Source organism: Leucopleurus acutus (assembly GCF_964270905.1).
Source record: "Leucopleurus acutus genome assembly, chromosome: 3".
Lineage (NCBI taxonomy): Eukaryota > Metazoa > Chordata > Mammalia > Artiodactyla > Delphinidae > Leucopleurus > Leucopleurus acutus.
In genome coordinates, this window is record NC_139145.1 from 6,626,362 (window position 1) to 6,744,919 (window position 118,558).

General features: G+C 40.3%; 3 protein-coding genes across 9 annotated transcripts; 2 read left to right on the top strand and 1 right to left on the bottom strand.

Moving 5' to 3' along the window:
- Positions 1-8,797: 8,797 nt before the first annotated feature.
- Positions 8,798-25,062, bottom strand: ZNF699 (zinc finger protein 699). Of its 2 annotated transcripts, XM_082837064.1 has the most exons (5): positions 24,959-25,062; positions 18,902-18,954; positions 17,887-18,013; positions 12,641-12,824; positions 8,798-12,285 (listed from the first exon to the last, which is right to left on the bottom strand). In XM_082837064.1, the coding sequence occupies exons 2-5, from the start codon at positions 18,947-18,949 to the stop codon at positions 10,830-10,832; spliced, it is 1,815 nt and encodes a 604-aa protein (XP_082693190.1). In that variant the 5' UTR covers positions 18,950-18,954; positions 24,959-25,062; the 3' UTR covers positions 8,798-10,829. The 2 variants fall into 2 exon arrangements, with proteins under 2 accessions (XP_082693190.1, XP_082693189.1); XM_082837063.1 differs by lacking the exon at positions 24,959-25,062 and having other exon boundaries at positions 18,902-20,336.
- Positions 25,063-31,635: 6,573 nt separating this feature from the next.
- LOC309960372 (zinc finger protein 177-like) lies at positions 31,636-84,125 on the top strand. 6 transcript variants are annotated; one of them, XM_082837109.1, is made up of 9 exons: positions 31,636-31,690; positions 39,214-39,432; positions 42,076-42,158; positions 60,044-60,129; positions 60,710-60,836; positions 61,273-61,365; positions 61,881-61,963; positions 62,497-62,661; positions 79,116-79,180. In XM_082837109.1, exons 3-9 carry the CDS (start codon positions 42,101-42,103, stop codon positions 79,122-79,124), a joined length of 621 nt encoding a protein of 206 aa, XP_082693235.1. In that variant the 5' UTR covers positions 31,636-31,690; positions 39,214-39,432; positions 42,076-42,100; the 3' UTR covers positions 79,125-79,180. The 6 variants fall into 6 exon arrangements, with proteins under 6 accessions (XP_082693235.1, XP_082693232.1, XP_082693234.1 ...); XM_082837106.1 differs by lacking the exon at positions 79,116-79,180 and adding an exon at positions 62,822-63,338; XM_082837108.1 differs by lacking the exons at positions 39,214-39,432; positions 79,116-79,180 and adding an exon at positions 62,822-63,338 and having other exon boundaries at positions 31,638-31,690.
- Positions 84,126-90,299: 6,174 nt separating this feature from the next.
- LOC309960378 (olfactory receptor 7D4-like) lies at positions 90,300-91,498 on the top strand (the record flags this gene model as incomplete). The annotated part of the gene is given in 2 exon segments (XM_082837119.1): positions 90,300-90,734; positions 90,736-91,498. Coding segments are annotated over 2 exon segments (924 nt in total). The 5' UTR covers positions 90,300-90,573.
- Positions 91,499-118,558: the final 27,060 nt, after the last annotated feature.

Consider the following 118,558-nt stretch of genomic DNA (forward strand, 5'->3'; position numbering starts at 1 on the left):
TGGGTGAGAACTCTTAGGATGTACTCTTTAAACAGCTTTCATATATAATGTATAGTAGTGTCAATTAGCTTTGCCATGTTGTGCATTACATCCTTAGTACTTATTTATTTTATAGCATAATGTCTGTGCCTTTGACAACCTTCATCCAATTCTCCCTCCCCCACTCCCCATTTCTGATGGCCACAAATTAGATCTCTTTTTCAATGAGTTTGTTTTTTGAAGTATAATTGACCTACAACACTATGTTAGTTGCTGGTACACAATATAGTGATTTGATATTTCTATACATTTTGAAACGATCACCATAACAAATTGTCATCTGTCACCATACAAAGATATTACATAGTTATTGACTGTATTTTCCACAGTGTACATTTCATATCTATGACTTATTTATTTTGTAACTGAAAGTTTGTACCTCTTAATTTCCCTCTCCTATTTCTATCTCCCCCCACCCACCTCCCTGACAACCACCTGTTTGTCCTCTGTATCTATGCCTGTTTTGTTTAGTTACGTTTGTTTATTTGTTTTGATTTTTAGATTCCACATACAAGTGAAATCATACAGTATTTGTTTTTCTCTGTCTGACTTATTTTACTTAGCATAATACCCTCTAGGTCCAACCATGTTGTTACAAATGGCAAGATTTAATCCTTTTTTTATAATATTCCATTGTATATACATACTTATGTGTATATATATATATATATATATATATATATATATATATATATATATATACCAATCTTCTTTATCCATTCATCTGTTGATGGGCTCTTAGGTGGCTTCCATATCATGGCTATTGTAAATAATGTAATGAACATAAGGGTGCATGTATCCTTTTGAATTAGTGTTTTCATTTTCTTTGAGTGCATACCCAGAAGTGGAACTGCTGGTACTTCTATTTTTAATTTTTTGAGGAATCTCCATACTGTTTTCCATGGTGGCTGCATCAATTTACATTCTCAACAAAAGTACAGGAGGGTTCCCTTTTCTTCACATCCTCATCACCATTTATTTCTCTTGTCTTTTTGATAATAGCCATTCTGACAAGTGGTTTTGATTTGCTTCTCCCTGATGATTAGTGATGTTGAGCATCTTTCCATGTGTCTGTTGGCCATCTGCATATTGCCTTTAAAAAAAAGTCTATTCAGGTTTTCTGCCCATTTTAAAATTTTTTTGGATGTCGCCATTCTATCACCATTTTATTGTGTTACAAGGAGAGGTAGCCTATGCAAAAGGGAAAAACCACAATGATGAATAGTTTCAGATAATATATTTTTACTCAAGAAAAACAACTAGAGGCACTCTTAGAATAAAGAGTGCTAGACAATGCAAATATACAATTTAATTATTTTCTACTATGCCAAAATAAACCAATTAGGAATAAATAAAACCAAGGGGTTTCCCTGGTGGTGCAGTGGTTGGGAGTCCGCCTGCTGATGCAGGGGACACAGGTTCGTGCCCCGGTCTGGGAAGATCCCACAAGATCCCACGGAGCGGCTGGGTCCGTGAGCCATGACCGCTGAGCCTGCGCGTCCGGAGCCTGTGCTCCGCAACAGGAGAGGCCACAACAGTGAGGGGCCCACGTACCGCAAAAAAAAAAACAAAAAACAAACAAACAAAAAAAACGAAGGATATAATTTAAATTAGCAACAAAAATTTAATACGGACTAAACTACACGGAATGAGAAGGACTTATATTGAGAAAACTGTGAAGGTTTTCTTGCTCATATAAAAGTGTTCAAACATGGAAATATTTTCGGATTCTAGCATGGTAAATGTTAACAATAAAGACGCCAATATTCCTGATATTATTTCATCATGAATGCAATTTCACACATCAATATTGCAATTGAATTTTAAGGTGAAGAAATGATAAGCCTGATCTTTACAGGAAGGGCCCTTTGGATATGTGATGAGAGGAGGCCAAGTGAACTTTCCCCTGGGAAGACGTGGGGCTCAGAAGTAATTGAGCTGAACCATGGACACTGACTTTTCTCTTCTTGTGGTTCTCCCGAAGTTGTGAAGTCTTCAGAAAATGGAGGGCATGGACTAATCTAGATAATTAGGAGCTCTGTGCATCAAGCATTCAAGGCCCCGCAACTGTAAATAGTCAGCCTGTGTCTCCAGCCCTTCAGGTTGCCGGTCCATGTCTAGCAGGCTTCACACCTGTGCCTCCTCCTCCCAGACTAGTCATCCCCATCAGGAGGCTCTGGCTGGAGTCTGTCTTTCTGCCAATCCTGAGGATAGAGCTTCAGCCATCATTGCTCACCAGGTAGAGAGGGGCAGCAGACTGGTCCCCCTTGGGCATGCACCAGCAGGGTCTCAGCACAGCCCAGTGAGTGCTATGGGAGACAGCGGATGGAGGAGGGGTTGCAGGAGTGGTGTTTCCTCATGGTCAGAACAAGCAGAACAGTTGGGATAGACAGATGGTAGGGCACTAGTGTGCAAAGTTTCAGCCCCGGGCACTGTGACGTTTTATGTCCTTGGTTCTGGTGGGGTCCAAGAGCTCTCATTCAGAGTTCTGCTTTCCTCCCACATTAGTTCTAGTTCCCATGGGCATTACCCCCACGATAGCAGGAAGCAGTTCTCTCTAAACTGTCCCCTAAGTACTCCAAAATCATGAAGTGAGGACGTGGATGAGGATAAGACAGTAAACATGGTATCATGATTCTTCATTGAGGATTTCCTAGGTTCCAGGCTCTAAGTGTTCCATGTAGCTTGTTTCATTTCAACTGCGTAATCACCACCAAGAAAGAGGAATGAACAGTATTGTCACTTCACAGATGAATAAGGGAGCACAGCATTTAAATATAACTTGTATTAGGTCATGGGGTAAAATAGGAGTGAATTCACGTTTGAATCCAGGCATCCAGCCTCCAGACACAGGGCACTTAGCCAGAATTCTCTCCTGTCATTTTATTTGCCTGGTCACTTCAGGCAGAGACCCCATGTTCACTGCCCTCTGTCCTTTTAGGGGTTCCCGGTAGACCTCAGTGGAGGGTAAGGGGTACCCTTGCTGCATTGACTCTAGGAAGGAGAGCTGAGATCAAGGGACGACTCATAGAGGATCAGCAGATTGTAATGTAGCACAGATGTCTCTCTTGCTCCTGCCCCTAGATTTTGCTTCAGCTGTCCATGTCCTCCTTTATTCTTGTGCTTTAGTCCTTCTCAATCTCTAAAGGAGACATAAAGGCAGAGTGTTGGGTTCCATTCTTAGTTAGGAAACGGAAATCAGTTAAAAGATATTTCTTCGCTGTGCTTTTAGTTAAGACCACCGTACTTCTGAAGTAGTTCTGTTGTACTTTATGAAGTGCATGGAAACAAAGTGAAGATATTTAGTGTATGGGCATCAGAGACTGATAATTTAATTTTGTCTCCTCTATTTATTATCTTGAGTGACGTGGGGCAAGCTCTTTGTATCTCTGAACCTCAGTGTTGTCATCTGAGTCAATCCCTAGTTGATACAATTGCTTTGTTGTAAGAATTAAACAGTATAGTGGAAACTACACATTTAATTACATATGTAATGAATGTACACAGGGCACAATAAATTTCAGATACTATTAACAGGCTAGCTTCATACTATTTGATTAAAATAAATTGTCACCTAAAGTATGAATATCTCTGGATCTGAGGAGATATTTTATTTTGTCCTTATCCAAGTAGATACTGAGTGTTTGGAGGGAAATAGACTGAGTCTCATTCATTTCTGATTCCTCAGAGCCTATACTTCTTTGGCACAGAGTAGGCAACAAAAACAAACAAAACTCTGTTAAAAAAAATTAAATAGACCCTTAGTTCACATAAATGCAGAGTAGACAATACTCTTTCCACCCACTGGGTACTTTTATTTTATTTATTTATTTGTTTGTTTATGTGTTTATTTTTGGTTGCACTGGGTCTTCGTTGCTGGGCGCGGTCTTTCTGTAGTTGCAGCAAGCGGGGGTGGCTACTCTTTGTTGCGGTGCACAGCCTTCTCATTGTGGTGGCTTCTCTTGCTGTGTAGCACAGGCTCTAGGCACGCAGGCTTCAGCAGTTGTGGCACATGGGCTCAGAAGTTGTGGCTCGTGGGCTCTAGAGCACAGGCTCAGTAGTTGTGGTGCATGGGCTTAGTTGCTCCGCAGGATGTGGGATCTTCCCGGACCAGGGCTCAAACCTGTGTACCCTGAATTGGCAGGAGGATTCTTAACCACTGTGCCACCAGGGAAGCCCCGACTGGGTACTTTTCTGCCTGTACTTTCATCCTTCCAGCAATATCGCATCAGACTAGAGACAAGATACAGTGGGGCTTGGGTGTTTTTATGGCATGGGCTTTCTATGAACCTATTATTTTCCTTTTATAAGACACACGTCATTCAATTATCAAAAGTTGTGGAGATTTGGATGAAGTCATGTCATTTGAAACAACAAGGATGGACCTTGAGGGTATTATGCTAAGGGAAATAAGCCAGAAACAGAAAAACAAATACTGTACGATCTCATATGTGGAATCTAAAAAACAAATGAACAAACAAAACAGAAACAGACTTTTAGATACAGAGAGCAAACTGGTGGTTGCCAGAGGGGAGGGTGGTGGGGAAAAGAGCAAAAAATGTGAAGAGGATTAAGAGGTACAAATTTCCAGGTACAAAATAAGTCAAAGGGATGTAATATACAGCATAAGGAATATAGTCAATAACACTAATAATTTTTGTGGTGACAGATGATTACTAGACTTATCATGGTGATCATGTCATAATGGGTTTGATTGTCAAATCACTATGTTGCACACCTGAAAGTAACCTAATATCGTATGTCAACTAACTTCAATTTTTAAAAAATAAATAAATAAATTTATTTATTTATGGCTGTGTTCGGTCTTCATTGCTGGGCGCAGGCTTTCTCTAGTTGCAGTGAACAGGGGCTTCTTTTTGTTGCGGAGCACGGGCTCTAGGAGCGCAGGCTTCAGTAGTTGTGGCATGCGGGCTCAGTAGCTGTGGCTCGCGGACTCTAGAGCGCAGGCTCAGTAGTTGTGGCGCACAGGCTTAGTTGCTCTGCAGCTTGTGGGATCTTCCCGGACCAGGGCTCAAACCCGTGTCCCCTGCATTGATAGGATTCTTAACCACTGCGCCACCAGGAAAGTGCCCAATATATTTTTTTAATGTATTAAGTGAAAACAAGACAGAACAAAAATACAAGGATTACTGCAGGCAGACGTTCATCTTCAAATCAGAAGCATAATCAATACATAAAAATCATAAATCTTGCAATTCATTTCTTAAATAATAAAAAGATGATTCATGAGTGTGTGGCACGTGGTAAATGTTTAACAAATGTTAAGTATATGAAGTTATTACTATTTGGAAGTGTACTTTGAATTAGAAAATGGACCTAAAGACTGTCAGTGTTTGTTGCTGTGCAACAGAAAAAATACTATTCCCACAAATTCCTCTTTTGAGTACAGTTGACCCTTGAACACGGGTTTGAACTGTGCAGGTCCACTTACACACAGACCATAGTACTATGTGATCGGTTGGTTGAATCTGTGAATACAGAATCACTTACATGAAGGGTCAACTGTAGTAATACATGGATTTTCTACTGCTCCATGCTGGTGCCTCTAACTGCAACATTGTTCAAGGGTCAACTGTAGTAACACATGGTGGTTACACGTGTGAATTCTGAGGCCAGGCGGATTTTAGCTGCCAGTTGTGTGACCTTGGGCAAACTCCTTAGTTTCTCTGCCTCAATTTCCCCATCTGTGAAATGTGGATAATGACAGAATCTATCTCAAAGTGTTTTGTGTGTGTGTGTGTGAAGAGAAAATGCATTAGAGCTGTAAAGTCCTTCAAACAGTGCCTGACACAGAGCTCAATAAACCTTAACTAGTTCAGTTGAATCAAACTAATAATATTTATGTAATGCTAACAACAAGCCATATGTTTTCACGCAAAGATAAAGCAATGTTGGTCTCATACTTTATTGACTGGATTCTTTCCTTCCCTTGTAATCACACTCCTTCCATAATATAAGGAGCCCATATGCTGTGGATGGTTGAAAAGATATCTGGTGCTTGCCCAGAAGATGCTAAGTGAAGGTTATATGAAAATGCTCTCAGCCACAGCTTACCCTAATAGTTCCCTGTCCAACCACACACAAGCCTGATTGTCCTAACTGGTTCTTCAGAATTCTTTGATCTCTGGAGGCAGTATAGTATAGTAATAAAAACCATGGTTTCTGGATTCAGGCATAGTTCCCCTATGTACTAAATATACAATGCTGGCCAATTATTTGAGCTCATTTCTGCTATTTCACTATGGTGTGTTAGGTGGATAATAAGTATCTGCCTCATAAGGCTTTTGTGATGATCAAATACGTTAATATATAGAAATATCTTAAATATTAAGATAGTGAATGATACAGAGTGAAACTCATGAAATGTTAAATATTATTTTCTCTTACTTTAATGATATCATAAAACCAAATAAGTCCCTTCTCTTCAAAGCCCTCTCTAAATCTGTCTTCTAAACTCCTCCATGGTCTAAAAACTTGGGACAGAAAAGGAAGTGTTTCTGATCCCACAGAAAGGATGTGGTCCCACCGCAGCCACTGCAGTAGCACTTCCTATGTGCACCTTTGATGCTACTGAATGGCTTTGATTAATTTATGGCTAGTGTTGATAATATATCTGTCCTAGACTAAACACAAAAACTGTTTCTTGTCCCTTGTCTATTTTTTAACACCTTCCAGATTTTTAAAAAATATATTAGCCTTAAAATATATTTTATGATTGAGAAAGGTAACAGAAAAGCAGGTAATTTAGAGCTTCTCTGGATAATCTGGCCTCACAGAGGGAGGTGCTGGATTTAGAATTCTTATCATATTTCATAAAACAATGTGTATGATGAATTGCAGGATAGATCTGATCAGAACACTGTGTCCTATATACCTTATTAGCAGAAAGCACAGGTAAATGTATTTATTCAACAAATGTTTGAGTCATTATGAAGTGTCAGTCACTTTAAAAGAAGGAATCCAGGACTAGTCATAAATTTTACTTTAACTACTGAGGAGATATGGATGTCATTTATAAGGGTAAAACAGGTTAGTTCCATTAATCTACACAAGTGCTAAAACTGCAAACACACACACACACACACACACACATTTAAAATTGGTGAAATCTGAATAAGTTCTGTGGATTTCCACTGGAGGAAACTGGGTGATGAATACATGGGACTTCCATATACATTTTTTTTTACAAAAATATGAACTTGTAATTATTACATAATAAAGACTTTAACACACACACACACACACACACACACACACACACACACACACACACACAAAGGACCAGAAAGCTTAAATGACTTTTTTCAAAGGTCACAGAGGTAAAGTTGAGAAGTGAAGACTAGAAATCAGGTGCCTTGATTCCAGTCCAGTTTTCTTTCCATTCCAACAAGGAAACCATACGGCCTTATGATAACAGGCACATAAAGGTGATCCTCTGCATATATCTCAAATGCATTTCAACTGATAATGCTAATAGTAGAATATTCTGATTGGATGGTTATATAAGCAAATTGGACACAGCAGAAGGCAGGCACTGATACAAGTGACTATCACAAATAGCTAGGGAAATAAGAGAAAATTAAACCCAAATTCAGTAGAAGGAATAAGACCAAAAATTAAAGAATTAGAAGCATAATAAACTGAGAGTTGGTTCTTCAAAAATAATTAACATATCAAAATCCCTACCAAGATGAAGAAAAAGAAAGGGACCACATAAACTACCAAGATCAGGAATGAAAAAGGGGATATAATTACAGCTTTCAGACATTAAAAAGAAATTATAGGATATTATGAATAACTTTATGCCAACAAATTTGGAAAGTTATGGAATGGACAGATATAATTTAGCAAAACTAACACAAAAACAAATAAAAAAATTAAATAACCTTTTGTCTATTTATATGTTTGGTGTAATTCATGAGTGAAACTATCTTACAAAAGCTTCCTATGAAGAAAACCCAAAACTAGATTCCCAGGTGAATTTTTCCAAACACATAAAAAATAGAGAGTAGATAGTTTAAATTTCATATAAAGTTTTTCAAAACAATTTCCAACTTCTTTTATGAAGCAGCGTAAACCTGATACAAAGCATACAAGTATATTAACATAAAAGAAATTACAAGACAAGCCTCATTAACACAGACACAGAAATAATTTTTTTTAAATAGCATTTTGAATCTAGCAAAATGAAAAGGCTAATAAGCTAATACATATACCATTTCCAAGTATAGTTTATTCCAGAAATACATCTTGTTTTACCATTTGAAAATCAAGGAATGTAGTAATTCACCACATTGAGACCAAAGGAGTTTTTAAAGACTCTGACATAGACAGAAAAGGCACTAGATAAAATTCAATATCATTGATGATTAAAAAAACTCTTTTGATAATCGAGGAATAGAATTTCTTTCATTTAAAAAAGTTATCTATGAAAAACTTACAACTATTATTATACTTAATGGTAAAATATAGAATACTTTCCCCTAACATCAGGAACAGGGCAAAGATGTTCATTTTTACCATTTCTATTTATCAGTATAAAGCAATGAGGCAAGAAAAATAAAAGGTAAAGTTTAGAAATCAAGTAAGACTTTCTTTTATTGGCACTGACAGGATTGTATACATAGAAAATCCAAAATAATTCATAAACTATTTGAATAAATAATTGAATTTATAAATATCATGGATAAAAGATCAATGTACAAAAAGAAATTGCAATCCTATGTGCTAGCCTCCAAAATCGAAAAATAAATAAAAATATTTACAAAGGAAAACATATCTCATACCTAGAAATAAATTAAACAAAGTTACTTCAAGACCTCTACAATTAAAACTACAAAACACTGTTAAGAGGAATTAAAGACGACCTAGATAAATGGATAATTATACTATGTTCATCAATTAGAAGACTCAGTATTGTAAAGATGTCAATTTTATTCAGGTTATTCTCTAAAGTCAATGCAATCCCAAGCAAAGTCCCAGAAGATTTGTGAAAATTGGTAAGATCTAAAATTAATATAGAATCAAATCAGGAATAGAGAAGGAAGACAATCCTGATGAATAAAAAAGTTGGAAGGCTCTTGCTACCGGATATCCAAAAATACTGAAAAGCCAAGTAAAGATTGAGAAACCATCTTAGCAATCTAAAGAGATGGTAACAGACGGAATCAAACCTTTCTGAAAGGATTTCTAGAACTACTTAGCCTTGGCTGAGAGTTCCCAGACTTCATAGTTCCCTACCATTGCTAAGACCAGAATGAGCATATTGTGCTAGCTGATGTTATTATTGCCTCTATTTCTACACCCTACCTGCCCCTGCTGCCTCCTTCCCTTCACCATATACATCACAATTGCCAGGACCCTCTGATTCAGTTAGGACTGACTCCACTCTCTTTTTCTGGATGAGTATGGGAGCCAGTCCTAAACAAACCAGAGAATTATATTCCTCTGGCCACAGTGATTTGATAACAGTTGGCAAGTGAGCCAATCAGATTTAACTGTAATAATCATATTGGAATTGTTCAGAAAGACAATCACTCTCTTCTCCCTGAGACTTCAACCCAGAAAGAAGATCCCAGCCTGGATCTTCTGAGGGCCACTGTGAAGAAAAAGAGCCCACAAGGAAGAATAGCTAATGCAGAAAGATGCACAGACAAGACATGGAAACAGAACTCATCCAGATAACATCTTTTTAGCTCCAGGACCCAGCCACCTCTGAAGTTACTTATACCCAAGGATTTTTCAGTAATCAAACCAATAAATTCCCTTTATAGTTTACAAAAATGAAAAGCATGAAGACATGTCAGAGACTGGGAAAAGTTATCTGCAATACACACACACATATATAAAATACACATAATTTACGTGTATTATAACATATTTTACGTATATGTATGTAACTAGATATAGACAGAGATACACATACGTTAAAAAAGGACAAGTAGGGCTTCCCTGGTGGTGCAGTGGTTGTGAGTCCGCCTGCCAATGCAGGGGACATGGGTTTGTGCCCCGGTCCAGGAAGATCCCACATGTCGCGCAGTGGCTGGGCCCGTGAGCCATGGCTGCTGGGCCTGCGTGTCCAGAGCCTGTGCTCTGCAACGGGAGAGGCCACAACAGTGAGAGGCCCACGTACCGCCAAAAAAAAAAAAGGGGGGGTGGGGGAATATTGGGTAGGCAATTTCCAGTTTCTGCCATACTAGATCAAAATGAAATTACCATTTACAAAAGAAATTACAAATACCGAAGTGTTGATAACCACAATGACTGCATACTTAGAGAACAATGAGAGTAAATTAGAAACTAATAATAATAATAAAAAAAGACCACTCATGCCTGCATACAAAAAAATACACTTCAACTCCCCGATGGGTCCAAAAAACTCTGTAATGGAAATAACATTTACATCCAAACCAAAACAAAAGCACCTCATAAAACATATGCAGCTACAGCTGAAAGGTATTAGGGGAAATTTATCACCTTAAACATTCATCAGAAAATTAAAACTGGAAATCAACAAGCCAGCAGTAGTCCACTTTAAGGATGAGGCACCAATCTTTGCTTCTAGTATGAATTTTCTTAGAACACAGTAAGTGACGTTCATGAAGGTGTTACCACATGATTTACATACACAGGGTTCCTCTTAGTTGTGAGTTCTCAAGTCTTCAAAACGATGAGCGACAATTTCTTACATTCACAGGGTGTCTCCACAGTGTGAGACCTTGCGTGCTAACATGTGAAAAAGCCTTGCAGACATTTCCTTATTCCTTACTTTATATGTTTCCTCTAGTGTGAGTTTTCAAATGTCTTCGAAAGTAAGCGGGACAAACAAAGGCTTTCCCACACTCCTTACATTCATAGGGCTTCTCACCAGTGTGGCTTCTTACGTGTCTTCGAAAGGATGAAGGACAACTGAATGCTTTCCCACATTCCAGACATTCAAAGGGTTTCTCTCCAGTGTGCATCCTTGTGTGGACAGTAAGGTATGAAGAATGGCGAAAGGCTTTCCCACACTCCTTACATTCATAGGGTTTCTCCCCAGTGTGCGTTCTCATGTGGATCCTAAGGGCTGAGGGGTAAATGAAGGCTTTTCCACATTTCTTACATTCATAAGGTTTCTCCCCAGTGTGAGTTCTTGTATGTACCGTAAGGTGGGAGGAACTAATAAAGGCTTTCCCACATTCCTTACATTCATAAGGCTTCTCTCCACTGTGAGTTCTTAAGTGTTCGGTGAGGGATGAGGAACGACTAAAGGCCTTCCCACATTCCTTACATTCGTACTGCACCTTTCCAGTGTGATCTCTCACATGTGCTCTAAAGGACGAGGGACAACTGAAGGCTTTTCCACATTCCTTACATTCGTAGGGTTTCTCTCTACTTTGATTTTTCACATGTGTATTCAGGGAAGTGGGAAGATAGAAGGCTTTTCCACATTCCAGACATTCATAGGGTTTCTCCCCAGTGTGTTTTCTCATATGGATACTTAAGGAGGATGGACAATTGTAGGCTTTCCCGCATTCCTTACATTTATAGGGTTTCTCTCCCGTATGTGTTCTGACATGTACGGTGAGCTTTGAGGACTCACTGAAGGCTTTCCCACACTCTTTACATTCATAAGGCTTCTCTCCAGTATGGATTCTTATATGTATTATAAGGTGAGAAGAGGAACTGAAGGCCTTCCCACACTCCTTACACTCATATGGCTTATCTCCACTGTGAATTCTTTTGTGTTTGGAGAGTGAGGAGGAACAACTAAAGGCTTTCCCACACTCCTTACATTCATAAGGCTTATCTCCACTGTGAATTCTTTTGTGCTCTGTAAGGGATGAAGAACAGCTAAAGGTTTTCCCACATTCCTTGCATTCATAGTTTGTCTTTCCTGTGTGAATCTTCATATGCACCCTAAAGAATGAAGAACAACTGAAGGCTTTGGTACATTCCTTACATTCATAGGGTTTCTCTTCAGTGGGAGTTTTCATATGCTTCTTAAAACAAGCAAAAAAATGGAAAGCTTTCCCACATTCCTTACACTGATAGGGTTTGCTTCCAGTGTGAGACCTTATGTGATTCTTAAGGGATAAATGATCTGTGAAGGCCTTTTTACACTCTTGGCATTCAAAGGCTTTTACTTCAGTAGTTCTCTTGAGTATATTAAGATTTGAGATATGGCTGAAGGTTTGTCTACACTGATTTTCGTTACGTTCATAGATGTTCTCCACCATGTGACTTCTTTTAAAAAATAAAAAGCACATTATTAGCAGCATGTAAATTTTTACCATTTTCAGTGACTACATCTGTTTCCTTCCCTGTCCAATGATAAGCTGAAAGTTCTCACAGAGGGCTCTACGATAGCCAATATTATCACTGAGTTTTTGGCTTATGGGGTTTTTCTGATGGTTGCTTACAAATGAATTATGTGTCAAACATGGAAGAGCTCAGTCTCATTTGTGGAAAAAATATCTTATGAAAATTCCATATGAAATCACAATTTTTGACCAAGTTTTATATACATGTTTTTTTAATTTCGTGACATTTTAAGATTCCCTCCTGAGACACTACTCTCTCTTATATGAATAGCACTCACCTCAAATGTCTCTCATGGTTTTTGTTCTGATAATCAAAACCATGGTATTCCCAGCTTTTGTGTAAAATGGACAATGAGGAAGCACTCCTTTTGAATCTTACTACATTCCGTTCACTGGATATTTTTTCTCCATAAATATCTTGTGCGGCGACTAATTCATTAGTTTTAAGTTGAGTCTCAAAACCTGAAACAAAAAAGTAAAGGCATCATGAAAGAAGGACTTTTGGCAGTGTGGCTGGTTCAGGACTTTCCCAATAAGCACAGGGTCAAAATGGCAAAGCAATTAAGAAATAATCCCACAAAGATTGAGACTGATGGTAACATAAATAGGGTATTCCTAGGGGAGCAAAACAAAAAGGAACTGGGTAAAATGCACATGACCGAATACTACATTACAAAGAGGAAATATGGGCTTTCCCAAGAACAAGGACTGATGAAAAGTCAAAATAGTAATCGAAGGTATCTGTGGAAGATCAGCTTCCTCAGACATGGCAAAGTTTCACTTTGCTTTTATTTGATTTTTCCAAATGTAATATCCCCCAACCAAGTCAGTTTCTCCCAAGGATTCTTGCCTTCCTGATGCTCCCTCTGGGTGGGTCCTCTCTCTGCTATCTCCAGGTCCTCCTCTTGTTTCCACTGGGAGATCAGATAGGGTGTGTGTAGTGGATACCCTGTTCATGTGGAAAGGTATATCATGAGGGAAAACAATGAGGAACCATAAACATTTCCATGAGACAGGGCAAAAACTTTGCTCTTCTGTTACTCTAAAGCAAGTAGGAGCTTAATTGCAACAAAATGTTGAATTTTTTTTTTTAAGGTGGGACGGGGTGGTGTGATGTCTAGAACTGATCTGACATTCACACCTAAACCTCAGTATTATTAGAAACTGGTCCAATATTCACAGGCAGGACATACTGTTCTCCTGTTGAAGATAAATAATCTCAGAATACCAATCTTAGACAAAGTTACTCTGAGACCATGATAAGATGAAACAAAATAAGGCTACTTCATAATTTAGCCTAGGGACAGACAAAAAATGTCACTGTGCCATCCACAAAATACTAATAGAATTTCCCCTGCATCCAGATTTCTGTCAGCATCTAATCTAAAGTGAACACCTAGGGACTGGGTTGAATGGTGCCCCTAAAAAATTCATGTCCATATATACATTACTATGTATAAAATAGACAACTAATGAGAACCTACTGTACAGCACAGGGAACTCTACTCAATGATCTGTGGTGACCTAAATAGGAAGGAAATCTAAAAAAGAGTGGAAATATGTATACGTATAACTGACTCACTTTGCTGTACAGCAGAAACTAACGCAACATTGTAAAGCAACTCTACTCCAATAAAAATAAATAAATAAATGACAGCATAAAATAAAAAAAATTCATGTCCAAACAGATCAATGGAACAGAATACAGTCCATAAATAAGTCAATATAAATATAGTCATAAATATAGTCAACTTATCTTTGACAAAGGTGCAAAGGCAATACAATGGAGAAAAATATAGTCTTTCCAACAAACAGTGCTAAAATAACTACTAGACATCAACATACATTTAAAAAAAAAAAGAATCTTGACCTTACACTCTTGCAAAAATTAACTCAAAATACAGGGGGAGGCATCCAAAGCTTCAGGAAAAGTTGGGGCCCCATCAATAGGGAGTAAAAACTTAGTTCAAAATAGATCACAGATCTAAATGTAAAACATAAAACTATAGAACTCCTAGAAGATAACATAGGAAAAAATGTAGGTGACCTAAGATTTGGCGATGACTTGTTAGATAGGTGAAAATTAATCAGGGGAAACTTCACTAAAATGGAGTTGAGAGGCTGGAAGGGGAAGCTTTCATGCAGTTCCACAGGACATCAATTATAGGAAGAGGGCTTCCCTGGTGGAGCAGTGGTTAAGAATCCGCCTGCCAATGCAGGGGTCACCAGTTCGAGCCCTGGTCCAGGAAGATCCCACTTGCCACGGAGCAACTAAGTCCGTGTGCCACAACTACTGAGCCTGTGCTCTAGAGCCCACGAACCACAACTACTGAGCCCACGTGCCACAACTACTGAAGTCCATGTGCCTAGAGCCCATGCTCCACAACAAGAAGCCACCAAAATGAGAAGCCCGTGCACTGCAACGAAGAGTAGTCCCCACTCACTGTAACTAGAGAAAGCCCACGTGCAGCAAGAAAGACTCAATGCAGCCAAAAATAAATAAATTTATAAAAAAACAAATTACAGGAAGAATTGTCGATTACAGACTCCAACAAAAGAATCATCAGGGCTTCCCTGGTGGCGCAGTGGTTGAGAGTCCACCTGCCAATGCAGGGGACACGGGTTCGTGCCCCGGTCTGGGAAGATCCCACATGCTGTGGAGCGGCTATGCCCGTGAGCCATGGCTGCTGAGCCTGCGCGTCCGGAGCCTGTGCTCCGCAACAGGAGAGGCCACAACAGTGAGAGGCCCGTGTACCACAAAAAAAAAAAAAAAAAAAGAATCATCAAGAATCACCAGTTATAATCCTGACAGGAAAAGATGTACATTGCATCCCCTGTAAGAAATCAACTACCCCAGCAACTAAGCCAATATGAAACCATCATCACCCTGAATTCTCATTTTTCTCCAATAGACTTTCATCCAAAACAACCTCTCCCAAATTCCTCCTTTTTCTCTATAAAATTATGTTCTTCTCCCTTGTTTTTTGGACTTGCCTATGGCTTTTGTTATAGCTTTCTTGTCCTAAATTGCAATTCCTCTGCTATGCCCAAATAAACCATTTTTGTTGGTAAAATAACTATCTTATTTTTAAGGTCAACAGATAATGACCTGAAAGACACAATTCATGAAAAAAAGAATTGACAAGTTGGACTTCATTAAAATTAAAAACTTTTGCTCTGAGAAAAAACTGCCAAGAGAATAAAAAGCCACAGACTGGAAGAAATTATCTGAAAAAGACATATCTGATAAAGAAGTGTTATCCAAAATATACACAGAATTCTTAAAACTCAAAAATAAAGAAAATAAACAACCCGATTTAAAAAATGGGCCAAAAACCTTAACAGACACCTCATCAAGGAAGATACACAGATGGCAAATAAGCATATGAAAAGATGTTCCACATCATATGTCATCAGGAAGATGCAAATCAAAACAATGAGACACCACTATACACCTATAAGAATGGCCAAAATCCGGAACACTGACAACAAAGAATTTTGAGAATGTGGAGCTGGTGGGAATGCAAAATGGTACAGTCACTTTGGAATACAGTTTGGCAGTTTCTTACAAAACCAAACATACTCTTAACCATACAGACAGGCAATTGCACTCCCTGGAATTTACCCAAAGGAGTTAACAACATGTCTACACAAAAACCTGCATGTGGATGTTTAGAGCAGCTTTATTCATAATTGCCAAAACTTGGAAGCAATCAAAATGTTCTTCAGTGGGTGAATGGATAAACAGGCTGTGGTACATCCAGACAATAAAATATTAATCAGCACTAAAAAGAAATGAGCTATCCAGCCATGAAAAGAGGTGGAAAAACCTTAAATGCATATTATTAAGTGAAAGAAGCCAGTCTGAAGAGGTTATATATATATATATTGTGTGATTCCAACTACATGACATTCTGGAAAAGGCAAAACTATGGAGACAGTAAAAAGATCAGTTGTTGCCAGGAGTTGTGGGGAAGGAGAGATAAATTGGGGTGAAGGGGATACAGAATTTTTAAGGGTAGTGAAGCTACTTTATGATAATATAATGGTGGATATGTCATTATATATTTGTCCAAACCTTAAAATGTACAACACCAAAAGTGAACACTAATATAAACTCTGGACTTAAGGTGATAATGATGTGTCAGTGTAGGTTCATCAACTGTTACAAATATACCACTCTGGTAGGAAGGCTGTGAGTGTATGGGGACAGGGGGTATATGGGAAATATCTATCTGTACCTGTTACTCAATTTTGCTGTGAACCTATAAACTGCTCTAAGAAAAATAAAGTGTACTGAGAAAAAAATCCCTGTCCTCCCAGAATTTCAGAATGTTACTTTATTTGGAAATAGGGTCTTTGCAGATATAATCAAGTTAAGGTAAGTTATACTGGATTAGGGTAGGCCCTAAATGCAATGACTGGCGTCCTTACAAGGACAGAAAGACTTAGAGACAGAGGACGAAGGCCATGTGAAGATGGAGGCAGAGATCAGAGTGATGCAGCTGCAAGCCAAGGATTGCTGGCAACCACCAACAGCTAGGAAGGGGACAAGGAGAGATTTTTCCTGAGCCTTCGGAAACGTCATGACACCCTGATTTCAGACTTCCAACCTCCAGAAATTTAAAAGAATAGATTCTGTTGTTCTTGGCCACCCAGTTTGTGGTGCTTTGTTATGGAAGGCCTAGGAAACCAATACAGCCTGCTTCCACAGACCTACCCCCAAGTCATTCAACCTAAGTACACAAATCCTATAATATTTACTTTCTAACACCTTCTTTCTGAGACATGCCATGGCTCCCCATGGCATGTGTTCTCCCTCACTGCTCAAAGTAATAAACCCAACTTGCTTAACTGGTGGTCTCTGGGTACAGGGCACTAACAGCTGTAAAATTCTCAAAAGGTCCCAAACCACCAATTTTCTCCCTGTGCCCCAAAGTGACCCCCGAAGTCTGTGCCCACAATTTCTACACTTAATAAGCCTTGAGGCTTCCAACCACAAGAAAAAGAGAAAGTCAGTTCAATACACGTTTATTTTCTTTCTTTTTTAATCTTAATTTCATATTTATCTTCTTGCCCATTACACCTAAGCATTTTGAATACAGTCACATCTTGTTTTTTATAGTATACATTCAAAAGGGTTTGATATAGAGTTCACCCTCAAAAAAATGCTTAATGAATGAAAGAATGACTGAATGAAGAAAAATAAGACCAACAGCATCTTTATAACACTGGATGAAATGAAAAGTCTGCATTCAGTGCCAGTGTCAGAATGGATAAGGAGATTTCCACTGATTCTTTTTCTGTTGCTGTTTTATACTGGTAGAATATTTTAACAATATGCATTGTTATTGTTTATTTTCATGGTGAAGCCACTAGACTGTAAGTTCCTTGCGGTCAGTGACCATGTCTGTCTTAGTTACCAATTTATTCCAATTCCTCAACCCAAGTCCTAGAACAAAGTCAATTAGTAAGATAAAACTGTTTTCTAAACGACTAAATGAAGGAATGTTGCCACCCTTACCTAATGAGGCCAGGTTCCGGAAGTTTTCCAGCATCACATCTCTGTAGAGGTTTCTCTGAGCAAGATCTAGCAAAGCCCACTCCTCCTGGGTAAAGTCCACAGTCACATCCTCAAAGACCACTGGTTCCTAAAACATTCCACATATTTTGTTCAGAAAAGTGCCAACTCCCCCAATGTGTGCAGGAGGATGAATGAGGCTGGAAATACTGAGGAACTGAGAATCAATTCATAGGAAGTTCAGAAGATTCTATTCTCCCAACATCTACCCTAGGATTCAGTCATCGGATCTTCTTCGTTCTACATAAGCATCCTGACTGATCAAATTTTCTCACAGATTTAACAACACTTTTGAAACAATAAATTTATCTTTCCACAGTTTGATGGTGACCAATTCCAGTCTTACAATAATCCAGAACATCCAGAGGATCTAGCAGAAATGAAATGCTCTAGAAATGAAATAATAATTTCTACATTGAAACCAGCAAAAATTCCTTGTTACAGCAACAATTTCACTGCTTCCTTATATCCCACCACAGCAACCAGCACAACACGAAACACTGGGTCAAATCTGGATGAGGTTTTAATGAATAAAAACACACTGAGGGACAGAGAGCTTTTCTTTTTCTTTTTTTTCTTTCTCCACAAACCTGGGGCCCAGGAGTCTGCAAGAAGCACAACATTCAACCCAGGCCCACAGCCGGCCACATTTTCTTGCACTCAAGGCCAGGGGCTGTAAATTATACAACATGAGCTAAATTCAGCCTATCATCTATTTATGTAAGTAAAGTTTTATTGGAACACAATAAAACATTTGTTTATCCACTGTATATGGCTGCTTTCACACTAAAATGGCAGAACTGAGTAAAACAGAAACTCTATGGCCTTCAAAGCCTAAAATGCTTACTATGTGGCCCAATGCAGGAACAGGTTGCTGACCCCTGCTCTAAACAATTAGGAGATCGATGGCCCGGTGGAACTGAAATATTCTTTTGGAGAATTATTAGCTCTTACTCACCTGTGTCATATTTTTCTGTAACTCAGCAGCTGTTCTTTCTTCCTCCATGTTCCCTTCATGAAGAAAGACAGAGTATTGAGAAGTTAGAGCTGAGGCAGGAGAAAGAAGACACGAGAATCTGGGTCTCCCCACAATTTCCATAATCAAGACTGTGGATTTTGCAGCATATCTGTTAGGAGTGATCACTCCCCTCAAAACACACACACACACACAGACATGCATAGCCCCAAGACACCCAAGCAAACACACATCAATCTTGTAAGAAAATAGAGGGAGGGGGGAAGAAGTTAGAGCAATCTTATCTCCTCTAGAGCTATAAAACAGTCCTCTGGTTCTTGTAAATCATAAAAAAAACAGGTTAAGAGTCCCATTTTGTAAGCAAGTTAACTGTAGTCTAAAAAAATTTAACTGTCAATTTGATCATAATAATGAAAACATAAAAAAAAAATCAGAGAATGCCTTCAATAGGAAGAATATACACACCATCTCAAATCCAGGAAAGTGTGACCTGTATGCCAGACTTCCGGGGGTTCCACTTCCAATATTTATTTCTGTACTGCTTGGCAGGCTAACATGTATTACTCCTCAGCCCCTGACTACTAGACCCTCTCCCACAAGGGCTGCAGGGTCCCCAAAACCTGGTTTTTGAGAAAGAGCATCAACTGACTGAATTCCACATGCAGGTGGCGAGAGAAGACTTCTCCTACTCAATTCTGCAGGAATTGTACAGGAGGTACAGCAGCAGCAGAACAAGAACACTCGGAGTGAAGTTAGCAGTGTGTGTCATCTCTCACAGTGATATCTGTAGTACTACTGCACAAATTTCAAATAACGAAAATGCAACAGTTTCTTCCACTGCCATGGATGAAGTATGTATTTTAAAGCCAATACAAACTGTAACATGCTTTACTAACATGCTCCATTTAAGCAACCAAGATAGGAGAATGACTTGGCAAAGAGATGCCCGTACCTCTGCAAAAAGATTATTCATAGAAACTCTGCAAATCAGATCCTATCAAAACCAGTTTATAGTTGAAGAATCTTGGAAAGAGTCACTTAACTATGTGCTCAATGCTACCCAATTAGAAAGCTGCTGAGGAGCTGTGTGTATGCAGCTGTATTTACCTTCAAAGCCTAAATGCCCAGTGAGTGTATTTCTGAACATATACCCTACAATTTAGTTGTCAGTGAGGCCCTTATGCCTTAACATTACCAGGGTCTGGCCTAGAACCCTGTTGGGCACACTATGGAGAGTAGACAAATGAAGTATTCAAGTGTTTTATCTTTGAGCTCCTTCTCTTGACTAAGCCCTATGTCTTCAGCAGGGATGCTTCCCTTAAGGCCCTGACCTCCTGCTCCTTCATCTCATATTTATTTCGGTAATATTCACCCTGTCCTACTATGTGCAGTCACAGGAGACACAGCACTGAACAAAACAGAAAAATACTAAAGTGCCTGGGTCTTATAATAGTTTGAAGGAGGACCACTAAATTAACAAAATATTATCAGGTGGTGGTATATGCTATATAAAAATGTATCACATTATAGGGATAAGTAGATACACACATATTTATCTTTAGCAAATCAGGACTACTTATGTGACAGGGTAGAAGCAGGAAATTAAAATAACTGTTTCAGATAACACTAGAAATCCATGGCTGGTGTGGTACATATATTTATATACAACTGACCCTTGAACAATTGCAGGGGTTGGGGCACCAACCCTCCGGCAGTAGCAAATTTGAGTATAACTCATAGTCAGCCCCCAGTACCCAAGGACTCAACCGACCACTGATCCTGTAGTATTGTAGTATTTAGTACTGAAAATAATCTGCATATAAGTGGACGCGTGCATTTCAAACCCATGTTGCTCAAGGGTTAATTGTATTTACAAATATCATCCATTCCTGTAGAAGAAAAATCAGTATCAATGGGCTAACCATTGACTTATAAGGGCAGAAAAAGAACAGCATAAAGGTTTAGGGAAAAAAATGAGTATGTGACAAAATTAATATTTTAAAAAACTTAAACAGAATCAGATAAAGCTAAATGGCAATACTACCCAAAGCAATCTACAGATTTAATGCCATCCCTATCAAATTACCCATGACATTACAGAACTAGAATAATCCTAAAATTTATATGGAATGATAAAAGACCCAGAATTGCCAAAGCAATCCTGAGGAAAAAGAACAAAGTGAAAGGCATAACCCTCCTAGGCTTCAGACAATACTACAAAGCTACAGTAATCAAAACAGTGTGGTACTGGCACAAAAACAGACATACAGATCAATGGAACAGAACAGAGAGCCCAGAAATAAACCCACACGCCTACGGTCAATTAATCTTCAACAAAGGACGCAAGAATACACAATGGGAAAAAGACAGTCTCTTCAGCAAGTGTAGCTGGGAAAGTTGGACAGCTGCATGTAAATCAATGAAATTAGAACACAACCTCGCCGGTGGAGAAAAGGGAAACCTCCTACACTGTTGGTGGGAATGTAAATTGGTACAGCCACTATGGAGAACAGTATGGAGGTTCCTTAAAAGACTAAATATAGAACTACCATATGATCCAGCAATCCCACTCCTGGGCATATATCTGGAGAAAACCATAATTCAAAAAGATACATGTACCCCAAAGTTCACTGCAGCACTATTTACAATAGCCAAGACATGGAAGCAACCTAAATGTCCATCAACAGAGGAGTGGATAAAGAAGATGTATATATACAGTAGAATATTAGTATATCTATATTAGAATATCTATATACAGTAGAATATTAGTCAGCCATAAAAAAGAATGAAATAATGCCATTTGCAGCAACATGGATGGACCTAGAGACTGTCATACTGAGTGAAGTAAGTCAGACGAGAAAGACAAATATCATATGATATTGCTTATACGTGGAATCTAAAAAAAGGTACAAATGAACTTATTTACAAAATAGAAATAGAATCATAGATATATAAAACAAACTTGTGGTTACCAAGGGGGCAAGGAGGGAGAGGGATAAAGTGGGAGACTGGGACTGACATATACACACTACTATATATAAAATAGATAACTAATAAGGGCCTACTGTATAGCACAGGAACTCTACTCAGTACTCTGTAATGACCTATATGGGAAAAGACTCTAAAAAAGAGCATATATATATATATATATATATATATATATACACACACACACACACACATATATATACTATACTATGTATACTATATGTATATAGTATATATATACTATATATATAACATATATAGTATATATATACTATATATATAGTATATATATAATAGTATATATAGTATATATATAACTATATATATATAACTATATATATAGGTATATATATACTATATATACTATTATATATATATAAAACTGACTCACTTTGCTGTATACCTGAAACTAATACAAAATTGTAAATCAGCTATACTCCAATAAAAATTTTAAAAAAAGAACACACCCTCTCACCATACACAAAAACAAACTGAAAATGGCTTAAAGACTTAAACATAAGGTGTGACACCATAAAACTCCTAGAAGAGATCATAGGCAAAGCATTTTCCAACATAAATTGTACCAATGTTTTCTTAGGTCAGTCTCCCAAGGCAACAGAAATAAAAACAAAAGTAAATGGGACCTAATCAAACTTACAAGCTTTTGCACAGCAAAGGAAACCATAAACAAAACGAAAAGACAACCTATGGAATGGGAGAAAATATTTACAAATAATGCAACCAGCAAGGCTTAATTTCAAAAATACACAAACAGCTCATACAACTCAACAACAACAACAAAACAACCCAATCAATAAATGGGCAGAAGGACTTCCCTGGCAGTCCAGTGGTTAAGACTCCACACTTCCAATGCAGGAGGCACGGATTTGATCCCTGGTCGGAGAACTAAGATACCACATGCCACACAGCCAAAAAAAAAAAAAAAAAAAAACGGCAGAAGACCTGAATAGACATTTCTCCAAAGACATACAGATGGCAAATAGGCACATGGAAAGATGCTCAACAATGCTAATTGTTAGAGAAATGCAAATCAAAACTATAATGGGGTACCCCACCTCACACTGGTCAGAATGGCCATCATTAAAAAGTCTACAGATAACAAGCACTGGAGAGGGTGTGGAGAAAAGGGAACCCTCCTACACTGTTAGTGGGAATGTAAGTTGGTGCAGCCACTATGGAAAACAGTATAGAGTTCCTCAAAAAACTAAAAATAGAATTAACATATGACCCAGCAATCCCACTCCTGGACATATACCCAGAGAAAACTATAACTCAAAAAGATACATGCACCCCTATGTTCAAAGCAGCACTATTCACAATAGCCAAGACATGGAAACAATCTAAATGTCCATGAACAGATGAATGGATAAAGAAGATGTGGTACATATACACAATGGAATACTACTCAGCCATAAAAAAGAGAAGGGAATAATGCTATCTGCAGCAACATGGATACAACTAGAAATTATCATACTAAGTAAAGTAAGTCAGAAAGAGAAAGACAAATACCATATGATATCACTTATATGTGGATCTAAAATATGGCACAAATGAAACTACAAAACAGAAACAGACTCACAGATATAGAGAACAGATTTGTGTTTACCAAGGGGGAGAAAGGGTGGGAGAGGGATAGACTAGGCGTTTGGGGTTAGCAGATGCAAACTATTACATATAGAATGGATAAACAACAAGATCCTACTGTATAGCACAGGGAACTATATTCAATATCCTGGGATAAACCATAATGGAAAAGAATATTAAAAAAGAATGTATATATGTGTATAACTGAGTCACTTTGCTGTACAGCAGAAATTAACACAACATTGTAAATCAACTATACTTCATTTAAAAAAATAATAAAGTGAAAAAAATGTTTAAAAAATTAAAAAATATAGGGACTTCCCTGGCAGTCCAGTGGTTAAGACTCTGCGCTTCCAACACAGGGGGCACGGGTTCGATCCCTGGTCAGGGAGCTAAGATCCCGCATGCTGCAGGACCAAAAAATAAAATAAAATAAATAAATGAATATAAACACAAAACCTGTTTACATCCAGTCATTAAAGAAAAAAATTAGCAGTTTAGAACATACCTACAAAGGAAAAGAAGTTGCAGATTGTTTTACAGACAGGTTCACCAAGTAAGTAAAGGATTCATAATTCCATTTTTTTGGGGGGTGGGGGGTGCTGTCTTCCTGTGTATTTCCAAGACCAGAAAAGTACTCAAAACTCAAATATATGTGTATACACACACACACACGCACATAAATATATGAAAGATCTCATTCATATACACAAGGGCAAATATTAAAATATTAGTACAGTCCAGAAATGAATAATGAAGATAATAATCACAAAATAAGTTCATTTCCTCCTAGGAATGAAGTGTGGTTAAAATGATTAACATAATTAAAATGATTAATATAATTCACATTAATAGAAAAAGATCACATGACTCATCCCCTTCGATACAAAATAGTGACTGATCTCTAACAATATGCATTGATGATAATAATTTAACCCACTAGGACTAGAGGGAAATAGGCTTTAATTAGAAAAAATATACATTATTTACAAACACCTACAGCAAACATTCTATTTAATGGTGAAATGGCAGAATAATTCCCTCTGGGATCAGGAACAAGACAAGGATGCAACTTAAATGCTATTCTACATTGAACTGAAAGTCCTGGCAAACGCACTAAATAAATAAAAAGAATATGAGGTACACAAAATTAGAAAGAAAACGCAGAAACTGACATATGATCACACTTTCGGTGTGAAATTCAAAAAAAATCTACAGATAAATGACTAACATTTAGAGCTGCAACTGGCAAGGGGGGTTAAAAAGATACTAGGTAATCAGTTCACTTTTATGCAGCTGAATATAATGTAGCAAACTGATGCCCACAGGAAGAGAAAAAAAAATCACAGGTTAAAAATAATATCTCTCGCATCAGGAAGGGAGAGGTGGGGACGGAGTTAGGCAAATGTCACCCCATTCTCACAGAACAAGCCGAAATCCACAGACCTGCGCAGAGACGAGGTTGAGACTCTCGTACCCGTGACCCGAATGGCAGGGATGCTTTTCCTTTCTGGAAAGAGAGCAGAGGATGATTTTGGAGGCCGATTAAATACGAGGATGGCTCTCCAACTCTCGCCTGCAGCAGACTCACCCCGACTGCTGGACCCTCACAGAGTTCCTGATTCAGTGAGTTTGGTACCAGCCGCGGCTGCTGGAGGCCCCGGGCGCGGGTGTCCCAGCGTGGAGCGGTGGGCACAGCCCAAGCGGCCGCCTTTTGGCCTCTGACCCCAAGGCCAAGCTCTCCACCTCCCGCGCACCAGACTTGGGGCGGGCTGGGCTGAACCAGGTAGGACGCGGACCGAAGCTAAAATTTACATCAGATTTAGACGGGGTTGCAAGGGGACATGGCCGCCGGCTTGCGCACGCGCAGAACTGCACGGCTGCTTCCGGTTTCTGCGCCACGCACAGCGTCAGGGGCCGGGCCTCGGGAGCTGGGAAATTTGGGTTGGGAGGGGCGGTGGCAGCTTCCAGCCGCAAGTGGAGGAGAAGTACTAGTTTCCTTCCACGGAGAGACGCGACTGGGTCTTGGGGCCGGGTCAACCTAGGACTTGGGGTTGGAGAGGGCCTGGAGCGGCACCAGGCTATGGGCGGGGCTTGGTTGACTAGGCCTGTGGGGCGGAGATGGGGCGCGACCAGGCCTAGGGGCGTGGCTTAGTTGAATATTCCAAAGAGCTGAGTTTAGGGTGGGATCAGGTCGAGGGGTGGGACTGTAGCAAGAGGAGGTCCCACAGTCAGGCTGGTGATTTGGGGCACTTTGAGACAAGACGATGTCCTCATCCCTGGGGACCACTATAGCAGGTTAACTAGCCAATAAGGCAGAAATGGCAAGCCAAGGCCGGTCTCCGAAGCACAGTTAGGGGAGGCATCTTTGTCCACAGCCAGCACGCCTCTGCTGTGACCCAGTCAAATCTGCTGTGAAGGACAGCATCATTCTTGCTGCTCCGCAGAGGGATATTGAGACCCCATCCCCAACCCTTGGGCTGGCCCAACTAAAACACTGCTTAAAGTAACCAAAGTCAAGGAAGTTTATATCCCTGCCTCCCTAGGAGCCCAAAGGAGATGGCTTACCCTACTAAAAGAATGCTCCAAACCACGAGATGGGCGTTGGGCCCTGCTTAAGGGAGCTTCTCACCAGGAGGACACCTAGACAGGAGGTAGGAGCCCAAACTCCTGGGGAGATGAGAAGTGATGGAGTGGAGGATCCTGGAAAAAAAGGTCTGGTGCCCTCTACTGGAGAAAAAAAATGCAGCACGGTGTCCCACAATAGGAATACTGTGTAGAAACTGAGATACTTTATCCTCTGCTTTGCCAGTGGCCATCCAAAAAGTAACAAAAGACCAAAAGGGCAAAAGGAGAAGGCCAAAAAAAGAGGCGCTGATTCTCTCTTGAAGGAGGAAATACACATCATCTCTCTCCTTAAGGACCTCCCCCCAAGAAGCACTCCCCCTTCACCCCAGGAAGTGAATGAATTGGGAGGAGAATGAGTTAAAAGGGCAATTACCTGCTTAACTATTAAAATCGGCCCATTTTTGCTAAGAGATGCTTCTGTCCTGGTTGTTCCTCCCAGACTCTCCCTTTTCCCATTATTGGAATGGACCTCCTTGGTCAACCTCATGAAACAAGCCTAAAGATTTTGCTATGGTGGGTGTCACCTGGTGGGAACCAGTTAACTTTCTCCTACCCATGTGGGTGACCAATATGCCACAGTACTGGCTAAGGACAGGCACTGAAGGATTACGGTCTGTCATAGCAGACTTACTGAAAGAAGGTACTGATTCCTACCATGTCACCTTTCAGTTCCCTGGCGTGTCCTGAGCCAGTATGAATATATGGAGGCTGCCTACAGACTATAGAGGGTTAAACAAGACTACTCCCTTCATTATAACATCCCTACCAAATATCATCACCTTAATGGATGACATTCAAAATAACATGGGTAAATGGTTTGAAGTTATAGATTTAGCTAAATGCATTCTATTCAGTAAAAGTTTCACAGGAGAGAGTGACGCCCTCGCCTACTGCCCATGTACTTTATCCTTTGCTCCACTGAAGGCAAAGTGGAACAAACTCGAATCTGCTCTGGAGACCCAGGAAGTGGAACTAAAAACCTTGGACTTGGGAATTTCCTGGCGATCCAGTGGTTAGGACTCCACGCTCTCACTGCTGAGGGCCAGGATTCAGTCCCTGGTCCGGGAACTAAAATCCTACAGGCCGTGTGGCACAACCAAAACAAACAAACAAACAAACCAAAACCTTATATTTTTTTGCTTTTCAATATCTATATTTAGTTTTTTTATATAAACTGATCTTTTTTAAACTTTTATTTTATATTGGAGTATAGCTGATAACAATAATGTGGTAGTTTCAGGTGCACAGCAAAGCGACTCAACTATACATATACATGTATCCATTCTCCCCCAGACTCCCCTCCCATCCAGACTGCCACATAACATTGAGCAGAGTTCCCTGTGCTATACAGTAGGTCCTTGTTGGTTATCCTTTTTAAATAACAATGTGTACATGTCAATCCCTAACTCCCTAATTATCCCTTACCTCCACCCTTCCCCGCCCCCTGAAAAAACCTTGTATTAGACCACACCATTTGAGTGATACTCTGGGGAAAATCAGATCCTCTACTTCTGGCTCCAAATGACCACCAACTTTAACCCCTAATCTGTGACTGGGCCTCTTCCCTGTAGTCGAAGAGCCAAATCTAGACACAACTAAGCAGTTCTATATTCTGAAGGTGGCAGAGAAGAAAGCCTCTTACAGCATCAGAACCCAGGAGGCAGTGAGAAACTCTCATGACAGGCCTCCCATCCTCTCATGTTCTGGGAGGATCACAGGGCCAACTCCCAGACTCACCACAGGTCAAGTCTTTGCCTGCATAGTCTATGTGGATAGAGGCAAAGTCTCAAGGGCACCATTTCTCCACACCTCTAGCCCCCAATCTTTCATGTATCTAGCTAAGAATTCTTTTTAGGTACTTTTTGTGGTAGGCAGAATAGTACCCCTTGCCAAAATTACCCATGTCTTAATCTGCAGAACCTCTGAATGTTACTTTATATGGCAAAAGGGACTTTGCAGTTATGACTAAATTAAGGCTTTTGAGATGGGGAGATTACCATGGGTTACCTAGGTGGACCCAATGTAGTCACAGGGATCCTTGTAAGTGAAAGAGGGAGGCAGGAGTCAGAGAAGGAGACGTGAGGATGGAAGTAGAGGTCAGAGTGATGTGGAGCCATGACCCGAGGAATGGAGGCAATCTCTAGAAGCTGGAAAGACAAGGAAATGAATTCTTCCCTCCAGCCTCTGGAAGAAATACAGCCCTGTGGACCCCCTGATTTTAGCCCAGTGAGACCCAGTTCAGATGCCTGACCTCTACAGCTGTAAGATAAAATACTTGTGTTGTTTTAAGATACTAAGTTTCTGGTAACCTGTGATAAAAAGAGAGGTTCACATATTGAGGTATGGGGAAGTCATTCTGGCCTATACATGAGTTAACTTGCATTTTATGCTAAGAAAAATAGCCTGTTTGTGACCTATCAAACATGCACTGCAGTCTGCTTTAATTATTAAAGAAAAGTGTCCATTGACCAGAAGTAAAGAATGTCCATGTTAAAAATAAAGATTAAATGCCTCCCTTCCTGGGACGCCAATGCTGGTACTCCTTCCATACTAAGACTCCCTTTCCAGGTGCCAAGACCACACTGACTAGCTGTGCACGTGCTGATCTGTTTTTTTTAAACCTTGAAGGAATGTATCCCTGACCTTCTTGATGTTCTTTGTTCTCACAAGACATAAAGCTGTACTGAAAACAAGGCTTCTCTAGAGCAGTTTCTCAAAGTAATCTGGGAAGCTGGCTTCCAAGCTATAGTCCTCAGTTTGGCTCAAATAAAACTCTTTTCTTTTCCTATTGTAGATTGCTTATTGATTACTTTTGTCGACACCTATCATAGCAGCAATAGGGGACTAACACAGATACTCTAACAAACTGTCCTGATAGAGCCTGGACCAAAATGGTTCTGTTCCTTTTAGGGAACATCTGACAAGAGTGACTGGGACCATGACTCCCAGTAGGGTGATTCGAGGTAAATGGAGGATATACCACAGCCAGGCTCCCCATCCAGAGCCAAACCAGTTAAATATTAAGCTAGGTACAGCAAGAGATGCTGGCAGCCAAACACACCCTGCTTTGACTGGCCAGCAAGAAGTCCAGGGTAATATGATTGATCATTACCACTCACAGGGCATGCGGGATCCTAGTTCCCCGACTAGGGATCGAACCCACACCCCCTGCAGTGAAAGCTCAGAGTCTTAACCACTGGACCACCAGGAAAGTCCCATATACCAGAGTGTTTAGAACAATGTCATCATCTGCGGAAAATATACAAAATAGGCACCAAAAATAATAGGATGAGGCTAAAGGGAATAATAGTGTCCAGAAAGTGAATTTTGTCCTGTCATTTCAAGTTCAATCTCAAGGGAGGCTGCTCCTTCCGGGAGGCTCTTTGAAGTGTCTACATGTGGGCATCCACTTCAGAGGTCACCGTGGGGCGTAGAAAGTTTGTGGAATGAGACCTCGTTAGAGTTTTACTGTGTTGATTACAAATTCAACATCCTCATTTTACTGCAAGTAAACTGATACTTTCTCATCTCCAGAGACCCTGGAGACCAAAATATTGAAACAATCTCATAAAAGTGTTTGTTACCCTACAGAGCTTCTGTTTGGGATGATGGAAAAGTTTTGGAGATGGATAGTGGGGGTAGCTGCACAATATTGCGAATGTACTTAATGCCACTGAGTCGTACACTTAATGCCACTGAGTCGTACACTTAAAAATGGTTACATTTTATGTTATGTATATTTTACCACAATTAAAAAATATGTTTGTTGTCCTTTGCTGTCTTACCTCATTGTTTGCTTTTTTCCCTGAGCAGCATGTCGGCTATACACACTCTTTCTGATCTCCCAGGAGGAGCAAGGGAAGAAGCTGGAGAAAAGTGGACAAAGGACTTACCCTGGGCCACTGTGCAGGGAAGCCCCAGATATTGGGAAACAGAGGCCCTATCCTTCCTGATGATTACATTTCAAAGGAAAGGCTCTCAAATCCTTAGAAACATTTCAGAGTTATAAGAGATACGTATTCACAATGGTAAACGTTTTCAGGAAATGCTCTAGGAACAAGAGGTCAGCGGCCTACTTTCTCCAGTATTCCTTTACATCCTGACTCCTAATACCGTTTCAGTTTCATGAGACAATACAATACACCTGGACCGTGATGCCACAAGTCTTCACTAAAAGCCCCTAATACTTCTTCCAGTTTCTCAGCCATAAATCTCCAAGACTTTCGACCTCCCTATCCTTCTACTGTGATTCTAGGTCTACTCACCTGATCTAACCTCCTCTCAAGAGGAATCTCTTCATCCCTGGAAAACGTTGCTATCTAAAGCCATAAAGTTTCTGGGAATTCCCTGGCAGTCCAATGGTTAGGGTTCCATGCTTTCACTGCCAGGGCCAGGGTCCTATCCCTGGTGGGGGAACGAAGACTCCCAAGCTGCAGCGGCCAAAAATAAATAAATAAATAATGAAGATGTAAACTTTCTGAGGATAAATTACAATTCAATCAGATTTAGTAGGTTCATTATATAGCTCATGACCATAACGCTGGGAAACAAGTCCCTCACACCAGAGTGAATAACAGCCGTTAAAAATTCCCTTTTCTTTTACTGAAAGATGACTTATAAGATTCCTAAAACTTATTGTAGACTGTGCATAGCCACCTTAACTATTTGCCTCCTTCTATGACATGATTATTAACACCCGTGAATCTCTGCCGTGGGAGGTCACTGCACCGTTAGCCTTTGACTGACTCCAGGCTAATACTGAGAACTCCACATTTCTTGGTCTCCCAAATTACAATAAGCTGTTTTCTTTATCTGTCGGTAGCTAAAATGGATCGTCAAGCTCAAAAACATAATGGAAACCAGAGTCCCACTGGGTATCACAGTCACTCTCGCAACTCAGTGGCTAAAGAATCTCCCCATTGCTTCAGGACAGCAGCCTCAGCCACATAGTTAGCAGAAGCCATCTTAAACTTAGGGTCACCTCTTCACCTCCAGTGTCAGAGGCCCCAGACTGCGATGCAGAAGCGTTTGCTCCCTCTCGCCCTAACTGCGGTTTGAAGCTCCCTTCCCAGGTAGAGGGAATCACAGAGAGGAAGCTAAACTATAATGAAAAAATGAATGGTGCACAGGGAATTCATGTTGCCATGTGGAAAGGTCAAGTACATCTAGGCGGTAACTGTATACATATCTCCGTGGGGAAAGTGCAGCAAGAGTTGTGCAATGACAGGTATGATGCATTCAACTACGCATCAAAATTTGAAAGCAATTGTTATTCATGTAAGACATGTAAGATGCATGGGCTATGGAGGAAAACAAACCACTACACAGGTCCTGGACCACAGCCCTGCCTTCCGGGGCCTGACTCAGCACCCCAGCACCAATCCGCGGGAGGAAAAAGATACCTCTCTTCTGCTCCGAGATCAAAGAAGAGCAGCCTCCGGCGTCTGCGCAACCTCCGAGGCCCCGCCCCTTTCGCTGTGCGAGGAGCCTGAAAGTGCGCGTGCGCAAGGCGGCGGCTGTCTTTGCTGTGTGGTCCGGCGCGGGTCTGAGGTAAGATTCTCGCCTCTTGGTGTGTCCCGCCTCTGTGCGGTCAAGCGGGAGGAGAAAACACCAAATAAGAGGGTCAGAGGACGCTGGCCTCGCGCGCTGACCCGGCCGCCCCGGCCTCCGGCCGGCGCTCCCGGGCGGCGGCCCTTCCCGCGAGAGTCCGGGCCCGCTCGGCCAGCGGAGGTCCGGGCGGCAGCTCTGGGAGGAGGCGGGTCGGCCAGGCCTTGTCTTCATCCGCGATGCTCCCGATTTCAAAAGGCTCCAGAGCAACCTTTGGGTCCTTTCTCCACAAGGGAAAGGAATAGCATCTCTGTCGTTCTCGTCCCGGCACTCCGGCCCCAATGGCCTCCTGTCCCCGGGTCCCGGTGAGCACTCGGTGGCTTTGTTCCGGCCGTGGGTGTCGGTTATTGAAGTTTGGTAAGTTATATTCCGTTGGAAAGAGAAACCTTTGCAGGTTATTAGGCAGCACGTGTGTGTGATCTAAATAAATGCAGGAGTGAAGGAATTCATATAAATACTAAATTTACCACGTCAGAGCCCTGTAAAGCCCCAAAGCTTCAAAAGTATAGGAGTCTCAGGGAAGGAAGACGACGTAGGCTGGTTTCTGTTAGTAGCAGAAGTTGGAATTGAATTTACCGTAAGTAAGATGAGTTTTGACGGGTGGATTTTTCTTCCAGGTATTCATCTTGAAATTATTATTATTATTATTATTATTATTTTTGTCCGTGCTGCGCAGCTTAGGGGATCTTAGTTCCCCAACCAGGAATTGAACCCCGGGACCCTGCAGTGAGAGCGTGGAGTCCTAACCACTGGACCACCAGGGAAGTCCCTCATCTTGAAATTCTTATCTAGAGAAAATCTGTGATGTCAATAAAACGAACATCCATGAACCCTTCATCTAGATACACTAATTAAGATTTTATCTCTCGTTATATATATTATGATGAACCATTTAATGGGAAATTGCAGACATTCACTTCCCCCTTTAATCTTCAGCGTTCATTTCTTAAGAATGAGGACAGTCTCCTACTAAGAACAAAACTGCATTGTCCACCAAGAAAATCAAAAATTTTCCACTTTTCCAAGAGTATCTTTTATAGTTGTCCGGTTTTTTGGAGAGCTAGGATCCAAATTAGATTTGCACGTTGCATTTTGGTTTTAGATTTCTTTTACCTAAAACATTTGCCTGTATTTTTGGTTCCTGCCTATTTCAGGATTTTTGTATTGTAAAATGTTGGCATTCTGATATGATGTTTTCCTGTGATTTCATTTAATTAACTTGTCTATCTCATACAGTGGACATTGTGTCTAGAGCAGTAGTGTCTAATACAAATATAATATGAAGTACAGTTGTAATTTTAAAAATTTTAGTAGCCAAGTTAGGAAAAAATGAAGTTATTTTTAATAATATATCTTATCTAACCCAATTTATCCAGTTATTAATATATAGTTATTGGTGAAATTAATGACTAATGTAGCTAATATAAAATTATTAATGAAAAATTTTACATTTCTTTTGTACTAACTGTTGGAATCTGGTATGTATTTTATACTTAAGCACATCTCAGTGTGGCTGTTAAATTTTTGTTGGAAATTCTTGATCTGTATTTAGCTTTCATAAAATTTACTGTTGAAAAAGTAGACTTGGAAACCCAGATTGCTCCAAACATGCTGAAAAGTTTTTTAGTAACTGAGCAATTTTATTTCTAAACTTAATTAAAAGTAAGTAAAATTAAGAATTCAGTTCCTCAGTCACACTAGCCACATTTCATGTTCACAGTAACCACATAGAGCGAGCCAATGGCTACTAAGTTATACTGCAGGTTTAGAGACATGAAAATTTCCTAGGTGATGTTGTGTACTTCATATTGTATCCCATCAATATGGGATCAGGAGGCACATAAATGCAAGTTCTCCCACTGTGTATTAGGAATGCAAAGCATTTAGTCAAGGTGCCCATCTCTCTCGTGTAGTCACATTTTTCTTTTTAGTGATCTGTGGGTGATACTTGGCAATAGGGGAATAATCTCTTCCCCACCCCTTTCGATCAGTGGTTTTAACATCACTTGTTGATCTTCGCTTCAACCTGTTTTTACGTTGGGAGCTTATGAAATGGTATTTTTTTTTTTTCTAATTCTGTCATTCCTTCTCTATTCTTTAGCTGTCAGTCTTCTGTAAACAAGAGCTTTCACTCCCCACTTCCCCTGCCCTCTATATTTTTTTCCCTTTCGGAGTGGTCACAACATATCCCTGGATTTTTCTTTCATTCATCATATTATAAACAGTTGCTGTCATTTGATGCTCAAGCTGTCCCAAACTTGGCCAGGAGGAGTCCTTTTAATTTGACTCATGTGTCCCTTCAACACATACCTATTAGTCTTTGAGTGTAAATCCCCAGTTCACTTTGTACTTTCCAGTTACAGACCTGTAATAAATGATTTCTCCTCTTTCCTTATAGACACCAAGGTCTCTGTGATGGGCTCAGTGCTACTGGGGTATAACTGTATCTAGGCCTTTCAGTGGTTATCTAAAAAAAAAATATATATATATATATATATTTTGAGACAAAATTGAAATCAAATTGTATTTATAATTTTATATCCTCCTTTTCATATAAATTATTAGCATGAACATACTCTCATATTGTTATTCTTCAAAAACCCAATTAAAAATATATTTTCTTACATTGTAAGTTCATACTCATTCCTAGTAAAAATTTAATATGTGCTTTTTTCTTTATTTTATACTTGTATCTCTTTTCTCTTATTATAAAAACCTTGGTTTGTAATACCATTAATATATTGTTTTATCCAACAGTATGGGTACAGTAGTTTCAAAAATTATAATACCAATATTACTAATGGTAGACTTGCTCAATAAAGTATTAAGTTTCTTCGCATTTTTTTGTCCTTAATGGTTTATATTAAGTATATGCAGTTCATAGTACTGTGCTCAAATATTTGTATGAACTCTAAGTCTTTTCTCTCATGGTTTTGTTATCAGTTTGATACACTATTATGTACATTTCTGTTTACATTTATTTTTTTTTTTATTTTTTTTTTATTTTTTTTATTTTTTTACATTTAGTTTTAAGGTTTGCTTCCTTTCTGAATTACCTTACTTTTTTAATTTATAAAACTTTTTCACGGTTCAAAGGTAAAACTGTATAAAAAGGTATATTCAGAAGTCTCACATCACATTACCACCAGTAGCTAACCATTTCCATTTTATTAGTTTCTGATGTCAACTTTCTCAAAATTCATATATATATATATATATATATATATATATTCCTTCCTTCCTTTTTACCTTCACATGAATGTACTTCTTTCCCCAATTAAACTAAATACTGGAAATCAATCTATATCAGTTCATAGTGATTTTCCATATCCTTTTTTGTGGCTGCTGAGCCCTTTATTAGTGCATGTATGGTAGTTTAGTCAACTAGCGTCCTATGGATAGAATTTGTGTTGCTTCCAATTATCCTAACCAAAGCAGCCTAATAACAGTAGGAGCAAACCTGTAGTGCAAAAAAACCCAGATTTTTTTGACTCATTTCAGTGAGGGAGACTGCATAGCAGAGGAACTGTGGATGTCTCAACCAAACAAAGCAAAATGTATACTTATGGATTCTGAGAATTGTGACATTTTAGGTGAAATTTAAAGGAAGCAGTAATTTGATAGTCTCAAAGCAAAGCAGGACTGTGTTAAGGGGTTAACATCAGGTCTGTACTACAAACAACCCAGGCTCTTGTTTCCTTGGAAACAATAAAATTAAGATAGATGTGGAATATTGTTTCCAGAAACCCTTTATTTGAAGCTCAGTTCCAGGTTTTTAAATCAAGACTCCTTCTTGATGTCAAATATTAAAATAATGATGTATATCCTCCAGGCAAAATTGGGATGTTTCAGTCTTACTGATACAATTTCAAACAGTGAATCTCTGATAGTCTCTGATTTTACAGAACAAAGTTTCTCAGTGAATAAGAAAGCAATAGTAACTCTGTTACATATTCTTTCATGAGATGGTCAGTCAAGTGCCGCCACAAGGGGAGACTGGAGGCCCAGGAAAAAACAAAGTTTATTTTACTCTTAAGTCCTAGAGGCGAGGCAACATGTAACCATGCAGGGTGATGTGGGAAAACACGAGGATGGTCAAGAGGCAGAAGGCACAGGAGAGAGGGGAAGGTTTAGACCACTGCCTTTATTGGGGTTTGTATGGGAAAGGCAAGGCAGGGCAGAGGAAACAGCCAGGATTGACTGCTTTGAATAATTTTGGCAGGCTTTGGGTATACGGGTGGTCTCTAGTTGCCTGCTACCTGGCCCTGGGATGTTTAAGGCAGAGAAATATTGCCTCCTACAGTGGATGGGTCTACTGGAGGTCAGTATGGTTCTCGATTGGTTAGTTTGCATATCAAAGTCATGCTTCGGGTTGAGTCCTTTGTTATTTCTCAGAGTTGGCTAGCCCCAAGAAGCAGTCTCTCCCCAGCCAGAAAGGATTTTTTCAGATGTCAAAAGTCATATAATATACAGAAAAAGTGTGTGTGTGTGTGCGCGCGCGCGCGCGTCCAATACAGTCGATACTCATGTTTTGATGAGAGTAAGGAAACCAGGGCAATGATAGTAGAGACTTTTAGACAGTGTGGCGTAAGTGCCCCTAACCAACACAGAAAACATTTTACTGTGATAATGGAAAGGAGAAACACACGTAAAGTACGAGAGGAGCCCTTGTAGGCCAGCCTATAATTTAAGTTTCCCATTTATATTGCATTAGTCAAGAAAATAAATCTGAAATTTTTTGCAGTCCCTAACAATATCTTAGTGGAGTTGTAGAGTAGATTAGATATACTCTCATATCAGGTTGACACATCTGGCGGTGGTGTTGGAGGGGATGAGCTGATAAGTTAGTAAAGTACGTGTAAAGGTTGGTGGTTGTGTGTGGAACCAAGGGGAAGGAGTGCTGGTGGCTGCAACGCAGAAGGTCTTGGTGGAAAGCTGGAGGCAGTTAGTGGAAGAAAGCATCAGGGAGTGGGTGGCCCTCTTCCCAGAGGGTCTAGGTGTTGGCCAATATGAGGCACGTGCCTCCTGGGGAAAGCAGTAATCTCCACTAATTCCTTTTCCTTTTTAAAATTAAAACTTTGTTTTTAGAGCAGTTTCAGGTTCACAGCAAAATGGAGGGGAAGGTACAGAGAGTTCCCATCTGTCCCCTGCTCTCCCCCCAGCCTCCCCCATTATCAGCATCCCCCACCAGAGCGGTACATTTGTTACAGTTGATGAACCAACATGGGCACCTCATAATCACCCGCAGTCCGCAGATCACATTACAGTTCACTCTTGGTGTTGTAGATTCTGTGGCCTTGGACAAACACGTAATGACATGTTTCCCTCGTTACGGTATTATGCAGAGTATTTTCACTGCCCTAAAAACCCTGTGTCTTGCCTATTCTCCCTGACCCCCACAATCGTTGGCAACCTCTGGTCTTCTTACTACTACATACTTTTGCCTTTTCTAAAATGTCATATAGTTGGAATCACACAGTCCATTAATTTTTGGAATGATATCGATACTAGTGACCTCTACCAGATTTCCTTGTAGGCATGGAGTGTAGGGGTGTATGTTTTGGCAGAGAGCAAGGAGTATACCTGGATCGTGGGCTAAGCAGACAAGGAACTCAGAATCATAATAGAATTCCTAATATCAAAGGAAGAAAAGCACAAAGTGTCCTATGTCCAATCTGTGCATTAGAAGAAACAGTCCCTGGGGTTTAGTGTCAGGGTCAAGTTAGCCCAGGGGACAAAGTCATCTCCAATGGCGAGATCTCAGACTGGGGTGATGTCTCCTGGGGTGACGTCATCTCTGGTGGTGAGCTCCTGGGCCAGTGCGATGTTGCTGAGTGTGAGACTGGAGTATCCTTTTCAAGTGGGTACCTACTCCAGTTGATGTGGATCTCAGCATTTGCCATGTTTGGTTGAAACACTGTCTTATTTGGAGGGTTTGGGCCTCTGGATTGTAAACCAATGAAAGCACCCAGACCAATAATAAGTCCACAGTTACCTAAACTGTGGTATGTAGCTAAACTCGACAGGGTTTTTAGTTTTTGAATGAAGTTTAGGCTCCCATATCAGTAGAACAGCTGCCTGATCTTTGGGACAATCTATGGTTAATAGATCCCAGTGGAGTACACCCCCTCAATCTGGCCTCCAGCCCTTATGGGATAGGGCAAGATTAAAAAAATTATAAATATAAGTTAAGGTTTGAGGCAAAATAGAGAACTTTTCAGGTTTATTTGTTGGACTGGAATTTAATGAATAGGAATTGTTCAGGAGACTATTAAGCATCTCAGTTAAACCAGTTATTGGGGTCATGAAAGTTCTATGAATACCTTTTCCGAGAGCCCAACATTGTGTATTCTAAGCAGTGAAATGCGTGTCTTTGTTACTAGCAGTAATGCCTATAACTCCAAAGGGAATAACGAGCATCCTGGCAAGGCCTTGTACTGTAGTCTTAGTTATAGGTAAAGACATGTGATTTTGATTTATATTTTCAGTGCCTGTGAGGCAAGAGATTGCCAGAGTTCTGTACCATGAAATAGGACAAATTTTAGATAATAGCCCAACAGTTTATAATAAATGTGATGATGGGACCATTTGTTGGCTAGGGCATCCAGTGCTGAGATGACTGCCTGAAGTTTGACCAAGTGTGTTGTTTCTTGGGTCCCATCCTTTATTTAGGGACATCATGGCTAAGGGATGGAAAGCAGCAACATTCCATCAGGCTCCATTACATATGATGGTTAACAGTGTCATTTGTATAGTCCTCCAATTCTCATTGCTATTTACTCAGTTAATCCCAGGGGGCTTCCTAGGTAGTCAAGGGTCTGGGGGAGGGGTGACATCCTCCAGCACCATGGCATCTGGCAAGAGACGGGGAGGCCACGCCTCCTGAAGGTGGAATATATGAAAGGGCCCAGATTTGGTTCCCTCCTCTCATAAGGAGGCCTCAGCAGTTATGCTGTGTTCATGGGGTATTGCTTCCATGACCCAAAGTATAATGGACAAGTGGTTATGGAGGGTCGCAGGCTCAAGGTCTGTGAGAATGTCTGTTTCCAAGAAAGTATGTTGACAGCAATTACTGTTTATAATGTACAGGCATATCTTGTTTTATTGTGCTTTCCTTTATTGTGCTTAACAGATAATTGCATTTTTTTTAATTGAAGATAAATTCTCATATTGGAGAATAACGGTAACCTCAGGAGTTCAGGCTTTTGAGACGGAGTAACCTGCATTCAGACTCTGGCTCACGACTTCTTAATTGGTGATCTTGGGCCAATTACTACTCCTGTTTGAACATAAGTTGCCTCAACTATTGAATGACAGTAATAATAACTGTTGATAATCATATGAGCTTCCACTGTATGTGTGTTCTGGCACATAATGAGTGCTCAGTAAATGACAATTATTATTTATATTTATGTGGTCTACAGTTTCTAATGACTTTCACATAATATAACTTCCATCTTCTACAGAGAGATGGCTAATGAATGATGCTTGATGACAGATGAGAAATGCCTCCTGCATAAAGATTGATGGTATGAGGCAAGACTCCTACTTAATCAAGAGGAATTGAGATTAACTTATCCATTAAATTCAGAAACTGTCTTGAAGAGACTTTGGGAATAAGACATGTTAAGGCAGATTTCATTAACAGATTCACAGGATGCCAGCCATTGACCTTTTCCCTTGTGGTAAGTCCTTGTTGATGCTCCTTTCAGAGACCGTGCTTTAACTGGCCTGTGAGCAGCCTGTCTTGTGGTCTGGGTCTATGCAGTCCTGCTTCTGGGCTGTCTAGGAGGGGGCTTAAGTATATAACAGTATCCTGTTGTCTAAATCCTGGGGCTTGGGAAAGAGGGGTAAGTATGCCTATTTTTGTGGGAGAGGTTCTGCTTAATCACATGAGTTATTATTGTTAGCCAAAAAATTCCCCAACAGTTTTACTTCTCTGGACTTTAATTTCTTTATCTGTAAAATGAGATTAGATTATTAAACTCTTCTTCTTGTTTATCAAAGCCCCAAATCCCATTTCTGACTTCAGATGAGGCGGGCTATAGGGCATTTTATGGCAGCAGCGTGTGTGTGTGTGTGTGTGTGTGTGTGTGTGTGTGTGTGTGTGTGTGTGTATGTTCACTTAGAATTAGTGTGGAGTGGCTGCCAGGCTTGTGAGTATGGAAACTGTGGGCAGCCTGGATTCTCAGGTTTTTTTCTTCTCCTCAATGTTGTCTTTCTCAAGACTTTTTCTCTTTTCATGAGGAGAAGTCAGAAGGGGAAAGGATTGTGACTGGGTGTCTGACAAATTATTTTCAGGTCAGTAGGAAATTTATTCTTCTATAAAAGCACATGCTTCTTCCTACGAGGTGGATATGTTTCCTACTAGTGAAACAGAGCTTCTGTTTCAAATAGGGCCTGCTTAGGGACTGAGTCCCCAGTTAAATTTCCTCAGGTCTTTCTTAGGGCCTTTCATTTACACAGGAGAATGATACTATCACTCCAGTATTTACTAATTCATTCCAGTATTTACTAATTCAGTCCAATTCGTCCATGCTGATTGTGTGCTCTCATTTGGCTATGATAGACAGGGAGCCGACATGTGCCTCTGAGAATTTGTACTGTCACTGGAGGAATAATTCATTTACCAGCATTTACTGTGTCTGTAATGTGCTCAGGACTATGGCTAACCTGTCAACAGAGAAAAATAAGACCAGAAGAGGTCACAATCTAGTTGTGGTGAGATACGTTCAGTTAGGTGAGAGAGGTGCTCTTAAAGCTACGTAATTGGATGAAGTCACCATGAATACGTCCAGGTAGAGAGGAGAAAGGGGCTTGAGGACCATCAAGCCCTGGGGTTGATTATGGAAGAACATAAAACCTGTCTAGGCTTTGAGTCTCCCTTCCTCTTTCTCCAGGGAACATTGATGGAGATGGCAGTTGCCTGATGCCAGGATGTTCCTCTTGAAAATGAAGATCTGTTCATTGTATTGGCTTTAATTTTTCTAGGATAAAAGGCTTAGGACTTCAAAATTATATATATAAGCTTGAGCTTGGGTTTTAGGCAAAAGACTGGCAACCCTTTTGGTGCACAGTGGGAGAGAGAGAGTGAGAGTGAGTGTGTGTGTGTGTGTGTGTGTGTGTGTGTGTGTGTTTGCATTTTAGTTTTATTTGCATTTTAGTTTTATTTGAAAATTTACTGGTTTGATAAAGTGGACATGAACAATTTTGTTGCTTCTCAAGTTATACCTGACAGTATTTGGTATCCCTGAAGAGCAGAGTCTTGGCCCCTTATTTATGGAAGTATTTGTCATCCCTTGCATGTTCTTCTTACATCCGGCATCTTTCTCTGAGAGCAGGGCACCAGCTATGCAGACCTGGTCTGATCTTTCAGGTGGAACAAAGAGGAAAGCTGAAGAAAATGGAAGAGTTTTCCAAGTGAGGGAAAAGGCACATGTGATTCTTTATGAGAAAGAGCTGTAATCCATGAGAGCTGCAGTCCATTTGGAAATGTTAAACAGGAGGCTTTTGAAGAATTTTTTTCCTAAGGATGCTGAGGTCATTTGGGTTCTGAGGTTCCTTGGGTACCTCAAACTTCCCTTTCTCTTCAACTTTTCATTCGCCTTCTTAAACTTCCTTTTGGCTTGACAGTAGGATCTGTCCCATTTTTTTCTTTAAATTTTGCATTTGCATTAAGCTCTTTATCCATTTCCTTTCAACGTTGTTTTCCTGGTTACGCTGCTTTCTGTTCATTGTCAGTCTCAACATTTATAGAATCATTTCTTAGTAAATCACCTACCAATTTGACCACAGCACCTTATCATGCCAAACTCTTAGTCCAGCCAAACTTCTTAATCTTTTCTTTTTTTTTTTAAAATAAATTTATTTATTTATTTTTGGCTCCGTTGGGTCTTCGTTGCTGTGTACGGGCTTTCTCTAGTCGCGGCAAGTGGGGGCTACTATTCGTTGTGGTGCACGGGCTTCTCATTGTGATGGCTTCTCTTGTTGCGGAGCACAGGCTCTAGGTGTGCAGGCTTCAGTCAGTAGCTGTGGCTCGAAGGCTCCAGAGCGCAGGCTCAATAGTTGTGGCGCACGGGCGTAGTTGTGGTGCACAGGCTTAGTTGCTTTGCGGCATGTGGGATCTTCCCAGACCAGGGCTCAAACCCGTGTCTCCTGCATTGGCAGGCAGATTCTTAACCACTGTGCCACCAGGGAAGCCCCTTTCTTTTTGTTTTCAAATGTATCTTAAGTCAATGTTTGAAAGTAAATACACATTGGCCTTCATTTTTAACATCTTCCTTCCATTTATTTCTCCAAGAACATAATTTTTTTTAATCTTATTTCAGATTGGGAGATTTGTCTTAATGCCAGATGGTCAGCACCTCAGTGGAATATTTTGCATGGGAAAAAATCCAGTGTGGTGGAAATGGTAAGATTCACAAGATATAATTCCTTGCCTTCCACACTAGTGGAAAATTAGCAGTTCCATAAGATAGGAAAGCTGCACGATAACCATGACAGATATTTGAGACTAGTGTCATTCACCTGTTTTTCATAGTCTCTGGGCATCGTGAATTTGGCAAAAACTTTAAACACCCCTCACGATATATTCCTTCACACAGAGTTCACTCAGCTGAACATTCCCATATATGTCATTCAGATGAAGTTTTTTTCTTTTTTTTTTTTGTGGTACATGGGCCTGTTACTGTTGTGGCCTCTCCTGTTGCAGAGCGCAGGCTCCGGACACGCAGGCCCAGCAGCCGTGGCTCACAGGCCTAGCCGCTCCGTGGCATGTGGGATCTTCCTGGACCAGGGCACGAACCCATGTCCCCTGCATCGGCAGGCGGACTCTCAACCACTGCGCCACCAGGGAAGCCCCAGATGAAGTTTTTGATAAATAATTTCATCTTGATCAATTATCAGCTAAAGTCTATAAAAATCCCTTTGAAAGTAAAGAATACAACAAAACTTTCTAGCAGAATGATCACTTCATTCTGCTTGAAAGCACTGAGGGTCTGGAACCATGCATTGCAGTGAAAATGGAAGAAAAACAAAAACAAATAAAAAACTTCAGCCATACTAATTTGTTTCTTGTATAGAAAAACAATTCAAGGCAGAGGGGAAAATCTCTGAATATAACAAGGTTGGAAAACTTTTTAAGTCATCATTAATATCTTCATCAACAGGAGAGAAACTACATTGGAGAGAAATCAATTTTAACCATTGTGAAGAAGCCTTGAGTGAACACTCATGCCTTAAGGCTCAAAGGAAAACTTACATTAGAAAGAAAACTTGTGAGTGTTATCAGTGTGAAAATGCCTTCATAAAGAACTGTGCCCTTGATCTACACAAGCAAACCCATTCTGGAGAGAATGCTTCTGAGTATAATCGGTGTGAAACAGCCTTCAAACAAAATTTACACCTGGTTCACAAGAAAACTTACACTCAAGAGAACCCTATAAATGCACTGACTGTAAGAAAGGCTTACCTTCTTCCTCGTACCTTAGGGAACGTTTTTTTTCATGGTGGAGAGAGGACGTATGCTTTTAAAGAACGTAGGAAAGCTCTTTCACATTCTACAAACCTTTTTGTACATATGCGAACTCACTAGAGAAATATCCTATGAGTGTAAATGATGTGGGAAGACTTTCACTCAATCTTTATGTTATTCAGCATTTAAGAATTCACAGAGGACTGATGCCTGTGAAATGTAAGAAACTTGAAAAAGGCTTTTCTTATTCCCCAGATCTTGCTAAGCATATAAGATTTTATACTAGAAACACTGTGTTTGTAAGGAGTGCAGCCCAGAGTTTACTTTTCTCAAAACAGTATTCACATGTGAATTTAAACTGGAGAATGTGGAAAAGCCTTTGTTAGTTCCTCATACCTTACTGTGCATATGAAGAATTCACACTGGTGAGATGCCTTATCATTGTAAGGAATGTGGGAAAATGTTTAGTATTTCATCTTGCTTTAAAAGTCACCTGGAAACTCACCCTGGGGTAAAACTTTATAATTATAAGCACTGTGGGAAAGCCTTTATTTGATTCTCATTTCTTATTCGACATTTAAGAATGCACAGTGTAGGGACTTCCCTGGTGGTCCAGTGGTTAAGACAACGCTTCCAATGCAGGGGGCACGGGTTCTATTCCAGGTTGGGGAACTAAGATTCCACATAGGCTGGTGTAGCCAAAAATAATTAAATTTTAAAAAATTTAAAAAATAAAGAGTGCACAGAAAGACCTTTTGAATGTAAGGAATGTGGTAAAGCATTTAGATAATACTCGTACTTTAGTCAACATAAAAGAAACACATACTGGAGAGAAGTGTATAAATGTAAAAAATGTGGGAAAGCCTTCACTATTTCATCAGGCCTTATAGTACACATGAGAACTCACACTGGTGAACAACCTTTTGAATGTAAGGGATGTGGGAAATCCTTTACTCGATCCACATGTCTTATTAAACATTTAAGAACTCACAGTGGGGAGAAGCCATATATATGAGGAATATGGGAAAACCTTTAGTAATACTTCATGCCTTTCTGAATGTATACACATTCACATTTGAGAGAGAACTTAACGCTTGTAAAGAGTGTGGGAAAGCCTTTGATACTTTCACACTTACTGAACATGTACTAATTCATAGTGAAGGTAACCTTATTGTAAGGAATGTGGGAAGCCTTTTGCTCTGCCTTATACTTTAATATTCAGCTGTGAGTTCACGGGTGTGAAAATATTACGAATGTAAAAAGTATAGGATTTTTTTTTAGTTTTTATTTTCTGCTTTGGGAAAGTATGAAAGCACACATAATGAGAAATCCCCTGAATGAAAGGGACATAGGAAAGCCTTTGATTGTTCTTTGTCATTAGGAAACATGATTCATACTGGAGAAGAACCATAAATTATAAATATAGGGAGTGTGGAAAAGGCTATATTAATTTATTGTAAAAGTCACACTGGAGAGATTATGTATGAATGTAAAAACAATTAGAATGCTTTCAATGAATATCTTTTATATATTTTTTATAAATAAAAATCCTAAAAAGTTTTTTTTTTTAAATGAAAAACCTTTGTTACAAAGAGGTTTTTAAATAAGACCTTGGGAAGGTTTTGGAGTACATGTTTTCACTTACTGCATACAAGAAAATTGATACTGGGAAAGAAAACCAAGTAAATTTTTATTTAAATGAGTTGCCTTTCTTTGTGTGTTTTTTTTTCAAGGTAGACCCATACTTTTAAAGACTAATGATGTTGAGCATAAATATGGTCAACTGATCTTTGATAGAGGAGCAAAGGAAATGGAATGTAGTAAATATAATTCTTTTCAACAGATGGTGCTGGAACAACCAGACACCCACATGCAAAAGAATAAATCTAGACACCGACCTTGCACTCATCACAAAAATTAACTCAAAATGCATTGCAGCCCTAAGTGTTAAACACACAACTATAAACCTCCTTGAAGATAACATAGAAGAAAACCTAGAAGACCTTGGATGTGGCAATACTTTTAAAAATATGACATGGAAGACATGATCCATAAAAGAAATAATTGATAAACTGGACTTTATTAAAATTAAAAACTTCTGCTCTAAAAAAGGCATTGTTGAGAGAATGAGAAGACAAGCACAAATTGAGAGAAAATATTTGCAAAAGACACAGCTGATAAAGGACTCTTAAGACTCAGCAATAAGAAAATAAACAGCTGATTAAAAATGGACTAAGACCTTAATAGACACCTCACCAAGGAAGATATGCAGATAGCAAATAAGCATTTGAAAAGATGGCCCACATGAAAAAAAGAGACCACTACAAATCTATGAATCTGTGAGAATGGCCAAAATCTGGAACACTGATAATGATAAATGTTGGTGAAGATATAGAGCAACAGGAAATTTCATTTCATTGCTGGTGGGAATACAAAATTGTACAGCCACTTTGGGATACAATTTGGTGGTTTCTTACAAAACTAAACATAGTCCTACCAAGTGATACAGTATTCACACTCCTTGACATTTACCCAAGTAAGTTGAAAACTTATGTCCACACAAAAACCAGTACATGCATGCTTTGGGTTTTTTTTGTTTCTTTGCACATGAATGTTTATAGTAGTTTTATTCATAATTGCCAAAACTTGGAAGCAATCAAGATGTCCTTCAGAAGGTGAATGGATAAACTGGCACATCCAAACAACAAAATATTATCCAGTGCTTAAAATGAATGGACTATCAGGCCATGAAAAGACATGGAAGAACCTTAGTGCATATACTAAGTAATGCATATTACTAAGTGAAAGAAGCCAATCTGGAAAGATTACATACTGTATGATTCCAACTATATGACATTCTGGAAAAGGCAAAACTGTGGAGATCAGTGGTTGCCAGGGATTGGTGGGAGTGATGGGTGGAATGTATAAGCAAAGCACAGAGGATTTTTAGGGCAGTGAAAAATACCCTGTATGATACTCTAATGGATATGTGTCATTACAGTTGACCCTTGAACAACAAGATTTTGAACTTCATATGTAGATCCATTCATATGTAGATTTTTTCAATGAATATGTACTACAGCATTACACCATTCATAGGTGGTTGTATTTGCAGGTACAGAACCCAGAGGGCCAACTGTTAAGTTGTACTGGTGTTTTCAACTTTGAAGAGGGTTGGGGACGCTAACCCCCATGTGTTTACAGTGGAGCTGAGAAAGGCTAGTGGGCACTTCTGCCTCAAAACATCCTTTTTTTCCTTGAGCAAAGCCTGGAGTCCACAGTTCACATGATACTGCCTTGTCAGGCTGTGCTCATTATGTGGTGAAAGAACCTAGCCTCCTTAAAATATTTTTGGAAAGGAATGTAGATTAATATTTTTCCGGTTTAAACACATGCTTCTAGTCTTTAATATTAGTAATTAAGTGCCTAAGATTCCTGGGCCCTTCTTTACATGGGCAGATATTTTATAGAACCGATCTGCCTGAGAGGCATGGTCAGCTGGGAGGGGTTGAGCTTTTAAATACAGATCTCCAGATATGGGTGATTCCATTAAATAATAAGGATCCTCCTAAAGATTAAGTTTTTTTATGTCTAGGCAGATGTTTTATTCATGGGGGGTCTAGAAAAGGCACAGAGAGGAAGCTATTGAAATTTTTAAAATCCTTATTTCGGGCTGTCTAACTGTAGTAACAACAACCCCAAAGCACCTTAAAATCTGTCTTTTCTCTACTACCAGATTTCCATTTTAAATCATGGTTCCGGTTATGCATATTTAAGAATCAGCCCTCTTTTGGCCCTGATAAAATCCATTTCTTGGCAGGTAGCTTAAAGTGCTGATCGAGACTGTTTTTTGTTTTTAATACCAGGATAATCATTGTTTAAATTGGAGTCCAGACAAAAAAGTTCTCTGACTTCTGGGGGACTTGCTTTGGTTAGGAAGGGGAGGGGCAGTGACCCCGCAAGAGAATCCATAACGGCTGAGTAGTGAAGTTTGGACTCCTTTTCCCTTCTGACTGCTCAGTCTCCTTTTCAAAACCTTGGGGACCTCTACTTTTTCCATCGAGGAGACCATATGGAGTAAAAGACCCGGGCTCAAGTGCCTGCGCACCATTTTACTTAAATGTGCAATCAAGAGTAAGTTACTCTACTTGATAAGCCTCCTTCGCTTAAAATAAACTTGCCTGCCCTTCGCCTCAATTCTGTGCCCAGGCTCCCTGACCAGGCCTCAGCCACTCTCTCCGGGCCCGCCTCCCAGCCCCGCTCCCCGATCGGAGTTCGGGGGGTACTGAACTACTGGAGGCGGGAGCCTCAGGCCCGGGACCCGAAGCGGAGGTGCGCGTCCGCTGGCGGCTTGGTCCTCAATAGCTGCTTCGCGCATCTTACCCGTTTCCATATCCGTTGGCGTTTGATGCGGCTGGGCCCAAGTCCAGGTTCCGACCACGAGTCTGGAAGGGCCGGTCGATAGTGGGGAGGGGTCATGGGTAAGGTTTACGGCGCCAGCTGCTCCCGGGCCGCGGGGCCTCCTGCCGGGCTTCACGCGTGACTTCCCGCCCGGGGCCTCAGGACGCCCCGCTTGTCCTCCAAGCTCCGACCCGTTACATTCGCGCCTGCTGGGGCCGCGGCTTCTTCCCGTCTCCCGGACGACTGCTCGGGTGGTCTGTCCCCGGGAGGAGGCGGGTCTGGAAATAAGGGCAGGGCGCGTCCGCAGGGTCTTTTCTCCGTCGCCTGTCCTCCCCTCTTTAAAAGGCCTCCCCCAAGTCTGACTACTTTTCCTTAAGAAGATGCCCTTTCTTGTACCTCATTTTCTTCCGTTATGACATTTTTTGAAGTACTCATCAGTTCACGGAGATCTGCCCTTTTTTTTTTTCTTTGATCTGGCTTACAGTTCTCTAGTGTGTGGAAGCAGCCTAGTCCCCTATTGGTGGACGATTGAGTTGTTCCCATCTGAATGGGCTTGTGCATGTTTCTTCATATTTCTGTACTTAGGACTTTAAGGTCGATTTTTAGAACTAAAGTTGTTGGGTCATGTGTAATATTCCTAGATATTGCCAACTGCCCCCGTTCTATTTTGAGCGCTCAGAACGTGTATTTTGCATCCAGCAAGTTGCACACCTCTCTTAGTTTTCAAATAATCTTAACCTATAGATGCTTTTGGATGTTTACATATCATCCATGAATGACAGGTTTATTCTTCTTTTACAGTCCTCCAACCTATCATGTCTCCCCATCCTTTTCCGCTCTCCCCAACTTACTGCACTGTCTGTATCATGATTAGTAGAAGGAGCCACTTCTTTTTCTGTGTCTCAAAGGCCTTCAGCTTGTATCTAGTAAATTGAAATGCTTGCTCTATGTTTTCGATACATTTTCAGGTTTAAAGACATTTCCTTCTATTCCTCTTTTCCTCGTTTACTATAATTAACATGTAACTAAAGTGTACAATTCAGTGAATTTTAGTATATTCCCAGAGTTGTGCAACCATCATCACAATATAATTTTAGAAAATTTTCATCATCCCAGAAAGAAATCCCATACTCATTAGCACTCACTCCCCATTCTTCCCTACCCCCCAGGCCACCACTCACTAATCTATTTCTTGTCTTTATAGACTTGTCCATTCTGGACATTTCATATAAATGGAATCATACAATATTTTGTCTTTTGTGAATGACTTTTTTCACTATAATGTTTTCAAGGTTCATCCACATTGTAGCAAGTGTCAGTACTGATTCCTATTAATGGCCAAAAATATTCTTTTGTATAGATACATCACATTTTATTTATCCACTCATAATTTGATGGTCATTTGTGTTATTTCCACATTTAGGCTATTGTAAATAATGCTGTTATGAACATTCTTGTTAAAGTTTTTGAGTAGACTTACATTTTCATTTCTCTTGGGTTTATACCTAGGAGTGGAATGCTGATTCATATGATAATCGTATATTTAACATTTTGGTGGACTACCAAACTGTTTTCTAAAGTGACTGCACCATTATTCTTTACCACCAGCAAATGAGTTCTGATTTCTCCACATACTCACCAATTGTTATTTGTCTTTCTGATTATAACTACCAAAATGAGTGTCAAGTGGTATCTTGTGGTATTCATTTGCATGTCCCTGGTGGCTAATAATAAGCATATTTTCATATGCTTAATGGCCATTGTATTTTCTTTAGAAAAATAGATATTTTGCCCATTTTAAAAATTGAGGTTTTTTTAATAGAGTTGGCTAAAATTATTTTTAAATCATGCAATGTTGGGTATTCTCAAACACTTTTACTGTATTATTGAGATGATCATACTGTTTTCTACTTTGATCTATTCATGAAACAAATGACATTAATTGATTTTCTAGTAAGCCTCTCTTGCATTCCTGGGATAAACTCAACTTGGTTCTGATGTATTATCTTTCTCATTTTTTCATGTATTTGATTTGGACTTATTTTCTATAGACTCTTTGTATCTATGTTTATTAATGAGACCTCAGTATCATTTTGTTTTCTTATAATGGCTGTCATGTTTGATATCAGTATTATACCAATCTCAAGGAACATTCCTCTTCCTTTATCTACTTAATCAAGGTAATCCCTTTGATAAGGCAAACTGTTTTGTGACATCATCTTAAAAGTGGCCTGTCCATCCCCTCCCCTTCTTTCCCCGCATGGTAATTATGTAAGGTACTGTCATAGATTAATCAAAATGCACACATGACGTTTTGGATCGTGCACATTTCTGGAGTTTTGCATAAGTGTGTCTAATCCCTGAAAGATTTGAGTCAGATTAGAATTTTCTCTTCTTTGAATGGCAGAACTGATCTATAAAACCTCTGAGCCTGGTGTTTTCTTCATGGGAGAAATTTGTATGCCTAGTTCTTTATTTTGTTTTCGGTTTTTTGGTTGTTGTTTTGTTTTTTAAAGAATCTATCTAGGCAGTGAATTATTTGGGCTGGAGAGACCTGGAGTCTCTCTGAAGGGGTCAGCAACAACCCAGATTATTCCACTTTTATACATTTTTTTAAATTGTGGTAAAATATATACAATATAAAATTTGCCATTATAAACATTTAAAGCATACAATTCAGTGGCATTAGTCACAATCACAGGGTTGTGCAACTATCACTGTCCAGGTCATTTTTGATAATTATTTTAGGACTATTCAGTTTGTTATTTCTAGTCTTATTTCTCTAGGAATTGAGCTATTTCCTGTGACTTCTGAGCTTGATTAGCATACAGTTATTCACAATATCTTACATGTTTATTCTCTGCAGCATCTATAATTGTGTTCTTTTTTGCTTTTCAATTTTCTTTGCACCTTCTCCCTCTTTTTTTCTTGAATAATCTTGCATGATTTTTCCTATTAATTTTCAAAGAATCAATTGTTTTTGTTTGATCTTTTCTGGATTTTTGTTTTCTAGTTCATCATATTATTCTTTCTTTCCTTCAATTTTTAAAAGTTTATTTTGAGATTTTTTTCCTCTAAATTTTTTTTTGGCCACGCCACGTGGCATGCAGGATCTTAGTTCTCTGACCAAGGATCGAACCCAGGCCCTTCGTAGTGAGAGTGCTGAGTCCTAACCACTGGACTGCCAGGGAATTCCCTAAATTCTTAAATTGGAAACTTAGACTAATTTTTAACTTTTTTTCTTATATAAGTACATAAAGCCTACTTTTTTTTATCCTAAGGCCCACTTTAGCTGCAACCTACAAGTTTTGGTACTTAGCACTGATCAATACCATAGTATTAATGTACTTTTTAATTTCTAATTTAATTCATTAATTATATCTTTTACCCATGAGTTCTTCGTAAGTGTAGTAATGTTCTCTAAACTCCAGATGTCAATGGCTTTTTTTCTATTAGATTGAACTATGGTGAAACGGCTAACATTCAACCTTTTTTTTAACCTATAAAAATGGCAGTTTCATATGTTTCAACATAATTTACTTTTGTAATTAATATATAACTTAATTTCATTTTGGTCAGAGAACATATCTGTATACATCTTCTTTGAAAGGCTTAAGACTAACTTTATAGTATAGCAGTGGGGTCAGTTTTGTAAACATTCCACTTATGCTTGAGAAAGATATGTATTCTCTATTGAGAGTTGTGTCTATAAGTGTTTTAGATGAAGGATGTTCATTTTACTATTCAGACCTTCAAATCCTCTTTTTTTCCTCTGATTATCCATTACTCAGAATAGTGTGTTAAAGTCTCTTACACTGATGGAGATTTGTCAGTTTCTACTTTAATTCTGTTAGCTTCTGTGTATAAATTTTATGAGACTATGTTACTTGTGTATATAACTTCAGAATCTTTATACTTTCTCGTTAATTGAATCTTATATCCTAATGTAGTTACCTGTTGTAGTGCCTTTTGTCTTAAAAATGTGTGAAATTAAGTTAGCCAAACAAACTTAATTTTGGTTAATATTTGCCTGGTATATCATTTCCATTTTTGAGATTTAGTCTTTCTGTGTTGTTTTGTTTTTAGTGCATCTCGTGAAACAGCATAGAGCTGAAATTTATCTTAATCTAACATGGCAGTCTTTGTTTTTAAACTATAGAGTTCAGTCTATTTATTTGTACATTTATTGTGATTATTGATTAAGACATTTTCTGCCATCTTACAACATGCTGTTTATTTTACTTGCTTTTGTTGCTTTTTTCCCCTGCTTATTTTTGTTGCCTTTGTAATAATTGAAGTTTTTTCCTCATTCCATTGTTTCTTCTAGCCTGTGAGTTAAGCCCACTGTGTTCTTCAGTAGTTGCCCTAGGTATTTTATCATGCACACTTAAAGTCTAAAGCTAATCAATACCTTTATTCTCTAACGGAAGAATACCAGGAGCATAAGACTAGTCACATCCCTCCCAGTTTATATATTTTTATTATTCAGTAGCATTCCAGCTTGCTTTTCCATCTCACAAATTAGATATTGCTATTATTATTTTATATAATCAAAGTTCACTTAACATTTCAGACATACAAATTCCTATTTCCTGGAATACTGAGAATTTACTTTAGTGATGATCTTTAGATGGGTAAGCTCTCTTGGGTCTTTACTTTAAAATGGCTTTATTTTACTCCCCTTTTAAAACTTTAAGCTTTTCATATGGAAATTTTCAAGCACACACAAAAGTAGAGAAAATAATATAGCGAATCATATCTTCAACACTCAGTTTTCACAATTACCGATATTTTACCATTCTTGGATCCCGTAGGCCTGAGCTGTCTAATACACTAGCTATATGTGGCTATTCAAATTTAAGTTAAAATTTAAATTACTTAAATAACACTAGCCTCATTTCAGGTGCTCAATAGCCATATGTAAATGGTGGCTATTGTATTAGATAGTGTACATAAGAGTTGGACAGTGCTGGTAGCCTAGTCACCTGCTTTTTCTTTTTTCTGGAGTGTTTTTACAGCAGATTCTGGACGTCATGTCCTTTCATCGGTACTTAAGCATGCGTCTCTGGCTGGTACATAACCATCACCGCGTTTTCCCACCTGGCAAACTCCAAAGTTCCCCAGTTGTCTCCAGAATATCTTTTTACAGTTTGTTCAAATCAGGATCTTAACAGGGTACCCACCTTGTTTTTTTGAATATGTATCTCTTAAGTTTGTTTTATCCCCTCCTCCTCCTTTTTCCTTTTTTTTAAAAATCCATTGACTTATTGGAGATATCAAGGCGTTTGTCCTACATTATGGATTTAGCTGATTGCTGCTGCTTTGTGTTATTTAACTTGTTTATCTCTGTATTTCCTATTAAAAGTAGTTAGTCCAAAAGCTTGATTAGATTCAGGGTTTGATTTCATAAATTCACCCTTGAACCTAAGGAAGATATTTTAACTGGATTTAGAATTCTAAGTTGTTAAGTTATTTTTCTCTCAGCACACTGAAGGTGTCATCCTTCTGACATACTTTGTTGCTCTTGAGACGTGAGACATCAGTTTGTCTGTCCTTTTTAGGTGACCTGAGTTTTTTCCCTGTCTACTTTTAAGATTGTGGGGGTGGAAAAATCAAATACCAAAGAAGAAAATAAATGTAGGTGTGGATTTCTTTTTATTCTTTCAGTCTGGGATTTATTGTGCTTCCTGGATCCAAAGGTTAGTGTCTTTTACTAATTCTAGGAAATTCCTAGCTAGTTTCTCATCAAATGGTGTAACAAAGTTCTAATCTGGTAGTTAATCGTTGCATTGAATTTCTAACTTCAACGAATCTGTTTCATTTCTAAAAGTTACGTTTGTTTCTTAAAACTGTTTCATCATTTCTAGCGTATCTTATTCCATATTCATCCATATTTCTCTTAATTTCTTTAAGCCTGTTAAATATAGGGTTTTTTTTACATAATGTCTAAAAAGTCTAATACCTGCAGTATTGTGCTTTCTTCTTCCTGCTGCCTGTGTTTTGACTGCTTCTCACTCATGGTACATTATATATTTTATATATTTGTGTTTCATAATTTTTTAAACTGTGACTTCCTCAGTTTACTTAGAATTTTATCTGTGGGAATTCTTTGAGGCCTGGCTTGAAGTTGAGTTTTCCAGAGATAGGTCCATTTGCTCACACTAATTGCCTGGGGGACCCTCTTTAATGAAAGCTAGAACCTTCTTTAAATAAAATTATTCTCTTAAGGGAATAATTTTGGATTACACAAGTAACGTGAATTTGGACCAAAACGTAAGATTTTCTTTTTCTACTATATCGGATGCCAAGGTCTAGACCAGTACATTTTCTCTCTGTCCCCTTCTGTATGGAAAGTTATATATCTTTTCTTTAGAACTTTTAATTATGGATTTTCAAACATACTCAGGAGTGTGTATGATGAAACCTCCCTGTAACCATTATCCAGCTTCAATGATTACCATGATTTTGCACTCTTAATTCTTCCCCTTACTTACTATAATAACTGAGTTTTGTTTTCCTGGAGCATGTTAAAACAAATATCAAACATCATGTCATTTCACCCAGAATTTGAGTTGTATCTCTAAAAGAAAAGGATATCATAAGGATACAACCAGCCTAACCCAGTCCGGGGGCAAAAGAGGAAAGAGAACTGTTACAGAGCAAGAGACTTACAAGACAATTCTTTTTTTTTAAAACATCTTTATTGGAGTATAATTGCTTTAAAATGGTGTGTTAATTTCTGCTTTATAACAAAGTGAATCAGCTATACATATACATATATCCCCATATCCCCTCCCTCTTGTGTCTCCCTCCCACCCTCCATATCCCACCCCTCTAGGTGGTCACAAAGCATCGAGCTGATCTCCCTGTGCTATGTGGCTGCTTCCCACTAGCTATCTATTTTATGTTTGGTAGTATATATAAGTCCATGCCACTGTCTCACTTCGTCCCAGCTTACCCTTCGCCCTCCCCGTGTCTTCAAGTGCATTCTATACGTCTGTGTCTTTATTCCTGTCCTGCCCCTAGGTTCTTCAGAACCTTTTTTTTTTTTTTTAGATTTCATATATATGTGTTAGCATACGGTATTTGTTTTTCTCCTTCTGAATTACTTCACTCTGTATGACAGTCTCTAGGTCCATCCACCTCACTACAAATAACTCAGTTTCGTTTCTTTTTATGGCTGAATAATATTCCATTGTATATATGTGCATCATCTTCTTTATCCATTTATCTGTCGATGGACACTTAGGTTGCTTCCGTGTCCTGGCTATTGTAAATAGAGCTGCAGTGAACTTTGGGGTACATGACTCTTTCTGAATTATGGTTTTCTCAGGGCATATGCCCAGTAGTGGGATTGCTTGGTCATATAGTAGTTCTATTTTTAGTTTTTTAAGGAACCTCCATACTGTTCTCCATAGTGGCTGTATAAATTTACATTTCCCACCAACAGTGCAAGAGGGTTCCCTTTTCTCCACACCCTCTCCAGCATTTATTGTTTGTAGATTTTTTGATGATGGCCATTTTGACTGGTGTGAGGTGATACCTCATTGTAGTTTTGATTTGCATTTCTCTAATGATTAATGATGTTGAGCATTCTTTCATGTGTTTGTTGGCAACCTGTATATCTTCTTTGGAGAAATGTCTATTTAGGTCTTCTGCCCATTTTTGGATTAGGTTGTTTGTTTTTTTGATATTGAGGTGCATGAGCTGCTTGTAAATTTTGGAGATTAATCCTTTGTCAGTTGCTTCATTTGCAAATGTTTTCTCCCATTCTGAGGGTTGACAAGACAATTATTTAATAAAAATAAACTTTTAATTCCTAATTTAAATAAATCAGGAGTTTGGGATTAACAGATGCACAAAACTATATATAAAATAGATAAAAATTAAGGACCTACTGTATAGCACAGGGAACTATATTCAATATTTTGTAATAACCTATTATGGAAAATAATCTGAAAAAGAATATATATATGTGTGTGTGTATATATATATCTGTATACACACACATACATAGCTGAATGACTTTGCTGTACACCTGAAACTAACACAACATTGTAAATCAACTATACTTCAATTTTAAATTTTTTTAAATAAACTTTTTTTTTTTTTTTTTTTTTTGCGGTATGCGGGCCTCTCACTGTTGTGGCCTCTCCCGTTGCGGAGCACAGGCCCCGGACGCGCAGGCTTAGCGGCCATGGCTCACGGGCCCAGCCACTCCACGGCATGTGGGATCTTCCCGGACCTGGGCATGAACCCGTGTCCCCTGCATCGGCAGGTGGACTCTCAACCAGTGCGCCACCAGGGAAGCCCTTACATAAACTTTTAACAGACATTTTTAGCATTATCACAACACCATTATCACACACCCCCAAATTAACAGTATTTCTTGATGTTATCAGTGGTCTTTAGCTAAAGACCACCAGGGGTACACAGAGTTAAACAAGTTGGATTTATTACTTACTGCAGCAAGGCAGAATGCACACAATGGTGAACTGTGGGATATCTCAGTAAGAGAGTGTTAGAAAAGACTTATTAAGGACTTTGGTTTTGAACACATGAAACTTATATTTTATAAATCATTGTTATCTCAATTAAAATAAATTTTAAAATTACATTTAAAAAAGAAAGGGGAGGGACTTCCTTGGTGGTCCAGTGGCTAAGACTCCCAATGCAGGGGGCCTGGGTTTGATCCCTAGTCAGGGAACTAGATCTCACATGCTGCAACGAAGATTGAAGATCCCATGTGCCACAACTAAGACCCAGTGCAGCCAAATAAATAAATAAATATTGAAAAAAAAAAAGGGGGGGGAACATTGCTCTTGATATACATAGTAGCAAATTGGCTAGTAAGTTTAATAAAAAGTCATACATCATTTTAACATTCAAAAGGTTTCTTTAAAGGGCATCCAGGGTAAAACTACTGACTCAGAAGCATACTGCGTATCGGAATTATAAGATGTCATTTCAAGGATCAAGAGTGTGAGTTGTAAGTGAATGTGATTTTTCAAGCTATAGTGGTATTTCCCAAGGGATGGTGATATTTAAAATAAAATTGTAGTTTAATTGTAGTTTAATTGTTTAAACAACAATACCTTTTGTCCACTTTGGTAGAAATAGCTATTTTTGAAGGCAGATTTTCTAGTTTTCAAACTAATTTCTTTGTCAATGTTGGGCATTTTTTAGACTTTGTCATTGTCTAGTTGACCTTTGTCAATTGAGAACCTAAAATCATAACTTAAAGGGATATATTTTTAAGATGCCAGCTGAAACCAGGAACTTAGTAAATGCAACTACAAAGCCTTAATATAAAAAAACAAACAAAAACCCCACACATTTTTCTAACCTATAAAAAAAAGAATTGGGGCTCGTATTAGGTGCTTTTGGGGTGAGTTCTTGATTGGATGTTGTAGGGTGCAAGTGTATTCTGTGTTGGGCATCTTAGTAAATGTTACCTACAAAGGGGGAAAACTATACAGAGGCTAAAATTATAATTGATAAACAAGGAGCAGTCACTCATATTAGCCAGAAAAGGGGGATGTTTGGTCATTTCTGAGGTGTAAATAATGTTTATATTTGTCCATGTTCAAACACAGTTACAGAGTGTTCTTGCTTTTGTCTCAATATATCATGGTCACAGAGTGACCTTGTCTTGTTGCTGTTTTGGGTGTTGAACAGGAGAACACCCAGACGTTGCTGTGAGTTTCAGGCCAGCTCATCACAACAGCAAGGCCTAGCTGAGAGTACCAGGTCAGCTCCTGCATATCAGGAACTGCTTTCTCTCTCTCTCTTTTTTTTTTTTTTTTTTGGTTCCGAAGCCCAGGATGCTTTTCTCTTTACCAATATCGTCTAATACCCTGTCTGTGTTCTGTTAAAACCACGTGTCTCAAATGTGTTTTTATAGTCGTTCGAATCAAGATCTAAGGGCCACACTTTACAATGGATTGTTACACCTCTTAAGTCTCTTAATCAGGAAGAGTTCTCCCTTCCTCTTTCTCCTCCAAACTGGATTTGTCTGGTTATGTCCTGTATATAATATCATTTAACATGTCCTCTGTCTCCTCTTACCCTTCTTCTATAAACTGCTAATTAAAGGATTTGTTAGGATTTTTTTTGGCAAAAATATTTTATAATTGGTGTTGTTTTTTGTTACATCATATCAGAACTAATGATGTCCAGATGTCTCTTTTGAGATGTTAAGATTTATCAGTTGGTCCCAGTGTCAGCTTGATCTTACTTTATAAAGTTCCCCAGCACATGTACTTAGTCTTAAATTATCTCCTTCAGGTTTCTTGTTAATTACAAAAGAAAAAAAGTGTAACTTAATGGGGAAACATGCTGCATACCACCTTAACCAAGTGATCAAAGTTAATATCAATAATGAGACAAGACTGGCATCATAAGCCTCCTGAAGTGATGCAGAGAAGGACAAGCATCAGTCACATAATACATCATCCAAAAATGAACTTTGTGAATCTAATCATGAGAAAACAACAGACAAACCAAAACTGAGGCTGTCTGTAAAACATCTGGCCTGGACTTTTCAAACCTGGGAAGATGAAGAAAGGCTGAGGGACTGGTCCAGATTAAAGAAGATTAAAGAAACATACTTTGAGGGCGTGATCCTGGATGGGAAGTTTAAAAAGTGACTGCTATAAAGGACATTTTTGGGCCAGTTGGTAAAATTCTGCATATGAATTGTATGATAGATAGTAATATTAAATCCTGCTTTCAATCATTGTGTTTGTGTTAGAGAATGTTCTAAGTTCTAAGTTCCTGTGATACTCTGAAGAATGTAGGAGAAAAGGGTCATGACATCCGCAATTTCCTCTCAATATCATTCTTGATGAAACACCCCCCCCCACACACACACCCCTACAGAGAGAGAAAGAAAGCAAATGTGATAGAACTTTAACAACTGATAAAGAGTATAGGGAAGTTCATCATATTTACACTATTCTCACAACTTTTGAGTTTGAAATTTTTTCAAAATAATTTCAAAATTAGAAGTTGAAAATAAACATCCCCATTCACTTTTCATCTAATATTTTAATAGCCATTTCTTGTCATTGCCTAGGTCCATTAATTTACTAGTGGTTGCAGAATGGTGACTTTCTGATTCTAGCATTTTCTTCATAATAAATGAAGCTCCTAATAAAGTTTCTATAATTATTCTATAAAGAGCTTTCCCTTATCGCAACTATTTGGTAATCATAAAATATTGTTCATAAAGGAGGGAGCGGGGTGATACATTTGAGTCTTTAATTACATTCTTTAAATAAATTTATTTATTTTATTTATTTTTGGCTGTGTTGGGTCTTCATTGCTGTGTGCGGGCTATCTCTAGTTGTGGCAAGCAGGGGTTACTCTACTTTGCGGTGCGTGGGCTTCTCATTGTGGTGGCTTCTCTTGTGGAGCATGGGCTTTAGGCACGCAGGCTTCAGCAGTTGTGGCACGTGGGCTCAGTAGTTGTGACACACGGGCTTAGTTGCTTCGTGGCATGTGGGATCTTCCCGGACCAGGACTCGAACCTGCGTCCCCTGTATTGGCAGGTGGATTCTTAACCACTGAGCCACCAGGGAAGCCTTGATTCTTTTCACGAATTTTCAGAATAACAAAATTATATCCTAGCCACCTCCGATAGTGACCATTGAGGGTTTTTTTAGTAACATTATATACTCATGGCTTTGTTTTACATTTGGTATATTTCAACTGATTGTAGTCATTATTCTTTATTAAATTGTTCCATCTTAAGCCAGTGGGAACATTTTTAAGTTTTCTCCTGTGTGGTAGGCTCCTTGCTTTCTGGTATAAGCTGTTCCAGGCTCATCTTGCACATTTCTTGTTCCACATTGGACTCAGCTATTTGCCAAAGGAGTCCTGGTTTCTTATACAGACAGATGGCATTTTGAGTAATTTTAACACTAGAGCGCTCATTGCTCCTGAGTTGTGAGTGACTCTAGGCATTTTTGGTAGTTCAGTCTAGGGAAAAGTTAAAAAAATAAGTACATACAGGGCTTCCCTGGTGGCTCAGTGGTTGAGAGTCTGCCTGCTGATGCAGGAGACACAGGTTCGTGCCCTGGTCCGGGAAGATCCCACATGCCACGGAGCGGCTGGGCCCATGAGCCATGGCCACTGAGCCTGCACATCCGGAGCCTGTGCTCCGCAACAGGTGAGGCCACGACAGTGAGAGGCCTGCGTACCGCAAAATAATAATAATAATAATAAGTACATACAGTATTCCCATTCCTAACTGTTCTTGGATAGGGAGATAAAATCTGTACTGTATTGTTTGTATGTATATGTGCATATATGTGCATTTGTGTGTGCGTTGTTAAAGCTAGTGTGAGGAAGCTTCCAGGCCTGTAAGTGTTGAATATCTGTCACGCCAAGACTCTCATGGCTTCTTTCTTCTTCTCTAGGTCTGCATGCTCCAGTCCAGGAGCCTGGCCAGGAGGGAGACACAAGAGGAAGAATGGCTGCAGGATTGCTGACAACCTGGTCACAGGTATGTGGGAAGTTATTATTTCCAAAAAAGCATTGCTCTTGCTAAAGGATACATCTCTTGCCCATGACCCACAGCTTCACAGCTCAGGCAGGCTGGCCTTAGGCTTCCCCAGTTCTCTGGGCTTCTCAGAATAGGAGATAGAGGATGTCTTAGGAAAGGCCTTAACATTTGTTAATTTTTTTCAGATAATCCTCCAGGGTGAGTATTAGTTCCATATTCTGCTGGGTGCCATGAAGGAAAATAAAGACTTTTTTCACTAATTATTTTTCTCATTCTGCAGTATGCTCAGTCTTGATCTTCAATAAGACTGGCAGATTCCTCACAACCTAGTTGTGGAAATATAAGTTCCACTGTGTTAGAAAAGCTGCTAAGCTGCTGGATGATATGGTGCAGGGAGTGAGGACAAAAGTGGAAAGTTCCAAGAATTGAGCCTTGGGTCAAATAATGAGACCTCTGAAGCATGTCTGAGCTTCCTACACATTGGGTCTCCTTCCCAAGTCCTGTCAGCCTCACTCGCCATCTTTCTGGTTCAGAGTTAGAGATGGTCCTTGGCTGAACCTGTGCACATGTGATGTTTTAGGACTCGGTGACCTTCGAGGAAGTGGCAGTGGACTTTTCACAGGAGGAGTGGGCACTGCTGGACCCTGCTCAGAAAATCCTGTACAGAGACGTGATGCTGGAGAACTTTAGGAACCTAGCCTCAGTGGGTAAAGTTGACCTCATTCCTTCGTATTCATTTGTTCCTACACGTAATAGTTCTTCATCACATATCTGTTCCAGCAACTGTGAAAAGAATGGCAGTACATGGTAAACACAGAATGGATGGTTCCTGCCCTTGTGGAGCAGTCTTGTGGCTTCCCATGAAAATGCACTGATTTTATTTTCTCTATCCTTAAAAAATTTAGGTAATTTGCAGATCTTGGGCTTGGAATTCAAGGGTCAGGTCATGTGGGACAAGGAGTATGCGTGTCTGTTTTGGGGCCCTGTGAAATAGTTATATAATCTGATTGTTTTGCTCCCCCTAAAGCTGCACTTGCCTATCTTCAGAATCCTTTAAAACCAAAGTATTGGAATCAATTTTGTGGAAAGATTTCTTGTTTCCTTCACAGTCTCCCCACATCATGTGTCTTTCCCCATGAGCAGGGTATCATCTCTGCAAACACAGTCTGTTCACTGAGGTGGAACAGGAAGAGCTGAGGCCAGAGCAGAGACGAATTCTCCAAGGTGCTTATAGAGGTGAGCCCCAGGCAGAAAGGGGTCATTGTATGGAATAGCCACAGCCTGCAAGGGGTGATACTGTTGGGAATGTCAGTCATTGTGGGAAAGAAGGCAGAGGCCATTACATGAGCTTTCCTTCTTTCACCATCTCTCCATTCATTCATACTTCCATTTGGTCTCAAAGGAAAAACTATTTTAATTACTTTTTCAATTTCACATTTCCTTGAATACTTTTTGTTCAGTTCTCCCCACTTGCTTTCCAGATAATACCTTCTCTTATTGTTTCAAGCCTCCAGAGTACTTAGTAAAATACCTCTCATTTCCATTGCTTGTCCCTATCATTGGCATCTTTTTCCAGAGCCAAGTTCCTAAATTAATTTCTCTGGTCACTGGTTGCATCTTCTCTTTCACATTTTCCTCCTATAGTTAGTGTTATTATTTGAAAACAAATCCATAGGGTGCCTGCCTCCTTTTTTCTTTCATCCCTACTTTTTCTCCCAATAATTATAAAAAATTTCCCCATTCACTTTCAGACCAGGATACTCAACTTAAATCAAAAGATGCAATTCTTACACAGAATGTTCCTGGGGAAAAAACTTCCAATGGCATAAAAACGGTGAGATTCACTAGAAATGGTTCCTGGTTTTTTAGAATGGGAGAACTCTGTGAATTTCAAGGAATTAAAACAGCAGCAGCACCCAAACAAGGGGAGACACTTGAGGCAAGTGGAATTCACTCATCAGAAAGCTGCTTCAGGAAAGCCTTTATGAATCCCATAAAATTGGAGAAATCTCCAAACCTACCTCAACACTTGCTGCCTTGCAGAGAATATCAAAAAGTAAACATTTACTTAAATGTGATTCAATTATTAAGTATTTAATAAATAATTCATTCATTCTTCACACATGACTAGAAAAACTATATTTAGGATGCCCTTTGATGGGAATGAATACCATGGGGTCTTGGGAAGAGTATTCAGCTATTTCAACTTGAAAGAATAGTGCAAAAGTTATACACACACCCTGAAAATGGTAAAAATGTTAGTTATAATAATATGCTTCATATATATGGCAGAATCCACATGGGAGTGAGTTCCTCTGTGATGAAAGTGAGAAAGCCTTTAGTCACCAGTGATTCCTTATTCTGTAGGCAGCAACTCACCCTGGTGAGAAACCAATGGAATTTAATCATTGTGGAAAATTCTTTAGAAAGAACTGTCACCTTATTTGTCCAAGATATTGCAAGAGAGAGAAATGCAACAAATATAAAGAATATGGGCAAGACTCTGGCCAACCCTCAACTCTTAGGAGTCATGTGAGTACTCACACTGGAGAGAAAATTATTGAATTTAATGGTTGTGGAAATTTTTTCAATCAAGAGTCATCCCTTAGGAAACACTTAACTCTCACAGGAGAGAAATCTTCTGAGTGTAATCAACATCTTATGTCCTTCAACTTACACTCTTCCTTTTCAGTACATGAACAAATACCTACTGGAGAGAAACTCTGTGAATGCAGTGACTATGGAAAAAGATCTTCCCTTAGTTTCCACAAAAAAATGTGTACTGTGGAGGAAAGCGCAAAATGTAATGAACATGAGAAAGTTTTCACTGGCCCCTTGTCCCTTCAGATATGTGTGAGACCTCACACTGGAGAGAAACGTTATGAATGTAGCAATTGTGGGAAAGCCTTTGTTTTTCAGTCTTCCCTTAAGAAACATGTGAGATCACACACTGGAGAGAAACCTTACGAGTGTAATCATTGTGGAAAATCCTTCAGCCAGAGCTCTCATCTTAATGTGCACAAAAGAACTCACACTGGAGAGAAACCCTATGACTGTAAGGAATGTGGCAAGGCTTTCACTGTTCCTTCATCCCTTCAGAAACATATGAGAACACACACTGGAGAGAAACCCTATGAATGCAGTGACTGTGGGAAATCCTTTATTGATCAGTCATCCCTTAAGAAACATACACGATCTCACACTGGAGAGAAACCTTATGAGTGTAATCAATGTGGAAAATCCTTCAGTACAGGCTCTTATCTTATTGTGCACAAGAGAACTCACACTGGAGAGAAAACCTATGGGTGTAAAGAATGTGGGAAGGCCTTTAGGAATTCCTCTTGCCTAAGGGTACATATGAGAACTCACACAGGAGAGAAGCCCTATAAATGTATTCAGTGTGGAAAAGCATTCAGCACCAGCACTAACCTTATAATGCACAAACGAATACATACTGGACAGAAACTATATGAATGAAATGACTACAGGCTAGCCTTAGGTCCTTCACATCTCACTCATTTTAGAACTCACTCTGGAGAGAAACCCTATTGTGACCAATTTAGAAAGCCTTCAGGCACAACTCTTAAGTCACGTTATACTGGAACCAACCTTATAAATGTTATGGTTCTGTGATTGGATTTATCAGTGAGTGTTTAATCTTTAAAGTGTGACAACTCATTAACTGATGAGTATTAAAGATTATACAGCACTCTAAATTCCCCTTGATCTACATCACAAAAGTTTTGATACATAATGCTTTTATTGTAATTAAGTACTAAATATTGTCCATTTCTCATCAAGATGTCTTGGACCAAACTATAGGTTATTTAGAAATATATATTTTAATGTGCAGACTCTGTGCATATTTTAGTTATCTTTTAGTTATAGATTTCTAAATTAATTGCATTATGCGCAGAATACATGGTCTGCGTGACACAGATTCTATAAGACATAGATTCAAACAGAAAATTATTAGAGACTTGCCACATGTCCTAATGTGTGAGACAAAAGAAGTTGCTGTACCAATATCCATTCCTCCCCTCCTTCTTTCAATTAACAATACAACTGTGTTCAAATTAGCAGTGTGGACAGTTCTTAAGGATTCATCTCCCAGCTTTCCTTGCAGCTGTGAGTGCCCATGAGCCCACAGTCCTGGCCAATGAGAAAGGAGGCAGAGGTCACTGCTTGTGGGTTCTAAAGAATTCCATGGAAATGGGAGCATCGCATCTGGCGTTTTCACTTTACCATTTGCCCTTTGTCTTATCTCTTCTTTTTTCCTAGAGAATAGACCAATAGGATGACAGTTATACACTACTGATTATATAATAAGGACAAATTATTTAGCTATGTATAAGCAACTATGGGTTGCTTATTTCTGGACTTCTTGTAACATGAAAAAAATAAACTAACTGGTTTAACACTCTTGTGGGAAGAGTCTGTTTCAGTGGATTTCAGTCTCAACTGATACATCTCATATGGTCAAGTTTTAAGAATCCTTCAAGTATAGTTGAAAACAATGTGTATTCTATAATTTGTTGGGTGTAACAGATTTTCAGTATATCTGATGGATAAATTTTATTGTGTTTTTAAAATCTGTATCATTAAAAACCTTATCTCATGATCTCCCCTTTACTGAGAGAGGTATGTTAAAATGCCCCAGTATGACTGTGGGTAGTCAGATTGTTTTTTAAATTCTATCTTGTATTTTGAGGCAGTATAACTGGATGCATAAAAATGTAGTCATTTTATATGTTTCTGGTAAATTGTCCTTTCATTCTTATATAGTGTTTATCCTTTTCCCCCTAATAATGAAAGTTCATTAATTCACTTGATATAAATGTGAGCTATTGACCTAGTGGATAACATTTAATGCCTACAGATTTTTAAGGACAACCAGAAACAACTTACCTTTCTTCATCACCATATTAGTTATGATGTTCCTTGCAACACCAAGAGAGATCTCCTCCATGACATCCCTTGTGGCAGACAAAGAGATCAGTAGTTCCCCAGTGGCTGTCCCCACCAAAGACACCAGCAGCCCTCACCTATCTCTCTGTTGCGCCTTGCTTTGCTTCTGTAGTGATTTCCAACCTAGTGGGATATGAGGGATCTCATCCATAGAGACTGGTAGCTCAATGTTTAATGAAAAAGGAAAAGGGGAAGGAACATTTTGTTCTTGCTCCCAAGAAACCTCAGAAGGTTTCTCAAATCAGTTTGTAAATCTCCTGGTCAGTGTGCTTGGGCTCTCTTGAGTACCGCTGCCTATCCACATGTAAGAGCATCCTCCTGAAAACCAAATTGTTACAAAATAAGGATTCCCCCACCTTGGATATAGACTCTAGTCCCCCTGAGGTTGATAGGGACAGTCTAGAAAGGGAGGCCACTGCTCACAGCAGGGGTCACTCGGGACCACCAGGAGCTTAGCAGGTAAATATCTAAAGAAAAAAGAAATAAAGAAAACCAGGGAAACACAAGAGACCAAAAGAAAAAAATTAAGTATAAAGGCTGGGACTTCACGAAGCTACAAGCAATCCCCCCACCCCCTACTAAAAGAAAGGGGAAACTTTAAATCTTACGTGCCAAGTAGTTTTGAGGTCTAGCAAACGTAATGCTGTCTTCGATTGCTTACTGATTTAACAACAATGAAAAACCCCCCAGATGCAGGGGACAGCATTTGAGTTTAGCACTGTGTCCTGCCTTGTGGAATTGACCGGAGGAGACAGACTACTTCATGGATCGGCAGGATTATCGATATGGGAAAATCACTGTTAGGGCTCTAGGAACGAGGCGAGAGGCACATAGACCTTTTGATGTGCTTGCTTGGGGTGGGTCCCTGCCCGCAGCCACGCCCTTCAGGCGCCAGTATTCAGCGATCTAAATACGCACAAAACGTATCCCACCTCCAACCCCGCCCCAGAAACAGACTGCGCCCCCCACCAGCAGCCCCATCTAAGGACTGGTTCCAGCCTCAACCTTGTCTTTGGGGCTCATTCGGTCCCCAGCTCCCGCACCTAGCCCACCCGGAACCCATCTGTACCCACGCCAGAGAAAACTAGAATTTCTCCACCTGAAGGGATCGAACGTGGCCGACGGTGCCACCGCGGAAACCTTGCCTCTTCCGACCCCTCCCAAGCCGGAAGCGGAAGTGGCGAACTTCGTTCGCCGCAGTCTCTTCCGCTGCTGGCCGGGTGTTTCTTGAGCAGTTTCCGGTTGGTCGTGGTTTGGTCCCATCCGGCGTCCGGTAGGCCGGCGCGTAGGAGAGGGAAGCAAATGGAAGGTGGAATTAGAACGAGTTTGTCCCGGGCCGCCCTGGGGTCAGCTTAGAGAGGCCTACGCCGCTCACTTCCGCCGCGGCCTCGGGGCCTCCCGGAACGGCCAGGTCCAGAGGCCGCTCCGGCGAGATATCCTAAGGGCGCTTCCGCGGGGTCGTTTAGGTTTCATCCTGTGCTCCCCTCTTCAAAAGCCTCCAAAGCAGCCTTCGTGATTTTTCTTCGAGAGGTAAAGAATTTCCGCCTTTAGGGTCCATTGACTCCAGCCCCGTGTCCTCGAGTCCTTCACGCACCCGGCGATTCCGGCACATGCCAGTGAGCAGTGGGAGAAAGGGCCTCCGTTTCCTTTTCTATGCAAAAAAAGAAGTTTCGTCAGAGAATTTGGCATTATCTTTGCGCGTTCTTTATTTTTGGCGCATTACATTCGGGTAGAAATGTACTTTCATGGATGTCTATGGAGTGCGTTTTTTTGTATAGAAATATAAGTTTATATAGGCCACAACTCTTGCTACAAAAGAGAAGCAAGGATGCTCCCTTATCTCTTCATCTGAACTTCCTAAACCTGTAGCTCCCTACAAAACTTCAAAACATGGGATTCCAAGAAAAACGGATGGAGGCTTTTTTGCCCTATATCTAGGATAATTGAACTTCTGATTAACAGGATGTTTGGTCTAAGTATTGTTTCCCCACATTTTTCGTTTGAAAAGTCGTAAACCTAAATAAAATGTGAAGCTTCGGTACAATTAATGTCCGTTGAAGTAGAGTCACCCATTTTGGGCATTTTGTATGTTTGCTCTGTTTCTCTAGATAAATACATTTTTTGGTGAGTTATTCGAGGGAGTAAGCTGAAAATAAATTGCAACCATGTATTAATACTTGACCTTTAAATACTTGGTAATGCATCTCCTAAAGATAAGGACATTGTGCTAATTAAACCACAGAACTATTATATACCCCAAGAAAATTTAAAGTAATAATGTCACCTTCTATATACTCTGTGAAAACTAAAATCCTCCACATTGCTCTGAAATACACTTCTGAGTGTCTTTGGATGTGAGATGCAATCAGGGTTTATATACGGCAATTTTTTTGTGTCTTTTAGTCTCCTTTAACCTAGAGCGTTGGCCGTTATTTCTCCATTATATTGATTTTTTGAAAAGTAACACGTTTTTAAAAGTCACACATTTTGAAGTTTTTTAAAGTTGAGATATAATTGACATATATTAGTTGCAAGTGTACAACATAATGATTCAATGTTTGTATATCTATTCCGAATTAAATCTAGCTAACGTCCATCGCCATCCATAGTTACAGATTTGTGTGTGTGTGATGAGAACTTTGAAAATGTACTGTCTAAGCAACTTTCAAATATACAATACAGTATCATTACCCATAGTCACCATATTGTATATTGCATGTACTCAGGGCTTATTTATTTTATAACTAGAAGTTAGTACCTTTTGACCACCTTTACCCATTTATCCCATCCCACTCTCCCCTCCTCTGGCAACCATAGATCTGTCTATCCATGCATTCTAGTTTTTTTTTTAAGGTTCTACATATAAGTGAGGTCATATGATCATATGGTATTTGTCTTTCTCTGTCTGACTTCATTTAGCATAGCGACCTCAAGGTCCATCCATGTTGTTGCAAGCAGCAAGATTTCCTTCTTTTTTTATCCCATTGTGTGTGTGTGTTGGGTATGTATATGTGTGTGTGTTCATGCAAACACACTATGTTTTCTTTCTTTATTTGTAGATTGACACTTAGGTTGCTTCCATGTCTTGGCTATTGTAAATAACATTGCAGTGAACATGGAGGTACATATATCTTTTGAGTTAGTGTCTTTGTTTTCTTCACATAAATACCCAGAAGTGAAATTGCTGTATCATATCATAGTTCTATTTTTAATTTTTTGAGGAAACTCCATACTGTTTCCCTAGTGGCAGCCCCAATTTACATTCCCACCAACAGTGCACAAGGGTTCCCTTTTCTCCACATCCTCACGAACACTTGTTATTTGTTGTCTTTTTGATAATAACCATTCTGAGAGATGTGCTATTTCGTTGCATTGATTTGCATTTCCCTTAATAGTAACGTTGAGCACCTTTTCACATACCTTTTGGCCGTCTATATCTCTTCTTTGAAAAAACATCTATTCAGATCCTCTGCCCATTTTTAAATTGCATTATTTGTCTTTTCCTGTTGAATTGTATGAGTTCATATATTTTGGATATTAACCCCTTAGCAGATACATGATTTGCAAAAATTTTCTCCCATTCTGTAGATTGTCTTTTCATTTTGTTGATGGTTTCCTTTGCCACGCAGGAATTTTTTTACTTTCACATAGTTCCACTTGTTTATTTTTGCTTTTGGTGCCTTTGTTTTTGATTTTGTTGTCAAATACAAAAAATCATCTCCAAGACCAATGCCAAGGGGCTTACTGCTTATGTTCTGTTCTAGGAGTTTTATGGTTTTAAGTCTTACATTCAAGTTTTTAATCCATTTTGAGTTAATTTTTGTGTATGGTGTAAGAGAGTAGTCCAGTTTCATTCCTTTGCATGTGGCTGTCCAGTTGTCCCAACATTACATGTTGAAGAGACCGTCCCTTTTCCATCATATACTCTTGGCTTTTTTGTCATAAATTAATTGTATGTGTGTGGTTTTGAATTTCTGGACTCTGTATTCTGTTCCATTGATCTCTGTGTTTGTTTCTGTTCCAGTACCATACTGTTTTGATTACTATAGCATTATAATACAGTTTAAATTGGGCAGCAGGATGCCTTAGGTTTGTTCTTTTTTCTCAAGATCACTTTGGCTATTCAGAGCCTTTTGTGGTTCCATACACATTTTAGGATTGTGTGTTCTATTTCTGTGAAAAACGCCATTGGAATTTTGGTAAGAATTTCATTGAATTTTATATTGCTTTGGTACAGGAGACATTTTAACAGTAATTCTTCCAATCCATGAGCCACGGAATATCTTTCCTTTTATTTTTGTCTTCTCCATTTCTTTCATCTACATCTCATAACTTTCAGTGTACAGGTCTTTCATGTCCTTGGTTAAATTTATTCCTAGGTATTTTACTCTTTCTGATGCAATTGTAAATAGGATTGTTTTCTTAATTTCTCTTTCTAGTAGTTTGTTATTAGTGTATAGAAACCCAATTGATATTTTTTATAAGTTCTTACTTCCTTTATTAGCATAATTTCTTGTTTTTTCAATTTAATTTAGTTTTTATTTTATATTGGAGTCTAGCTGACTTACAATGTTGTGTTAGTTTTAGGTGTATAGCAAAGTGAATCAGTTATACATATACATATATCCCCTCTTCTTTTAGATTCTTTTCTCATATAGGTTATTACATATTGAGAAGAGTTCCCTGTGGTCTACAGTAGGTCCTTGTTGATTATCTATTTTATATGTAGTACTGTGTATATGTTAATCCCAAACTCCTAATTTATCCCCCTGCCATGCAGTTGATTTTTGTATATTGTTTTCGCATACTACAACTTTACTGAATTCATTTATTAGTTCTAACAGTGTTTTGGTGGAGCCTTTTGGGTTTTCTGTATATAATATCATGTTGTCTGCAAAGAGTGACACTTTTACTTCTTCCTTTCTAATTTAGATGCCTTTTCTTTCTTTTTCTTGCCTAATTGCTCTGGCTGGACTTCCAATGCAATGTTGAATAAAAGTGGTGAGAATGGGTATCCCTGTCTTTTTCCTGACTTTAGAGAAGCTTTCAGCTTTTCACTGTTGAATATGATGTTAGCTGTGGACTTGTGATATATGTCCTTATTATGGAGCAGCATTCTCTCTGTACATGCTTTGTTGAGTTTTTAATCATGAATGGATATTAAATTTTGTCAAATGCTTTTTTCTGCCTCTGTTGAGATTATGATATGATTTTTGTCCCTTTTTTAACTTTATTTTTAACTTTTTAATTTTTTTTTTTTGGTTGTACTGGGTCTTTGTTGCAGCAGGCAGGCTCCTTAGTTGTGGCACATGTGCTCCTTAGTTGCTGCACGTGTGCTTCTTAGTTGTGGTTCACTGGTTCCTTAGTTGTGGCATGTGTGCTCCTTAGTTGTGGCTGGTGGGCTCCTTAGTTGTGGCATGCAAACTCTTAGTTGCAGCACGCATGTGGGATCTAGTTCCCCAACCAGGGATCGAACCCATGTCCCCTGCATTGGAAGGCGGATTCTTAACCACTGTGCCACCAGGGAAGTCCCCAGTTTTTGTCCTTCATTCTGTTAATGTGTATCATATTGATTGATTTGCAGATATGGAACCATCCTGCATCTCTGGATATATCCCACTTCATCGTGGTGTATGATCCTCTTAATGTATTATTGATTTGGGTTTGCTAATATTATGTTGAGGATTTTTGAATCTGTGTTCTTCAGGGATAGTGGCCTGTAATTTTCTTTACTTGTAGTGTTCTTGTCTGGTTATAGTATAAGGATACCACTGGTCTTATAAAATGAATTTGGAAGTACTCCCTCCTTCCTGTTTTTTTTGGAAGATTTTGAGAAGGATTGATATTCATTCCTCTTTAAATGTTTGGTGGAATTCACCAGTGAAGCCTTATGATCCTGGACTTTGGTTTGTTGGGAGGTTTTTTACTACTGGTTAATCTCCTTACATGTAATCAGTCTGTTCAGATTTTCTGTCTCTTCATGATTCACTCTTAGTAGGTTGTATGTTTCTAGGAATTTATCCATTTCTTAGGTTGTCCAGTTTTTTGGTGTACAGTTGTTCATAGCAATCTCTTATGATCATTTGTATTTCTGTGGTATCAGTTGTAGTACCTTTTTCATATTTAATTTTGAACCCTCTTTCTTTTTCTTGGTGAGTTAGCTAAAGGTTTGTCTTATTTTGTTTATCTTTTCAAACCTCTCAGTTTTATTGGTGTTTTCTATTTTATTTTTATTCTCTATTTCTTTGAATTCCATTCTGATCTTTATTATTTCCTTCCTTCTACTACCTTTGGGCTTTGTTTGTCCTTCCTTTTCTAGTTTCTTGATGTGTAAAGTTAGCTTGTTTATTTGAGCATATTGATATTTCTGATTTTATTTTCATGGTGTGTTTAAATGTTTATTCTGTTTCTTGTATTTCTATCAACTGGTAATTGGATCCTGAACAACAGCTAGCACACACTGTCTGAAAAGGGACAGGGGACTTTCCCAGTGGTCCAGTGGTTAAGATTCTGCACTTCCAATGCAGGGGGTGCAGGTTCAATCCCTGGTAGGGGAACTAAGATCCCACATGCTGCAGGGCGCGGCCAAAAAACAAAAAAAGAAAAGAAAAGGGACAGATAGGAAGTACTGTATGCTTTCCAGGCCAGAAGGTCTCGAATTAGTCCATTCTACTTTTGTCGTGGGGAAGTAGCCATAGATCTCAGTAAACAAGTGTATATGGCTGTTTTTCCATAAAACTTTATTCGCAAAAAAAGGCCTGTGAGTCATAGTTTGTCACTTACATTTTGGTCTGCAGGCTTCAAAAGATCATTTACAAAATATATCATGATAATGTTGTATTTCATCAGGAAGACCTAGATTTATAACATTCTTCTGTTAGTGATGCTACATTTGATTACTTAAGGTAATGATCACCAGAGACCTGTATTTTAAAGGTAAACTACTTTCTTCTTGAATAAGAAAGTAATATGTGGTGTAATATTTTGACACTCAGAATATCTTGTTTTCTAACAACCTTTATCAATTATTCTGGCATCTGTGATTTAGCACTACTAACAGTGATCCTCTGTGTATGTTGTTTCACGTTTGTAGAGGTGCATCTTCAGGACTAGATTTTAAAGTTGGGTTTCTAGGTTAAAGGGCCAAAACATGGTTAATTTTTCTGGGTATATAAATCCCTTCCATAAATCTTGTGCCATTTGGTAGTTTCCAAATCAACATTAAAATAGGATTAAAATTATTCTGGAGAAACATAAGGAACACATTTTAGTTTTGACTTCAAGGCACTTGTTTTCAAAAATGATATCCAGGGAATTCCCTGGTGGTCCAACGGTTAGGACTCCGTGCTTCCACTGCTGGGGGCCTGGGTTCAGTCCCTGGTCAAGGAAACCAAGATCCCACAAGCTGCGAGATGAGGGGGAAAAAAAAGTTGATATCCAGTCCACTTTCTTCCTAAGAGTACTCAAATACGTTTTCAGAAGTACAGTGTTTTGATTTGTATTGTGCACAGACATTTTATATGATTCCTATTTCATTTTGTGTTGCAGTTTTTTGTTTGTTTGTTTTACTTCAATTTGTGCATATCTATGCTGTAACATTTGTGTGGGGATTGGCAATTCTGACAGTCCACCTAATGAGCTAGGCTGTCTTCGAGAAATAGGGAAACAATGGAGATCGAAATAAGGATAGTATTGCTTCTATGGGGTTTACAGTTTATTTAGGAAGACATTTTAAGTGATTGTTGGCAAGTTTGTTATCTGGACATAATAATGGCTTAATATGAGGGGAGGAGATATATTGGGAGGTGTTGATATTTGAGTTGAGAATGAAAGCTTGGATATGACTTAGCTAATCAGGTTGTTGAGCTAAGGTGAGGAGTTGTAGAATGAATGAGAACATTTCAGATGAAGGGAACTTCATGAGCAAAATTCCAGAGAAGTTGCGAATTCAGTGTATTTCCTAAGGTGAGGAAAGAGTTGTCTGAAGCAGAGCAGAACCAGAGAGTGTTGGGAGGTATATTGGAGAGTGGGGGATAGGGCCAAGGGAATTACTTACTCTGAATTATATTCTAAGGCCATGGGAAACTTAGGAAATATTTTAATCAAAGGAGTAATTTGAATCTACTTACAACTCCTAGTTTGAGAATGGTCTTCAGAAAGTATGAGAGTGAATGCATGGAGTCAACCTAGAAGCTTATGATAAATAAGCTTTAAAACACGATGGTGGTAAATTACAATTGGATTATTATTATGGAAAAGGAAATAAATGAAATGATTTGAGAGTTTTATAGAAGGTAAAGTTGAGAGAATTTTAATTACTTGATGAAGTTATTCCTTCATCTGTTGATTTACTAGAGGATATATTATAGTCAGTGCTTGAATGATTAAGACATAGTGAAGAAAACTGAATTCCTCACATTTGTTCACAGACTTGCAGATATAGTTTCCTAAAGACTAAATGGTAATGTTAACCATTAACACCTTATGTATAAAATTAAAATGGGGAGGAGATAGAAATGAATCGTTCATTTATATAAATAAACATATGCATTAAATAAATGCATACATATAATAAGCAAAGAGAAAATGTGCAGAACTACTACCATTCTTGTTTCTCTAATTGGTCTTGAGGTTGTGGTTGACATCCATGGGTTACTTCTTCAACAATCAGTTTCACATTTCCCTTGCCCTCAATGAGACCCTCACCTGGTCTGGGTTATGTACCTGGTGGAGTGGCCCAAATGTTCATTCCCAGGCACACAACAGTAGTGTTAGCTGGGTCATCCATGGAGAAGGGAAGTCCATATTGTTGAGCCCACAGATAGCCTTTATCCCCTTTAGCATGGCCATTTGGTTCATGGACCCATTGAGGAAACACTGTTTTGGCTGGGAAAAGTAATTCACATCTATGGACTGCATCATTTTGACCACCTGATTATTAATAGTCTTATTTATAGTGGATTGCTCTTGGTGGACATTCATATAGGACACAAATAACTTTACAGTTTATGTGCATTCAGAGACATCCTTTCATATACTTTTCCCAGACTACTTTTCTTGTTATCAACCTTCCAATCTTGTTCCATTCACGTCTTTGACTCTCTAGTCAAATGATTGACAACTGTTTGTGAAGCAATGTGTATCCATACATGTGGCTGTTTTTCACTCCAGACCTAGCGACAGCCAAATATACTACTTGAATTTCTGCCACTGGGAAGATTTTTAATTACTACTGCCTTTCAGGGTCATCCCTTCAGTAAGGATATAGAGCTTCAGGTCTAAACTTCCAGGTGTAACTAGCTTACTATGCAGACCCATCTATAAACCAGGTTTTGTCTCAGCCAGCTGGGTGTAAGGAATACCACAGGAAGCCATAGACATAGACTGAGGAAGAGGAGGTAGTGCAACTGTACTTAGGTGTTGAAAGAGCCTTGGCAGCCTATCATACAATTTACTTGCACTCACTGGAATTGCCTGAGCTTAATCCCTTAGGAACTCCTAGGAGTTTACATGTTCACCAAACTCTTTTGATACACATTTGCAGAGTTGGGCTTATTTTGTATGTAAGCTGTTTTCTCCTACCTTATGTTGCATACTGTCCTGTCCCCTTGGATTTTGCACTAGTTGTGTGTCCAGAGGCAACGGCAGGTAATTGTGGTGGGTCTCAAGAATGAGCATTCCTTCCAAGGCATCTGCTCTAAGTGAGATTATCACACATTTGTCAAGCAGAGGAAGGCTAGTATCTTCAGAAACCTAAGAGCAAGCTACTTCCCTGATAAGGGAGGCTCAGAGTGTCTTGGGGGTTCAATATTGTGAGTGTCATCAGGGTCCCCATAGATATCCCTATTTCAAGTTTCCTTTCTCATTCTTCCCTGATCAGTGCCTCATTTTCACATGAAAAAGTATGTGAGACTGACTTTAAGTATGGTTGAATACTTGAACTCTGCATTTGATTTTTGCAATATCTTCCCCATGTGACCACATGAAATGAGTTTTTAACCTGTCATGGAATCTCTCTGGTTTCAGACTTTGACTTGAGATAGTAGATCTGAGCTTGTCATTGTCTGGGCAACTACACTCAAAAGAATCCATCTCTCACCACAACCATTATAATCACCATTATTGTTGTACCGTTAAGTGTAGCATTCACCTGGTCTCCCAAGGCAAGAGCTGTACCATAATCATCATAGGTGATTGCTTGACAGTTGTAATTCTGTGAAAGTCTTTCCCATTGGAAAGGCTTTTAGCTCTATGCTTGAGTCCAAAGGTTTGACCAAACATATCCCAAAATGTCATCTTTACTACTTTGTCTCCAGGGATCACCTATCTTCACTATTGTGTATAAGTCTGCATGAAATGAAGAGACAGAAATCATACTTTGATTTAAACAGGAGAAGTAAAGTATAAAATTGTAAAGAGAATTCTGTCATATATCCTAGAGTTCATGGAGAATACCTAAGGAAGGCCAAACTTATAGTGGGGGCCTCTCCCCAAGATTGATTTCAGACCTTGTTAGAGAAGGTATCATGGCAACCCATTGAATGTGAGGAAATTTGCTAGGTTGCCAGGGCCAGAACTAGTTAACAGTCACTGGGCAAGGATGAAGCTCCCCTCTGGTATGCAGGCAAGCCATGACCAGTATGTAGATGTAGAGAGGGAATTGGGGTGCCACTGCCAGTGCAGGACCTAGAGCACTAAGTGTCCATATAAGGAGGCTTTGGGAAACAAGTGACAGGTGTGCAGATAAGCCGACGCTGGTGTGAGTGCTTGAAAGAAGATGGTGTTCCTCCCACCCTTACATTCTTAGAGTAATCAAATACATTTATGAAAACAGATATATGTTGTATTATGAACAGTTATTTAGGTATAACCTAGGTGTACTTGAAGAGTGATGTGAAGGAGCTCCACTCTGTCAGTCACCAGTTAGTGGGTGCCTTTGGTGTGCCAGACACCGTGCCACTCTTTGTACTGGCAGACACTGACATCCAAAACAGATACAGTGCTACCAATGATATGCCAAAAAAAGAAACTCTCCCCCAAAAATCTGATCCTTATGTCAGACAACGTTGTCAAGAAGCATTACTACAGATACAGAGGTCATGATAAACAAATCTGTTTCTCCAAAAATATAAAAAATCAAATGCATATCCACTCAATAATATTGTTGCAAATATATAAAGCATTACTTGAAAGAAGTGGAAGAAGAAATAAACAATTTCAAAATTCTAGTGGGAGATTTTAATGTATTTTGCCCATAGTTTCACTAAACAGTACACGAAAAATCAGTTAAGACCCACATTTGAAAATGCTGTATTAATTGCCTAATATACATATATAGCATAACACTGAAATCAGAAAGTGCTTGTCTGAGCGCAAGAAGTAAGGAATGGATGGAAAAGGACAAGAAGGCTTTCCAGGGAAATAAATATGTTCTGTTTCTTGTTCAGGCTGGTGATTATACAAGTATATGCAATTATCAAAATTCATCCACTAAATACTTGAGATCTGTGTATTTCATTAGACATTAATTATATCCAACTACAAAATAAACAGAAAAATAAAACATTTTATCAGTACTGCCTCACTAAACTTACTCAGCCTAAGGACTCCTAGTTTGAGACCCCTAGTAATAAGTACAGTTATAAGGGAGTCTAGACACATGATTTTTTTTTAACCTCATGTATGTATGGGTTTTAGTCTTCTCTACTGAAGAATGAGGACTGTGGGGACAGTGAGGATGAATATGGTCCATAGGTTCATAGGTAATGAACTGTGGAACTTTCATTGTCATCATTCATATCCAGTTTTGTAGACCAGCATTTGGCCTGGTGGTCTGTGTTTGATATATTAAACGTTATTGATATATAACAAAAAGAAGTTAACTTTTAAATACAGAATGTTAAAAGACAAGAAACATGAAGAAAGTCTGTGGAAGAAGTAAGTAAACATAAAAGCAAATTTTTCATTTCCATGAAAAAGGAACTGAAAAATAATATGAAAATGTGATTGTCTGAAAAAATTCATTAAAATAGACAAATGTTGGGCTAAGTATGACAGGGCCTTGCTCCTTGTCTAAGGCAAGGAGGGAGTACAGACCTGTTTGATTTGAGTGTTTCCAAAACGGAGACCCATGGAGGCTTCCCAGTACTTTCATGTATTCTGAATTCTTTTGTAAAAAGTTTGACAAATTTTTTTCTAATCTTTTTGGACCAAGTGTGGAAGACCTAATGATTTCCCCTTTCTTTCTTTATCTGGCCCGGGAACTAACAATATATGTGTGTGTGTGTGTGTGTGTGTGTGTGTGTGTGTGTGTGTGTGTGTGTGTGTGTAGGATACCCTTTATTTTTTTTACCTGCTTAATTGTTTTCCCATGTTACTAATGAATTGATATATCAATTATTAGTTTATTGTCTATCTTCCCTAATAAGAATGGTGGATATTTAATGCCTAGAATATTTTCTGTATATGTTACTGCTCTCAACTGATTGCCTAGCACAAGGTTGTTGAAAGAAAGGAATAATCCAGTGATAAGAACTAAAGGAGGCCTAGAGCTTCAAACTTCTCCAACATCCATCAAGAGAAGCTCAAGGATGTTGACTGAATAGAATGTATTTTTTTCCCTTCATAAGCCCAGCAGCAGCCTACACCAGTGCTTTTCCAATATAAATATAATGTATAGACCACGTATATAATGAAAATATTTTCAGTACCCACAATAAACAAAAATGAAGATTATTTATATGAATATATTTTATTTTATCTCATATATATTAAAATATTACTTAAACAGTCAATTTAAAAATTTAGATATTTTAATTTTTTTCATTTGAAGGGTTTTAAATTTACTGGACACTAAATTTTTATCATATATACTTAATTTCTGCTTAGAGCATACATAATTTACAGTTGAAAGAGTAGATTCCAGTATTCAAGTTGTTCCAAACATAGGTAAGCTGTAAACTCCTAATGAGATATCTGGTACATAATGTACTCAATGAATAATAATTGATGTTACTGATATTCTTGTTATAGAGCATACTCTTTTAGTAACTATGTTATCTACATAGAAAGAGCTAATTTATGATTTTGTGTGTGAGATAACTAATATTTGTTGATTAATGATTGATATGAAGCAGGACTCCAGATAACCCGATCTCCAGGGGAATGGAGATGTCCCTGTCCACTTGTATTCATAAGCTGCCTGACATGATCTTGACATCAAAGAAAGGAATTTTCAGGCAAATTTCACCATCATTGCAACATGACAGCTATATGTCCCATGTGAAGTCCCTGTTAATGTCCCTTTTCAGAGACTCTACTTTAGGATCTGCCAGTCTTTTGGTCTGGGCCTGAGCAGTCATGCTTCTGGTTCATCTAGGAATTGCTGAAGGGAGCCAGATAATGCTGTTCTCTAACTCGGCTTTCTGGTATGCGCATTTAGGTAGAGTTGCTGCATAATCTTTTTTTGTTTGTTTGTTTTTTGGTTTTTTTTGTTGTTGTTGTTTTTGTGGTACACGGGCCCCTCACCACTGCAGCCTCTCCCGCTGCAGAGCACAGGCTCCGGACGCACAGGCCCAGCGGCCATCGCCCACGGGCCCAGCCATCCCGTGGCATGCGGGATCCTCCCGGACCGGGGCACGAACCCGCGTCCCCCGCATCGGCAGGCGGACTCTCAACCACTGCGCCACCAGGGAAGCCCTGCTGCATAATCTTATTCAAGTATTTTATTGCCTTGACAAATGAAGAGTCATATTACTCAGGTCTTAAGGTTGCTTCCCTGTAAAATGAACCCATTACTCTTTTCCTGATGGGCAGCATGGCTCACCATCCCCTTTTCTGGCTCCAGGTGAGACAGGACTACTCTGGCATTTCACAGCAGTGGTGTGTATATATGTGAGATTTCTTGAGTGTGCAAAGGATAATTGGGAATTTCAAGCTAGAGTTGAATGACTTCCAGGCAGTGACTGTGGGAATTATGATCATCTCTGGGTACTCATGCCTTCTTTCTTTTCTCCTAGGTGTTCTAAGGACCCTTTCGCCTTCCTGAGGAAAAGATAGAGGCAGAAAGGATAATGGCTGAGTGTTTGAGAAGTTGTTCTCGGGTAAGAAGCAAGTCTATCCTAAAAAATGAGCTACTGTATCCACCAGATGGACACATTCTGTTTTGGTAGGCCTGTGTCCAGAGCTTCTTAAAGAAATAAAGCCACTGCAGGACTCAGTCCCTGATGAATTCCCTCCCTAAGTGGAAGCTCATACTGGTGACACATTACCCTGAATAATCTCAGTGTTTCAGTAATGACCTCCTAATCTTGCCTCTCATGATGGTGACTGCATATTTTTTGTTTTGCTTGGTGCGCTTACACAGTAAGGAAGATGACTGTGCATTTCTCAAAGAATGTATTCATTCATCAGCGTTTACAAGTGCTTCCAGTTGGCTTAGGACTATGTTACAGGAGAGAAACAAAGCACTTTAAGGCTCATTCTTTTGAGATAAGTTCATGTATTACATGTTCCATTAGAGCTGTAGCTGAGGGATATCAATCATGAGTGAGTGTAGACAGAAGAGAACCTAGGACCATTGTGTCCTGGGGGAGATGATGAGAGACATTGAATCATGGGTCACCCGTCTCCAGTCCCTACCATTGGTGGAGGGCTTACTTTACTGAAGCTAGTATGTGTGTGATGGTTTAGGACTCAGTGACCTTCGCTGATGTAGCTGTGGACTTCACCCAGGAAGAATGGACTTTACTGGACCCCATTCAGAGAAAACTATACAGAGATGTGATGCTGGAGAACTACAAGAACCTGACCACAGCAGGTAAGGCTGCCATCATTCCTATATCGTCTTAGAGAACAGATATATGTGATGCACTTACTGTGTTGCAGCATGGGTGATGTTACATATGAATATAATGGAAACTAACAGACACTGTTCTTCACATGAATGGGTTTTAATTCAGTTGGCATCTGAAAATGTGCTTCTAGGACTAGCATTATCACCATCACTCTTAGAAATGTGCATTCTCAGACTCCACCTTTCACCTACTGAGTGAAACTGTGGCATTGGGACCCAGTCATCTGTGCTGTGACAGACACTGGACTTGGTTCTCATGGACACCAACGTTTGACACTCATTGGTGTATTGGTTTCTCCATGTGAATGAACATCTTTTTTTGCACTTACTTTGTTTCCCATATCAAAAAAAGTCTTAAGCTTTGTAATTGTTTATATTATTCTGAATGTGGGCTTCAGGGGCCAGAGAGAAACAGTCTTTGTGGAGAACAGAAGGAGGTGAATTTCCTGTTTTATCCCTTCTGAAATAGTTTTACCACAGTTTTAGACATATAGGAGCTGATTCATTGGACAGTTTCTTCTATTTTTCTGGAGCTTCTTTCATTAATTTATCTTTCCTCATAAACAGGATATCAATCATTGAAACCCACTCTGATCTCTTGGTTGGAACAAGAAGATGATTTGAGGACAGCGGAAAGAAAAGGAGTCCTCCAAGGTGAGTGATTCCTGATCAGTGAAAATTTCAGTGTCTTTGGAATAATAATGAGGAAACTTGTAAAGATGTGCTTTCTCACAGAAGGCTGAGGTCACTGGTCTCTGATGTTTCAGGATATATTCAAGTTGTCATATGTATGTACTTCACATTTACTCACAATTTCTTATGAGCTCACAAAATGGTTTGTTCTCTCTTTATTTTAATATAATTTTATTGAAGTACAGTTGATTTACAACGTTATGTTAGTTTCAGGTGTACAGCAACTGATTCAGTTTTATATATATATATATATATATATATATATATATATATATGTTCATTATTTTTCAGATTCTTTTCTCATATAGGTTATTACAGAATACTTAGTAGAGTTCCCTGTGCTATACGTTAGGTCGTTGTTATCTATCTTATGTATAGTAGTGTGTGTATGTTAATCCCAAGCTCCTTATTTATCCCACCCTCCCACATTTCCCCTTTGGTAACCATAAGTTTGTTTTTGATATCTTTAAGTCTGTTTCTATTTTGTAAATGAGTTCATTTGTATCATTTTTTTAAATCAGATTCCACATATGAGTGATATCATATGATATTTGTCTTTGTCTGACTTACTTCACTTAATATGATAATCTCTGGGTCCATCCATGTAACTGCAAATGACATTATTTCATTCTTTTTTACAGCTGAGTAATATGCTATTGTACATATGTACCACATCTTTATCCAAAATGGCTTGTTCTGTTTCTTTTTTTAACTTTATCATTTTGATGTAGGCTATTTTTCCTAACATTCCTCTTTTCCTTCACTGATAATATTCAGATTTTTTTCCCCATCATATTTAATTTTCATAGAATTCTTTTTAATCAGGTACTGAATTTTGACTCTGCATTCCTATCATTGTTAAATATTTGGCATAGCCAAACTCCTCAAATCTAGTATGTATGTATTGATATTTTTAGCATCTTTAATTTGGAAGCCAATACAAATGAGTATTATTATTTTTAACTCCTTCAGCCTCCTGTTTCTTTCTACAAACTCTTACATTTATTATTTTTTTATGGGAAATGCAACTTAAAACCAAAGACTCAGCAATTCAGCAGGATAATCTTGGGGGAGAAACATCTGTTGGGATGGAAACAGTAACATTGGTAAGTTTAAAACATCATATTTCTCTTTTTCCACATTCAGAAAAGAAAGGGAATTTCATTTATAGCATGAGCACAAGTGATAGATGTTTGCAATAGGTGGAAGTCACCAGGGGAGAGCAATGTCTATGGTGAGATACTCTGCATAGGTTGAATTTGGGGATATCCTAAACCTAGCTTGATAATTATTGCTTCAGAGTTCCCATAAGTCCTCATTTCCACATATGTAACAGGACATTTGAGATTTTACAACAATCCATGAAGTTGTACAGGATTATTTGAAGGTTGGAGTAGATGGAACATCATTCTGGCAGAAGGATTCCATCATTCAACTTGAAAGAAATCAACAGAGCAGAGGTGTATGAATGTAGTAGAAATGGTAAAAGTCATCTTCATCGTTGTAATGATGTTTCAAGTTTGAGATGAGTAGGATCAATTAATGAGTCTGAGCAATCTTTGCATCATCATTCATCTATCCATCCACAGGCAAGAATGCACAATGGATGGAAACTCTGTAACTGTGAGCAATATAGGAAAGACTTCAATGAACACTTGAGCCTTAGGACAGGCAGGAGAACTCAAAATGGAGGCAACACTTACGAGCATAATGAGTATGGAAAAAGCTTCCTTACTCTGCAGAAGAAAACCTCTACGGTTGTGAAGCATTTTGTGTTTAATCACTGTGGAAAAGCCATCATCCTGACTCCAAATATTGTGGACAGGAAAACCTGCATGGGAGAGAAAGCCTTCGAATGCAGTGATGGTGAGGAACCTTGTGTGAATCAGCCTTCTCTTCAGGCACAAGTAGTAACTCAGAATGGGGAAAAACACTGTGAACAGAAGGAACATGGGAGAGCTTCTGTTCACTCCACAAGGCATGGTATACCTGTACGAAATCACACTACAAAAAAATGTTATGAATGTAAGGAGCGTGGGAAAGTCTACAAATATCATATATCCATTAAAATTCACATGGGAACCCACAATGGAGAGAAACCCTATAAATGTAAGGAATGTGGGAAAGCTTTCATTATAGCTTATGAACTTAAGAGGCATATAAAAAATCTCATACTGGAGAAAAGCCCTTTATATGTAAGGAATGTGGGAAAGCCTTCATTAGAGCTTATCACCTTAGGAGCCATATAAAATCTCATACTGGAGAGAGGCCCTTTATATATAAGGAAAGTGGAAAATCCTATTTTTATCCCTTATTCTTTAATGATCACATGCAAAATCATAGTGAAATAAAAGTGCATAAATGTAGGGAGTGTGGGAAAGCTTTCCTTACTTCCTATAGACTTAAAGAACATATAAAATCTCATAGCGAAGAGAGGCCTTTTCCATGTGAAAAATGTGGAAAATTCTTTAAAAGTTCTTCATATCTTAAGATTCACAATCGAATTCACACTGGAACAAAACCATATAAATGTACGGAATGTGGTAAAGCCTTCATCAGGCCTTTTGCACTTACTGAACACATGGAAACTCATGCTAGAAAGTTTTTATGTGAAGATTGTGGTAAACTTTGTCAGATCTCAGTTTAGGGACCATAGAAAATCTCACATTGGAGATAAGCCCTTTCTATGTGATCAGTGTGGAAAATCCTTTAAACATTCCTTATACCTTCATCGTCACAAGACAATTCACTCTGGAATAAAACCTTACAAATGTGAGAAATGTGGGAGAGCCTTCACTTGGAAATCAGACCTTTCTAAACATGTCCAAACTCATGGTGGAGAGAAAGAAACCTGAGGATGTAAACAATGTGAGAAATCCTTCAGTTATTCCAACTCCTCAGGAAAAACTCACCCTCTAGCAAAATCCTATAAATGAATATGTGAGAAGGCCTTCAGTTCTCTTTGTTCATTTGTCTTGTAAGAAATCACTTTGTCTAACTGATGTCAGGTATGTGGGAAAGCCCTCAGTTGCCCTGATACACTTGACGTGAAAAGAGCACACTGGAGAGATGGTCTTCAAGCATAAGGAATGTGGGAAAGCCATCCATCTCACAACCCAGTCTGTTAGGGCTCACAGTGAAGCCATACTATTAAGAAACATGGAAAGCACTTTACTGTTTGCTCAGGGAAATATATATTCCCTAAATATGAGAGATCTTTCAATGCAGAGGAACTCTACTGATATAAGATTTCTGGAAAACTGTACATCTCTTGAGTACTTTGATGTTCACTTGTGATCTCACTGTGGAGAAGAACATTAGGAACGTGAGAAATATTGTAGAGTCATCATTTTTTTCCACTAGATTGTTGCTCATGCTTAATAAACATGGGGTGATTCACAGGCAAGAGAAACAGAGTGTAGTAAATATGGGAAATGCTACCCTGAGTCTGAAATCTTAGGGTTTCTGAGAAAGGATAGTGTTCCAGGTGGTCCCAAAGATCTATTTTGAACATTTTTCATTTGGCCATGACCTTTCCTGGGCAGTGATATGTCTTTCCCTCATCATCAGGCCAGGCCAGTCTAGTTGCTACATTTTCCAGGTCACAACCTGGCCAAAAGTGGACCTACAGGGTTCACACTTAGAGCCCCTGTTTTTTCCTGTTGGATGGACCTGGTCTTATATTGTGAAGACAGGAACTGCTTGACTATGTATGAGGCTCACCAAGTCCATCTACATCAAGTCTCAATGGCCAAAGTGGAGGATATAGTACATCTCTGTAAATCTTGTAAAGATGGCTTTGTCCTCTCTCACACCTGATCCTTTCAGGGTCAGGGTCAAGCATGGGATGAGTGGAGAGGAAGTGAGATTTCATCTACTAATGTGAGACACCCTGATTTCCTGACCTTTGCGGGAGAACAACACCCCGACACCTGTGGAGGACATTCAACCTCAGGCGTTGCAGGAAGAGGGTGAGATTGTTCCTTTTCACCCCTATATTTAGCTCCACACCCATGCAAAACAATCATGTCATGTGTCTGGATCAAGCATTGTCTGCTGTGCAGAGGGAGGTGACATGTCCTCCCTCTGGGTTTGTCCTCCAATCCAAGTGCTTGAAAAGTGAAAAACTCATGTGACTGGCTGCTCCTGATAATGTGTGCTGCTTGATGCCATGACTGGCAGTTCCTGAAGGTGGGCTTTGGATTCAGACACAGACAAATGACTAGTACACCTATTATTCCTCTTAAAGATGGCTTTACAGAGGTTCATCTCTCCTCAGTTACTCCCCAATCTTTGTCACCACTGGGAATTACAGAAATTGAACAGGATCTGTCGGGATTTTTTTTTTTTTTTTGCGGTATGCGGGCCTCTCACTGTTGTGGCCTCTCCCGTTGTGGAGCACAGGCTCCAGATACGCAGGTTCAGAGGCCATGGCTTACGGGCCCAGCCGCTCCGCGGCATGTGGGATCTTCCCGGACCAGGGCACGAACCCGTGTCCCCTGCATTGGCAGGCAGACTCTCAACCACTGCGCCACTAGGAAGCCCCCTGGATTTTTTATTGGCTCAATTCTACCAGCTGTCAGTAATGTCCTCAGTACAGGTGTACCAACTGCACCATTATTGCCACCAGAACTAGCCAGTCCCTCATTTATGTGCCACCAATGAAGCCAGCTACTGCATTACCAGGTCTGATGCATTTACCAGCAGGTATGCCTAACCTCTGCGCCCTCCCCGGTCTTAAGCTTTCTGCACCCCACATCATGCCAGGTGTCAGTTAGCCAGAACCCAGGTTCTGCCTTCCTAGGACTTTATCTAATATTAAAAACCTCATTTCAGCCTCTGATGAAAGGTTACACAGTTCTCATGCTCGAGCAGCCTTGGGTTACATCGTGTATAGCCAATCAGGGTACAGCTTATTTTTCTTTTTTTTAATATTTATTTATTTGGGTCTGCTGGGTCTCAGTTGTGGCAGGTGGGCTCCTTAGTTGTGGTGGGTGGGCTCCTTAGTTGTGGCATGCAAACTCTTAGTTGTGGCATGCATGTGGGATCTAGTTCCCTGAACAGAGATTGAACCTGGGCCCCCTGCATTGTGGGCGTGGAGTCTTAACCACTGCACCACCAGGGAAGTCCCCAGGATGCAGCTTCTTGATGACACGTTCTTGAGGCTAATCAAACCATTGTAATTATAATCCAAATCACGCTTAAAACAAAGCCTGGACTGGAATTAACCTCTGAACCTTCATTTATACATATTAATATATGGAGTAACGTGTCATGTTTGGTTCCTTTTTGTGTATGCATATTGCTATTTGGCCTATCTGTTGACCTCTTTAATTATTGGCAGTGACACTAATTATCAGCAGATTAGTCTTAACTCCCTTGAATGCAGTGTAATGGATTATAAACTAGCCCTGGATGACATTCTGATTTTCTGGAATAAGACCTACATTTCCAGCAGAATTTGTTGCGGTTGCCTGAGTCTGAGACCTCATGGGTCATGTTAGAGGTTTATATGCAGGTTGGCCTCATTCTGCTGCTTCGACTTCTACTGATAGGGTCATCAACAAGTGCTCACTGAGATCCATGAAGCAGATTTCATCCCAGCTTTTGTTCTTCAGTGGCTGACCAGATGTCATTTGCATGTGAAAGTTCTCCGTAAGCCAAGTTGACGTGTCAACCAGGAGTAGCTTCTTGAAGACCCTCCTCCGTGCATTGCTCTTGCCCCTGCTCATCATGTTGTACATGTGAATACAAGGCTATGATCCCTTTTTTTCTCAGAATTGAGAAACGCAGTGAGGAGCTTGGAAAGACGACATCATCTCTCCCATTGAGACAACAAGCAGGCTTTGTTGCTGCTTCAAAGAAACTGAAATAAATTCCACAACCTCAGCATTGCTCTCCTGTAAGACAACCCCATGTAGTGCAGACTCGACATGGGCCCTCTGTGTCACCCCTGAGAGACTCAGGGACAAAGAGACAAAGGGAACCAATACAAACAGGCTAACTTTCCTTGGAAGAAGGGAATAATCAAGTCACTGGTCCAAAAGTTTTGGTGATGGAGACGTGGCTTCCTGGAAGAGGCAGAATAGTAGTGGCCAGGCTGGGTGGAAAGACAGAAAAGCATCTGGAATCCAGTAAAGAAAGCTCTTCCCCAGACATTTGCCCATGTTTGGGGCAAGAAGAGGAAACAAGGACCCCTGCTGTCCTACTCCTTAATGAGGCTCAACAGTAAGTGTATCAGTAGTTATATCAGTTTACGTTTCCTTAATTTCTCAATCTTATAATACCCTTAATTTTTTTTAATTTTTAATTTATTTTTTGGCTGCATTGGGTCTTCGTTGCTGCGCTCAGGCTTTCTCTAGTTGCAGCAAGTGGGGGCTACTCTTCGTTGCTGTGTGCGGGCTTTTCATTGCAGTGGCTTCTCTTGTTGCAGAGCATGGGCCCTAGGCCCATGGACTTCAGTAGTTGCAGCACACCACCTTGGTAGTTGCAGCACCCAGGCCCTAGACTGCACAGGCTTCAGTAGTTGTGGCACATGGGCTCAGTAGTTGTGGCTCGTGGGGTTAGTTGCTCCAGGGCATGTGGGATCTTCCCAGACCAGGTATCAAACCCATGTCCCCTGCATTGACAGGCGGATTCTTAACCACTGCACCACCAGGGAAGTCCTATGCTTAATTTTTTTTTTTTTTTAAAGAAGATGCTGGGGGTAGGAGTTTATTAATTAATTTATTTTTGCTGTGTTGGGTCTTTGTTTCTGTGCGAGGGCTTTCTCTAGTTGTGGCAAGTGGGGGCCACTCTTCATCACGGTGCGCGGGCCTCTCACTATCGTGACCTCTATTGTTGCAGAGCACAGGCTCCAGATGCGCAGGCTCAGTAGTTGTGGCTCACGGGCTAGTTGCTCCGCGGCATGTGGGATCCTCCCAGACCAGGGCTCGAACACGTGTCCCCTGCATTAGCAGGCAGATTCTCAACCACTGCTCCACCAGTGAAGCCCTATGCTTAATTTTTTAATGTCACTTTATACACAGACATTATGTGGACTTTAAAAATACCTACGTTTTTGCTATCCAATCTTAAAATCCTTTTCTTTTACTTGGAGCATTTACTGTATAATATAATAAATTACTAATAAATTTGGGTTTGTGTCTATCTTATTTTTTCCATATTTATCTCATTTTCCATCTTTCTCTACATTGTTAGTGTATTTTCATGCAGATGATTTAACTGTCGATTATTGAAATTTATATGCTCCACTACTTTTCCTTTAGTTGCTACCCTGAAACCTTTTAAATTAACGTCTTTCATTGAAGTCTTTTTCTTTTTTAATTCATTGAAGTCTTTTTTTTTTTTTTTGTGGTTCATGGGCCTCTCACTGTTGTGGCCTCTCCCATTGCGGAGCACAGACTCCGGACGCACAGGCTCCGGATGTGCAGTGTCAGCGGCCATGGCTCACGGGCCATGGCTCACGGGCCCAGCCGCTCCGCGGCATGTGGGATCTTCCCAGAATGGGGCACAAACCCGTGTCCCCTGCATCAGCAGGTGGACTCTCAACCACTGTGCCACCAGGGAAGCCCTCATTGAAGTCTTAATACCGTTTCCCTTGTACAAAGTGTACTGGGACTTGTGAATACTGCAATGCCCATTGTCAACTCCTCAGCAACACACTGACCCAGAGACCCAGAAATCAGTCTGTAGTCAGAAGAGCCACAAAACAGGCCCAGGTGACAAAAAGGACCAAGTCCCCCCAGAGAAGTGGCAGAGCCGCCCTTGTCTTATGAGTGGTTATGTTTGACAGGGAATGGACACCCCAGGGGGGAAGTGCTCAGTATCATCAGAAACAGTGAAGTTAGTGCACTATCATGAGGTAAACTGACCACCACCATAAGGGGACACAACTGTGGAGACTGACTGCATGATTGCCCCGCTGTGGCCAAACAGTAATGATGATGGGAATGGCTGTGGCTCTTCCCCAGCTTTCCTGGGTACTTCGTGTTGGCCTTTTCTATCCCAGACGACTTTGGACCTGGCTGTCTGCCTCAGCTCACAGTGGTGCATCCATTGGGTTTCCCATTGGCTTTGTCCCCTGGCCTTTCTGGGACCCTGCAGTCAGTGCAGCTCTGGCCCTTTCTTCACTCTTTACCCAGACCTGCCACTGTCACAGACAGCTGTCTTCCTGCCTCCTTCTCTCCCTCTGACTGCCCTGTCACTTGTCACATAACGGGTGGCCTGTGGGTCCCTGGTGATGGGGACATTATATAAGACGTTATTGCCCCTGAGCAGTATGTCTTTCCACATAACAGCAGAAAGTCATCCCTTTAGTACAGGAGCTTTGAGGCGAGGAGTGGGGAAGATTATTCATTAGAGTGAAGGGTGGAGTAGGGTCAGCTTGTGTTTGTGCTCCATGAGGGGAGGAGAGATCTGCACCCTGAGCTTCTGAACCAGTTCACTTGTGACCCATTGGAACGCAGCGCCTTTCACCATTACAAATCACTTTCATCAGTGGAATCAATTTCATCATTCTTATCTCAATGTTCATGGAAAAGTTAAGGGACAGGTTAGGAATATACTTCCGCCTGAATCTATCACGTCTTGTCTCTAGAGCAAAACCCAGAGTTCTTGGTCACGGAACATGTTTAGACAGGTACACCGTTCAGCCCATGGTGACTCTGGGGGCACCAGGCCCCTGCGCTGGCCTGGAAGGCCATGTGATGCCTCAGCAGCCAGGCAGATTGGAGCCCAAATATCTACAAGGGCAGCTCCAGGAGCTACTGGGCTCCCCTCAGCTGGGAATACAGAACACTATATTGTGTGGGCTTCTTCCTTGAAGCACTTCTTGGTGGCTGATTGGTGTCAAAGCCCACCTTCCCTCCCCAACCACCGGCTCTCAGTGATGTGTGTCCGATGCTCTCCCTGCATGACCCACTGCATTTGGCCTGCCCTCTGGTGCCTGCCTGGGAACAGGGTGTTTCTGTTTCTGAATGGCTGAGGCAGCTGTGCTTGTGAGGCTACTGACCTCCCTGTGCCGGCCACCTCACGAGTGACCCTGCATGTGGGCATTTAAAAATACTGTTTTGGGGTTTCCCTGGTGGCACAGTGGTTGAGAGTCCGTCTGCCGATGCAGGGGACACGGGTTCGTGCCCTGGTCCGGGAAGATCCCACATGCCGTGGAGCGGCTGGGCCCGTCCATGGCCACTGAGCCTGTGCATCCAGAGCCTGTGCTCCACAGTGGGAGAGGCCACAACAGTGAGAGGCCCGCGCACCGCAAAAAAAATAATAATAATAATAAATAAAAATACTGTTTTTTGTTAGGTGTTTTGTTCAGTGTTTTAGTCTTTGAAATGCCAGCTAAACAGTTTGTTTTTTTATATTCACTTTTTTTACACTCTACATTTCTCCATTTGGGGTCTGAGTTTAGTAGTTTAAAAAAAAAAAAACTAGCCTTTTTAAAAAATCTGACTTTTGGGGCTTCCCTGGTGGAGCAGTGGTTGAGAGTCCGCCTGCTGATGCAGGGGACATGGGTTCGTGCCCGGGTCCAGGAAGATCCCACATGCTGCGGAGCGGCTGGGCCCGTGAGCCATGGCTGCTGAGCCTGCGTGTCTGGAGCCTGCGCGTCCGGAGCCTGTGCTCCACAACAGGAGAGGCCACAACAGTGAGAGGCCCGTGTACCGCAAAAAAAAAAAAAAAAACAAAACCAGTGAGTAGGAGATAAAAATATTTTTTCTGCTGAATTTTAAAACAGCTAAATAAATATATTTAAAATGGAAATGGTCTACCATTTGGCTGAGTGAATCACTGTCGTTGGAAGGACTAATAGAGGGTGAAGGATATCGACCTAAAGGTGGAATCGTAAGTGATGACTAGCTGAGGTGCCATTTGGCTGTTCATTGAATGTTGCTTTTGCCTCCTTCCCCAGCAGACGCACCAGTGACATGGGAGCAGGAAACCATACAGGAGTATCACAGTTCCTCCTCCTGGGCCTCTCAGACGACCCTGGCCTGCAGCCCCTCCTCTTTGGAGTGTTCCTGTCCATGTACCTGGTCGCTGTGCTGGGGAACCTGCTCATCATCCTGGCCGTCAGCTCAGACCCCCACGTACTTCTTCCTCGCCAACCTGTCCTTTGTTGACATCTGTTTCATCTCCACCACTGTCCCAAGGATGCTAGTGAACATCCAGACACAGAGCAAAGGCATCTCCTACATAGGGAGACTCACTCAGGTGTATTTTTTTTTAATTTTTACTGTAATGGATAGTTTTCTCCTGACTGTGATGGCCTATGACAGGTTTGTGGCCATCTGCCATCCCCTACACTACATGGTCATCATGAACCCCCGCTTCTGTGGCCTCCTGGTTCTGATGTGTTGGCTCATCATTTTCTGGGTTCCCCTGATTCATATTCTACTGTTGAGGCGGCTGAACTTCTGTACTGGCACTGAAATTCCACATTTCTTCTGTGAACTGGCTCAGACTCTCAAGGTGGCCTGCTCTGACATCCTCATCAATAACATCTTCTTGTTTGTGGCCACTGCCCTCCTGGGTGTGTTTCCCCTCATTGGAATCCTCTTCTCTTACTCTCGAATTGTCTCCTCTTTAATGAGAATCTCCTCTGCAGCGGGCAAATATAAAGCATTTTCCACCTGTGGGTCTCACCTCTCTGTGGTTTCCTTGTTCTATGGGACAGGCGTGGGGATCTATCTCACTTCTGCTGTGACCCATTCTCCCCAGAGAAGCTCCATCGCCTCAGTGATGTACACCGTGCTCACCCACAAGCTGAACCCCTTCATCTATAGCCTGAGGAACAAGGATGTGAAGGGGGCCCTGGGAAGGCTCCTTGGTTTAGGTACCACTTGTCTGTGAGGGGCCACTGGCCTCAGAACTAAGTGGACACTGTGGGCTGCAAAAACAAATTTTGTGAATTTATATCTCCTGATTTTCTTTTCCCTTAAAAGACATGCTTCATTTCTTCCATTCTCAAAGCACCTATGACTTTGCTTTTATTTGTGTTTGTATTAGTTTCTGCTCAACACCCTCCTCAGTAATTCCTTTTGACTTTTGCTTCCTATTTGCAGCCCATACATTTCCATCTTGGGCTGGGTTTCTTACAGCCATTCTGGCGATTTCCAACATTAGGTTTGAAGCACTTATACCACGTATGGCATGGTTTCCCCCCGAATTATCCTCTCAAATGTTCATGTTCTTCTTGTTAATTTTTTTGTGTGTTTGCTTTTCTCTGGAAGAAATGGAATGAAAATCACACAACAGTCATAACCAAAGTGCTTCACATACCAAGGCTGTTCCTGTTCTGTGTACGTTTTATGTTATCTTGACAAAATTTCAAAAGGTGTTTTCTCTCATTTATCTCATTTTTCAAACAGATTGGGAATGGAATAGTCTACCCTGAAAACCTAACACTATGCCCACATTCCTAACTTTGCTATCCAACATTTTCCTGAAGACTGTGAAATTTTCAGCTTCAAGAGTGGGAATCTAGTTTTGAGTTAGTTTTTTCACATGATTCATAGAAGTATATAGCATAGAATAATTATGAGATATTGCTTCATTCTTTGCCTTCTTTCTTCCTCCCTCCCTCCCTTCCTTTCCTCTTTCTTTTGTTTTGCTGGACCTTTATTTGCTATCATTGCAGTTTTAAGATACACCCCAATATCCTAAAACATCTAATAATGAATGCAATAGAATAAAACTTGTTTTCTCTTGTGGCTTATTTGGGGGGAGGGCACTCTTTGGAGGTGCCAGCAGGAGTGGTAATCACACACCTGTGGAGTGTTTTCAGAACTTAGTCCACTTTTTGAGAAGAATATTGATAGAATTGAGTCTGCAGCAAAGGGTGGAGTGGTAGAAGCTGTCAGCATTTCTCCTACATTCCCTGGGATCCCTTCACCATCCCCACTGCACAGCAGCCTGACTGTCACTGTCAGCACCAGGTAGAACCTAGTTTTCCCAATGTGTGACGGCAGACCTGACGGAGAATTATGCCCCACGAGGGACAGTTCTTGATGGACAGGTGTGGGGTATACCGTCTTCTTCACCCCTTAGCTGGGATCATTCTGAAGTTTGGATTTTGTGCCATTTTCCAGAATTTCCCTACAGGATGAAAACTCTGCTCACTCGTGTGCAAGCTAACTTAAGATGAGCTTTATTGGATGTGTTTTCTGCCCTGTATCACTTCCCTTTTCTCTAACCTATGTTCCATGGTCCTTGCTCCTTCCAATAATGTGCTTCGACATAAATCCTTGATTCGGCACCTGCTTCCGAGGAACCAAAGCTGAGACATGTGATGAAAACTATTAAGAATATCCAAACAATACCATGAATGGAACGAAGGACTCTGGGGGCAAAAACGACAAAAACAAACACAAAACAAATACTGGGTATATAGTAAGATCTTCAAATTACTGGAAAATCGTAATTTATTAGTAAGGAAAAACATATTCAGTGGGGCTTTAATTGAATTTGATTCCACTAAGTTTAATCCATAGTGGGTTTTTTAAATTTAATTTATTTTTTTTCTGCAGCAGGTTCTCATTAGTTATCTATTTTATGCATATTAGTGTATATATGTCAATCCCAATCTCCCAATTCATCCCACCACCACCCCCCACTTTCCCCCCTTGGGAAAGAGATATTCAGTGTGGCTTTAATTCAGTTTGATTCCACTAAGTTTAATCCATAGTGTTTTTATTGCCTACTTCATATGAACAAAACTGGGGACCAAAGAGGTAAACATGTTGCAATTCACGCTTTCAGCCGCGGCTCGCGCCCGTCTCTGGATTCCGCGCTTTCAGCCGCGGCTCGCGCCCGTCTCTGAATTCCGCGCTTTCAGCCGCGGCTCGCGCCCGTCTCTGGATTCCGCGCTTTCAGCCGCGGCTCGCGCCCGTCTCTGGGGTCCGCGCTTTCAGCCGCAGCTCGCGCCCGTCTCTGGGGTTCGCGCTTTTAGCCGCGGCTCGCGCCCGTCTCTGGAGTTCCTTTAAGCAGCGTTCTTAAACCCCTCTCCTCACGCCCCAGGAAACAAAGAGGGAAGGAAAAGTCTCCTGCCTCTTCGGCAGGTGCAGGCTTTTCCCCGGACTCCCTCCCGGCTAGCTGTGGTGCACTAACCCCTTCAGGCTATGTTCAAGCCGCCAACCCCAGTCCTCTCCCTGCGCTCCGGCCTCAGCTCGCAGCCCCGCCCGCCCCGGCGGGTGAGCAGACAAGCCTCTCGGGCTGGTGAGTGCCGGTCGGCACCGATCCTCTGTGCGGGAATCTCCCCGCTTTGCCCTCCGCACCCGTTGCTGTGCAGTCCTCCGCAGCTTCGAAGCTCCCCCCTCCGCCTCCCGCAGTCTCCGCCCGCGAAGGGGCTTCCTAGTGTGTGGAAACTTTTCCTCCTTCACAGCTCCCTCCCACTGGTGCAGGTGCCGTCCCTATTCTTTTGTCTCTGTTTTTTCTTTTGCCCTACCCATGTACGTGGGGAGTTTCTTGCCTTTTGGGAGGTCTGAGGTCTTCTGCCAGCCTTCAGTAGGTGTTCTGTAGGAGTTGTTCCACGTGTAGATGTATTTCTGGTGTATCTGTGGGGAGGAAGGTGATCTCCGCGTCTTACTCTTCCGCCATCTTCCGCCTGTGGCCGGCACCCGACACTTGAGAGAGCAGAAGGGTTTAAAGTCAGAAGAACTGGATGAAGCAATGTCTCAGTCACTTGCTGGTTGTGGAACCCAGGCACAGCCCAAATCTCCCTGAGCCTGTTTCTCACCTGCTGTCATGAGACTTCTCTCTGGAATTGGAGTAAATGAGCAAATCAATCCTGAGCACGCTTCAGGTGGCTCTGTGACCTTGCATTCCTCCTGTGACCTTTTCCATGTTGCTCTTTGCATGGGCAACTTCAGCCATTACATTAGCAACACACAATTACACCTTCAAGGTAGATTCAAGTTCAGGATCTCCACTCAGCCCCAGGCCTGTTCCAGCGTCGTCGGCGCTCCGCCTCACTAAACATGTTGCAATTCAGAGTGGTAACCATAATAATATTGGTGTGTAATAATGCATGCTGAAAACAAAGGTAGAACTTTTCAATTCACCTTGAGTGAGTCCAGAATAAAACTTTAAAAAATTTATTTAATAGCTTTATTGAGGAATAATTTATATATCATGAAATTCAGCCATTTAAAGCATAAGGGCAATAGTTTTGATAAATTTGTACTTATGCAATCATCACCACAATCCAGTTTTAGAACATTTCTGTCACCCTAGAAAGTTCTCCTGTGCCCATTTGCAGGTGACATCAACTGCCACCTCAGTCCTAGGCAACCACTTATTTGCTTCTGTCTCTATAAACTGGCCTTTTCTAGCTATTTTATATAAATGGAATCATATAATAGATGATCTTTTGTATCTGGCTTCTTTCACTTAGCAGAATGATTTTTCATAGTTATCCATGTGAAAAACACACATCAGTATTTTGTTCCTTATAATTGTAGAATAGTATTCAAATGTATGGCTGTGCCACATTTTGCTTATCCACGGATATTTGGATATTTCCAGTTGGTCAGTAAACGTGTTCAGACACACACACCCTTCACTGATGTGCTGTATTCATCCTGTGGTGACCCTTGGCACTCTGGGTCAGAGGGAAGGTCTGGAGGCCATGTGATGACTACTCAGGACACCGGAGTCCGAGGCTAAATCTGCACCCAGGGCTCCGGAGCGCCTGGCCTCACACCTGTATGCAGACGATTATTGCAAATATTTTGGGTATTGGAAGCTATCCTTTCAACTGTAATTTTTTGAGATCTAAACACAAATCAGTTACATCTGATGAATATATAATATCCAGTGACTTTTGACTTCATATGAAGGATTTAAATAGCTCCACTACCACTTACTATGTTGAAATGTTTTGGATATCTTGGGTTAAATAAAATTTATTAAAAATGACCTCAGGGGCTTCCCTGGCGGCGTAGTGGTTAAGAATCCACCTGCCAATGTAGGGGACACGGGTTCGAGCCCTGGCCTGGGAAGCTCCCACATGCCACAGAGCAACTAAGCCCATACGCCACAACTACTGAGCCTACACTCTAGAGCCCGCAAGCCACAACTATTGAGCCCACATGCCACAACTACTGAAGCCCGCGCACCTAGAGCCCGTGATCCGCAACAAGAGAAGCCACCACAATGAGAAGCCCGCACACTACAACGAAGAGTAGCTCCCGCTCACCACAACTAGGGAAAGCCTGCGCGCAGCAACAAAGACTCATCACAGCCAAAAAAAAAGAAAAAAGAAAAGAAAAAGATCTCAGTTATTTCTTTTTGGTTTCTTGTGGTTATATAAAAAATTTAAAGTCTATATATGGCTTACACAGTATAAACTGCTGCTGGGCATTATGAAGAGAAAAAGAATGAAATATTTTATTCAGTTGACCCAGTTGATGTTCCCATGAAGGAGCTTGGAGAAGCCTGGAGGCCTGTATCTCCTTTTAAGTTCTTCCCTCTGGCATTCTCCTTTAATCTATCAGCAAATAATTAAGTTATGTCCCTGTGCTAGGAACTGAGAAGACATGGGCAAGGTATACAAAAAATGTATGAGGCCTAGACCATCCCATATGATGTAGGAGGTAGATAATAAAGTAATGATTAATATATCAGTTCAAAAGTGATATGAGGGAAATGAAGGAGGCAAGAAAATAAGGAAGGTCCTACATACACACCCACAGTGGCATAAATATTCTGGGGCAGATAAAGGCAGAACAGGAAAGTAAATATGGACTATTACACCTTTAACCAAAAAAGATTAGAAATACAATGTCAAGATTTCCCTGCAAAAACCAGTCTGAATAAATCTTAACTACTGTGAAACATGAAGAAAATCTTAGTTGGGAAAATTCAATTGAAACAGGTCTGCTCTCTCCCTCTCATCTTTGCAGAGGGCAAATGCCAAGTCAGATGTTCTCCAATATCTGTGTATTTAATGGGTCTCCTCAATGTGAATCTCCTCAGAGAACTACCTTTGGGTATTATTTATTAGTTCTTTTGTTTTGCTTTTATTTTTTTTCATTTATCCCTCAGATTTCCTTATTTGATATCTTTTAACCTTCTGTGGTTTAAAGGTCAACTCTAAATGTTTAAAATAATCACAGAAACACAATGAAAAAATGGGCAGATCTAAGTAGACATTTCCCTAAAGAAGATATACAGATGGCCAAAAAGCAAATGTAAAGATGCTCAACATCACTAATTTTTAGAGAAATGCATATCAAAACTACAATGAGGTATCACCTCACACAGGTCAGAATGGCCATCATCAAAAAATCTACAAACAAGATTGCAGATGACTTGATACTATACATAGAGAATCCTAAAGATGCCACCAGTAAACTACTAGAGCTAATCAATGAATTTGGTAAAGTTGCAGGATACAAAATTAATGCAGGGCTTCTTCCCTGGTGGGGCAGTGGTTGGGAGTCCGCCTGCCGACGCAGGGGACACGGGTTCGTGCCCCGGTCCGGGAAGATCCCATATGCCGCGGAGCGGCTGGGCCCCCTGAGCCATGGCCGCTGAGCCTGCGCGTCTGGATGACTGTGCTCTGCAACTGGAGAGGCCACAACAGTGAAAGGCCCGCATACCGCAAAAAAAAAAAAAAAAAAAAAAGTTTAAAAAAAAGTTTAAAAAAAAAAATTAATGCACAGAAATCTCTTGCATTCCTATACACTAACAACAAAAGATCAGAAAGAGAAATTAAGGAAACAATCCCATTCACCATTGCAGCAAAAAGAATAAAATACCTAGGAATAAACCTACTTAAGGAGTTAAAAGACCTGTACTCAGAAAACTATAAGACACTGATGAAAGAAATCAAAGATGACACAAACAGATAGAGAGATACACCATGTTCTTGGATTGGAAGAATCAATATTGTGAAAATGACTATACTACCCAAAGCAATCTACAGATTCAATGCAATCCCTATCAAATTACCAGTGGCATTTTTTACAGAACTAGAACAAAAAGTCTTAAAATTTGTATGGAGACACAAAAGACCCCAAATAGACAAAGCAGTCTTGAGGGGAAAAAATGGAGCAGAAGGAATCAGACTCCTTGACTTCAGACTATACTACAAAGCTACAGTAATCAAGACAATAGGGTACTGGCACAAAAACGGAAATACATGTCAATGGAACAGGATAGAAAGCCCAGAGATAAACCCACGCACCTATGGTCACCTTATCTTTGCTAAAGGAGGCAAGAATATAAAATGGAGAAAAGACAGCCTCTTCAATAAGTGCTGCTGGGAAAACTGGACAGCTACATGTAAAAGAATGAAATTAGAACACTCCCTAACACCATACACAAAAATAAACTCAAAATGGATTAGAAACCTAAATGTAAGACCAGACACTATAAAACTCTTAGATGAAAACATAGGAAGAACACTCTGATGTAAATCACAGCAAGATCTTTTTTGATCCACCTCCTAGAGTAATGGAAATAAAAACAAAAATAAACAAATGGGACCTAATGAAACTTAAAAAAGCTTTTGCAAACCAAAGGAAACTACAAACAAGACAAAAAGACAACCCTCAGAATGGGAGAAAATATTTGCAAATGAATCAACCGACAAAGGATTAATCTCCAAAATATATAAACAGCTCATGCAACTCAATATTTTTTTAACTTCTTTATTGGAGTATAATTGCTTTACAATGGTGTGTTAGTTTCTGCTTTATAACAAAGCGGATCAGTTATATATATACATATTGCAGCTCAATATTAAAAAAAAAACAACCCAATCAAAAAATGAGCAGAAGACCTAAATAGACATGTATCCAAAGTGGACATACAGATGGCCAAGAAGCACAGGAAAAGCTGTTCAACATCACTAATTATTAGAGAAATGCAAATCAAAACTACAATGAGGTATCACCTCACACCAGTTAAAATGGGCATCATCAGAAAATCTACAAACAACAAATGCTGGAGAGGGTGTGGAGAAAAGGGAACCCTCTTGCACTGTTGGTGGGAATGTAAATTGATACAGCCACTATGGAGAACAGTATGGAGGTTCCTTAAAAAACTAAAACTAGAATTACCATATGACCCAGCAATCCCACTACTGGGCATATACCCTGAGAAAACCATAATTCAAAAAGACACATGCACCCCAATGTTCATTGCAGCACTATTTACAATAGCCAGGTCATGGAAGCAACCTAAATGCCCATCGACAGACGAATGGATAAAGAAGATGTGGTACATATATACAATAGAATATTACTCAGCCATAAAAAGGAACGAAATTGGGTCATTTGTAGAGATGTGGATGGATCTAGAAACTGTCATACAGAGTGAAATAAGTCAGAAAGAGAAAAACAAATATCGTATATTAATGCATATATGTGGAACCTAGAAAAATAGTACAGATGAACCTGTTTGCAGGGCAGAAATAGAGACACAGATGTAGAGAACAAACGTATGGACACCAAGGGGGGAAAGTGGTGGGGGGTGGTGGTGGGATGAATTGGGAGATTGGGATTGACATGTATACACTAATATGTATAAAATAGATAACTAATAAGAACCTGCTGTATAAAAAATAAATAAAATTAAATTAAAAATTTTTTTTAAATCTACAAACAATAAACGCTGGAGAAGGTGTGGAGAAAAGGGAAACTTCCTACACTGTTGATGGGAATGTAAATTGGTACAGCCACTATGTAGAAAAGTATGGGGGTTCCTTAAAAAACTAAAAATAGAACTACCATATGATCCATCAATCCCATTCCTGGGCATATAGCCAGAGAAAACCATAATTCGAAAAGATACATGCACCCCAATGTTCACTGCAGCACTATTTACAATAGCCAGGACATGAAAGCAACCTAAATGTTCATTGACAGATGAATGGATAAAGAAGATGTGGTACATATATACAGTGAAATATTACTCAGCCATAAAGAAGAATGAAATAATGCCATTTGCAGCAACATGGATGAACCTAGAGACTGTCATACTGAGTGAAGTAAGTCAGACAGAGAAAAACAAATATCATATGATGTCGCTTATATGTGGAATCCAAAAAAATGGTACAAGTGAACTTATTTACAAAAAAGAAATAGAGTCACAGATGTAGAAAACTATGGTTACCAAAGGGGAAGTGGGGAAGAGATAAGTTGGGAGATTGGGATTGACATATACACACTACTATATATAAAATAGCTAACTAATAAGGACCTATTATACAGCACAGGAAAGTCTACTCAATACTCTGTAATGACCTATATGGGAAAAGAATCTAAAAAAGAGTGGATATATGTATAGGAATAACTGATTCACTTTGCTGTAGAGCAGAAACTAACACAACATTGTAAATCAACTATACTCCAATAAAAATTAATTTAAAAAATAAAATAAACTCAATCACAGTCTTTAATAAATAAAATACAGAAGAGCAGCCTAATGGTCATCTCCACAATAGTATTCGAATGACAAAGGCAGAAAGTTCCAATTTCTATCCATGAACCAAATCTACTATCTCGATAACCACAGAAATGAGAAGCCTGAAGCCTGAAACCATATACGTCAAGTCTATGTTGTCTGGCATTAGGATCTGCTTTCTTGTGGAGAGATTTTACATGTCTTAGGCAGCATCATATGTCTTTTGTTTACCAATTTTTGTTGTTGTTGTTAACCCTGAAGTAACACAGGGTCACGGGTAAAAATCAGCTCTCTATTTCCTAGTAGAGATTCTACTTAATGTCACATTCCTCAAACTAGGAAACCTTGTACTGCACAGGCCCAGAGACCTATTTTCCTGGTGACTGCATAGGATGCTTACATTCTTTTCCCACTGAGATACAATTAGTGTACAATGAAATGTACACGAAAGCATTCTGGGAATGACTTCTGAAAATTGCATATACTTGCATAATCACCAGAGGAAGCAAGGTATAGAACGTAATTATCTTCCCCCAAAGCCCTCCTGCCTGTTCTAGTCCATCCCCTCACCTTCATCCCCAGACAAGCACTTTCCGATTTCTAAGTTACTAGATACAGTATTTGGTACACAGATATTAGGCATTTACTCATTGTTCTCATATATATGTCCTGTTTTTCCTCTATTGCTTGGAGACACATTCTGGGAGAAAGATTTGAAGTCCCCTGTGGGACTCTGTACTATCTCTTCATCCTTTTATTTCTCTCAAACATTCCTTTATATATTTTACAAAAAATATTTAGTGGAGACACATCTCAACTTTTCCTATCTTGAAGAACTGGAATCTTTTATCTGATTAACTCTATCTGTAGAAATGCTTCAAAGTCTACATTGTCTTGGGAATTCCCTGGCCATCCAGTGGTTAGGACTGAGAGCTTTCACTGCTGAGGGTCCGGGTTCAATCCCTGGTTGGGGAACTAAGATGCCACAAGCCACACAGTGTGGTCAAAAATTCAAAAAACAGGAAAAATAAATCTACATCATCTGGCATTAGGATCTACTTTCTTTTGGAGAGTTTTTGCACATTATGGCTTTTTTTGTGTCTTTTGGTTACCAATGACATAGTACCTTGCATAGAGCCTTGTTCACTGAGGGAACCCAGGGACTTGTGACTAACACACAACTGAGATTCTTCCCAAGATTGGTAAAGGAGACCTAGATATAGCAAAATCACTGGCTCTTAGGTTGCTTGATGTAATACACAGTCCACCATGGGATATAGTAGATACCCATCTAGAGGCAAATGCAGAAAACAAAAACATACAGTGCTCTAGACGCTCTTACACTACATCTTTACACACAACTGACAGAATTTCTATATGTCAAAAGCTCCCATTTTGTACTTTTTCCAAATATCCCTATGAATAACATACCTGTCAAGATAAGGTAGGATTTAAAAGTGAATGAGGATACATAGAGACCTAGCGTAGTATCCAGCGATTTCCTGAGTTTCACCCAGAATTGAAAGAACTTGGTAGTTCTATCCACATTCATGTTCACAGCAGCATTATTCACAGTAGCCAAAAGATGGAAGCCCCCGAAGTGTCCATTAATGGATGACTGGGTAAACAAAATGTGGTATACATATCCAATGGAGTATTATTTAACCTTAAAAAGAAATATTCTGTCACATGAAACACCATGGATGAAACTTGAAGGTATTCTACTATGTGAAATAAGCAAAATACAAAAAGCCAAATACAGCCATCCATCAGTATCCACAGGGGACTACTTCTAGGACCTGCTGCGGACAACAAAATCTAGGGATGTTCAAGTCCCAGAGTCAGCCATCTGAATCCGTGGTTCTGCAACCACAGATTCAACCAACAGTGGATCATGTAGTACCATACTATTTATTGAGGAAACATCCAAGTATAAGTGGACCCGCGCATTTCAAACCCATGCTGTTCAAGGAACAATTGTAGTATATGGTTCCACATACATAAGGTAACCAGAGGAGTCTATTTCATAGAGCCCAAGATAGAAAGTACAGTGGTGGTTACCAGGACTAGAGCAAGGGGCAACAGGAAGTTATTGATTAATAAGTACCAAGTATCAATTTGGGATGATGAAAAACATCTGGAGATGGATGGTGGCACTGGCTGCATAATAAGAGTGTGCTTAATGCCACTGAACCGCACACTTAAAATAGTTTAGTAAATTTTACATGATGTGTATTGTAGGACAGTAGAAGATTGTGAGTGCAGGATTAGTAGTAGAAGTATTTAACGGATCCTCCAAAAACCACAGATCTGGGGGAAAAGAAATTTAAAACCAGTTTGGTTGGCAGTGCCTCTCTTAGAGACCCAGCTGTGTAAGATACCTGCCCAAAGAGAAAATATTTGCAAACGAAACAACTGACAAAGGATTAATCTCCACAATATACATACAGCTCAATATCAAAAAAAACAAACAAACAATCCAATCCAAAAATGGACAAAAGAACTAAATAGACATTTCTCCAAAGAAGATATACAGATTGCCAACAAACACATGAAAGGATGCTCAACATCACTAATCATTAGAGAAATGTAAATAAAAACTACAATGAGGTATCACCTCACAGCAGTCAGAATGGCCATCATCAAAGAATCTACAAACAATAAATGCTGGAGAGGGTGTGGAGAAAAGGGAACCCTCTTGCACTGTTGGTGGGAATGTAAATTGATACAGCCACTATGGAGAACAGTATGGAGGTTCCTTAAAAAACTAAAAATAGCACTAGCATACAACCCAGCAATGCCACTACTGGGCATATACCCTGAGAAAACCATAACTCAAAAAGAGTCATGTACCACAATGTTCACTGCAGCTCTATTTACAATAGCCAGGACACGGAAGCAACCTAAGTGTCCATCAACAGATGAATGGATAAAGAAGATGATGCACATATATACAATGGAATATTACTCAGTCATAAAAAGAAACGAAATTGAGTTACTTGTAGTGAGGTGGATGGACCTAGAATCTGTCATACAGAGTGAAGTGAGTCAGGAAGAGAAAAACAAATACCGTATGCTAACACATATATATGGAATCTAAAAAAAAAATGGTTCTGAAGAACCTAGGGGCAAGACAGGAATAAAGACGCAGACGTAGAGAATGGACTTAAGGACACGGGGAGGGGGAAGTGTAAATTGGGACGAAGTGAGATAGTAGCACTGACATATATACACTACCAAATGTAAGATGGCTAGCTAGTGGGAAGCAGCCGCATAGCACAGGGAGATCAGCTCGGTGCTTTGTGACCACCTAGAGGGGTGGGATAGGCAGGGTGGGTGGGAGACACAAGAGGGAGGCGATATGGGGATATATGTATATGAATAGTTGATTCACTTTGTTATACAGCAGCAACTAACACAACAACGTAAAGCAATTATACTCCAATAAAGATGTTAAAAAATAATAATAAAATAAAAGGTGTGAAGAGTGAAAAAAAAAAAAAGAAAAAGATACCTGCCCATAAAAGAAGGACCTTAAAGTACTGGAGGTTTCGTTAGTAATATTAAATGTATGTATCTGAGCTGCTTGTTTAAAATGGACATTTTAAATCAATTTGCAAATCAAAAGTCAGATTTTTTTAAAGGCTAGGTTTGTTTTTAACTACTAAACTCAGACCCTAAATGGGGAAATGCAGAGTGTAAAAAAGTGAGTATAAAAATAAAACTGTTCAGCTGGCATTTCAAAGACTAAAACACTGAACAAAACACCTACCACAAAACAGTATTTTCAAATGCCCACGTGCAGGGTCACTCCTGAGGTGGCCGGCACAGGGAGGTCAGTAGCCTCACAAGCACAGCTGCGTCAGCCATTCAGAAACAGAAACACCCTGTTCCCAGGCAGGCACCAGAGGGTAGGCCAAATGCAGTGGGTCATGCAGGGAGAGCATCGGACACACATCACTGAGAGCCGGTGGTTGGGGAGGGAAGGTGGGCTTTGACACCAATCAGCCACCAAGAAGTGCTTCAAGGAAGAAGCCCACACAATATAGTGTTCTGTATTCCCAGCTGAGGGGAGCCCAGTAGCTCCTGGAGCTGCCCTTGTAGATATTTGGGCTCCAATCTGCCTGGCTGCTGAGGCATCACATGGCCTTCCAGGCCAGCGCAGGGGCCTGGTGCCCCCAGAGTCACCATGGGCTGAACGGTGTACCTGTCTAAACATGTTCCGTGACCAGGAACTCTGGGCTTTGCTCTAGAGACAAGACGTGATAGATTCAGGCAGAAGGATATTCCTAACCTGTCCCTTAACTTTTCCATGAACATTGAGATAAGAATGATGAAATTGATTCCACTGATGAAAGTGATTTGTAATGGTGAAAGGCGCTGTGTTCCAATGGGTCACAAGTGAACTGGTTCAGAAGCTCAGGGTGCAGATCTCTCCTCCCCTCATGGAGCACAAACACAAGCTGACCCTACTCCACCCTTCACTCTAATGAATAATCTTCCCCACTCCTCGCCTCAAAGCTCCTGTACTAAAGAGATGACTTTCTGCTGTTATGTGGAAAGACATACTGCTCAGGGGCAATAACGTCTTATATAATGTCCCCATCACCAGGGACCCACAGGCCACCTGTTATGTGACAAGTGACAGGGCAGTCAGAGGGAGAGAAGGAGTAAGGAAGACAGCTGCCTGTGACAGCGGCAGGTCTGGGTAAAGAGTGAAGAAAGGGCCAGAGCTGCACTGACTGCAGAGTCCCAGAAAGGCCAGGGGACAAAGCCAATGGGAAACCCAACGGATGCACCACTGTGAGCTGAGGCAGACAGCCAGGTCCAAAGTCGTCTGGGATAGAAAAGGCCAACATGAAGCCTTCATGACCCAGGAAAGCTGGGGACCAGTCACAGCCGTTTCCATCGTCATTACTGTTAGGTCCACAGCGTAGCAATCATGCAGTCTCCACAGCTGTACCCCTATGGAGGAGGCCAATTTACCTCACAAAAGTGCATTCATTTCACTGTTTCTGATGGTACTGAGCACTTCCCTACAGGGCTATCCAAGTCCCTGTCAGATGTAACCTCTCCCAAAAAGGTGGGGCTCTGCCACTTCTCAAGGGGGAGTTGGTTCTTTTTCCTACCTGGGTCTGTTTAGTGGCTCTTCTAACTGTGGACTTATTTCTGGGTCTCTGGGTCAGTGTGCTGCTGAGGAGTTGATGATGGGCATTGCTGTATTCACAAGTCCCAGTACACTTTGTACGAGGGAAAAGGTATCAAGACTTCAATGAAAGACATTAATTTAAAAGGTTTCAGGGTAAAAACTAATATAAAATTAGTGGAGCATATAAATTTCAATCATCGACAGTAAAATCATTTACATGAAAATATACTAACAATGCAGAGAAAGAAGAAAAATGAGATAAATATGGAAAAAATAAGATGCTAGACACAAACCCAAATTTATTAGTAATTACATATTATAAATACACCAAGGGGGGAAAAGGATTTTAAGACTGCATTTCAAATACCTGGGCATCTTAAGACTCCATCTGTCTATATCAAAAGAGACATTTAAAAAGTAATGCTACAGGGCTTCCCTGGTGGCGCAGTGGTTGAGAGTCCACCTGCCGATGCAGGGGACACGGGTTTGTGCCCTGGTCCGGGAAGATCCCACATGCCGCGGAGCAGCTGGGCCCGTGAGCCATGGCCGCTGAGACTGCGCGTCCGGAGCCTGTGCTCCACAACGGGAGAGGCCACAGCAGTGAGAGGTCCGCGTACCGCAAAAAATATATAAATAAATAAAAAGTAATGCTACAATAAGATTAAGAAATTAAGGAAAAGGAAACTGATATAACTACTGATACACTTACTGTTGAGCCTCATTAAGGAGTAGGACAGCAGGGATCCTTGTTTCCTCTTCTTGCCCCAAACATGGGCAAATGTCTGGGGAAGAGCTTTCATTAGTGGATTCCAGATGCTTTTCTGTCTTTCCACCCAGCCTGGCCACTACTGTTCTGCCTCTTCCAGGAAGCCACGTCTCCATCACCAAAACTGTTGGACCAGTGACTTGATTATTCCCTTCCTCCAAGGAAAGTTAGCCTGTTTGTATTGGTTCCCTTTGTCCCTGAGTCTCTCAGGAGTGACACAGAGGGCCCACGTGGAGACTACACATACACTGGGTTGTCTTACAGGAAAGCAATGCTGGGGTTGTAGAATTTATTTCAGTTTCTTTGAAGCAGGAACCAAGCCTGCTTGTAGTCTCAATGGGAGAGATGATGTCGTCTTTCCAAGCTCCTCACTGCGTTTCTCAATTCTGAGAAAAAAAGGAGTCAGAGCCTTGTATTCACATGTACAACATGACGAGCAGGGGCAAGAGCGATGCACGGAGGAGGGTCTTCAAGAAGCTACTCCTGGTTGACACGTCAACTTGGCTTACGGAGAACTTTCACATGCAAGTGACATCTGGTCAGCCACTGAAGAACAAAAGCTGGGATGAAATCTGCTTCATGGATCTCAGTGAGCACTTGTTGATGACACTATCACTAGGAGTCGAAGCAGCAGAATGAGGCCAACCTGCATATAAACCTCTAACATGACCCATGAGGTCTCAGACTCAGGCAACTGCAACAAATTCTGCTGGAAATATAGGTCTTATTCCAGAAATTCAGAATGTCATCCAGAGCTAGTCTATAATCCATTACACTGCATTCAAGGGAGTTAAGACTAATCTGCTGATAATTAGTGTCACTGCCAATAATTAAAGAGGTCAACAGATAGGCCAAATAGCAATATGCATACACAAAAAGGAACCAAACATGACACGTTACTCCATATACTAATATGTATAAATGAAGGTTCAGAGGTTAATTCCAGTCCAGGCTTTGTTTTAAGCGTGATTTGGATTATCATTACAATGGTTTGATTAGCCTCAAGAAAGTATCATCAAGAAAGTGTCATGGGGCTTCCCTGGTGGCGCAGTGGTTGAGAGTCCACCTGCCGATGCAGAGGACACGGGTTCGTACCCCGGTCCGGGAAGATCCCACATGCCGCGGAGCGGCTGGGCCCCTGAGCCATGGCTGCTGGGCCTGCGCGTCCGGAGCCTGTGCTCCGCAGCGGGAGGGGCCGCAGAGGTGAGAGGCCCGCGTACCGCAAAAAAAAAAAAGATACATGCACCGCTATGTTTGTAGCAGCACTATTTACAATAGCCAAGACATGGAAACAACCTAAATGTCCATTGACAGATGAATGAAGATATGAAGATATGGTATATACATACAATGGAATATTACTCAGCCATAAAAATAATGTCATTTGCAGCAAAGTAAGTCAGAAAGAGAAAGACACATACTATATGATATCACTTATCTGTGGAATCTAAAATACAACACAAAGGAACATATCTACAAAATAAAAACAGAGAGAACAGACTTGTGGTTGCCAAGGGCGGAAGAGGGGTGGGGGAGGGAAGGATTGAGAGTTTGGGATTACCAGATGCAAACTAGTAGGGTGGATGAACAACAAGGTCCTATGCACAGGGAATTATATTCAATATCCTGTGATAAACCATAATGGAAAAGTATATGAAAAAGTGTGTGTGTGTGTGTATATATATATATATATATATATACACACACACACACACACACACACACATACGTACACAACTGAGTCACTTTGCTGTACAGGAGAAATTAACATTGTAGATCAACTATACTTCAATAAATTTTTTTTAAAAACTGAAAGTGGATAGGATATTCTTTTTGAAAACAAGTGTCTTGAAGTTAAAACTAAAATTTGTTACACTTAAAAGGAAATCTTAACCAGAACCAAGCAACTGTCATCACTATTATTAAATATTTGTTGATTCCACTGTTCCTCTTCCCTGTTACTAGATACTGAGTACTACATAATTTTCATGTTTTAGGTGTGATGGATTCTCCACCAAGAAACTTAGAGGTATCCATAATTTCTGATAATGAACCATAATAAAATGGATAAATTTTTTTAAAAAATTAAAATTTGTTCCTTATGTTTCTCCATAATAAATTTTAGATATATTTTTTAAAGTTGATCAGAAACTACAAAATGGCACAAGATCTATGGAAGGGAATTTGTAATAGCCAACAAAAGTAAATGTATACTTGCCTTTGACCTAGAAAAACACCCTAGAAACTTACTTACTGCAGGTTATTAACAGATACTAAAACAACTGCTAGGGGAAGAAGATTCTGAGTATCAAAATATCACCCCACATATGATGCTTTTATTCTTATGGAAAAGTCTATCTTTAAAATAGAGAGCTCTGGTGATTACTATCTTAAGCAAGTAACCAAACTTAGCACACTAACCAAGGGATGTCATAAGTTTACATCTTCCCAATGGAATGCAATTTGATGTACACAACGTCACCTTCAAAATATTTTGAAATGACCTTTTGAAGCTTCTACACCAGGAGGTGGCACACTTTGGTCACAGGCATGTTTTTGTAAATAGTTTCTTGGGATCACAGCTATGCCCATTTGTTTCCTTAGGTCTTTGGCTGTTCTCCCACTACAAAGGCAGAGCTGAGTAATTCCGTACCTTACAGCCCACAAAGCATCAAGAACTTACTATCTGGACCTGTTCATACCAAAAGCTTGCCAACCTCTCCTCTGAACCCATTTACTAACTGACAGGAAATACAAGACATGAAGGAAAACTTAAACATACTGTGAAAATAGAAGCAGGAATATAAAAATGTGTGGCTTTCTAAAAGAAGGCATGTGACTCGCCAAAGAGTCAATATAATGAATATGATAGACAAACAACAGCAAGTGATCTAGGTTAAAACAGACTAAAAGGCATAAACAACTGTCATATATAAACCCTGATTGGGTTGTAGATCCCAAAACTACCCAAAACATATTTTGGAACAACGTAGAGAAGTTAACCTTTTAGAGTAGATATTAGAAGACATTGTTATTTTTACTTTCCTTGTGTGAAATGATGATATTATGATTTTACTAGGACAATGCCCATATCTTTAGGAGAAGCCTTACCAAGTTCTTAAAAGTCAAGTAGCATGTATGCAGTTTATTTTCAACTTACACTCAAACACCTCACTGTACAATGTATTCGTAAATCTACGAGAGAACAAATCTGCACGGTGCTAAAAATAAGTGAACCTACTACAACAAACATTCATTGTACTGGATGTTCACATTTTCTTGAGGTTTAAGATGTTCCCCCAAAAAAAAGTGAGTAAAAAACACACTTAGTCCAAACTGCACTCCTACCAGGACGAGAAGAAGACAACATCAGAAGTAGACAGCTAGCCCAAGATACTGGGCCTGACTCGTATGATCATTTATAATGTTTCCTTGACTTCTTGAACCATTGCATATGAATCAAATGTTTTCCTATCATGGGCATGATCCTATGCTACTTTTAAAAATCAACCCAATTGTTGGGTTTGTGACCAATTATCTTTGTCTAGTACTTCTGGATTACCTTGGTGGATTTCTCCACTCCAAGGCTCTAATTGGTTGGCCCTTAGGAAATGTATTCTAAAAGAAAGAAATTATAGTCCTGTTCAAGCCACTATCGGTATACTAGGTGGGATCCTCTCACCTAGCCAATTAATAATACCTGCTCTGACACTGGCCATAAAAATGAATTTTCCTCTAAAGTTACTCAAGCTCAGTTAGAGCAACAAGCAAAATTTCAGCCAAGGAATGAAACCTCTCACAATTATGGTATGGATTTATGTGGTTAACACCAGGCTATGGCCATTTAAGTTTTAAGACCCTCCTTTATCTTGGGAACAATTAAATGATACTAAGGATAACCAGCCTAGTAACACCAGGAAGTTGGGCTGGGAGCCTTATGGACAGTGCCAACACATAATTTCCCTGAAAGATAAGGATTGGTACAGAACAGAATAAGTCAGATGACCTGGGAATATACTGGGCCACACCTAATGGAAGTTCTTGGCTTAATTCTTACTTATGACTTTAATAATACTGCTAGCTATGTTATTTGTATTTTGCCTGTTTAACAGGATTATTGTTTCTTGTATTTCCAAATGTGTGACTGAGCCTCCAACAGAAATAATGATGACTAGGCAACTTGAAGCAGTTGATCAAGTATATAATTCTGTATGGGATCAATGATTGTAATAGTGTAACTCTAGATATGGGAAGATGCAATAAGAGGGAATTTTTTTTTCTTGGAACAGACTAGTAAGACAGGTGATCCAGAGACCTTTGGCTATTGTTAATAAGACCTAGTCCAGTAATAGCACATTGAGTGGCCTATCAGCAAAATCTTTGCCAAACTTAGGAATGAGCCCTCCTAGCACCGTGGGACAAAATGGTCATGAAACGCCTCCCAAAGCATGGTCGAATTTATGACCATGAGGGGGCCCTGTCAACTACAAATTGGCACTTGCCACCTACCTCTACAAGGATTAAATCATGAACTGCTGCAGCTGCTGACTTTCAACACCCCCTGAAATGAGGCACTCTGTGCTCTGGGAAAAACTGGCAGAGCAGGTCTTCAGATAGTTAGATATTTTCAGGAACAGATTTTATGAGCCCAGTTCTTATACCTCCTCATATCTAGAAAAGCACTAAAATCTTTCCTGGTGACTCTGCTCCTCGTGACTAGCAGTAACCTTCACAAGATTAGCAGAAAGCTTCTGCAAAAAAATATGTGCTTGATTGCATGTACTCCCCCTATACCAAAATCACATATATACTAACCTTGCCCCCCTACCTCTTTGGAGCAGTTACTCAGAGCTATCTGAGATGCTGTCTCTCGGGCCCCAAATAAAACTTAACTCACAACTCTCACGTTGTGCATTTTTTTTAAGTTGGCACATGTACAATGCTAAAAATAAGTGAATCTACTACAAAGAACATTCATTGTACTGGATGTTCACATTTTCTTGAGGTTTAAGATTTTACAAAAAAAAAAAAAATATATATATATATATATGGGGAAAAAACACGCTTAGTCCGAACACCCTGTCTATGGTTCCTCATTCTGGAACTAGTATCATAAAGCCTACGCCACATCTTCTGGAGGCTCGTTTTCACTCTGTGAGCATGTACAGCCCCAGGAAGCTCAGATGACGAGAAGACTAAGTACTCTTGCTTTTTATTAGAAGAAAGATCTGTGATCTACATACGTTTACATTTATATACAGAAATATGCACACCCTTGACACCTGAGAAAGTATTTTATCTACCTCTATGTAATATTCAAAAATAAAGAACACGGGAAGACAAACCCAAATTCTCAGATGAAACATTCTTTTTCATACAAAAAGAACCGGCCTTTTAAACCAACTCTCCCTAATACTCAGAACAACACGTTAGGATCGCCAGGTTCCTGACACCCGGAGGAGGTGGGAGCTGGAGCAACTGTTGACCAGAACAGCGGAAATTCTTTTCCTCGTGGAGGAAAGTCACAAAAAACAGAGTGGAGGCTTTAGAATAGGGAAACACAGTGAATGACAACACGCCGCAGAAGCGCCCTTACCGCAAGTCCCACCGGCTAAACGCAGTGGCTCAGGTCCCGGAGGACGCAAGCGGAGGGACCAGGTCTTTCTAAGGCAGCGCCGTGGTGGCCTAGTCCAAACCTGTCCTTTATCGCCCTCCTCGCATCCCAGAGCCCTCCCTTGACGCGAGCCTCACAAAGGACACGCTGAATCACACGACGACTACAGGGACTTGCTGCACCAGGAACTGGGACACGAGGCAGAAGACTGCCATCGACCAGCGACGCTACTTCCGCTTCCTGCCTTGGCCGTAGGGGGCGGGGCCCCGGGACTCTGGCTGCCAATCAAGTTCAACCATTGCTGGCAGGGAATTGTAGTTGGTGCTGGAGGTCTTGAAGTTGGCTCAGCCTGGGTTCTGGAAGCAGAAACAGGCCCAACGAGCCAAACTTAGGCTACAACTAGGCCTGTGGGCGGGGCTGTGAGGAGAGGGCGGTCCCATACCCAGAAGTGGTGCTGGTGCAGGAGGAGGCCCAGTGCTGGCTTAGGGATCAGAAAGGAGAGGTTGGGGGTGGACACTCACCCACCAGGTCGCTCCTCAAAAGCTTATCTACCTGCCTGTCCTCAACATCCTGGAGCCTTTAGAATGAGTCTCCCATATTGATAAGGCTGCCAATCCATGAGATAGGCTATCTATGAAACTGAGTGAGAGGGCCTGGGGCATGGAGGTCTCTTTTTTGTCCCCCATTTCTTGTAGGCAAGACTCCAGACTCTATGACCTTCCCAAGAGCAGATTCAAACAGTTGCCAATCAAGGGAGGAGCAGCCAAGAAACCACCTGAGGCAAGATTAAAGGGACCAGAGAAGCTCATCAAGATTGGGAGACTACCTGAGCCCCTGCACACACCCTAATCTTGTCAGCAACCCCAGCCTTGGGAAGTATTGTTATAAAACTCCTTATCAAATCCTCCTGGGAGGGGACACATAGTTTTTCAAGGCAGGAGCCCATTGTGTCCCCCTTTGCCTGGCAAAGCAATAAAACTATACTTTTCTATTGATACTTCACCCAAAACCCCTATCTCTGAGGTTTGATTCGGTACCTTTGTACAGAGAAACTGAGCTTTCAGCATCATCTCCTCCATTCAATCAATCCTTTATTTAACCTTTATTTCCCCTTATTTTTTTAAAATTTATATTGGTCACCGTACTAAACTCTTATCATTGATTTCTTTGTGTATTCAAAGTAGTGACATTTTTCTGTTACCTATGTGTTTTTCTTCCTTGAGTATTTATACTGTTTTTTATTTTTCGCATGGCAGATACTCCAAGATGAAGAAAATAGCAGGAGAAGTATAGGAGAGGCTGAACCCTGTGCAAATAAAAGATAAAGACCATGCTTGTGAGCAGCATACAGTTAACTTCTCCCATATTTCTCATTCTCAAGGTCAAGGAGACCTTCCCGACTGTACATGAGTGGAAAGTCTCCTTGGAGGTCAAAAAGGGAGTGATGTCAACCTATCCATAGGCCTCTTCACTGGAATCCATCTCAGCTAAGAGATGCCCTCGCACACATGGGACGGCCCTAAGACAAACCAAATACGGACTCAGAACCAGGCAAAGCAAGATGATTGGCCAAAGGAAACTCAGAAGAAATGCCCCACATACGTGATTCAAACTACCATGAGGGTACGACTCTCCGAGTCTGCCCGTGTATCTATCCACACGTACTCTTTTTCCTCCTAATAAACACTTTCTTTCACTACTCTGTCTCTTTGTGGAAATTTATTTCTACAAAGCTGATGGGCCAGGGCCTTATCACTGGCCATTGGTCTAGTGGCTAGGATTCAGTGCTCTCACTGCCACAGCCTGGCTTCAATCTCTGGCCAGGGAACCAAAAATCCTGCTTCAAGCCGCTGCAGGCGGAGGCCATCTGAGATCAGGTAGTGAGGAGCTTTATAGTAATGGTTCAAAGAGGAGGGCGTGATCAGCTCTTGGACATTCTTCTGATTGGCTGGTGGTGAGGCAATTAATGCCGAAAGCTCTGCTTCTCTGTACACTGGTGCCGAATCAAACCTCAGAGACAGTGTTTTGGGTGAAGTAGAAAAGGATAGCTTTACTGCTTTGCCAGGCAAAGGGGGACACAGCGGGCTCCTGCCTTGAAAAACTATGTGTCCCGACCCAGGAGGATTTGATTAGGAGTTTTTTTTGTTGTTGTTTTGGTTTTTTGTTTTTTTTTTGATGAGGAGTTTTACAGCAATAGTTCAAGGGTGGGGTTGCTGACAAGATTAGGGTGTGTGCAGGTAGTTTGCCATCATCCATGCCCATGTCATTTTGAAAGTTCTCATTTAAAGAAGCATTTTCTCATCCCACCATACCTTTGGGTCATAACATCTGCCTTGTGCTTGTGGACGGGAGGGTGGACAACAGTTTGAAAGATGAGAAAATAGAGGCCCAGCGGCACCTGAACGTAATTCCACTTCAGCTCTTCCCCCACCCCAGTGGGTCGGGGAAAAAAGCACTACTGGGGCAGGACTGAACCTACCCAGTGACCCTGACCCACCCCCCAACCCGGCAGTCCATACCTCTGCTGAGTGACCTTGACGCCCGCTGAGGCTGCAGGCCCACTGATTCCCACTTCGCTTCCGGTTTTGTGAGCCAGAAAGGGGCGGGGCCCTAGGGAGGAGCCTAAAGAAGCCAGAGGGGCGGCCATGTTCCTGAAATCGCTCCAGCCTGGCGCCACTTACCAAGGTAAGTGGACGGAGCTAGAGAGGAGAAAGATTCTTGGAGGGCGTGGCCTGGGCAGAGATAAGGCCTGGGGGCGTGACCGGGGCTGAAGACCAATCCTAGAAGGCCAGGCTGGGAGTAGGTACGGGATCTGGTGGGCGGGGCTAAGCCGGGCTCCAGGCTCAGGGTCTGAGCTGGGGGAGGGGTTCAGGTGTGAGGGCGGGGCTTGGGCGGGGCCTCGCTTCTAGTTGGCCAGTCCTCAGGATATCCAATACAGGCTTTTCTTGCTCCTTTTCTCTACCATTCCGAGACCCTTATACAACAGAACACCAGGTTTAGGAAGGTATCTGTCCACAAAGGGATCATCCTCTGTTTACCCTGTTTCTTCTTTAGGGTGTTAAAGTTTAAATTTTTCTTCTTCAGTGGGTTGTATCTTTCTATTAGGTTAACTCCTAGGCACTGTACATACATACATCTACATTTTCGTTTCATTTTCCATTTGACTATTTTTGGGGAGTTCTGAGAGATGAGGGATGTGCTGTGATTTAAATCATAGGTGTAAATCAGAGTATCCTGCTGATAAAGTGGATATTCAACAAATACGAATTCCTTTCATTTTTCCCCTTATGAAGGGTGAAGAGGAGTACAAATGTTAGCAGCTTCTCTTAATTCCTGTGTTACGAAGTTATAATATTTTTCAAATAAATTTATTTATTTTTGGCTGCGTTGGGTCTTCATTGCTGCTCACAGGCTTTCTCTAGTTGCGGAGAGCAGGGGCTACTCTTCTTTGCAGTGTGCAGGCTTCTCATTGCGGTGGCTTCTCTTGTTGTGGAGCATGGGCTCCAGGCACACAGGCTTCAATTGTTGTGGCACACAGGCTCAGTAGTTGTGGCTCACAGGCTCTAGAGCACAGGCTCAGTAGTTGTGGTGCGTGGGCTTAGTTGCTCCGCGGCATGTGGGATCTTTCCGGACCAGGACTGGAATCTGTGTCCCCTGCACTGGCAGGCGGATTCTTAACCAGTGTGCCACCAGGGAAGTCCCAAGAAGTTATAGTGAATAATTTACATGGCAAATCTGGTGATGTGCTGCCATCTGCTGGGAATCAAGGGTATTAGATTCTATCTCAACTGGCTGCTTTTGAAATCAACCATAAAACTTTCCTTTCCGTATTGGAAAGTTCTCATTTTAAGAAAGCATTTTTCAAGACTGTACTTTCAGGGATCATTTCTATAGGTCGTTTCTAGAGAAGTTTCTCTGAATGTGTAGAGCACCTGAAACCACGAGGAGGAGGTGTGGTGTTCTGTCCTGAGCATGAAGCTGGTTATTGGTGTTGCTTCTGCAGCTGCCATTAGCCATTGATGATCGCTCTTCTCTTCCTTTGGGAGAGGGAGAGGGAGAGAATGCCATCTGAGTAAAAAAATAAATAAGAATAATAAAAAGAATAAAAATTTTAAAATTAAAAAAAGAATAAACAAAAAGAGGAAAAAAAAGAGAAAAAAGATTTTTTTTAAAAAAAGCATTTTTCCTTGCCACTATACCTTTGGGTTCTAACAGTGTTTAGTGCTTGGGCTTGCAGCAGGGAAGAGCGACGGTTTGGCAAATGGGAAAACTAAGGCCCAGAGTTATCTAGACACAGTATTTCCACATTACCCCCAGAATTCAGGCTGAAGGAATTTGGGGACTGTGAGAATTTCTGGAGGAAGAATGAACAGCAAGTGCAAACGTCCTGAGGCAGGAAAAGTTTGGCCTCTTTGACCAACAGCAGAAGCTCAATACCTAAAATGGTTGAAGTGAATTGTGAAGGTTGGAGACCAGCAGGAGATAAAATCAGAGAAGTAACAGAGTCAGATCATATGAGGCCATCTGGGCAACTGTAAGAATTTTGGGTTTTACTCTGAGTGCGGTGGGGAGACCCTGAAGGGTTTTGAGCTACATTATCTGATGTATATTTTTAAAAGATCTCTGTCTTGTGTGTGACTCTATGGAAGCAAATATAGAATTGGGGAGGATAATTAGAAAGTTAAGGCAATAATCCTGATGACAGATGAAGATGTCTGGACAAAGGTGGCAGGGGAGGATGGAAGGAGTGGGACAGTGCTCTGATGCTAGAAATAAGGCAGAGCCGATGACTGTCTGCTGATGGATTTGTTGTGTAGTTTGGGGGCAAGGAGTCAAGAATGACTCTGAGGGACTTCCCTGGTGGTGCAGTGGTTAAGACTCTGCGATACCAATGCAGGGGGCCCAGGTTCAATCCCTGGTCAGGGAATTAGGTCCCACATGCATGCTGCAACTAAGAGTTCACATGCCACAACTAGGGAGCCCGCCTGCCACAACTAAGACCTAGAGCAACCAAATAATAAAAGAAATATATAGATATTTTTTAAAATGAGGATTTTTGTTTGTTTGTTCTGTATTGTCAAATAAAAATAATTCTGGACATTGGTAAGAGGAGACTTCATTCAAAATGGTTATTGCAAGAGGGAGAACACTCCGACGAGATCTGCAAGCATCTTAATGAGTTAGGCAGAAAAAGGCTCTTCTTTTGTTGGGGCAGTTTCTCCCCAAGAAGCTCAGGGGATATCTTTGCATTTAAGGAGGTGCAGTGTACATGGCTGACATTAGCTTTTGATTGCTGAGGCATCTATTTCAAAGATATCCATTTCAGATAAATCTATTACCAGTTGCATAACACAGTTACTAGCTAAACAACCAGATAGAAACAAGGCTGCCCCATCCACGAAGGTCCTCTTTTAGCGGTCTCTGGGCAACCTAGATAACTGATTGTTTAAGTGATCGCATTTTTCTCTTCCTGCTCCCTAGTTCCTGCTCTTATGTTTTAAATTCACCAGTACAGAGTGAAACCTTAAAATACTTGTCACCCCACCCTCCACCCCAAGAAAGACAGAACCCAGGTCTGTGCTTCCTATCTCCTTCTATCTGAGACCTTAGGCATGCCCTCGTACCTTTTAGGACCTGTGACTAATAAACCTTGTTTTTTCAAGTTCCCTGTTGCTTGTTGCTGAGGTGCTTCTTGAAATTCTCAGTGAAAAAAAAAATTAGTAGCCAATCTAATAAAGAAATAGAGAATTTTATTCTAGCCAACCTGAGGATTATAACCTGGGAGACAGTCTTTCAGAAAGCTCTGAGGACTTTTCCACCAGCTACAGGTCAAAGCACAGTTATGTACATTTTTTTGAGAAAAAGGTTATACATCAAAGTGACATGCTGAGAGTTCACACAGTACAGATCTGCACGTACAAGCGAATAGTTAGTCATTGTGACCTTTTACGAGATTAAGAAAGGAATGTTATCTCCCAAGGAGTGACCTTGCTGGTGCCAGGAGAAAATTGCTCTTTACAATCGGGCAGGTATTCTCGTGTCTTCTAAGGAGGTCTGGTTAATGTATAATGCAGAAGCACATTGTACACAAAGGAGAGGAGGTAGTGGCCCAAATGGGCAGAGAGAGAATCTATGTTTAATTTTTTCTTGTCCAGCCTTAAAATAAATTTATTTCATCACAATCATAATAAGAAACCATAAGGGCCAGTCCAGCCACATAGCAGTGGCTCAGGTTGGGGAAATGTCTGTGGAGGCTCGCTGCATGTAGTCTGGGCCCAGGTGAGTGCTCCAGGCATCCCTAGCTGATAGCATCCTTGTCGATAGGCTGAGATAGACACAAAACAGGTATGGGGACTTCCCTGGTGGCGCAGTGGTTAAGAATCTGCCTGCTAATGCAGGGGTCACGGGTTCGATCCCTGGTACGGGAAGATTCCCCATGCCGTGGAGCAACTAAGCCCTCAAGCCACAACTACTGAGCCCATGTGCCACAACTACTGAGGCCCGCGCGCCTAGAGCCCGTGCTCCGCAATGACAGAAGCCACCGCAATGAGAAGCCCGCGCACCGCAACAAAGACTAGCCCCCGCTCGCCGCAACTAGAGAAAGCCAGCGTGCAAGCAACGAAGACCCAACACAGCCAAAAATATGTAAATAAATAAATTTATTTTTAAAAAATCAAAAAAAAATTTTTAAACAGGTATGCATCACTTTAGTCTGAGTTAGGGCAGAAACTCCATTCCTCTGGCTCCCTGGGTCCGAGTGGGGGGAATTTCAGCTGAAGCAACAGTTCTGATCCCTCTCTGCACATACACGTGCACACACTTTATCTGAATAGTGGGTTTGGAAGAAGGAGCTGAGTCTGAACGGTTCACACCCTTTCTCTCTGCCTTTTGGAGTCTTCTGGGCCCCAGACAGAGGGTATTTTGATCAGGCTGGGGCCATGCAGTAAGCATCTACAGGAGCCTTGTGGTTGA

What these genes read in the sequence shown, in the direction of transcription:
- ZNF699 (XM_082837063.1), bottom strand. Translation starts at nt 19,123, where the DNA reads ATGCATGTCTGTGTGTGTGTGTGTGTTTTGAGGGGAGTGATCACTCCT. An exon ending in TACAGAAAAATATGACACAG is followed by an intron (nt 18,014 to 18,901) that starts GTGAGTAAGAGC and finishes GGAATGTTTTAG; the next exon opens with GAACCAGTGGTCTTTGAGGA. An exon ending in AACCATGAGAGACATTTGAG is followed by an intron (nt 12,286 to 12,640) that starts GTGAGTGCTATT and finishes ATTTTTTAAAAG; the next exon opens with AAGTCACATGGTGGAGAACA.
- LOC309960372 (XM_082837104.1), top strand. Translation starts at nt 79,170, where the DNA reads ATGGCTGAGTGTTTGAGAAGTTGTTCTCGG. An exon ending in GTTTGAGAAGTTGTTCTCGG is followed by an intron (nt 79,200 to 79,788) that starts GTAAGAAGCAAG and finishes GTGATGGTTTAG; the next exon opens with GACTCAGTGACCTTCGCTGA. An exon ending in CAAGAACCTGACCACAGCAG is followed by an intron (nt 79,916 to 80,518) that starts GTAAGGCTGCCA and finishes CCTCATAAACAG; the next exon opens with GATATCAATCATTGAAACCC.